The sequence below is a fragment of the Onychomys torridus genome, chromosome 6, assembly GCF_903995425.1.
Source record: "Onychomys torridus chromosome 6, mOncTor1.1, whole genome shotgun sequence".
In the NCBI taxonomy this organism is placed as follows: domain Eukaryota; kingdom Metazoa; phylum Chordata; class Mammalia; order Rodentia; family Cricetidae; genus Onychomys; species Onychomys torridus.
The window spans coordinates 112,980,412-113,124,590 of record NC_050448.1 but is presented as its reverse complement, the minus strand read 5'-3'; the positions used below and the strand labels follow the sequence as shown (position 1 = coordinate 113,124,590).

Genomic DNA, 144,179 nt, shown 5'->3' with positions numbered 1-144,179 from the left:
AGCAAAGGAAAAAGCCAAGTGACTTATAAAGGCAAACCCATCAGAATAACACCCGATTTCTCAATGGAGACTTTGAAAGCCAGAAGGACCTGGACAGATATAATGCAGACACTAAGAGACCATGGATGCCAGCCTAGACTAATATACCCAGCAAAACTTTCAATCATCATAGATGGAGTGAACAAGACCTTCCAAGACAAAACCAGATTTAAACAATACTTATCCACAAACCCAGCCCTACAGAAAGCACTAGAAGGAAAAAATTCCAACCTAAGGAAGGCAGATACACCCATGAAAACACAGGCAATAGATAACACCACAGCAGTAAACCCCAAAGAAGAGAAGTACACACATACTACCACCAAAAAATAAGAATAACAACAGGAACGAACAATCACTGGTCATTAATATCCCTTAATATCAATGGACTTAATTCACCTATAAAAAGACACAGAGTAACAGAATGGATATGAAAACAGGACCCATCTTTCTGCTGCATACAAGAAACACACCTCAAATTCAAAGACAGACACCTCCTAAGAATAAAAGTCTGGGAAAAGACTTTCCAATCAAATGGTCTTAAGAAGCAAGCTGGTGTAGCCATCCTAATATCCAGCAAAATAGACTTCAAACTAAAATCAATCAAAAGAGATGATGAAGGACATTACATACTCATCACAGGAAAGATCCACCAAGATGAAGTTTCAATTCTGAACATTTATGCCCCAAACACAAGGGCACCCACATATGTAAAAGAAACATTACTAAAGCTTAAATCACATATAAAACCCCACACATTAATAGTGGGAGACTTCAACACCCCAATTTCACCTCTGGACAGATCGGCCAAATTGAAACTTAACAGAGACATAATGGACTTAACTGATGTTATGGCACAAATGGACTTAATTGATATCTACAGAACATTCCACCCAAACAAAAAAGAATATACCTTCCTCTCAGCACCCCATGGAACCTTCTCTAAAATCAACCACATACTTGGCCACAAAGCAAATCTCAACAGATACAAAACAATTGGAATAACCCACTATGTTCTATAAGACCACCATGGTTTAAAGTTAGACTTCAACAACAAAAAAACCCTACAGAAATCCTATAATTTCATGGAAACTGAACAATGCTCAACTGAATCACCAATGGTTTAAGGAAGAAATAAAGAAGGAAATTAAAGACTTCCTAGAGATCAATGAAAATGAATACACCACATACCCAAACTTATGGGATACTATGAAAGCAGTGCTAAGAGGGAAATTCATAGCAATGAATGCCCACATAAAGAAGCTGGAGAAATCTCACGCTAGTGACTTGACAGCACACCTGAAAGCCCTTGCACAGAAAGAAGCAAAGTCTCCCAGGAGGAACAGATGCCAGGAAAGTATCAAATTGAGAGCTGAAATCAATAAAATAGAAATAAAGAGAACAATACAAAGGATTAATGAAACAAAGAGTTGGTTCTTTGAGAAGATCAACAAGATAGACAAGCCCTTATCCAAACTAACCAAAAGACAGAGGGAGAGCATCCAAATTAACAAAATCAGAAATGAAAAGGGGGACATAACAGACAATGAGGAAATCCAGAGAATCATCAGGTCATACTTTAAAAACCTCTACTCCACAAAACTGGAACATCTAAAAGAAATGGATAATTTTCTGGATAGGTACCACATACCTAAGTTAAATCAAGACGAGACAAACCATTTAAATAGTCCAATAACCCCTAAGGAAATAGAATCAGTCATTAAAAGTCTCCCAACCAATAAAGCCCTGGACCTGATGGTTTCACTGCAGAATTCTACCAGATCTTCAAAGAAGACTTAATACCAATACTCTTTAAATTGTTCCACACAATAGAAGAAGAAGGCATATTACCAAACTCCTTCTATGAGGCTACCATTACCCTGATTCCCAAACCAAACAAAGATGCAACAAAGAAAGAGAACTACAGACTGATCTCCCTCATGAACATTGATGCAAAAATACTCAATAAAATTCTGGCAAACAGACTCCAAGAACACATCAAAACAATTATCCACCATGATCAAGTAGGCTTCATCCCAGGGATGCAAGGGTGGTTCAACATACGAAAGTCCGTCAATGTAATACACCATATAAACAAACTCAAGGAAAAAAACCACATGATCATCTCACTAGATGCAGAAAAGGCATTTGACAAAATCCAACACCCCTTCATGTTAAAGGTCTTGGAGCGATCAGGAATACAGGGAACATACCTAAACATAATAAAGGCAATCTACAGCAAGCCAACAGCCAACATCAAATTAAATGGAGAGAAACTCAAAGCAATACCACTAAAATCAGGAACAAGGCAAGGCTGTCCCCTCTCCCCCCTACTTATTCAATATAGTACTTGAAGTTCTAGCCAGATCTATAAGACAACATAAAGAGATTAAGGGGATACAAATTGGAAAGGAAGAAGTCAAGCTCTCCCTATTTGCAGATGACATGATAGTACACATGAGTGACCCCAAAAAATCAACCAAGGAACTGATACAGCTAATAAAAACCTTCAGCAACATTGCAGGATACAAGATCAACTCAAAACAATCAGAAGCCCTTCTATATACAGTAGACAAACAGGCTGAGAAGGAAATCAGAGATACATCACCCTTTACAATAGCCACAAATGTTATAAAATAGCTTGGGGTTACTCTAACTAAGCATGTGAAGGACCTATATGACAAGAACTTTAAGTCCCTGAAAAAAGAAATTGAAGAAGATGTCAGAAAATGGAAAGAACTCCCATGCTCATGGATAGGCAGGATTAACATAGTAAAAATGGCGATCTTACCAAAAGCAATCTACAGATTCAACACAATGCCCATCAAATTACCAACACAATTCTTCACAGATCTCAAAAGAATAATACTCAACTTCATATGGAAAAACAAAAAACCCAGGATAGCCAAAAGAATCCTGTACAATAAAACAACCTCTGGAGCATCACAATCCCCGACCTCAAGCTCTACTATAGAGCTACTGTAATAAAAACAGCTTGGTACTGGCATAAAAACCAACATGTGGACCAATGGAATTGAATTGAAGACCCTGACATTAACCTGCACACCTATGAACATATCATTTTTGACAAAGAAGCCAAAAATGTACAATGGAAAAAAGAAAGCATATTCAACAAATGGTGCTGGCATAAGTGGATGTCAATGCATAGAAGGCTGCAAATAGATCCATATCTGTCACCATGCACAAAACTTAAATCCAAGTGGATCAAAGACCTCAACATAAATCCAATTACTCTGAACCTGATAGTAGAGAAAGTAGGAAGTACTCTTGAACGCATTGGTACCAGAGATCACTTTCTAAATATAACACCAGTAGCACAGACACTGAGAGAAACAATCAATCAATGGGACCTGTTGAAACTGAGAAGCTTTTGTAGAGCAAAGGACACGGTCAACAAGACAAAGCAACAGCCTACAGAATGGGAAAAGTTCTTCACCAACCCCACATCTGACAGAGGGTTGATATCCAGAATAAATAAAGAACTTAAGAAATTAGACATCAAAATGCCCAACAGTCCAATTAAGAAATGGGCTATAGAACTAAACAGAGAATTCTCCACAGAGGAAATTCAAATGGCTGAAAGACATTTAAGGAATTGTTCAACATCCCTAATTATCCGGGAAATGCAAATCAAAACGACTCTGAGATACCACCTTACACCTGTCAGAATGGCTAAGATCAAAAGCACAGAAGACAGCTTATGCTGGAGAGGATGTGGAGCAAGGGGAACTCTCCTCCACTGCTGGTGGGAATGCAAGCTTGTACAGCCACTTTGGAAATCAATATGGCGCTTCCTTAGAAAATTGGGAATCCATCTCCCCCAAGACCCAGCTATAGCACTCTTGGGCATATACCCAAGGAATGCTCAATCATACCACACGGGCATTTGCTCAGCTATGTTCATATCAGCATTGTTTGTAATAGGCAGAACCTGGAAACAACCTAGATGCCCTTCAACTGAAGAATGGATAAAGAAAATGTGGTACATATACACAATGGAATACTATTCAGCAGAGAAAAACAATGACATCATGAGGTTTGCAGGCAAATGGATGGATCTAGAAAAAATCATCCTGAGTGAGGTAACCCAGACTCAGAAGGACAAACACAGTATGTACTCACTCATAGGAGGATACTAGATGTAAAACAAAGATGACTAGACTGCAACACAACTCCAGGGGGACTACTTAGAAAACGGGACCCTAGGAGAGACCCAAGGATCACCCAATGACAGAGAAATGGATGAGATCTACATGAACAACCTGGATGACAGTGGGAGTAATGAAGGGCAAGATTTGAGGGAAAGAAAGTTTAGGGGATCAGGAGATCCCAGCTGGATCAAGAACAGAAAGGGAGAATGAGGAATAACAGACCATGATAAATGAAGACCACATGAGACCAGGAATAGGCAGAGTGCTCAAGAGGTCCCCAGAAATCCACAATGATATATCCTCTGTAGTCTGCTGGTAATGGTCGAGAGAAAGCCTGATCTGACCTAGTCTGGTGATCAGATGGCCAAACACCCTAACAGTCGTCTTGGAACTCTCATCCAATAACTGATGGAAGTGGACTCAGAGATCCTCAGCCAGGCCCCAGGTGGAGCTCCAGGTGTCCAAATGTCGAGAAAGAGGAGGGTCTGCAAGAGCATGAATTGTTGAATCCAAGATTGCAAAAAGCACAGGGACAAATAGCCAAACGAATGGAAGCACATGAATTATGAACCAAAGGCTGTGGAGCCCCCAGCTGGATCAGGCCCTCTGGATAAGTGAGACCATTGAATAGCTTGATCTGTTTGGGAGGCATCCAGTCTGTGGGACCAGGATCTGTCCTTAGTGCATGAGCTGGCTGTTTGAAACCTTGAGCTTACACATAGACACTTTGCTCAGTCTGGAAGGAGGTGACAGGACCTGCCTGTTCTGAATCTACCAGGTTTAAATGAATCCCCAGGGGTGCCTTGATCCTGGAGGACATGGGAATGGAGGGGAGGGGCTCGGGGGAGGTGGGAGTGGGGGCAGGAGGGGGGAGTACAGGGGAACCCATGGCTGATGTATAAAATTTAAAACACATAATAATAAAGAAAATATATATATATATATAAAAGAGAAAAGCTGGCTAGAAATAAGCCAAGCAGCCAGGCGATGGTGGTGCATGCCTTTGATCTGAGCACTCGGGAGGCAGAGGCAGGAGGATCTTTGTGAGTTCAAGGCCAGCCTGGTCTACTGAGCGAGATCCAGGAAAGGCGCAAAGCTACACAGTGAAACCTGTCTCAAAAAACCAAAGAAAGAAGCCAAGCTAAGGCCAGACATTTATAAGTGAGAATAAGCCTTCATGTGTGCTTTATTTAGGAGATGAGTGGTGGGCCTCCCAAAGAGAAAAAGAACAAAAACAGACAACAACAAGCATGGACTCTACTCTAGGTATTCTTAACTAGATTGTCAGGTGTGACCCTAAAAACATTAGGAGACATATGAATTAGCTTCCACATTCACTGAAGAGTAACTGAGACTTGGGTTAGACTGACCATGAACAGGGCTTGCAGGACATGAGGTATTATTTGAACTCATGTCTGTCTGAACCCAGTTTGGCTCCCGTATCACCTGCCACAAGGTGATAGCCCAAAGAGTTTTTTCTTTCCTGATCCTGTATTGTTAAGTCTACTAAAAACCTCTTTTTATTATTTGATGATTCTCCAGAATTTAGACACACACACACACACACACACACACACACACACACACACACACACACAAAATGTTTCCTGTCCTATTACTCTCCAGGCAATCGTCTCGATCCACCAAGCTTGGCTCATTTCTTCTGTTCACCTTCCCCATCTGTTTGCTTGTCCTGGCCACTCTAATGCTATCTTCATCTCCATGACATCTCTTTAGATCCCTGCACAAAGGAACCACTCGCTGCTGCAAGGCCTCACTGCTTCCAGCCTGCTAGGTTGAAAGAATCTCTGAAGTGGCCTGCAATGATGCCTTCCTGCTAATTATTATTTAACCCTTGTGGAAACCCATCCTCTTGAGCATGGAGTACCACAGCAACCCACTTGAAATGATTGAAATAGACGATGTGTAATGGGATGTCACTTCTAGGAGAAGGTAAGACAAGACTCAAAGCCAGATGCGAGATGAGGAACTGCACTGTGGGAGGCTCCATGGCAAGGAGCCAAGGAAGGCCTCTGGCAAATGGCCACTGACAATCTGAGGTTCCCAATCTGGTTGTCCTTGAAAAGCTGAGTCCCACCAGTAGCCATACCCAAATCCTGCCCTTCGGAAACAAATGCTTGTTGAAGCTGCTAAATCTTGAGATAGTGTATTTTTCAGCAATGGATAACTTCTGGGAATGTAGTTGTTTGTGTCATTTTCCATTTCCAGAAGCCTTTAATGACTGTCATTTGCCTTCAGAAAAGAGCTAAGCCTCTCAGTCTGACAGTGGGAAGACTTTATCTTCAAGTCCCAGCATGTCAGTTAATAATTAATTGAGGATTATTGATAGTTGAAGGCAGTAGTGTGTAATTCAGATATCAACTGATGCCACATTGTCCTTCAGGGCTAAAGAAAATTGGTACTAACATCTAATACAAACTGTGTGGGAAATCCAGCACCCTTCCAAGATATCTGTTTCCTGGTACATTTAAATACTCATACCCACATCTGGCCTTGTTTTGCTTCTGCTCAGTTAGCATGTAGATTCTCTATTTATCCCACAAATACTATCATTTTATAAATTGCCAACTCAATCCCTTTTATACACACACACACACACACACACACACACACACACACACATTATACAATACTGCTATATGAAGCATATTTCACAAAATTTTAAGGATTTATTTTATAGCTCAAATAATGGAAGTTGAATATTAGATGTTTCTATTAGAATATTTGGTAATATGAGAAAAGTATCTTGCATATTTATTTTAGTTTACATTTGCATAAAGAAACACTTTAAGACACTATAGAAATTTTCTAAGGGGAAAAATGGAGCCTATAGCCACTCCCTCAGTCCCCTGGCAGACCCCCCCTGCCCAAACACAGGCCATGCCTGTCAGGAGACCAGGCAGGCCCACTACCCAAAGACACCCCTCCCAACTCTTGCTGCTCCCTTGGGTAGAAACCCCTTGCCCAACCACAGACCATACCTTCCAGAAGACCAGATACACTACCACCCTATCTCCAGTAGCCCCTCCACTCCTCATTATATCCCAGCCCCATCTGAGATGGACACTCCCTGCAGAACCAGCTACCATGCTGGCCACCATAAAAGCCTTCAAATCTAGTGGAGACCCTCTGCTAAACCACAGGCCACACAAGACAGAAGACCAGAGAGGAAACAGAAACCAAGGAACAAAATACCCATCCAATAAAGAGAAACCAGAAACTGGCACCTGGACCTATAATCCCCACAAACCCAGATGCCAGAGTAAGAGTACAATCAATGGCAGCCAGAGCCCAGCCATGCTACTGCAGCAAGCCCTGAGAATTCCAACACAAGTGAAGAGCAAGAAAAACCCGGCAGCAAGCCCGGAGTATTCCAACACAAGTGAAGAACAAGAAAAACCCTGCAGCAAGCCCTGAGTATTCCAACACAAGTGAAGAACAAGAAAAACCCGAAAACCAACTTCATGAAAACGATAGAGGCCCTTAAGAAATTGAGAAAAAGACAAACAAACAAAAAAAATTAGTAAATCACTTAGAGAAAGCCAAGGGGACTAATAGTTTAAGGAAACAAATAAACATGTTCAAGGCCTGAAAATGGAAATAGAAGCAATGAAGAAAACTGCCAGTGGCCATGTCAGAGGGGCAGCAGGTGGCACTTGACTTCAGGAGATCAGTCCACCAGAATGCAAGGCACTGATGGGTGAATCTTGGATAGCAAGACCCTGAGGGCCTCAGCTCCAGAATGTCTGCTGCTACTGCTGTGTTTTTACATGTTTGCTGCTGCCATTTTTCTCTGGTATCCAGAATGGTGTGAATGGGCACAGGGAGGACCCCCACTGCCTTTAATGTAGTGTGATTATCTCATGGAAATATCCTATTCTACTGGGCATTTTTACACATGGATTATTATGTAGATGGCTTCTCTTAAAGTTGTACTGTTTAACTGAAGCAGTAATTTTACACAATAATAGTGTTAGTTTAAATAGAATTTTGATGGCTTAGGGTTTTTTTTTTTTAAAGATTTATTTATTTATCCTGCATACAGTATTCTGTCTGTACATATCCCTGCAGACCAGAAGAGGGCACCAGATCTCATTACAGATGGTTGTGAGCCACCATGTGGTTGCTGGGAATTGAACTCAGGACCTCTGAAAGACTAGCCAGTGCTCTTAATTGCTGAGCCATCTCTCTAGCCCTGCTTAGGGTTTTTAATAAATACAGTAAGGGGTTGTGATAGAGGTTAGTGAGAAAATTAATATAGGTAAAGGCAGGATATGGTATTGCCCCACCCCTGATAAAGCAGGGGCTGCAGAGGATAGAGAATAAGAATAAGGAACTGTCACATATCTAGGACTTATGAGCTTCTCTTGAGGAGCTGTATAGACTGTGGCTTAGGTTATGTTTAAGAAAAACAATTGGGTCCCAGAAGCTAAGATAGCTCAAAATTTCAAAATCTTAAACATTGGTGGATGTATTCATGACTTTCAGTATGTATCATAGCTAAAACAAAGCTCTAAATAATGACTTGAGGTTAGATTAAGATGTTTCTGTTAATGGCTTTGAGGTATAAAATCTTGGGGAACAATTTAAAGTTTATAAAGGCATACTTTCAATAGTTAAACAAGGGACTCATTGAAATCAGGGAATAGGAACAATGAGGTCTGGGTATTGCTGGCTGATGTACCTGTCTTGCTAGGATGAGTTGGTGATCAAGGATGATGATTAATTCCTTGTACCCATTTCTGCCCTTAGCTTCCTGATACAAAAAACTATTGATGAGTGGGTATGCACCATGAGGATTTAAAGTAGAGCTGACTGCTCATTTTTCATGTAAAAAAAAAAATTTAGATTTGTAATTATTTTATGGTTTCTTTCAAGATTATCTTTTGAGATAAATAATAAAGTGATTGGTTTCTTTGTAACTGCAAAATGCAGCCTGCCAACAAAAGAAATGGCTGAGAAAATTATCTTGCTTGCTTTCACTGTTATCTGTAACAATTTGCTTGGGTATAAAGTATGTGGGTTCTTGGGACAACTGTTGTAGCACAAATTTGAATTGGTCTTAAAAATAAAAACCCAGAGTCAGATATCAGGGTGAAAGCTGAAAGATCAGAGAAGCAGAGCAGCCAGTTCTTATCTCTACAAAATCCTCAGTCAAAAGGAAGCTGGGCTTCTGTCTCCTCCCACCTTATATTCCTCTCTCCACCAGCCATTATCAATCCCTGTCTCCACCTCCCTAGTGCTGGGATTAAAAGTGTGTGCCACCACTGCCTCTGTGGCTCACTAGTGGCTTAGCTCCACTAGTGATCTTCAGGCAAGCTTTATTTGTTAGATCACAAACAAAATATAACCACAACTTGTTATTCACCTATAATATGTAAACTGTTTAATCATGCTGTTTTTTACTTCTTTTCATTGTAATAATTCACTTAAAAATAGAATATTTACAACGCTGTAATTTTTATACTGCTTGAGATATTTTGCTGCAGTACATAAGCTATAAGGGAAAAAAAAGAATAGACAGAAGGAAACATCAGGGTAGAAGAACAGAACCAAAAGGAATAGGGTAAAACAAGCAACAGTAAGAATAATAAAATGAAGAACTAAGCTTTGGCCCTCAGAAAAGTCCCCATGTGTTTGTTTGTCTGTCCAGTAGTTCACCTGCTCTGCATCTCCTCTTCAGTTTCTCTGACCTGCTGCTGGCTTGCCATTAATCAGCATCCTAGGTGAGATCCTGACATGTTAGATGTAAGAGATGTGTGTGTGTGTGTGTGTGTGTGTGTGTGTGTGTGTGTGTGTGTGTGTGTGTATTTCCCTTTTTTGCTGGCCCCAGAGAACTAAGTTTTACTCCCTCAGATAGAAAAGTCAAGTTGAGTGATTAGTTCACCGACTCTGTGAATCCCCCTCAATCCCTGCGCTGCTGAAGGCTGGTCCTCTTGGCAGCAATAGAAAACACATACTGAAGGAACTGTGGAAATGGAAATTTAAGTAAGCAAATAGGGACTACAGACAAAAGCATCAGCAACATAACAGAAGGGATGGCAGAGAGAATCTCAAGCATTGAAGATACAATAGAAAAAATAGATACAGTGGTCAAAGAAAATGTTAAATCTAAACAATTCCTCCAAAATGACCCATCAATTCTTAAATCTATGCCCAAAACACAATGGCACTCATGTTTGTAAAAGAAACATTACAAAGTTTAAACCATACATTGACCCTCACACAATAGTGCTAGACTTCAATACCCAGCTCTCACCAATGGACAGGTAATCCAGACAAAAACTAAACAGAGAATACCAGAGCTAACAGATGTTATAAACAAGTGGACCTAATAGATATCTACAGAACATTCCACCCTAATGCAAAGAATCTGCCTTCTCAGCACCTCACAGAACTTTCTCCAAAACTGACTACATACTCTGTCACTAAGCAAGTATCAACAGATAAAAGAAGATTGAAATAACCCCCTAAATCCTATCAGACCACCACAGATTAAAGCTAGATTTCAACACTAGTAGGAACAACAGAAAGACTACATACTCATGGAAACTTAACAACTCTCTACTAAATGACTACTGAGTCAAGACAGAAATAAAGAAATTAAAGGCTTCCTAGAATTCTCTCTGTCTCTGTCTCTGTCTCTGTCTCTGTCTCTGTCTCTGTCTGTCTCTCTCTCTCTCTCTCTCTCTCTCTCTCTCTCTCACTGTCTCTGTCTTCTCCCCAGCACTTGGGAGGCAGAGGCAGGTGGATCTCTGAGTTCGATGCCAGTCTGGTCTACAGAACAAGTTCTAGAATAGCCAGGGCTACAGAGAGAAATCCTGTCTCAAAAAGAAAAGAAAAAAAGTCTAGAATTCAATGAAAATGATTGCACAGAATACCCAAATTTATGGGACATAGTGAAAGCAGTGCTAAGAGAAAAGTTCGTAGCACTGAGTGCCTACATAAAATTAATTAATTAATTTTAAAAAGGTAATTTTATACTAGCAACTTAACAGCACACCTGAAATCTCTGGAACAGAAAGAAGCAAGCACACCAACAGGTGTAAATGGCAGGAAATAATCAAACTCAGGGATGCAATAAATAAAAATGGAAACAAAGAGAAAAATACAAAGAACCAATAAAGCAAAATGTTAATTCTTTGAGAAAATAAATAATATAGACAAACCCTTATCTAAACTAATTAAAAGACAGAGAATATCCAAATTAATGAAATCATAAAGGAAAAGGTGGACATAAGAACAGACACCTAGGAGATCCAAATGTAGTGGATAGCCATCCCAGCATTGGCCTGGAAGTTCCAACCCCCACTGAGGCTTCGGTAATGGTCACGCCCACAAGGCGGGGCGGAGGAGGAAGCGGAAGACCCAAGGGAGAGAGGAGGGGCACGTGCTCTCTTGGTTCGGGACGCTGGACACAGGAGGTAGACTGAGCAGAGTTCTCCAGAGAACACTGCCAGACTGCAAAGAGTGGACTTAATAATTTCACCAATATCCAAAGAATTGTTGGGTCATACTTTAAAAACCTGTAGTCCACAAAATTGGAAAATCTAAAAGAAATGGATAATTTTCTCAACAGATAACACTTACCAATGTTAAATCAAGACTAGGTAAAAACTTAAATAGATATATAACCTCTAAGGCAATACAAGCAGTCATTAAAAAATCTCCCAACCCCCCACAAAAAAATCTGAGAACCAAACAGTTTCAGTACAGAATTCTACCAGACTTTCAAAGAAGAGTTAACACCAATACTTCTCAAATTATTCCACAAAATAGAAACAGAAGAAACATTGTCAAATTCATTTTATGAGGTCATAGTCACCTTGATACCCAAACACACAAAGACTCAACAAAGAAAGAGACCTATAGACCAATTTCCCTTATGAATATAGATGCAAAAATATTCAACAAAATACTTTTAAACCAAATACAAGAGCATATCAAAAAGATTATCCACCAAAATCTAGTAGGCTTTATCCCAGAAATGCAGGAATGATTCAACATATAAAAATCTGTCAATGTAATCCACAATATAAACAAACTGAAAGAAAGGAAGGAAGGAAGGAAGGAAGGAAGGAAGGAAGGAAGGAAGGAAACAACAACACATGATCATCTCACTAGATGTCAAAAAAAACTTTGACAAAATCCAACACCCCATCATGATAAAAGTATCAGAAAGATTAGGTATACAAAGGACATACCTAAATATAATAAAGGCAATTTACAGCAAGCCTATAGCCAACATCAAATTAAATGGAAAGAAACTCAAAGCAATTTCACTAAAATTAGGAACAAGACACGGCTGCCCACTCCCTCCATATCTAGTCAATATAGTACTCGAAGTTTTAGCCAGAGCAATAAGACAACTATAGGAGATCAAGGGGATACAAATGGGAAAGGAAGAAATCAAAGTATCATTATTTATAAGCATATATAAGTATATATAAGCAACCAAAAAAATTCTACCAGGGAACTCCTACAGCTGATAAACACCTTCAGCAAGGTGGCTGGATGCAAAATTAACTCAAAAAATCAGCAGCCCTCCTATATACAAATGACAAACAGACTAAGAAAGAAATCAGAGAAACAACATCCTTCACAATAACCACAAACAATATAAACTATCTTGAGGTAACTCTAACCAAGCAAGTGAAAGACTTGTTTGACAAAATCTTCTAGTCTTTAAATAAAGAAATGGGAGAAGGTATCAGAAGATGGAAAGATCTCCCCTGTTCATGGATTGGTATAATTAACATAGTAAAAATGTCCATCCTACCAAAAGTCATCTACAGATTCAACACAATCCCCATCAAAATTCCAGCATAATTCTTTACAGACCCTTTTTTTTTTTTTTCCCCCAGACAGAGTTTCTCTGTGTAGTTTTGCACCTTTCCTGGAACTCACTTTAGAGATCAGGCTGGCCTCGATCTCACAGAGATCCACCTGGCTCTGCCTCCTGAGTGCTGGGATTAAAGGCATGCGCCACCACTGCCCAGCATCTTTACAGACCTTTAAAGAACAGTACTCAACTTCATATGGAAAAACAAAAAGCCCAGGATAGCTAAAACAATCTGAACAATAGAAGCACTTCTGGAGGTATCACCATGACTGATTTCAAACTGTATTGTAGAGTTATAATAATTAAAACTGTATGGTATTGGCATAAAAACAGACACATTGATCAAAGGTATCAAATTGAAGACCCAGACGTAAATCCACACACCTATGGATACCTGAGTTTTTAATAAAGAAACCGGAAAGACATAATGGGGCAAAGAAAGCATCTTCAACAAATGGTGCTGGTCTAGTTGGATGTCTGCATGTAGAAGAATGCAAATAGATCCATAAGCATCACCCTGCAAAAACTCAAGTTCAAATAGATCAAAGACCTTAACATAATACCAGACATACTGAAAAGAAGAAAAAGCAGGGAATAGCCTTGAATGCATTGGCACAGAATACAGCTTCCTAAACAGAATGTTGGTATTGCAAGCACTAAGATGGGCAATTAATAAATGGGACTTAGTGAACATAAAAAGCTTTAGTAGGGCACAGAACACCGTCAATAGGACAAAATGGCAGCCTATAGCATTAGGAAAAATTTTCACTAACCCTACATTTGATAAAGGACTAATATCCAAAATATATGCAGAACTCCAGAAACTAGACATCAACAAACCAAACAATACAATTTAAAAATGGGGTACAGTTATGTCACCCTAGTGAGGACTCCTATTAATGGAGGATATGAAGCATTAACCATCCATCTTCTGTAACCAGACTAAGATCCTAGTGGTGGGACTAGTACACCAACCCAGCCACAAAACCTTTGACCCACAACCTGTCCAGCCTACAAGATGTGTGGGGCAATGGTAGCTCAAAGCTTGTGAGAGTGGACATCAATGAGTGGTCGAATTTGAGGCCCAAGCCACAAGAGAGAGTCCATGTCTGACACTGCCTGGGTGGCCAGGATCTGGAAGCTGGATGGCTCAGAGGCCTAGGGTAAAATCAAACATGACTGACAAAAAAAAGTCAATAAAATGATTCTTAATAATATTCTGCTATGCTCATAGATTGGTACCTAGCCCAGTCATCATCAGAGGGGCTTCTTGCAGCAACTGGTGGGAGTAGACACAGAGACTCACAGCCAACAGCTCTCAGTATTCCACAGAAGAGGGGGAGGAAGGATTGTAGGAGCCAGAAAAGTCAAGGACTCTACAAGAACACAGTCCACAGAATCAACTAAGCAGGGCTCATAGGGGCTTGCAGAGTCTGAAGTGGCAACCATGGAGTCAACATGCATGGGTCTGTGCTGGGCCCTCTGCATACATGCTGTGATTGTTTAGCTTGGCATTTTTATTGGACTCCTAACAGTGGCAGTGGGGGCGTCTGACTCTTGCCTGCTTGCGGGACTCTTCCTCCTGCTGGGTTGCCTTATTCAGCCTTGATATGAGAGTTTATGCCTAGTCTTATTGCATCTTGTTATGCCATGTTCAGTTGATATCACTGGGAGGCCTGCTCTTTTCAGAAGGGAAAGGGAGGAGCAATGGATCTGAGGGGGAGGGGAGGAAGGTTAAGGTCTCTTTCTCTCTCTCTCTCTCTCTCTCTCTCTCTCTCTCTCTCTCTCTCTCAACTTAGCTTTATTTTTTTATTTGTGTTTATGTGTGAGTCTGTATGTATATATGCCTTGTGCATGCTGGTGCCTGTGGAGGTCAGAACAGGGCATTGGATCCACCTAATATGGGTTCTAGGAACATCTTTGGATTTAGCTATGTCATTACAAAGAAAATGCCTTCATGTCCCCAAACCTGGAAGATTGTCCAAATGTCCATTAGCAGTACAATAGATAAGTTGTAGACTTCAGGCAATGGACTCATATAGAAATAACAGTGAATATATTAAATAGAAGAAGCCATTCAAAAAGGAGACCATGTCTTATAATTCCATTTCCACAATGCAGAAAACTAACAAGCATCTAAGATTTGAGAAGAATAAATATTGGTTGTTTCTGGGGAATGGGTTGATATTAGCTTACTCGTTTCTCTGACAAATACCATACAAAAGAAACTCAGGTATGGAAGGGTTTACTGTGGCTCATAGTTATAGCTCATGTGTTACATTTGTTCTGCTCCTTAACCAACTGTGTGATGTCACCAGGTCACTTCACCATGATTCTGGAGTCGCTTGTGCCTCTAATCAAATGCAGAAGCTGTGAGCAGTCTCAGACTCAGGCTCCTAACAAAGCTGACATTCTATATGCCCATGTTTGGGCTTGTGTGTCTTCTTAACTACTTCTGTCTTAGTTATGTTTTTACCGATGACATAAGACATCATGACTAAGGCAACTTGTAAAAGAAAGAGTTTAATTTTGGGCTCATGGTTCCAGAGAGTTAGACCATTATGGTGGAGTACATCAATAGGAAGCAGGTATGGCACTGGAGCCATAGCTGAGAGCTTACATGTTATCCACAAGTGTGAGTCAAAGAAAGAGCTACTTGGGGATGGCACGAGCTCTTGACATTTCACAGACCACCCCCAATGACACACCTTTTCTAAGAAAACTATACCTCTTAATACTTCCCAAACAGTTCCAACAGGGAACCAAGCATTCAAATACATGAGCCTATGATGACATGATGACATTCTCATTCATATTATCTCATTCCACTCCCTGGACTGTATAGACTCCTGGCCATATCATAATCAAAATGCGTTTTGTCCAGCTTCAGAAGTCCCCATAGTCTTTCACAGCTTCCTTCAATGGTCTCTCTGAGCCTCCATGTAGGTACAATGCTGCCACATGCACGTCCTCAGCAGCTTTCCTTATTCTTGGTTAAGATTCCACAGCCCTTTTACCCTGTGTTCTCATGACTCTAAAGCCAGAACCACATGGCCAACACTGCTAAGTTTCACTGGCTGCTTTAGATGGAACCTGGCCCTTCCTTGAATTACATTTGAATACACATTGCTTTTTAGGACCAGAAAATTTCTCAGAACTTTTCATTTCCCAAATTTCAGATTTAGTTGGGTGGGATCTTGCCCTAAAGGCAGTACTTCCCATATGCTGTTTTACATCAGCTCTTTCTTTATCTTGTTTTTTTTTAAATTTATTATATTTGTGTTTTAATTTTACACATCAGCCATGGGGTCCCCTGTCTTCCCTCCTCCTGTCCCTGTCCCCACCTTCCCCCCAACCCCACCCCTCCATTCCCATCTCCTCCAGGGCCAAGACTCCCCTGGGGATTCATTTAAACTTGGTGGATTCAGTACAGGCAGGGCCAGTCCCCTCCTTCCAGGCTGAGCAAAGTGTCCCTGTGTAAGCCCAAGGTTCCAAACAGCTAGCTCATGCACTAAGGGGTCCAATTGTCAAGAAAAAGGAGGGACTGTAAGAGCGTGAATTGTTGAGATCAAGATTGGAGAGGCACAGGGACAAATAGCCAATCGAATGGAAGCACATGAATTATGAACCAAAGGCTGTGGAGCCCCCAGCTGGATCAGGCCCTCTGGATAAGTCAGACAATTGAATAGCTTAAACTGTTTGGGAGCCACCCAGGCAGTGGGACTGGGACCTGTCTTTATCTCTTTTAACGAAAGACTTGTCTCCAACATTACATTTCCTGGTGCTCTTTTCTCCACAAACTCTACATTTTGTACCTTTGTTTCATGTTTGCTCATTCCCATTGTATAAGAGTGATTACTAATAACCACATGACAGAGTCAATATTAGGCTGTCTTAAAATCTCCTCTGCTAACAAAATAATCCAAAACTTTTGACTTGGGCCTCAGGCAGATTCTTTGGACAAGGGTAAAAAGCAACCACATCCTTTGCCAAAATATCACAGGAATAGTCTCTAGCCCAGTTGCTCATACTGTTTCTATGTGAAACCACTTGAGCGTGCCTGCATAGTCCACATTGCTCTCAGCACCACTGTTATTCAAGCTCCTGCTAGGAAAGCCCATCAAGACTTGCTCACAGAGTCCAGTTTCCTTTCCTAATCCAAACCTCCACAGTCCTCCACATTCCTAAAAACAACAACAACAACAATAACAACAACAAACCACCCAGCATGACCAGGTCTGCCTGTCACAACATAGACCACCCTCTGGGACCAACTTCTGCCTTAATTACCTTTTTGTTCTAGATAAGACAGCAAGAAAAAGGTAACTTATAGAAGGAAGAGTTTCGTTTGGGGCTCACAGTTCCTAAGGCTTAGAGCCCATGACCATCATGGCAGAAAGCCTGGAAGCAGGCAGGTAGGTATGGAGCAGGAGCAGCAAGTGAATGCTCACATCCCTTTTGTTTTTATTTTATTTTATTTAAATAACATTTTTTTTCATTTATTTTACATACTGATGGTAGTTTCCCCTCCCTCTACCCTCCCTCCCGGTCCTGCCCTCCTTGCTTCCCATCTACCACCTTCCTCTGTTTCCATTCAGAAAGGGGAATGTCCCCCATGGGCTTGAACAAAGCATGGCATATCAAGTTGAAGCAGAACCAAGCTCCTCCCCTTGAGTCAAGTCGGTGTAAGGTAATCCAGCATGGGGAACAGGTTCCAAAAGCCAGCTAAGTGCCAGGGACTGCCCCTGATCTCACTACTAGGAGCCTTACAAAGATACCAAGCTATACAACTGCCACACACATGCAGAGGGCCTAGGTCAGTCCCATGGAGGCTCCCTAACTGTTGGTACAGAGACCATGAACTCCCATGAGCTCAGCTCAACTATCTCTGTGGGTTCCCCCATCATGACCCCTCCCCCCACTTATACAATCCTTCCTCCCTATCTTCAGGAGACTCCACAAGGATAACCCCAGCTAAAACTCCTAGCAATAGTGGAAAGGGTGCTTGAACTGGCCATCTCCTGTAATCAGATTGGTGCCTACCCTACTTGTTATCAGAGATACTCTATTCAGTAACTGATGGAAGCAGATACAGAGATCCACAGCCAAGCACTGGGTTGAACGCTCACTTGATCCATAAGCCGGAGGCAAAGAAAGAACTATGGTATGGGCTTGTGAAATCTCAAAGCCTGCCCCCAGTGACAGACCTCCTCCAATAAGGCCACACCTCCTAATTCTTCCCAAATAATTCCACCAACCGAAGACCAAGTTTTCAAATATGTGAGCCTATGGAGGCCAGTCTCACGCTAACCATCACAGCACCCCACCACCATCATACTACCTTTCATAAGTGAACAGCTTCAAACACTCCCTCATTGCGTGCCTCACTTTTTTATTTAAATTCTTATTTTTCATTTTACATAACATCCCCAGTTTCCCCTTCCTCCCCTTGTACCGTCACCACCCACCTCTCCCCACTCCACCCACTCCTCAGAGTGTGTAAGACCTCCCTTGGGTAGTCAGCAAAGTCTGTGTACGCCTCACTTTTTGTCTCAGCAGCTACATACCTATTTGGAGCACCTCTCCCTCTAGCAAACTCTCCTGGGTATTGTCTCTCTAAAATCACTTAATCCACAGGCTACATGTGTCAGTTGCAGCTACCACTGTCTGCTTTACTCTAGTTCTGTGTGTTTTTTTTCTTTTATCCTAGATGTTAAGCTCTTATGAGAGACATGAACTTTTCTAACATAAATGAACTGAATCCATCAGAGATACTTTAACCAGATTTGTTAAGAATGTTAATAGTGGGCTGGGGAGATATGTCAATGGGAAAGTGCTTGCCCCTCAGGAGTGGGGACCTGGGTTTAAATACCCAGAACCTGTATAAAATTGGATGCAGTAGCAATGTGCATCTGTAATTCCTGTAGTCCAGAGGCAAGACAGGAGGTTACAACAGAGAATCCCCAGAAGCTCGGAACCTAGCTAGCTTGGCAAACACAGTAGTCAACAACAAAAGACCATCTCTCAAACAAGGGGCAGAAAGTAAAGAGCCACGCCCAAAGTTGCCCTCTGACCTCCCCACGCTCTTAGTTGGCAGCATATGTGCACCCCTATTCACACCTATGATTGTGCACATGTGCACACACACGTGTCACATATTCACACACAGATTTTTAAATGTCAATACTATTGTGCCACTTTATAAACCACAAAAAAATTAATATAGGAATTTACTTAAAACATCTAAACAAATGACCAATTTATTATCAGCTAATATGTTTACAGCTCAATATGTTCCTGCATCAGTTTGACACAGGACAGCTAAATTAACTGTGGGTGGTAATTGCCACAGCATGGATCTCTAATCTAGAGAGCCAGTAGCAGACGCCTATCAGAGAAAGTATACGTGTTGCTCTCTTTCTAAGTAGGGCAGCAGGGATGAAGCAAGAGGGCTGACTGTTTTCTTCCTTGGTCTTTATTCCCCTTTCTGGTCCCCTAGGTGTAACAAATGCAAAAGAAAGTCTCGCAGTTATAGATAGGCCAGGAGAATGGTCTCCGGGGAGGGCTCGGTTAACCTTCATTGGTCGCTAACTAGCGTTTGCAGGTTGTTTCTAAATTAAGTCCTGTGGCCCGGTGGCTGTCAGTCTTTCCATGCAGAGAGTGACTGTTGTGCTCCCATGAGTAATCCCTAAGGAAGTCACAGCAGTGATGATCCACTCGGGGGTGGGAACTAATCTCAAGACCGGAGGGATTTTCAGGGCAATGGATTTTTTTTAATGTCATTTTCAGCTAGGGATATAAAGTAATGATGTAAGGGTATCAGCCAATTAAAAGGATCTTCCAAATTAGAACCAAGTACAATGCTTTCCAAAGAAAGGATAGGGTTTGTGGGTATGGAAATCATGACAGTCAGCCATCAGTCATGAAGACAGAGGTAAACTGAGAACCTTCTTCCCCACTTCTCTCAGATTTCACTGTCTAGAAAAGCAAATGTCAGGCTTTTTGGTCCAGGCTTGGCTTCTCTAATTCACAGGACTGAACCTTGCTGGGAATCATTTCACTGCTGAGAGAGGTGAAGGATACACACACAGACATGTTTTCTAAATGTCAAAAGACACCTACCTCGGTGTCATGTTCTGTCTTCCTAGGGAACAATTTAAAACCATGAATTCAAGGTGTTAAAACGTGTTCTGTGATGGACAAATAGTGTATCTTGAAAGTTAAGAGAGAAAAATGAGCTGACTTGTTGCAAAGGTGCATCTATTTGGACGAGCAAGACAGCTTGGTGTGTGAAAGAACTCATCCCACAGTCAGAAAACCCAAGTTCAGTCTCTGGAACCCATGGCAGAAAGGGAGAACCAGTTTCTAAAAGTTGTTCTCTGATCTCCATGAATCTGCCATGGCACATGTGAAACACACACACACACACACACACACACACACACACACACACACACAGCCTTAAAAATACAACTATAAGAATATTTATTATAACTATTTGTAACAGTGAAAATTTAAGGGAAAAAAACTATAAATGCCTAACACTAGAAGATGGGCAAAGTCAGTTCTTCCATGAGTACTGCCCACCTCCACACATAATGGAAAATGCGCCCTTACTAAAGGGGACTCCAAGAGGAGGGCACAAGGCCAAGGGGGCGGGGCAAGATAGAGTAATGGGGTATATGTGACTTGAAACCAGAATGGGAGATGAATTTGGGGCAAGAAGAGGGCTAGAAGGGAAGCGTGTGGAGGAAAGAAGGCAGTGTAGGGGTGTGTGAGGAGAGAAGGCAGTGTAGGGGTGTGTGAGGAGAGAAGGCAGTGTAGGGGTGTGTGAGGAGAGAAGACAGTGTAGGGGTATGTGAGGAAGAAGGCAGTGTAGGGGTGTGTGAGGAGAGAAGGCAGAGGGGAGCTAACAAGTACAAACTATGATATTTGGGTGAGAATGGAAGGTGTCAATGAAACTCTTACTTCATGTAATAGTTAAAACAAGAGACAGGAGGCTGTGGCGCACGCCTTTCATCCAAGCACTCGGGAGGCAGTGGCAGACAGATCTCTGTGAGTTCGAGGCCAGCTTGTTCTGCAGAGTGAGTTCCAGGACAGCTAGGGCCACGCAGAGAAATCCTGTCTTGAAAAACCATAAACAAATACATTAAATTAAAAAAAAGAGAGAGAGAAGAGAACACATATCTGCTGAATATTTATTACACATGCTTACCTAAATGTAAGTCATGCTTCCTTCAAGTATAAACTTAGATAAAATACATGCAATGTGCCAGATAAACTGCTAAGCACTTATATGCATCTTATTTGATTCAAAACAGGTCAAGAAGTAGATATTAACGACGCCTTAATTTTACAAATGGTATATACTCAAGGTCCCATGAGTACTGTGTGTCAAAGCCACAGAAGAGAGAGGAGAGAGAGGGAGAGGAAACAGGGGAAGGAAAAAGGAAGAGAGAGGAGGAAGAAGAAAGGGAAGAGAAGAAGGAGGGAGGAAGGGGGTGAAGAGTCAAGGAGGGAATGAGTGAAAAAGAAGACAGAATCGGTATTTCGGGAAGACGTTAAGAGCTCTATCGGTGATAATGTGGACTCACAGGCACTGTCATCTCCAATCTCCACTGTGCGGATTGTGACTATGTGACTCCATGGCTGTGGTGGTATGGAAACCTTCTTCAGATCTCAAGGAGCTCAGTCCAGCCTCTGGTTCCAGCAGCTTCCTAGGGGTGCACTGAACTATCCCATTTGTTGATTACTAAAGGGATAGCAGACCGCTGGAGTGTGGGCTCCGTGTGGAGCCTTGAGACCTTCCTCCTGCACACTCCGGCGCATCTGCTTCTCCTGGTGGTCTTTCCTCCTGCCATCATCTGAATTCTCCCCTCTTCCTGTGACAGAACAGGTCAGGAATCACCTCTGGGGCTAGCTCTAAGGAATTTCTTGTTTTTGTTTTGCTTTGTTTTGTTTTGTGTTTTGTTTTGGTTTTGTTTGTTTGTTTTTTGGTTTTTTTTCGAGACAGGGTTTCTCTGTGTAGCTTTGCGCCTTTCCTGGAACTCGCTTTGGAGACCAGACTGGCCTCGAACTCACAGACATCCGCCTGCCTCTGCCTCCCGAGTGCTGGGATTAAAGGCATGTGCCACCACCGCCCGGCGCTCTAAGGGATTTCTCTAGATCAGGATAGTTAAGGCAGGACAACCCACCCTAAATGTAGGTGGCATGATTCACAGGCCTCACTGAAAGGAGAAAGGGAGCTAACTAAGCGTTTACCAGTCTCCCTCCCACTCCTGACTGGCTGCTATGTGACCAGCTGCCTCAAGCTCCTGCAGCTGTCGTGAACTGCACAATCAAACTGGGAGCTAAAATAATCTCCTCCTTCCTTGAGTTGTTTTTCTCAGTGATTTTGTTGATGTAAAAAGAAAAGTAGCTAATGTGTTCTCTTGTAGGGCAGCCCCCTTCTTTCTAGTGGGTCTGGACTTTCCTTAATTAAAGCTTTTGATTTAATTAATTGGCAAGCCCAAGCTCTTCCTGACATAGACATTTTAAAACATTATTTCCTCAAGATGCCTGTTCTCGAAACATCACGGTAAATTCACACTTTGGGTCCCAGAAAGGAGTCCTAAGTGTCCCTCTTGATAATCTAGTGAGATGAGCCCAAAGCTTCCGTACTGAGTCAGTCAGAGACTTGAAATAGGAGGTCAGTTCAAGGACATTTAAAAAAATGGTATTTTTGATCAGGGAATAGGACAAACTTCAGAATTATAGAATTAGCCTTTAGAATTATAGAAAAGATCTAAATCATGGAGAGTTTGGAGAAAGTTACCAGATATTTTGTTTTCCTCTAAAGGCCCAAAGGAAATATGCTGAAAATACTCTGGGAATACTAAGTGTTTTTAAACTCTGGGTGTCTTGGAACATTTAGGAGAACCATACAATAATATTTGTCTAGTACACAGGATACATTGAAATAAAAGTGAATGAATTCCACATAGTAGGAAGAATTCAAAGAAATAACGGTAGAGAACCTCATGAAATCACATACAGCATAAGCTGTCAAGGAAGAGGGGGCTTGAGTTTCAGAGTTAAACATAACACCGCTGGAAGATCGGCTTTGCTCATCTCAAAGATCAGCTCTGCTCATCTCAAATTGTACCAATGAAGTCATACTGTCTCACTATCAGCTTGTCTAAAAGATGAGGATTCATAGAACAGTGACTCACACAAGAAAAAAATCCAATGCCAGTAAATGAATAGCACAGGTTAATTCATCACTGTGGGAATGGCATAGAATAATGCTTCATAAATGATTACTAAACAACACACATCGTCATCACCCCTATTGGGGTAAGCAAAGAACAGATGGGAGGGAAAAAATCTAGAAAAAAAAGTTCATTCATGATCACAGCCTAGAGATAGCCATTAGGTATCAGCCCAACAGCAATGAATGAACACCAAAAAAGAAAGTGTGGCAAGTGCATGAAGAACTCCATGTGAACATAAAACGAAAACCAGGATGTTTGCATCCCATACAGATATGGAAAGAAGTATATAAAACATGCAACTGAATTTAGGGAGATCATTGTGATTCCTGTGATGAGACAAACAACTCCGAAACCACAAGAATGTAAATAAAGATAAGAGAGAAACATTGCATTCACTGTAGGCTGGCCATACCCCCTAACACAGCCCCAACAATCACCAGGACCACCACCACCACCACCCTACTCCCCACCCGACAGAGCAGTGATGCATGGAGTCCTCAGTGTTCTTGGGTAGCTGCCAGCACATAACCGGGGAGAAAGATGGTCTATAGTTGTGGTTAGCATTTCAAGGAAAGAGGAGAAAGCCACAGGAAGGGTTGGCTTGGAACAGCCCTCCACAGGCACAGCATCAAGGAAAGGTGCCCCACATTGACCACTCAGTTAAACTTGCCATCCTGTTGCTGCTATTGCTGTTCATAAACTATATGGAGCTGTCTCCTGGTCTGAAGCATGATGGGACTTGGCCCCCAAGATGACAGAGCTCTCTGTCTTCCTCTCTGGCTGTCTTTTCTGGGAGCCCCATGCAATCTGTGATCAGCCGGAGGCCATTGCTTGTCAGCAGGCTTGGCAACTCCCCACCAGCATGGCCGTTGCTGGGCACACTCTACCCTTGCAGGAGTAAGTTCCACCACCTCCCTCAGCAGCTGACTATCAATGTCTGTTCTTCTACCATAGAAAGTTTTAGAGCCGGGTTGCTCTAAATGTGATTGGGAATTTTTTTTTAGACAGGGGATCATATATTCCAAGCCAGACTTGAACTTTCTATGTAGCCGAGGATGGTCTTGAACTCTTGATCTTCCTGCCTCCACTTCATGAGATGTAGGCCACTGATCATGAGGAAGCCATGGCCTCCATGGACTACAGGTTTTTATTTGTTGAAGTGCAAACCCACGGCTTCATGCATGGTCAGTAGGCACTTTACCAAATGAGCCAGATCCTCATCCCCAAGAATTTTTTAAAAATCTAAACTAATACAGATTGCTTACAATTTTCTCATGTCTTTCTTTTGGTTGTTTTGGTAGGAGTAAGGGTGAAATCTCTATTCTTCACCTATGAAAATACTTATGTTGAAAAGATTCAGGAGAAAGCAATTTTGCATATTGTGAAAACTTGCAAATGAAAGTTTGTAATATTTATATTAATATTATAAAGGTTTTTTCTCCCATGATATAACTCCAGAGATTCTTTACATATATCCTTATTTACTGTGATAGAACTATTGTGACAAAAATTATTATCCTTTGGTTCAATCTTTCCTTTAATTCTGAAAGCTGTTTACTTACATAACTCTTCGTGTCTCAAATCATATTTATTAACAGATGAATAATATTGATCAGGTTCAAATCCCCCTAAAGGTCTGGGATTCAGCTGTGCCTATGAAAACCAAAAACAGTTTAATACTTAACAATATTTGCAAAACTTCATAGTTTCAATCCACTGACATTAGTTCAATAAATTAAGTGTTTTATGTCCTGCAGAGGCAAAGGAAAAGACACTTTCACATAGCAGTGTCACATAGCGATCACCTGATGCCCAAGTGTTCTGTGACGGCCCTTTGCAGTGGGTATGTGGGAATGTGGAGAGTAAGCAGTTACCAGTGAGCAACCTGGAGAACACTTGAAGGAACCATCATCAACTCTAAAGTAAGAAGATGAGCAGAAAATCATCAGGCCAGTGATGAGTTTAGGGATCTGAATTCCAGCCAAGAAGCTTTCGCCTACATATAAAGTATAATTTATCACATCTACCTTATGGTCAGATAACATTGTCAACTATGAAGTTCATGCTTGAAAACAATGCAATCAAGTTACCCAAAAATTCATGATTTTAAAAATAAGTGTATAAATGTATTGTTTTGTGTTGGACCACTGTCCTCAGCTAAGTACAGCCACAGATTGTATATGCCTGTGTTGTGTGATATTTTGATTGTGTTCTGACAAAATTTGCTTGGGGTTAGAGGGTAGGGCTAGCCACTAGCTGACCAAAATTAACTATTGGGGTTTGGAGGACTGTAGCCAGAGAGGAGACAGGAAGTAGTAGTAAGCAGGACTGAGAGAGACTCTCGACCCTTTGGGATGAAGGAACGGAGGAGGTAGGAGGCAACAGGTGGCTGCTTCCTGCTTCTCTAATCATTCAGGTTTGTACCCTGATATCTGACTCTGATTTTTTTTTTTTATTGATAAAGGTTAATTAGATTAACGCTTCATGCCTGCCAGAGGATGCCTACAGGTGAGGCCAGAGAAGCTTTCACTTAACTGTGAAATATTATTAGATCCAATCATCTTAGCCTGTAGACATAGTGAGTAACCTACCTAACTCCATTTTCAAGGCAGGAGCCATTATGCTGTATTGTTAAAAATAAGTTTGCATTTACTGTAAAAGCTGAGTTGCTGTTTTTAAGTCTGCTTCCTGGAGCCTGACCTACCCCAACCCATGACCCTAACTTGGTTTTGTGACTATTTTTACCTTCCTTGGCCCTCCCTAATCACTTGGCAACCACATGGTAGGTTTGGTTTTTGTCTGGTTTGGTTTGTTTTGGTTTGTTGGTTTTGAGATTTTTCTGCATTTCCCTATTGCCCCGTTGTCCCTCCTCTGTAAATCTGCTTTGCAACTACTCATGATTTTACTCCTTAAAAAGGGCCCAAGAAATGCGTTTGGGGCTGGTCTCTTTAACCCGGCTTAGGAGGCAGTCGCTGGCCAGGTCTTGGGTGCACCCTAATGAAATCAACCTTGCTTCAGAGTTGACTCGCATTGTGGTAGAGGTCTCAGTCCCACCCGTGAGATGAACAATAGCTGTATCCCAACTATGTAAACAGTGGGGTTGACTGTGGACAATGTGGCATTGATTCCAGTGTGAGGAACTTGTGCTTCATCTGGCACGGATGGAAAACCAATGAAAAACCATAATCGAGTGACTGAGGTGAGAAGTGTGAGTGTCCAGCTCTGATTTGCACTGGAGAGAGCTCTTTCTCCTAGGTTGAGAGGGCAATGTACCTCAGCCCCAGTTTCTGTCTTTGCTTTTCTTCTGTCTGGGAAGAGCCTAGATGCACAGCCCTAAGCCTGAGTTTAGGTTACAGGACTAAGCTGGAGAGAGGGTAGAACAGAACGTGCAGCCCCAAGATGCGATCTGTAGACCTGGTCACTGACTCTCAGTGGAGAGGTAACGAGGAGCAAGACCCTGTGTGGGGTTTGCTTAACCAGTGGGAGCTAGAGCCGTGAGCACAGATAGAAAAAGAAAGATGGAGCGTGCTTGGGAGACAATGTACTGAGCTATGCTCTAGACATGGTGATTGCCAGGAACATCTGAACAGAGAGAGCAATATAGAACAAGCCAAGTATGGGGATGTCTTAGTTAGGGTTTCTATTGCTGGGACAAAACCAAAATGAAAGTTGGGGAAGAAAGGGTTTACTTCGCTTATACTTCCACGTTGCTACTCATCACTGAAGGAAGCCAAGACAGGGACTCAAGCAAGGTAGGATCCTGGAGGCAGGAGCTGATGCAGAAGCCATGGAGGGGTATTGCCTATTGGCTTATCTCCCCTGGCTTGCCAGCCTGCTTTCTTATAGAACTCAGGGATGGCACCACCATCAGCAGCCCAGGGATGGCACCACCCACCATGGGTTGGGCCCTTCCCCATTGATCATTAATTGAGAAAATACCTTACAGCTGGATCTCATAGAGGCTTTTCCTCAACCGAGGCTCCTTCCTCTTTGATGACTCTAGCTTATGTCAAGTTGACACATGTACAAAACTAGCCAGTACAGGGGATCTAATCCAGGGAGGATCCTGGAAGAGGAGGAGACATGGGCATTGTGTTATCAGGGTATGATGATGGGCAGAGGAGGCAGTGGGAGGTCCAAAGCGTGAAGGTGATTGATGCCGCTTAGAAGCATGCGGTTCTCAAGAAGACATTGCAGAAAAGTAATTTCTTCATGAGTGATTCAGTCGAAACCTTTCAAGCAGTTTTATTCAGAAGTGCAGATATGAAAAGCTGCTTTGGCTGTACTAACAGAGAGCCCCCAAAATATCCAAGAAAAATTATCTAAACCAGGAAACTAGAAAACCACTTTCCCAGGCCAAATTCACTCACCACACAGTCATTAATAAAGGCTATAGGCACACAGACATGGGTATCTGTCTTCTACTTATCTCTACTTCCCTGCTGTCATGGGAGCGCAGACTTGTGTCAGGGACTTGTGTGAGTCACAGAGTGTGAAATATGCATTCTTTGGTCCTTTACACAAAAAATATCACCAAGCCTTGAGCCAGAGTCACCCATCATTTCACAGTGTAGTCTCTCCTTCCTGGTTGTGAATCAAAATATGAGCTCTCAGTTGCTACTCTAGCCACATGTCACTGGCTACCTCTACTTTGCCATCATAAACTCTTATCCCTCTGAAACTATAATCTGGAAGAAACTCTTCCTCCGAGAAGGTGCCTTGGTCATGATGTTTTGTCACAGCAACAGAAAAGTGACCAACTCAGAAGTTGGTACCAGGAAGTAAGCTGTTGCTTTGAGGAAACTTATTACCATGTGGGGTTTTTGGAGGGTGGTGGAGGACTTTGGAATTTAGACTAGAAAAGTGTTTGAATGCTATAAACAGATATTAATGGACCATCCTAGTAGGAGCTGGGAAGATGGGTTTTAGAAGGTGACATTGTTAGCAACTACTCTGGAGTCTGTTCTTGTGATAATTTTGGCAAAGAACTTGGCTGCTTTCTGCCCTTGTCCTAAGAACTTGCCTGAGGCTAATTGTAAAGTAATGAACTAATTTCTTTGGCAGATGTTTCAAGGCAGACTAATATTGACTCCATCAAGTGGCTATTAGCAATCAATCTTATGCTGACAATAATGAAAATGTAGTCTACAATGAAAAAAAGCAAATGGGGCAGAAGGAAATACAAATGTGCAGTTTAAGAGAAAAGGGAATCAGGAAATTTAAATCTGCATCTGTGGCTTGTTCTGAAAGCATAAAGAGATTAAGAGTCTGATCTGTGATAGGATAAAGGGATTGGTACTCCAGGCAAGACCCTACCCAGCTAAGCTTTCAGCTTGTGAAAGGAGAAGCCTGAAGAATTTTTCTGCTCCTAAAAACAACAATAAATGAAAGCTTCTACAAATAGGGTTCAAGAGAGCCAGAGTTTATCCCAAGAAGGCACCATACTTTGCAGTGTCATACACATGGATCTACATACATGAGTAAAGGGTTGCGGAATCTTCTTCCACAGTCAAGGAGAGCTGCTCAGGCCAGGTAATGTGTGGAAGGGCAGTCCTTGCATGAAGGCCCTAAGAGGCCAAGACCCCCCAATGTGAGAAGAGGCAAAAGTGAAGCCTGGGTTGAATTGGAGATCTGTAGATATAACGGTCTTATTAAATCAGAAACACAGAGCCAAATGCAGAGTTAAAAGCCCAAGAGGTCAGAGCAGTAGCTAAGAGCTGAGACTTAAAACTGCCTTCTTACCTATGGCTGCCACGCAGTCCTTCCCCTGAGAAAGAGACCTACTTCTTGTGTATCTGTCTTTTTATTGACTTTCTGTTCTGCCTTCTCATTGGCTTTAAACCCAACCATATGACCTCCTCGTCACTGCCTGTCTATGCAGACCTCCAGGTCTTCTATGGTTGGTATTGAGATTAAAGGAATGTGTCTCCATGCTGGTGGTGTCCTTGAATACACAGAGATCTGCCTGTCATGTGATCAGGATTAAGGGCGTGTGCTACCACTGCCAGACAGGTAACTTTATTTATTAACATTCAAATAAAATCACATTTCAGCACAAATAAAATATCACCATAGAGATCCTCTGATATTAGAGGTGCCAGAGCCTTGGGATACCTGTCAAGGACACCTGCATATAAAGAATAGAATCTGCCCTGAAGAAAAATGTATCTTGCAGTCAGAAAACCTGGAGGGATGGAGCCATCTCAGTCAGCTCTTTGATATCAGAAGTGGAGCTACAAGGTTTGGTGTTTGCCCTCCTGGTTTTCAGTCTTGTTTTGGTTCAGTATTTCCTCACTATGCTCCCTTTGCCCCCTTTTTAATGGTAATATATAATCTATGTGATTGTACATTGGAAGTATATAATTTGCCTTTTTATGTTATAGAAGGTTATAATTAAGAGATTGCCTTGAGTCTCAGAAGACTTGGACTTTTAAACTGTGCTGAGACTATCAAAGACGATGGGGACCTTTGAAGTTGGACTAAGTCTAATTTGCATTGTTCTATCACGAAGCTATGGGAGCCAAGGAATGCAATGTGGTAGTTTGAATGAAGATGGCCTCCATAGGTTCCTATGTTTTAATATTTGATCTTCAGTCGCTGTCTGTTTGGGGAGGATTAGAAGATGTGGCCTTGCTGAAAATATGTCACTGGAAAAGGGTTTTGAAGCTTCAAAAGACTCATACCAGTTTGAGTTAGCTGCTTGCAGATCAAGGTGTGAGCTCTCCGCTGCTTCTGCCGCCCTGCCTTTGTTCCATCATCATGGACTCTAACCCTCTGAAACCATAAGCCTACTTAAATGAGGTTTTTCTGGTAGGTTGCCTTGATCATGGTGTTTTATCACAGCAATAGAGAAGTGACTAATAAACCATTTAACCTACCCATCATCACTTTGTGGGAATAACTTGTTCCATTTTATAGTTATGCGTGTTGATTTTAAGCATGGCAAAGAAAACTGTATGGAAGGCTTAATCCAAACTTGTGGGTTGATTTTTAGCATCCTGCATTTTTTATTAAACAGTTGTTGTGTCCTTGGGGCTCTTCAATAGCTCCATAAAGATAAACTGTTCCTTGAATAATTGGAAGATAGATCTGAAAAAGAACTGCACAGTAAGTTATAAAAGTTGATTGGTAGAATTAAGAGTCAAGAAAAAAAATGTCAACAAGGAGAACCTTGTTGTCTTGAGTCCTTCTACAGAGCAACCCCACTCTCGAGTTCCACCATTTTCTGTGTACAGTGTTTTGTGGAGGAAAAGAGCCTCTGAAAGCTTGCTTCCTCCAGCTTTTCTGCTCTCCAAATGACATCTGCACTTGACATCAGCTTTCCTTACTGCTGGGATCATAGGAGGAAAAGCACTTACATTCACATAATACTTGTAAGATTTTTTTTTGTCCAACATTTCAGATTGCTGTTAAAACAAGCACTTAGATATGCAAAGTGCAACACCAAAGTGCATTAATATGTAGTATTTGTACACTGACCAGTTGCCATGGCATTTCATACCATGACAACCATTTCCTGTAACTGGAATATCCTCAAGGTTTTATTGCTCTCCTTTCACCTACTAGAGTCTTCTCTTTGCAAGTGGGTCATATCCTCACAGTGTTTCCTCCAGATCCTCTTTGTGCTGCTGCCCACTGCCTTCGACTAACTGAAGCCATAAGTGCCTGCACACAGCTGTCACTTGCCTTCTTTCTTCTACTTGTCTTCTTCCAAGCATCTTTGGTCAGAGCATCTAGAGATCAGAGTTGTTGCTCCCTTTCATCCAGCCTCTCTCCATTGGTCAGAAGCCTGCTACAGTCCAGAGTGCTTCCGCACCCATAGACAGCAGTAGGTCGTGGGCACGCTGTGGACTTACACTGCTTAAGAATGTTTGTCTCCTGAGCTAGTTCTTTGAATTGTATGAAGCATAGGGGTGGATTTCCTTTAATGTATTCATCCAGTAAGTACTATGTTTGCTGAGCTTCTCATGTATGTGTGTTACTTGTGCTTATCATAACCAATGATGAAGAAAACCAACACCAACCATGGGACAATAGGAAACAAACTATTGTTTTGATTGTGCTAAATGTCATTATAGAAAGAAACAAGGATTTCTGAGACAGAATACAAAAGTGGACTTAAAGAGACAGAGGAGAGAGGAAGGACGGAAGAGAGAGAGGAGAGAGAGAGACAGAGAGAGAGAGAGAGAGAGAGAGAGAGAGAGAGAGAGAAAAGAAGAAGAAGAAGAAGAAGAAGAAGAAGAAGAAGAAGAAGAAGAAGAAGAAGAAGAAGAAGAAGAAGAAGAAGAAGAAGAAGAAGAAGAAGAAGAAGGACTTTGCTGGATTCTTGGACACAAGCAGGTCCAAGCCACACACATTTCTCTAACATCACCACCTCTCAAGGTCCACAGGAAGTCTCTAGCTCTTGTCAACTAAACATGAGTGTGATGTAAACCTTAGGCTTCAATCACCTCATGGTAGTGTGTTGAACTACTAGAGAGGAATTCAGAGGATGCCCCTGGAGTTTAGGCATCTTTTATTACAGGCAGCCAGGAAACAAATATCCACACCATACCCACAAGCTATAGCAATATTCATACAATACATTCAAAACAAAAAGAAACAGAGCTAGTGCTCAAGACTGTATTAAGTAACCTCTACTAGCTACATTCTGCTTGTCTGGCAGGCCTTAACTTCCTTCTCTATTTTATCATGTTCAAAGGAGGAAAATGGCTAATGAACCCCCTCCCTCATCAACACTCACTCTTATAATCTGCAGGACACCTGCAAGGACCAGGCAGACTCTTGTGGCTGCCTCAGAGCCTGACTCTGGAATGCTTCTCACAGAAGTAAGTCTTAAAGAAAAGAAGACCAGGAGACTCCTGGCACAGAGTCCCATCCTGTTTTCTCTGTCCCATTCTGTTGGTTCAAAGTAAGACTCAGGTTCTGCCTTGTAGTGTTGGGCAGAGATAACACAGAATGGGGTAGCAGAGACTGAGGAGGCCATTGACATCTCAGAACTCTGTTGTCCTCAGGACCTCTCATGGTGCTACTATAAATAGATGCATTACATGAAACCATGTGTGGAAAGCACTTAGCCTGCACCCAGCAGGTGGCAAACATTTGACAATTAGCCATTATCCTACACCTTCCTTGCTGTGTTCTCTCAGTCTGCTCCTAGAGGGATGCCAGCCACTCACAGTAATCATCCACAACATCTTCCAGTCTCCATTTCTCCACCATATGATCGCTTCTTAAAAGTCATTCCTGAAGTCCTCCTGTCTCTCAACTGGTCATTTGTCTGGCTCCACTGCCAGCTTGGCACTAGGATGTAAATTACATTCTCAGCATTGGGTCAGGCATGGTGAAACACCATAAGGAGAAAAGCATCTTAGTTAAACTCAAGAAAAGGCGTGGAGGTTGTGGGCATCAAAATGGAGTCACTTGGAGCCAGGTGGTGGAGGCGCACACTTTTAATCCCAGCACTCCAGGAGGCAGAGCCAGGCGGATCTCTGAGTTTCAGGCCAGCCTGGTCTGCAGATCTAGGAGACAGGCACCAAAACTACGCAGAGAAACCCTGTCTTGAAAAACAAACAAACAAACTAATAAAAAATAAAATAAAATAAAATGGAGTTATTTGCGTCAATCTTACTTTTAAAAAGAAAATGAAACTGAAGACTGGGAAGGAAGTGTTCTTACATGCATTTGCCTGATAATATCAGGAAAGGGTCTGCCAGAACTTGGATGGAAGCCACCTCAACCTTGTACCAAAAGTATTTCTACAGGATTATCTGCCCAGCAACAGCCTGGTCATCCTCCAATGGACACTTTTGTTACTGATTATGTACCCAAAAAAAAATCATTATTTCAAAGTGATCTCATGAGGCTGGGGAGGTGGCTCAATTGGGAGAAGCAGAGCATTGAGACTAGCCATGTCAGTGAGCTGTGTTTGCCTGAGAGCGCTTGCCTTAGTACATAAGGTACAAGAGTGATCAAGACAGACAATCAAAATCGAGCTCAGGCCTCCGCACATACACCCACACACGTGCAGCCACACTAATTCAAACACACACACACACACACACACACACACACACACACACACACACACACACACAGTGACCAATGTAATCCTCATTTTTGGCTTTAAAAACTTTGCTTATATTGCATGGCTGCTATCCTGGGCTCAGGATGCTAAGAAAAGAGGATCTCAAGTTCAAAGCCAGTTCAAGAGTTTGTTCCAGTTCATTCACAGAGGAAATCACTTTGAAATTTATGAGACACATTTGTTTTCAATTCTTGTAAATCTATTGTGTAGACTCAATTGCATCTAGAGGGGTGCACAGGTTTTCTCAACCCAAGGTGATGTCCCAGAAATAGGAGCTCTAGAACTGGGTTGGGGATTTAGCTCAGTGGTAGAGCGCTTACCCAGCAAGCCCAAGACCTCATCAGCACCATTCCTGGTGATGCAAAGCAGAAGGCGAATAGCAGCTGAGAATACCACACAAAGTACTTTAATACAATATCACAGGAATGTATCTTGAAAAAATGTCTATATGCCTCTGTTACCTTTTGTTTAGTTTGTTTTATATATATGTATGTGTGTGTGTGTGTGTGTATATATATATATATATATATATATATATATATATATATATATATATATAATGTACGTATATATGTCCATATACATGTACATGGTGATATATACATATATGGTACTGTTCACTACTGTAAAAAAGGAATTCAACTTTCAAATGTCTGGATATTTGAAAGACTGTGTGCACACACACAGATCTATATGAAGGCTGTCTATAGCCTCCATTTTCAAAGTCAGCAATGCAGGAGAGCAGGATGGGAAATGCAACACTGAGGTGAGCTTATGAAAGAAGTGATTTTAGTCAGGGCTGTTACGGCCTCACACATTTTGTCTTACTCAACATTACTTCCTGTGGCTCAAAATGCACCACAATAGAACAACCCCACACCATGCTCAAACTGCCTCTCTTCTGGTTCAGAATGTTCCTACCCGTTGTCTCTGATTCTACTGAAAACCTCAAAGGCTTCTCTGTGTCTACTCGGGCCAGTGCCTCAGGTTCTATAATTACTGATCTTCTGCATTCAAAGCCAGACAGACCTGCTTCCTGCTGTTGATCCCCACTAAGGCCCTGCCTGACAGAAGCCCTGAAATATTATGTGTACACATAAGACAGTAATACATTTTCATCGCCAAAATGAAACCATGGGGTTTGCACAGTGACAGAGTCCTCATGGTCTCCACTCTTCAGTTAAAACTAGTTAGAACTCTTCCTTCCTCCTAAATGAAAAGACTTGGTCCTATTAACTTTATCCTTCCTTTTCACAGGTTTAGAGCACTCTGTAGTGTAAACTTCATTTGTTAATATTACTGGTGCTGTTCACTAATCAAACCATGTTGAACTGTGGTACAATATGTAAAACCCCTAGTCAGAACTAGGGGTCTACTTAATGGGTAAAGTGCTCACCAAATGTCCACAAAGCACTAGTTCAATCTCTAGCATCCCATAAACAAGGCATTGCGGTGCAGGCCTGTGTTTTAGTAAAGAGGAGGTGGAGCCTGGAAATCGGAGGTTCAAGGTCATCCTCAGCTTCTAGCAAGTTGGAAGCCAGCCTGGAATACACAAGACCATAGAAAGAAAGGAAGGAAGAAAGAAAGAAAGGAAGGAAGGAAGGAAGGAAGGAAGGAAGGAAGGAAGGAAGGAAAGAAGGATGGAAGGAAGGAAGGAAGGAAGAGAGAGAGAGAGAGAGAAAGAGAGATGGAGAGAGGGAGGAAGAGAGGGAGGGAGGGAGAGAGGGAGAAAGAATACAAAATTAAACCCTTAATCAGTTTTGGAAAAGAATAACTCTTTTTTTTCTTCATATTTGTCAATGGTTCTTAATTATCCCTCTTTTTAATATAACAAATTTGATAAAAATTGAGTGAATCCTGTTTTTTTTGTTGATCCGATGTTCCCTTCACACAATCACATTTTCTCCCATCAATAAAATCATCACATTCCACAACTCAACTGTCATTTGATATGATTCACATTGTGACGACCATCTTCCTTGGCTTTGTCACAAATGAGCTGATAACGGAAGTTCCCTGTGGCTCACAAGACTGATTTCTTACAGATGTGTTCTGGCTACTGCAAAAGAAATCTCCAAGAATACTAAAACCATACAGGTTATTTGGATGCTAAAAAAAAAAAAAAAAAAAAAAAAACAACCCAGGCAATAATAGATCCTTAACATCTGAAGTCAACCATACCTTAAATTTGATATAAAACACACACACACAGACACACACACACACACACACACACACACACATACACACACACACAGAATAAAAGATACACACACATAATTCTCAAATGATTTTAAGTAAGCAAAGGGGCTAGCCACAGCTTCTAGCTTCTTCTGTCACAGCGTGTCCCCCATTGGCCAGTGGGCTAATCCTACCCCTTTTGAAGAGTTTCCTGGGTACTGCCTTCCTCTCCCTGTGACTAACAGGATTAAAACAACATATACCCCCAACTCCCTTTGCCTGAGAGTCTATGCATGATACTCATGCTGTTGGAAACTGCCTACAAATTGCTGAAGCTATTCCTGAGTGTAAGGTCACTGTTGGAATACTTTCAGTCATCAAGGAGACAACTTTCTAAGCAGCAGTTTGGTCTGGTGTTTAGTAGCTGAAGCTGTTTTAAGAATCTAGGGCATCCAGACACTGTCTAGTCATTAAGGCTTCATTACATTGTATTCTCCAACTTGTTTTCTGTGTCTTCCAATCAGCTAGGATGTACTTATCAAGTGGGGTCATGCTGGGAGGCAAAAACAGATGCATAATGCCTTTAAAAGTCTTGCCTTCTATCCAGGAAAGTGAAATTACTATCTTCAAAGGGTGAGAAGCCCATCTCTCACTCAAAAAAAAAAGCCCAAGTGGGTGTCACTGATGAGAAGCACAGAGGCAATTTAGAAAAAGAGAGATGGTATGATGTGCATAAACCAAGGCATAGTGAAATGGGAGCAGTGTCTTTTTTTTTTTTTTTTTTTTTTTTTTTTTTGGTTTTTCAAGACAGGGTTTCTCTGTGTAGCTTTAAGCCTTTTTCCTGGAACTCATTTGGTAGCCAAGGCTGGCCTCGAACTCACAGAGATCCGCCTGGCTCTGCCTCCCGAGTGCTGGGATTAAAGGCATGCACCACCACCGCCCGGCTGGGAGCAGTATCTCAACGTAGCAAAAGTGAGTAAGATTGTGTGGAGAGGGAAGAAGCAGGACGTGACAGGTAAGAGGAAGCATGGACATTTCTCCCAAGGGCTTATTCATGGGGGATGAAATTTTCAACCTTCAATCTTCCCTTCCTCCCGAATGCATGTTTGCCTGGCCACTGTAGGGTTCTGAAAGCTCCCAAGTCCTAAATGTGTCTTTGCTAAAAGACTGTGTGAGCCACTGTGGGTTCTGGAAGTCCCGAAGCCCTAAATGTGTCTTTGCTAAGAGTCTATGTAGAGACCAAGTCCTGGACTAGTGATGAGCAGCCTCTCGGTTTCTCCGGCACATTTTGAAGAAAAGCAATAAGCAAATGTCAGATTCAAATAGATGGCTCAAGAAAGATAATTTTAGCTGACTGTTTGGAACTGGATGTCTGTCTGGGCACGTACAAGCACACAGATATCAGTTGCCTTCGGTTGCTGGAGAGGAGCAGGTGTCTAAACAAAGCTACTGCTAGTCAGACTGAATGAAAATGACACTATACTCCTCCACAACCCTGGAGATTAGTGTGCATGCAGCAGGCCCAAGATCACCTTCTTTCCAGATGGCTTTTGAGGACATCTGTACCTAATTAGCTGTCATAGTCAATTGCTGTGTCTAAGGCTGACATTTTGTACCCAAAGGATCAGAGAGCAGTGAGAATATAACACATCAAAAACAGACAATATTCTTTTTTGCCGCAACGATAAATGTTCCAAGATAAAAGATATATATAAGTAAAGACATAAGAATATAAGATGTACAACCTATTTGGAGGAGAACCATATGCTTTAAGAAACTATAATGCAAAGTGAGGGTTTTTGTTTGTTAGTTTGTTTTTTGTTTTGTTTTGAGAAAGGGTTTCTCTGAATAGTTTTGGTACCTGTCATTGATCTTGCTCTGTAGACCAGGCTGGCCTGGAACTCACAGAGATCTGCCTGGCTCTGCCTCCCAAGTGCTGGGATTAAAGGCGTGTGCCACCGCCACCTGGCCAACGTGAGTTTTGTTTTTTGTTTTTGTTTTTTTTTTTTAATTAGGCTGAGCTAAAGACACAAGACACATTGGCAGGGCATACAGAAGTCAAGCTGGAACTGACTGGGAAATTTTTCCTCTAGCAGCTAGCTTTCACAGTGCAGAAGATGCTATGCAGGCTTTGGCAGGGAGGAAAGACATTAGTTGTCTTAACTATCACTGTACCCTGAGTGATACTGTCAGAACATGGTCAAAAGAATGATGCATGGAGCACAATGCCTTGGGGAACTGTGACAGAGGCTCCAGGAAAAAAGGCAGAGGCCTTTACCTCAGGTGCACTTTGTTCCCTGGATGGTTCTTTGATGTGACTTCATGACTCCTATGTTAACATTTACATTCAATTTATAAGACAAGTTTATTCTTGTTGGATGTTAGAACATAGCTGTAGAACTCAATCAGGTGAGAGGATATGTGGTGTGCTGTCCTTAGTGTGCCCTGAATCTGGACATGGCCTTCTGTCTTGCTTTTCTGCCTCTCAGATATGATCTATAGTACATGCCAGGCAATTGTGCTTAAATTGAGAAAGTTCTGGGAAATGGCTGCTCTGTTAATATTTAGTATGTGCTTACTGGTGTTAATTTACATGTTTTTCTGATCATGTTTTTCTAAACTCAAATGGCCAACTTAGATCATTGATTTCTTTGTTACATTCATTTATAAAAGTCCACAGAAACTGAAGGAAAGCTGTCTACAGCATTACACTGTAGTCTGCCCCATTCTTTAAGGTCCTCAAATCCCAGATCTCAAGGAAAGATGTGCGTAAATTGGCAAAAGTTGACAGATACAACACTGACCTGCCAGACAAAGTTTACCTATGGCTGCAATTGTGGCATGACTGTAGTGGCAGTAACCAACTACCTCTGTTCTATCTGAGGCCCGCTGTACAAGAGAGAATTCATGCCTGCTGCTGTAAACCTGGCCAAAAGCCCATAGATATCCAGGTCATAGGCCCTAGATGGGAACCTACTGTTGTTGTTTGCTAAATGGACATCTTGTCAAACTGCCTTCTAAAGAATTATGTTTATACTCAGATTTGTGCTGCTCTCACTGTGGTCAAAAAGCTCCTTCTTGCAGTAGATAGTAGTTAATACACAGAGATTCATAACTGGTCAAAATACTAAGAGTAAGTGAGTGTTGAGTGTTCACTCCAAAATGAGATGTCTATAATAATCTACCCAAGGATCAGGGAACATCACAGAAGAAAGATCGTAGGAACTGGAGAATGAGGAAAAGTACTATTAAATGCTGTTTTCCAGACATGGCATGTCCATTACACTATGAACGCACAGCAGCTCTGATTAACTACATAAAATCAAGTCAGTCATCATTCCAGCGTGGAAGGGGCAGGGCTTACGAGGCTCCACCCCAGCTTAGAAGCTGACGGATGTTGGGAGGGATCATTTTTCTTCTGCGGTGTTCTCCTTGTTAAAATGCCTATTGTCATGCAGGCAGCACTAAATGGACTCGGGGATTATGAAGAAGAAGGAGAACATGGAGGAGAAGGAAGAAGAGGAGGAAGGGGTGGCAGCAGGAAGGTAGGAAGGGACATGTTGAAGGTCTCTGGGACAGTGGAAGGGTGAAGTTAGGATGAATATAACAAACTTGCACTGTGTGTGTATGAAATTGTCAAAGAATAAATTTAAAAAAAAAATAGGGGGCTGGAGAGATGGCTCAGAGGTTAAGAGCACTGGCTATTCTTTCAGAGGACCCTGGTTCAATTCCCAGCACCCACATAGCAGCTCACTGTAACTGTAACTCCAGTTTCAGGAGATCTGATACCCTCATACAGATATACATGCAAGCAAAACACCAATGCACATTTATATTAAAAATATAGGCTGGGCGGAGGTGGTGCACGCCTTTAATCCCAGCACTCGGGAGGCAGAGGCAGGTGGATCTCTGTGAGTTCGAGGCCAGCCTGGTCTCCAAAGCGAGTTTCAGGAAAGGTGCAACACTACACAGAGAAACCCTGTATCAAAAAAACAAAAAAAATGAAACATATTTTAAAAAGCTGAAGGCTCAGACTATAGCTCAGTAGTAAAGTGTTTGTCTAGTATGTGTAAGGTCCTAAATTCAATCCCTAGCACTAGAGGGTGAGGGTGGGGGGAGTAGGCTGAAGCCAGAGGATGAGGGCCAAACTAAGCTTAGACTTTGTCTCCTATATATAAATAGTAAGGAGCTAATCAAGGTTCTGAGTTACTTTGAGGTATGCTGCTAGAGATATGAATGATAAACTTAATGTTTTTTTAAAACTGGTTAAGATCAAAAGTCTCCATGTTCTTGGCATGATATGATAGGAATTGTGCCTGCTTCAGAAGCATTGAGAATGTTTAGGGAGATCAATTAAGTGTGTGAGCCACAGTAAATAAAGCAGAAGAATGTCCCATGTTGCCAGTTAGGTGTGGGTGTGTGCTATCCTTCACAGTGTTTATGCACACCCCACACTGTGGAACAGCAACTGCACCTCACCCACCAATCTGGAAAGGGGCACTTTCAAATCTTCTAGATCTTCCCAGAGCAGAACCAGCTTTTAGTAGACTCAGACTGGACTCTGACCTCAAGTCTAGCCACTGGGAAGGGGCTAAGGACACTTCCTGATTAAGTTGCAAAAACAACAAGGAGAAATGGGTCATGAAGCCTAGATGACCATGGAGGACACAGTTGGTGCTGAACTCTGTAAAGGTCACCAATGAGAGGTCACCTGGCACCCATTAGAGATGCCCAACTGATGGCCTCCCAGCATTTGACAAGTGATACTTATCATTTGTTAATTTGGAAAGTTTTATTTTAGGTAAATTTAACATTGTTTCCCATTTTGAAGAATCTTTCAAACTAGGGTTAAGAAGATGAAAATTGGGGACAAGAAGATGAAAAATATCCTCCAAGGTCAAATCCTTCTAGAAAATCTCAGCACAGTGATGTGTTGCTGTGGGACACAGAAATAGGAATTTGGCTGGCTATGACACAGCTAAACCTGGAAGAAGCCAAGATCCTCCAGAGGATAAAGCCAAAGCTTAAGGAGTCTTGGTGATATTAGCTTTTGAATATTAGCCATTTCCTGCTATGAATTTCTTGTGTGCTATTGTAGCTTTTCCATTCCTAAGAACAGTAAGTTCGATCATTCATTGGGCACAATTTCCCCTATACAATTAAAGTATAACTTTCTCCAACTATGCTACCAACAGACACAGTCAAGATCCCCAATTTCAGGCCTTTATGTAATTATCGTCATTAGCAACATCCAGCCTTGACTTTCTCTGAATGAAAAGTATCTTATCTGAGATGCCTTCCAGACTTTCTAAGAACAGACTTAAGCATCCAGAATATCTGTTTGAGAAGGCCTGGTGGATGTTATTATTTAGACATAAGATAAAATCTTATCTCTAGTTTTAGATCTACCTTTAACAATTAACTCAGAACTAAAGGGCTTCTGCTTATAGGACCATCAAGCTATTACTCAGGTTGCCCAGCCACTACTACCTACCTACCAGAAAATGGCAGCAGCCAAGACAGCTTGGACAGATAAGGAGCCAAAGGAAAATAAGGCAGTGTTATTTTCACTATCACTGATAGACTCCCAACACTTTACCTAACACTTCTAAGAAATAGTTTGAGCACAGAAATTCCCTTTCTCAGATCTATTAACCAAAGTTAGCCCTCAGTTGATTCTATTCCCCATTAGCTACTTCCCTTTGGGGTTGCAGATGATGGCTGGCAATTACTGCTCTTTTGTGTGGATCTTATTGCCCCTCCTTTTGACCCTGAGGGAATTCAAGCCTGGTGACCTTGCTTTAACCCAAGCATTGCTATTGCATGGATATATAACTGTAAACCTTAGAGACTTGAGGAGAACTAGATTGGAGGCCTAGAAGAGAGAACTAGAAGAACAAGATGGAAGATGAGGAAGAGCCAGGTGGGGAAGTACAAGATGAGGAAGAACTAGATGAGAGAGAAGGAGATGGGAAGAATTAAGGAGATGGGAAAGAACTCAATGGAGAAGAATGAGAGAGGGAACTTAGAAGAATGAAGAGATGAGCTAAGATGCCAGAGAAGCTAAGATGGAAAAGAACTAGGTGGATGAGAACCTAGGGGGTGGGGGTCAACTAGATGAAGGAATTAAGATAGCACATAGAAGGAACCGCATAAAAACAGAGAAATCGGGCAAGAAAGGAGATGGTAGGGCAGAACAGACGCTGTGTAAAGAGAGAATTGACTCAGAAGAGTAAAGTGTATAAAGAGTTTCGTGTATGTGGATTTGTTCGAGTATCCCTCGGAATAATTGATCTGCCACTGGTAGCATCTCTTCAGGAACTCTAAGAGAAGGCTATTGGGGGGCTGGACCCCAATAGTCTTTGATAATGTGTTATATGTTTTACAGACACACACACACACACACACACACACACACACACACACACACACACACTATGTAAATATAATGCAATATATGTATTAATTAATATATGTATATATTATATTATATTTATATAATGTGTGTGCTTGTGTTATACAACTGAACCCTGAAGGCCACAATCTTGCCTTTTAAAGGTGAGATGAGTCATTTCACCTGATGGCTGAGGTGGGATTGCATTTATTTTGATTTCAGTTACAATGGCCCTTATTTACAATAACACCTGTATTTGGTGTGTTTTAATAGATTATTAATTACTTTTTATTTACTACGACCAAAATACCTTACAACACCAGCTTAGGAGAAGGTGAGTTCGTCTTGGCTCATGGTTTTCAAGGGTTTAGCCCATAGTTGATTGGGCAGAAGAACATCATGGTAGTGAGGGCACTTGGGAAGGCATTTTTTACTTCTTCGTGGACAGGACGCAGAGAAAAGTGCCACACAAGAAGTAGCCAGGACAAGATATGGCCCTGGAGACATATCCTAATTGCTATGCTTCTTCTAACCTGGGTTCTAATAATGATATCATATGAATCACCAAAAATTCACTTTTTAACTAGGTCAGAACTCATATGATCTAATTGGCTCTGGAAAAACACCACAGACACACCCAGGAGTTGAGCTCCATTAACTCACAAATTGCCCATCACAAACAGGTTGGTCTTGATTGGTTCCAACCCTAAGATTCATGAAGAGTCTACAAAGTGTGGGAAGTGAGGCTGTCACTGTGACCTGGGGAAGCAACACATCACTGAACCAAGTACCCACATGTTTTCCTGGGGGGCAGAAGAGCAAGGCAGCCCTCAGTACAACAGCTGGCTGAAGGTGACCAGAAGTAAATGGTCATGTGACAAATCTGATGAAGAGTTCCAGATTCCTCTGAAGTTATCATCTTCATTTACTTCCAGAATAATTGCTCGTATGCCATGAAGTATTTTCTGGTTAAAACTGCTCAAAGATTAAAATAATTAGAATTACTATTGTGATTTTGCCTGGCGTATAGTGATCTTGAATACATTAGGTAGTAGACTTGGCTTTTGCTGAATGTTAAACAGTTTGATAAAACATTCTTGAGTGACAAAAACAAAAATATAAAGTAGATTTGATACCCAGCTGTGGAATTTTTACATTTTTTTTTAAAACAAAACAAACATATTCGACAATGTATTGAACCATTGATACTTTGGAGTGAATGTTTGCCTTTGCTTGGATTCCTGAGCTGGTGCATTCAAACATCTGACATTCGCCTCTACTCATAAGCTGCCATCCAAGAGACTGTTTACCTCCAAACAGTTCTGGATTCTTGTATATTTCCTTACCTTTCAGTTTAAGGAAGAAGAAAAACTCATTGGAAAGGAAAAATACACTTGAGTAAATTTACAATTTCTTTTATTTGATTTTTAGGTAGTTTCCATGAAGCCAAGATGGGAGGTTTTTTGTGAGTGTTTCTCTTACAAAATAAATTAACAAATATGTAACAAGATATTTCCACAAGCCTAACTTTTGTCAGTGTATTTGGTCTTAAAACCGAACATTCAGAACATGGGAACTGTGATAGAAGAAACTAGCCACATTCTTTAGGAAAGCCATATCCTTGTTTTCTTCTTATTATTTTTTCCCAGAGCTGAGGACCAAACCCAGGGCCTTGCACTTGCTAGACAAGCGCTCTACCACTGAACTAAATCCCCAACCCCCATATCCTTGTTTTCTTACTGTCTGTGGCAAGACAAAAGGGGCCAAACTTGGAACTGCACCAGCAGCCTAAGGACCTGCCTGTCCATGAGCTCTTAGGGGCCTCCACTCAGGTAAGGCCTGATCCTTAACTCCTTAACATCACTACAGAAAAGAACTCCAGAGGAGCCAGACTGAGTCTGAGTGGATGTTTATTCAAAATAAAAAGACACTCAAAACATCCCTGTGGGCTTTGCAAAGCAGTTTCATTTAAGTGTCTTAACAATAGCTAATATACCAGTTTTGGAGGTATTCAAATTACAACTCAAGGATTATTAAGAAACCGTGAGAGCCAAAGTTATGTTTTAAGTTTTAATTGCTGTGCCTAAGAAATTCATAAAACAAAAATGCCTCTAATCTGTAAGCCCCTTGCCCAAGAACAGATACTTTCTGACATGCTGGAGGCTATTGCTCACGCAAGAGAACAAGCTGCATGTTTCCACTCCCCTAAACAAGTTTGGTTGACCCAGCTGCACCGGATGTGCTAATCACACACAGGTGAGTGGTATGTAGGAAGGATGTGTCAGGATGTATGTTTCCCCTGATTGGATGTAGGTGGGAGGTACATAGGCAGGAAGTATGTCAGGGTATATGCTTGCCTCTGATTAGACCCCATGGGAAATACGGTGGCCTTATGGCTGTGCCTTTATAAACCTCAGCAAAATATGACTCATCACCATTTTCTGGGAACTGAGGAATGGACCTGGCCAGAGTCCATCGTCCTGGACAGTATTTAATTAAAGCTTGCTTCAAATTGGCCTCAAAATTGTGGTAGTGGTCTGTTCTCACCCAGTGGAATTAACAAAACCTCCTCTGTCCTATTTCTGATAAGAGATTGCAGGGTGGCTCTGGGGCACCTTGGTGGATTACAATCTGATCACATACAACCTTGCACCACGAGGGTTGCACAAGCAGTTAGGACACACCTTTTACTGTAACTGGGGTTTCTGATGAGATGCTTAGGAAATTGCGGCTTATGCCTGAGAAAGGAGAAAGGCCATATGCACTTAGCCTTAAACTTCACTCACTGCGGTTTTCACAGTCTTCTTTAAAACTATTGCTACACAAAAAAAGTCTCTTTGTCTGAAACCTTCACAGCCGTTGTCAATAATTGTGGTATAATTCTTGATTCCAGCTGGTGAGGGGCTTCAAAAGACTGTGGAGGGGCTCCCTTCCTTTCCTATCTCCCCCTAACTTCCCCTGCCTTTCCATCCTGCCTCATTTCCATAAATGGGAATGATTTCAGGTAATTATGCCTTCCTGAGACACACAAATCCTTGACTCCAAGTCTGTGTGGCATTAAAAAAGAGTGTAAAGACCACATCCATACCATAACATTGGTCAGTATCTCAAGTTATTCTTCCTTCCCCAAGCCAGCTCTTTCAGGACAGATGGTCTCTCTTGCTAATCTTTGAAACAGACCACACCGCAGGCTGTGCATCACTAAAGAAATGTCCCTTGTCCATGCTGCCTCCCATCACCCTGAGGCTGGAAGACTCTGGCTACACAGTTTTGTGGATTTCCACACTCATCTCCAGGAAGCCAGCTTCTTCCTGGCAGGTGTCCATGAAATAATCCATTATATAGATGGTCTGGAGGAGAACCCCCAGGATCAAATGACTCTGCTCTCTGAAATTCCCTTACAGAGCAATGCCAGAGCCAGTTTCACAAGATAGGCCCCCAAGGAAAAGGGTCAGCTCATATGCAAGCTCGGGAAATGACAACGTGGCCTTGGGCTCAACTGCTGGAGAGAACCTTGAGTTGGGCTAAATATAACTACCAAGCTGAATGACAGCCAGTGCTGGGGCCCAGGCTCTGTGACTAACACAGAGAACTCCAGGAGGCTTAATTGCCACAGGTGGGCCGCATGGCTCTTTTAACTCTTTTCCAAAAATAAATGATTTATGAGTCTAACTCCTAGTGTTGATTGTATAGTCATTTTAAATTCAGGCTGAAAAAAGGTAGTGTGAGGAGGGGTGGCAGAGAGGAAGTTCTTTGTGGGAAGTTGAGGTGCGGTCTATGCGTCGCTTACGAGTGATTATGCAAATTGGTTTTCTTTCTTAGAAAATTGCTTCCCAGGGCCTGTTTAATTTTTTTCTTTACAATAGTCACTGTATTTCATAAAGCCCAAGAAATGCATTTGCCTTGCTGTGGTTCTCCTTGCCCACAGGTGTGGGATGGGCTGAGTTCTCTGTATTCTAGTGGTGCTTGAAGAGAATCCAGCCTGTAGGCAAGAGGGGTCTTGTCTCCAGCCACAGGGAGCTCCACCTGAGATAGCCAGCATGGAACCTTTCCCATGCAGATGCAGGGATGACCAGATGAGGGCATGGTTCAAAGGGCTGACGAAGGGCATGGCAGCTGACCACCACTGAGTGGACCTCTAAGGAATTTTAAGATCTAAATAATCATCTTGAATGATTCAGGTAATAACAATCACCCTCAGTGCATATGAAATGCTTTGGCCAAACAATTCGAAATAGAGTATCAGACATAGGTTACTAGTTTTATAAAAATCCGTAGCTGGGCCAGGTGGCTCAGGCCTATAAATCCTAGCTACTTGGAAAGCTGAGGCAGAAGTATTGCAAATTGAAGAACTACTTTGGTGAAGGGTTAGACTTGACTTTACAGGCTCCAGCTTAGGGAAGGGCCACCATCTTAGACTATCTGCTGTACTCAGTTCCAGGAAGGATCTCAGGAACGTGCCATGACAACTCAAACAGATACAGGGCCATAAAATTTAACAAGATCTAGATGCTTCTGCAGACATTCTGTCTGCAATTTATGGCCTTGAAGATATCCAGATAATCCTGCCAGCAGGTTGTGGTTCCCCCTCCAAAAGTCTAACCCAATAGTTTTAAATGTAGTTTTGTGCGGAAGGTCTAGACCAATAGTTTCAAAAAATTACCTTGCCCCAGATCCCTTCTACCCAATCCCAAAAACCCGCCAAGGCATGGAAATCTTTAAAACACTCCAACCCCTGAGCCTAGGCCTCTGTATTTCCCTCCATCCATTGCTTTGGAACATAGGTTGTTGGCCCAGGTTCAAACCTGACACTAAAGAGACCCTTGTGTGCTTGCATCAGAAACCAGCTCCTTGGTGGTCTCTGGTGGTTTCTCCATATGGATATAACACTTTGCGATACAAGATGTTTTCAAGACCAGCCTGGGCAACTCAGTGAAGCCCCGTCTCATTTAAAAAATAAATAAGCTGGGCAGTGGTGGCGCATGCCTTTAATCCCAGCACTCAGGAGGCAGTCAGGTGGATCTCTGTGAGTTCGAGGCCAGCCTGGTCTCCAAAGTAAGTTCCAGGAAAGGCGCAAAACTACACAGAGAAACCCTGTCTCAAAAAACAAAACAAAAATAAATAAATAAATTAAAGGACTGGAGGTGTGGTTCAGTGGTACTTGCCATGCATTCAGGGGACACTGGGTTCAATCTTAAGTACCACTTAGGGGAGAGGGAAAAGCAGGCATCCTGTGAGACAAGTCACAGAGAATAACTTACTTTATTGACTACCAGAAATGTAGAGGGATGATCCTACTCTTAATTGACATTCTAAATAGCCTCTAAATTTCCATTTGTTTAACTCTTGATTTAAAGTCAAATGCATCTTTTTCACTGCAGGTGAGTGAATTCAAGTGACTTGGTTGCTATCACTGGAGTCCAGCTCTGACACACTGCCACAATTGTGTTTGTCTGTGGTCTTCCATATTTTCCTCAAAGGCGGCGGCCATCTGTTCCCCTTTCACTACCTGTGTAGCGGAGGTAAGTTTCCAACATCCTCCATTAGGATAGAAAAATCATAACAGGAGAAAAAGGAAATGCACTATTCACATCTTTTACACACACACACAGGACCCTTCACAACAAAGATGTAGCCAAAAGAAGCAGCTAGGGCCAAAGATGTTTGCAGTAAGTTTGACGTGAGTGGTAAATTACCTAGTGTGTCCAGACAAAGGGGCTTAGGCGAAGGCAGCCAGCTTCGGGTTCCTTTTAACAATAGATGGAATACAGATTTATCTTGGCCTTAACTCCCCCATTGTTATCAAGGAATCTAGCATTCCCTTTTGTGAGTTCTTAGCCACATTTATAAAAGAGTTTAAAAGCTGACTCAGGAGGAAGCACAGGGATCATTTTATTCGAGTTTGAGAGAAAAACCGAAGGGCAGGCAAACTATAAATTTAGGCAGCTGCCATGAGGAAGGAGAAGACAGAAAGCCTTTTAAGTTGAGTACAGAGCTCAGCAAGCAGGTGTAGAAAGGGCAGGTCTTCAGAGAAACAGTGAGGAAGCCCAGAGTTTCAGGGAAAGCATGCTTAGGCTTTGGATTAGTGTTCAAAAAGGAAAGTAAAGAAAAAAGAAAGAAAGAGATGCTTGGTTCTGAGTACCAAGGGTGGCCCATTCCAGACGCTTGTGTCCCTGGACAAAAGATTGTGCCAGGGTCACATGCTTAGAAATAGAAACTGTGCTAAGGGAAAACCTCCCACAACTAGGAGAAGGCTAGCAAGCTGAGGGGGAAACCCCTAAAGCCCTGTGTCACGGGATGGTGACCTTTTACAGAGCGTTTATATAACATCTGTGTATCACGGTTTTGCTAATGTCCTGTTAGTAAAATGTAGCTCAGTGGGGAGGCTTCCAGCCTTTCTCTGCCTCTGTCCTAGGTTAATCTTGACACTGCATCTGCAGACAGGCCTTATACTCCTGCAATACTGGCTCAGGTTTTCAGAGCATGTCTCTTTGTGGTACAAGGAGGGACCTTATATATGCTTTTAGTAAGACAAAGTAGCGCTAGGCAGGCCCTCTTCAATGTGCTGGTTGTCAGGAGCCTTTAACTCAAAATAATCAATACCCCAGAGTGGCATGTGGGGGTGGTACATCCTGCATGTCTAACCTACTTCACCCAATTCAGTAGGTGTGCGGTATTCAGGGAGCTGTGGAACACAGACTCTCAAATTGCTAAGAGATTTTTCACAAAGCCTTCAGATTGAGTTTTCCAGCCACCAGTTGAAGAACATAAAATAAAATTAAAAAAAAAAAAAAAAAAATAGCAGATCTGAGTCAAGAAAGCTCTCCTGCTCTGGGCCCAGTTCACTCTGCCATTAAATTCCTACAAAGGTAGGAGCATGATCCACAAACACCTTTCAGTCCATTCTTTCTTTCATTCCATTTTGGTTTCAATTCAAGTCTGTTCCTCCATATTTTCCTCCTAAAACTCTTTTAAAATGTTGAACCTCTGGAATTTTGGGGGTCTTCTGAGGCTGGGTGAGCAATCTTGTGTGACCTGCATTTTGTTTTATTTGCTTTGGAGCTCCTAATCATGATCGCCGCTCTCCAGAGGGAAGTGAAGAGCTGTGTTCGAGGCAAGGATCAGACAGCCCAAGGCTGTGGGTCTAGGCTCAGCTGCAGCCACTGATGAATGCCACAAGAAGACAGGCTTGGCTTTGGATGCTATGAACCAAAGTTCCTAGCTCTTTCTGTTGAACCTTCAGACTGAACCTTCAGTGAGGCTGAGTGATTTGAATTTCAATAATTGTGGGGAGTTTGGAATGTTGCAAGTCTAGAGCCAGATTATCTTGCGCCATCTTTAGCCCTCTTAACAACCACACATTGCTCTCTGTACCTAAACCAAGAGGCTTTGTGACCAGTAGGCAAATCATTTGGGATGTACAAACAGAGCCTTGGTTTTCCATTGGAGTGCATTAACAGACACCAACCCACATGCTGAGAGTGTCATCCCATCTAGGGCCCACCGCAGACCTTTCTCCATTTGCTGTGACCCAACTCTCTGATGTTTCCACCAATGATTCGAAAAGAGTCTGGATTTATGGCTTTCTGTGTTCTGTTATTGTAAGTGCTTGATGAAGTGACTTCCATATGGGAACATGGAATTTGGGGTGACCTAGTTCTGCATTCCTGGGTCTTGGTCACTCATATTTGACTCCAGTATAAACTTCCTCTTGTCCCCTTGAGAGCAGTTTTTTCTTTCATAATGCTTGGTGTTGGTTAAATCGGTGCTGCTCGTGGCTGGCGGCCATGCCGATGGAGGAGAGTCATGAGCCATGGTCACCTTTCTAGAGCTTTATTGAGAGAGAGAGAGAGAGAGAGAGAGAGAGAGAGAGAGAGAGAGAGAGAACCAGAGAAACAGACCGAACGGAGGGAAGAGAGCAGAAAGAGAAAAGGGAGACACACAGAGGGCCCGCCCACTTTTTAGGCTGGGCCACGTCCTAGGCTGATGATGTAATTAAGGACGGAACCCTTACACTTGGAAGACGACAAAGGAAAATGGAGGTGTGGCTGAAAACTCATCTAGCTGCCCCTCTAAACTGGTTAGAGCCACTAAAGGGCCTCCCCCGTGAGTTCCCCCTGTCCCAATCTCTGAAAATGGTCTGACCCTTTCATTCTCTGATGATTAAAAGGTTAAGTCTCCCCTTATGCCACTATGAGCTTGGGGGGGGAGGGGAGCAGGAGAGGGGTTCACAGCCTGGTCAGGGAGCTACACTAAGGAGCCAGCTACTTAGAAAGAAGAGCCTCACAGCAGAGGCTCCATTCACACGTGCTGTTGCTGAGCTGGTCCAATAAGGGTGAAATAAATTCCTGCCATCACCTGGGCATGCCTAGGGTTGCACTCTCTCCCACCACCGCTTCCTCAGTGCAGAGTCCGCAGTCTACCTTGACTTAGCCGCCTTACAGCCTCGGGAGTGAAGACCTGTCTTTTCCCAGGTATCTGTGCTTTGCCTTTGTTTGCAAATCAGAATTTATTCAAACAACATCCCTGGTGACGTGTGTGAGCATTAATCTTTCAAGTATAAGATGCTGTGACCACAACTTGGAGTAGTTATTCATCTTTGGTTTGCATGCTGGGAAGATGACATATCATTTCTGCACACTAAGAGAGCATGAGAGAATTTGGGACCCCCTTCTCCACTTTAGTAACTTTACCTGACTAGCCCCCGGGACACATTAGTTTGGTAGTCCCAGGAAAGTCATTGTACAGTTTTTTGCTCCTGAGGTTGCTGGATCCAAGCCATCCATCTGCCAGGTAGGCATCCCCATGTCTTTATGTGTCCAGAAGTTTCCAGAGGAGTTTCTTGACATCCTTCGGGCCTCTGCCTGCTGCTCCACTAGCTGGGGCTCTAGCTGTTGTTCTGTTCTTGAGGGAGAAAGCCCTCTCAGGTGGTAGGAGTGTTAATGCTGCTGCAGACACAGCCTCCAACTACCCACAGCCCAAGAGATCCTTCCCACCTTGTACTTCTGGCTAGAGTGCTACCCCTTGGAACTCTTTGCATGTGCTTTCATGGTTGTAAATGGTGACCTCCCTTTCAGGCAAGACCCTGTCCCTTCAAATGGCCCTGCAAAGCTGGAGAGCAGACTGTGAGAGAAAGCAGGAAAGGATTCTGAGCAGGTGGAGGAAGTAGTGAGCACAGGGCTCACCTGGCAATGAGCTGCAGGGGTGTTGGAGAAATTCAGCCCAGAACCTACCACTCAATGATAAAGCTTTTCCTAAGCTCTCTAAGATATGCTCACACTACCATATGAATTGGCTGCCATGTCCTAAAGCAAACTGTTGGTAAAATTCTGTTCCCTCAATTGTAAATGGACATTGTCTGTCATGACTGCCTGGTTACAAATAACTGACTCAGAGGCTGAATATGAATTATAAATGTTTGGCCAATAGCTCAGGCTTTTTACTAGCTAAAATCTTATACTTAAATTAACCTATATTTCTATTTGTTTTGCCACATGACTCATGGCTTGTTACCTCATTTTTTATATGTCCTTCTTGTTCAACAGCTGGCTGGTGTCTCCTGACTTCACTATTCTCCTTCCCATCATCCTTAGTTTGGTGGCCCTGCCTATACTTCCTGCCTGGCTACTGGCCAATCCTCATTTTATTAACCAATGAGAGTAATGCATACACATAGTGTGGAAAAGGATTGTTCCACAGCACTCAATGCTTTCATGAGAAGACTGAGCTTAGAGGGACCCTGCAGAGTCTAAGGTAGATGGTGTGGAGAAGAGAATCACCCCATGGGCTAGCTCCAACACCTACATCTCAGTGCCAGTAAGAAGTTGGGAAAACACTAACCGTGGGAGCACAAGCCTCCAGAATTCATAGGAATCTCCCTGGCATGCCATGTTACTAGATTAGCCAGACCATGTGGATTAGGAGAACCTGGGATTATTATTGTGAATTATTAAAGAAAAGATGACTTCCAAAGGCTGAAGACATCAGGATCACTTAGAAATAGCACTGATAAGCATAATAGTGCTGTCTCCTTCCAAGGCATAAAACCTCCCTGGAGAGTAGGGTAGGCTAAGTCACTAAGGCCAAGAATCTGCTTACTCCTGGCCCTGAAGCCTTATGTGGCCACCTGTGAGATTAACTGCCCCCCAGGGGCCTCTTGGTCATTCCCTGGAATCAGCTTCTACCCCTTTCTCTTTTGCTTGTGTCTGTCACAAGGGTTTGTAGAGGTGTAAATGGTAAATCTGCAAAGTTGAGGATCCCACTCATGGGATCCCACCCCTGAACCCAAGGTCATCAGTGTGAACAAGCCTCCTCCATAGCCATAGAAGGCCTTGCCTCCCTTTCCCAGGAAACCACCAGATCCCACTGCTATCATTCCCCTTGCATGAGCTGCAGCCAGGATGCACAGAGGCAAGGGACTTCAAGATTCTTCTGTTGCCACCATCAGTGCAGGAAAAGCTGCTCTCCATCTTTCTGAAAGTTTCCCTTTCTTTCTGAATTGAAAAAAAAAAAAAGAAATAAAAGGAAAGCAAGACTGCCCCTAGGTATTGGGGGAGGGAATTTACTGTAGATAAAAGGGGGAGCACAGACAGAGGCAGGGACATTCAGAGTAGACATAACCCTGAGCTATGTAAGGAGAGGGGGAAGGGGAGGAAGGGGGAGGGGAACCAGGTACAGCAGCCAGGAAGGCAAAGGTACAAAAAGGGTAACCAAAATGGCTGGATTATACAGGGAAGAGCCTTTGGGGGAAGGGAGCCCACAGGTAGAGGGTGGGGTGTACCAGCCATACCCTATAATAGATAGGGACTGAGGGATGCTGGAAGAACCTGGTAGCCAGAACTGCTTTGATATGTTAAAATGGCAACTCAACCATTTGTCCTAGTGTTTGAGACTTAACACTTTCCCTATGTAGTCCTCTGACTACACACACACACACACACACACACACACACACACACACACACGGTCCAAGGGTTGGACAGCAAAGACCTTTTTTTGTTTAGGAATGTTGATGGATAGCAGCCCCAAAGCTGATTAGGTCCTGAGGCATTTTGACTTGACATAAGCTCACAGTATAAATCATTTCTCCAGGAGCCACGAAGCCATCACCACACCATCTTCATCTGCAGACTCTGGCACTGGCGTACCTTTGCAGAATATGAGACTCACTTGGGGTAGCTGTTAAAAATTAAGATTCCAGGGCTTCTGGTGGGGATTTTCAGGCTAGTGACTACCCAAGCGACACCAGCTCTAGTCCTTGGCTTTTATTTCCAGTGTGCCAACTCCAAATTGCCCACTCCCAGGGTCTTCTAAGCATATACGCCCTGTCCCTCTGAAGCCTTCAGATTCTTGGGTTCCCTTCAGGGCCAAGTTCGATACTTCTGCTTTCATTCCACTCGGTCTCAGTCATCGGTTCCACCATCTTAGTCTGCACCCTCCTCGGCTCCCCTCCTCTCTAATTTTTCTGGAAACATCTTCTAGCTCCTCATAATTCTGCTTGTTGTCCTACCTTCCACCTCTCTGTAGCCAAATCATTTTCCCTGCAGGAAACTATTGCAAACTGTTTCCGTTGTAATTCTGAGAACCCTAGAGTTGTTTTTACCATTAAATGATAGGCTACTGCTCCAGTAGTTTTATAGATACAGTCAGGTCATTATTTTAAATGAAAAAAGGAAATATTAAGAAAATCTGTATTTTAACTAAATAGGCTAAGGGAAAAAAAACCAACAAACTTAAACCCTAAAAGTATAGTTCATTTGTGGGGAAAATATGTTTTAGGAATAAAATGGAAGCTTTCCATTCCAATCACTTTTTGCCCATTTAAACCTTTTGGTAGCGATCTCAAGGTTTTTAGAAGTTGGGGATGTAGCTTAGTTAAAGTGTTTGCCTAGCACAAAGCCCTGAGTTTTTGTAAACTGGGTGTGGTAGCAGAAGCCTGTAATCCCCAGCCAGTTGAGGGGCAGAAGTTCTCTGCTATCTATGGAGTTCGAAGATTGGCTGAGAAATCTGAGTCTTTCTTGACAATTATAAAACAAACAAGCTGGGTAGTGGAGGCTCATTCTTTTTATCCCAGAGCTCAAGAGGCAGAGGCAGGCAGATCTCTGAGTTCCAGGCCAGCCTGGTCTACAGAGTGAGTTCCAGGACAGCCTGAGCTACACAGAGAAACCCTGTTACGGAAAACAAACAACAAACAAACAAAAAACTACAAAGCATTCAGTGGAAAGTAGAATTAAGACTTAAACCATGTAAAACTTGACAAGATAGGTTACACAGTCTATGTGAATCGTTTTTTAAAAGTGTAGTTTAGCATCTTCCATGAATGTGATAATACCATAGGATAAAATCATTCGATTCCAATACTTTAATGATAATGTAAAAGGATGTGTGTGTGTGTGTGTGTGTGTGTGTGTGTGTGTCTGTGTGTGTCTGTGTGTGTCTGTGTGTGTCTCTGTGTGTGTCTATGTAGTAACAGGAGAGCTAAACTCACAAAACAGACCCAGTACAGTACGACTGCCACCTAGTGGCGAGATATCCTCAGCACAGGGGTCCTGCCTGAGTCCTTGTGGGAGTCTGCATACCTTGTGCCTGCAAGGCTCATCCATAAACGAAGGCCACCGCTGGGTGGCGAGAGTAGTTCTGTTTTCTGCATGCCAACTCTCATAGCTTCCAGGGTTATTTTAAGAAATACATATTTTTTGGTCCAATTTCAAAGAAAGTTATATGAAGACCTTTAGTGAGTCAAAGAAGTACAAAATCATATTGCTAAGGTCTGTCCTTCCCATTGACTTAATGTTAGCTCAGTAAATACTTTGTAATTTTAAGAACAACACTATTGTTTGCTGGGTTTTGAGTCCCTGGAGTCAGTAAGGAAAGAGCAGTGGTCTAAGGCAACAGACAACATGCCAAGCCCATCCTCAGCCTGGCAGGCAGAGCCACAAATATCTTCATATTCCCAAGCTTCTGTGTCTTCCATGATGCTCTCTGGAAGTTCTAAGACCCCTCCCATTCATTTTTTATTATAATTTTTTTGAGATTTTAATATAATTACATCATTTTCTCCCTTTTCTTCCCAGCCCCTCCCATTTGCCTACTTCTTGCTTCCTCTCAAATTCTTGGCCTCTTTAATTGCTGGTGTGTGTGTGTGTGTGTGTGTGTGTGTGTGTGTGTGTGTGTGTGTTCCTAAAGATACAAATACACCTGCTAAGTCCATGTCATGTTACTTGTGTGTGTTTTCAGGGCTGACTTCTTGGTTTTGAATAACCCATTGGATGCTCTTCCCTGGGGATGACTATTTCTCCTGCTCTCGGCATCTCTGTGTTAGGTTGGAGCCTCAGGAGCCTTCTCCCATCCACGTTAGCATGTCTGGTGGTGTTGTCCTTGTTCCGGTCACGTCCAGGCAGCCGTCGGTGAGTCCTCCTGGGGGAGCTTCTCTGACATTTCTAGGAGACGCTCTCTCAGCAAAGTTCCCGCTTCTCTGGCTCTTCCAATCATTCTGGCCTGCTCTGCCATGACCCCTGACCTTAGGTCCAGGAGTCGTGTTGACGATGTATCCGGTGGGACTGAGCACCACCACTCCACATTTTGGTCAGTTGTGGTTTTCTGTAATAGTCTGTCTGTTGCAAAGAGAAGTTTCTTTGATGAAGTGTGAGGACTGTATGTATCTATCGGTACAAGGGAGCAAATGTTCAGAATGTGGTCAGGGCTTGTGCTGGCTTGGCAAAGTGGCAGTTGTAGGTTCCCTTCCAGGATCCATGACTTCATTAGTGCCAGGTAGTTGGTTGGCTAGGTTTCCAGCACCAGGCATGGTTTCCCTGTTGTTGAATGGGTTCCCAGTCGCTTCTGAACTCCACCCCCTGAGTGTTCAGACATCTTGGCCGAGCTGTCTCCTCACCCTTGCCGCCATTGGCAATTTGAAAGTTGACCCACATCCATGTTTAAGTTTATGCTGGTGCTTCTAGGAAACCAAAAGTCTCACAAATGCCACAGCTGGCCAGTTGCTGCACTCACTTTTGCTCATTGTCACTGGCATCTATTAATTAATAGATGAGGGTCAGTGAAGAAGACAGAGCAATGGAAGGCTGAGGCCCACAGTGTCCATCAGAGCTCAGCGACTCAGGCTCATTGTGTTGAGTCAGCGGCTGCTTTTGCTGCCTAAATACATAAACTGGAAAGTTGGAGGTTTCATTTCAGCCCATGCTTTCACTGTTCAGAAATCAGTGCCCAGATGCACGAAAGCACAACCTTTCCACGCAGATGGCGTCTCGCTTCATCAGCACGAACAGCACCTGTCACACTCACCCCCAAATGCAGATATGAGCATATTTCAGGACACCGGGTCTTAAAGTGGTAAAGTAAGTGGTGCAGTGAAGGCTTGGCAGAAGGAGCCTAATGATCCATGCTGGAAAGCTACTCTGCAGTTCTAGGAAATCAGGGGCATGGAGAGTGCAGTACTCTTCTTACCCCTTGGCCGCATGGGCTTTCTGATGGCTGGGATGCCGCAGGAACATTGCTGTCTAGAGTCATGTGGACCGGCTGTCATAGGAGGTGTGTTAAATACAAATGGTCCTGAGCATCGACACAAAGCATATTGTAGAGGAAATTAATGAGGCAATTCCACATGGTTTATATGATAGTCAAAAAAAAGGTTTATTTTGGGTAAACTTACAGCAAGCAAAGGGATCAGTTAAGGGAGCCAGGAGAGATGAGGCGCAGTCCAACGCAGTTCTCTGGAGTACTCTGATTCGGTCTGTGGTCCAACATCCAACATCCAGGAACACGAGGTAGCCAAGAGAGAGCGAGCATGTACGCATCTCTGGTATTAAGGGGTCCCTGTCTCGGCCACACTCCAGGTGGGGGCAGGTACCTAGCAGTTACCTGCTGCCTGCTAGGGGCGGTGCTTCAGGGGTGAAGCACAGAAAACCACCCCCACAGTATATGTTATGCATGGATGCAAAGAAGCATGAATAACTCTGAATATTTGTTTTTAAAAAGTCACAAGAAGCCGGGTAATGGTGGCACATGCCTTTAATTCCAGCACTCGGGAGGCAGAGCCAGGCAGATCTCTGTGAGTTTGAGGCCAGCCTGGTCTACAGCTTGAGATCCAGGACAGGCACCAAAACTACATGGAGAAACCCTGTCTTGAAAAACTAAAAAAAAAATAAAATAAATAAAAAATTAAAAGTCACAAGAAACACTCTCCCCTAAACATTTTCTTTGTCTAACCAATAGATCAAGAAAAAAAAAAGTATGTTTCATCTCAACATAGTAGCAAAATGATGTTGTGACAGAGATATGTAAGGTATGTTCCACCAGAAGGGAAGTTTAGCCACCAGGAAATTCACATAATCTAGTCAGCAGAGGGTAGATCTAGAAAACCCATTCAAATCTACAGGAAAAGACAAAACTCATGCAGGCTCTTGACAAATGAGAAGGAGTTGGCCCCGTGGTGTGGGGCAAGGACTTTCTAAACATGAGGAGAGGCCGGTATGAGCAAATGAACACTCTTTTACTGGATTAAAATAAAGCCGATGTTAATTATAATCTGCCATGGAGAAGAAGAAAGGTGATAATAACCCTAGACATCCTCTCATAAATGACCTGTGTTAGGCTGGAGCAGAGCAAAGCTTGGAGGCATAACTCAAACATATACATATATATTCTAATATTATTATTTCAGAATTCCTTATGACTATATACTCTATGTTGAGCACATTTACACTTGCGTTAGTTCCCACCCTCCCTTCCCCATCACTCCCCACTCCAATTACTCCTCTCTGTTCCCTGATACAATTTTGGATTTGCTTTCATTTGAAATACATGTGCATAATGTATGTGACTATATGAAATCCAGAAACCACAGTCGAGAGAAACAACATAATATCTGTCTTTCGGCGCCTGGCTTAATTCACTTCATAGAATTGTCTCCAGCTGTCCTGTCTATCTCCATTCTCCCACCAATGCTATGACTGCATTCTTCTTATGTGTTGTATTGTATATGTGTATGTAAAATATGTTTTCCTCTGTTATTGGACACCTATTTTGGCTTCATAACTTCACTATTGTGAATACTGTAGCAATATGGAATCATAGCCCTTTCTTTAAAAAACGGTTAGTTCCCTGAAGTTTTTATATACTATGTTTTCATAATATTCACCTGCTCTCCTAACTCCTCCCAGGTTCTCCCAGCTCTGTAGCCTCCCTTTTCTTTCCCCCATGAAGTCCAATATGTACTGTCCATATATTCTTGAGTGTGCGGTCTTCCATTGGAACATCATCAACTTACCAGGGGACACACTCTCAAAGAAAATTGATGCTTCCTTCCTAGCAGCTACCAACTGCCATTAGCTCCTTGTCTAGGAGTGGGTCTTTGTGCCCACCTTCCCTCTCCGGGTTGTGATTTGGGTCTGTTTGAGCTTGCACAGGTTTTGTGCAGGCTGTCACAACCACAGTGAATGTATATGTGCAGCTGCCTTGAGAAGCTTCTATTAGCAGTAGATGGTGATTAACAGAGAGAGCCACAGCTGGTCTAAATGCAGAGAATAAGTGATTGCAGAATGTCCAGCCCTAAATGGGACATCTGTATCCCAAGGCTCAGAGGGGTACAGCAGCAGAGGAATCAGAAGCGGTGGGTAACTACAGGGAAACAGTCTCCCAGACACAGTGGGACAACTGGAGACACCATTCTTCAACCTCCTCCAACTTCCTGCTCTTTGCCTATTTTAGACCCACTCTTTATTTTGTATGAGATTTTAGAGGCTCTGTCTGAAGTTGCGATTTAGACATACACAGGTATGACTGATGGACTGAGACAGTCAGCAAAGGTATCTCTGCTTAAAATTACACTTGATCTCTCTGAGTCCTGTTGCACCAAGATGTGGGGCAGCAAGGAGTCCCAGAAGCGTGCTCCTGCAGCTGTGCACCACCTGCTGCTGTGCCTTCGCCATCATTATTCACTGTATCCTCTCAAACTGTGAGCCAAGACATGTGCTTCTCCCCTCAAGATGCTTCTTGGCTGGCATTTGGTCATAGCAATGAGCATTGTACCAAACAAGGAAAGCTGATGTTGAAAATGGGGGTAACTGTGATGGCTAAAGCTGACCATGTGGTTCTTAGACTTTTGGAAAGGTTTTTTCGCTGAGAGAATGCAGAAATGTCTGGAGATGAGGGAGGAAGAGGACCTAGAATGTTGTAAGCAGAGCTTGCAATGGGTTTGTCTGGGGGAGTTCAGAACACAAGAATGCAGACTGAAATACAGGCAGGAAGGATTAAGCTCATGAGGTTTTGGAGTGGAACCGGGAATCTATCAGGAACCAGGCTGTCCTGGGAAAAGACCTGGCTGACTTCTACCAGACCTGAAAACTTGTGTAAGACCAAATTCAAAATTAAGCTAATTTGTTTGGTGGAAATTCAAGAAAGCATAATATCCACATCATGGCAGTGTTACTACTCACTACTCTTAGTCAAATTTCTGGTTGAGAGAGAGCAGAAAGATATGAACATTGAGTAGATGGTGTGAAAAGGAGTATGTGTTTAAAGTTATAGACAAATTGACTCCAGACAAAGTATTTGTCATCGCTGAAGAGGTTGGGACCATCAGAGAAGATCTGTGGACTTTGCACTGTGCCAATAGGAAAGATACTTCAAGGGCAAGATTCCACACACAGAGAACCCCAGGGTACAACATACAATTTGTGTGAAAGAAAGCACTTTAAAAGATACACACTTCAGGGTTCACTGATGGAAGGTGATTGCCTAGGGAAGCGTTTTACCAAGTTCAAGCAGACAGGCACACTGAGCTACTGCATCTGTCATCCAAAGGGACTAGGTTACATCTCAAGCTGGAAGCAGGATGCAGTATCCTTTCTGTGGTGCTTGTTTTGAAATCACGCAAAATTCAACAATTAAGGGATCATGTAGGCTTGTGATTCCAGAAAGCCACGAGGCCAGATGATGTGTGGCCGTGCTGGATTTCCTATAAAGAGACTCTGAGAGAGCTTTGAAGCTGTGAAGGTGAGGTGTAAAATTCAGTGGAGGCTCCAGGGTGTTGGAGATGACAGAAACATGAAAGGTTCACCAAGGAAAGCTGCCGGCAGAGTGGAGCTGGCCCAAGACAGGGGCCACATTTGTTTCAGGAAACAGTCATTGGAGCACACATGATGTCATCATGAGTCCCAGAGACATGGAGCTTCAGAGTTTCCTTTTTGTCTCTGCTCGGTTTCGGTCTGATTTTTTTGTTTGTTTGTTTGTATGCTGCTTTTATCTATATTCCTTGTACTGGAAGTATGCGACCTTTCCCCTTCATTTTACAAGGGCTCACAGTTAAGAGATTGCTGTTGGTCTCAGAAACCACATTGGACTTTGGACTTTTGAAAGTGTTTGAATAAAAACACCCATATAGACAGAACATTGACTGTATAAACTTGACACACACTCACTAAATGATGAGGAATCTTAGAAACCATTGACGGTAGACTTCCACTCTCAATAGTACCAAACATGCACCACAGCACATTTAGAGATCAAGGATAACTCGGCGTGGCACAGGCCGTATGGATTAGCAGAAGAAAAACTGACCTAAAGCAAAGTCACCCCCATGAGAAATGAAAGGATGATCAGCCAGCAGTAGGGTGGCCTGGCAAGCAGAGGCATGTGACCAGTGGTAACCCCTAAAGACTCAGGAGCTCACCTAGCTGGAAGTCCACTTGTCTGTTTTTCCTTCCTTGCTGACTAAAAATAACCTTCACGGAATACTTATTGAGAGCCCGGGAGTCCACACTGTGGGTCTTCCAGGATTGTTTTCAGTATTCTAAGTTCCCCCATGAACCATGTGTCCTTATGAGTTTGGGCTGCTCTAACGAAGTCCTGTCCACCAAGTATCTCATAAATAACACATTTCTTTACCATAGTCCAGAGGCTGAAGCTCCAACTCAAGCATGTGCCAGCATGCTTAGATTCTGGTGAGGCCCCTTTTCAAAGTTGTGGTTTGATGACGTCTCACTATAGCTTCATGTGGTAGTGAGGACAAGGCTGCTTTCTGGGGTCCTTTTAATAAGATCTCTGATTGTGTTCATAAAGATGGGACGCATTCATAAAGATTAAAATGGGATCTTAATCACCCCCAAATGCCCTGCCATCTAGAGCTCCCACCCTGGTGGTTAGTAATGTGAATCTGGGCACCCCCAGATGTATTCAATTCATTACACGTCTTCTAAAGGACATACTGGAGAAATTAAATCTGGAGTTTATATATATCCATCTCATTTTTTAGGAAACTCCTTCTGTTACCAGTTTCCTGATTTCTTGGGAGAGGAAGTGTTTGGGATAAATTTCATACCTTGAGTTGGGCAAGTCATAACCATATCTAGGTGGTCTTTGTTATGAATTATTGTGTGGGGGGCCCCCAAGAGTGTCCCACACGTGCAGGGAAACATGCTAGGCAGATGCATGCCATGTGGGCATGGCTGTGGTGGCGGCCAGTAATTCACATCCCAGACGCTGCGTCCACAGGTAGAGTTTATTATAATAGAAAGATGAAGAGAAACATAGGAAACACACACACACACACACACAGAGAGAGAGAGAGAGAGAGAGAGAGAGAGAGATCGAGGTTGAGGAGTTTTTCTGTCAGGACACTGGGCGGTGCCAAGGTGTGGGATTTCAAGGGGTGGGTCAGAATACTAACGTTCCCCTGTTTTGATTATTATAAAAAGAGCTGAGTTATGGGAACCAGTAGTGGAACAAGGATGCTGTATTCTCGAGGCTACTTCAAGCTGGCAAGGGGTGAAGTGGGGAGGGGGAAGCCGGGAGTCACGCACAGTGGAAGATCTCAGGAGTGTTCTTTGAGGGAGCTGAGGAGGCAGGTTACAGCCACGTTATTCCAGGAGCTCTGGGGGAAACTGATGTGACAAATCAGTAGTATAGAAGCCATGGCATCTGCTGTTTCTTTGGAGACCAGGAGGGAACAATAAATCTGCAAAATGTGCTCGAAAAAATAGGTGGGGTCAGAAATGAGCTCTGGAGATTGTTAGTTAGACCAGATTTCGTGATGTAGTAGCAAAACTTTCCCCAGGAGCCTGTAGGTATCTGTAAGACAGCTGGAGTGTATTTACATCATGGCAAAAGGGTTAAAAAATCCATTTAAGGACTCTTAGGAACTCTTTGTACTGAATGTTCTATCAGATTATCAAAGCTGCATTTATTAGTTGTAAAACTTTGAACCTCTGGAGTTATATCTGAAACTGGTCTATCCTGTACCATGAAGTCTGTGAATGAGGCATGCCTGTCTATAATTGGAGAGCATGTATGTATATTCTTGGAATTGGGACTGTTAAACTGATATCCTAGTTATCAAACATCATCAGATCTGAGAAGGATAAATTTAAGAAGCTTTCCTGTAGATGTAACCATCTTGTTAAATAAGAAACATAGAGCCAATTGCAGAGTTAGTAGCCAAGAGGTCAGAGCAATAGCTGAGAGCTGAAAACCTTACCCTTTACTGCTGCTCTGTCTTTCCTCTCCACCAGAGGCCTAATTGCTGTGTCCTGTCTTTTATATAGACTTTCTGTTCTGCCTTCTCATTGGTTGTAAACCCAACCACATGACCTCCTCGTCACTGCCTGTCTGTACAGACCTCCAGGTCTTCTATGGTTGGTATTGAGATTAAAGGCGTGTGTCTCCATGCTGGCTGTGTCCTTGAACACACAGAGATCCTGCCTAGCTCTGCCTCCCAAGTGCTGGGATTAAAGGTGTGCACCACCACTGCCCAGCTTCTGCTATAGCTTGCTCTGACCCCGAGGCAACTTTATTAACATACAAATAAAATCACATTTCAGTACAAATAAAATATCACCATATTTCCCCTTTTCTATTTTAATAAAAAGAAAAAAGTTATAACTAATATAAGAAAAACTATATACAAAGGTACAATAACTATATACCATCTATACAAGCAATAAATACCTAAAAAATGTCTTGTCCATTCATATTTGACAAATTCAGAGAAAACAATTCCATTATCTATCCTATTTTGGTAAGTCCAAAATGTACCTGATTCATTTTCTATCCTAACTTATATTACTAACAGAACTGTCTTAGAGCGTCTTTCAAATTTATATACTTACACCTCTTAGTGAATTTCTTTTCTGAAATTCTTAACAAGGAAAACTATAATTATAACTAACTGATCTTCAACTCCCTCAGGGACCCAAGAAGGAAATAATACTATGTAATAAAAAATAAAAACAGGACGTGCATGCAAGCAGCTTCCAAAAAAAAAAAAAATGTGAGTTGACAGAAACAGCCAGCTGCCTGGACAGTCACCTGAGGTTTCTCTGCAGTGTTGGGGTATCATCTTCAGCCTATAGGCTTAGCGTATCTGACAGACTCATTTGTGAACTAGGATGTACACAATGTCAACAGTTCAACCTCACATTTGATGAAAGCAGTCCATGTACCAGAAACACCTGAATTCCACTAGTGTCATGTCATGATTCAGGATTTTAAATTCTGGAAATTGTTGATGTTTTTTTAATTCAGCTGTCCGTTCTTCTTGGCTCTGTGTGTGTGTGTGTGTGTGTCTTCATCTTGGCATCCCATTCTTCTCCACATCCCTCTATTAAATGCCAGTCTACTATTGAGAGGTGTGAGCTTAGTTACTCTTCAGGAATAACTATTTCAGCTGCTGTTCCACTGCACATCAGAAAGCCATCAGTCCACTGCCTGTTCAGCTGCCTTCGAAGAAAAAGAGCACTGTACCTTTTCCAGATTACAAAGGCCACTTCAGGGATGGTGCCATATTGTCCTGGCCTCAGAAGATGCCTTTTGTTAAAGCCACAACCACACTTGTTTTTGGCAAGAATCGGTAGTCCTTTGTTTCATATCCTGTCTGTCCTGTTTGTTAGCAGTTGATTCGAGAATACTTTGTTGTTCAGTGGCTAACTTTTGCCACAATAAAGGTTAACTCCATATGCAGTTTCTTCAATGCCCATATTTTCTCTGAAGTAGATTGGTACTTCCAGGAGCTGACATGTCTCATAGTCATAACAAAAAAGAAAAAATTTCTAAGTTATTAAAACATTTTAAATGCCATGTTCTGTAGATCTCTGAAGGGTTTGAAGATGACCTGTCTATTTAAAATATATCTGTTTAATGTAGTTGGAGTTTTCCTGCGTGGCCCACAGTCAGAACAAATCTCTCTCACCCACCAGGCCCATAGACGCTCAGAACCAACCAAGTAAACACACAGAAACTTACATTGGTTACAAACTGTATGGCCGTGGCAGGCTTCTTTTTATCTACTTCTTCTATCTTAAATTAACCCATTTCTATTTATCTATACTTTGCCACATGGCTTGTGGCTTACCAGTACCTTACATCTTGTCATGGCAGCGGCTGGTGGTGTCTTTCTCCACCCAGCCTTCCACCTCCCAGAATTCTCTTCTTTCTTGTCCCACCTATACATCCTGCCTGGCCACTGGCCAATCAGAACTTTATTTACACAGAGCAATATCCACAGCAGTTCAATCTTGAAAACAACCTAATATGACTATACTTTCGATTGTAATGTCTAACTATTAACTTTCATTTCTTTATATCCTAATTGTTGGTAATAATAACATTCAAGGATCAGCAAACTGCATTACATTGTTAAATGAACTGTATAAGTACAATATCTTGAGCAAGATTAGAAATATATGTATGGCATTTTCTAACAATATCAATCTCGATATTGTGCTATGGGATATTCTGTATGTCAAATGTGTTGCTCTGATTGGTTAATAAATAAAACACTGATTGACCAGTAGCCAGGCAGGAAGTATATATAGGTAGGACAAGCAGAGAAGAGAATTCTGGGAAGTGGGAGGCTAAGGCCAAGAGACTCTGCCAGCCACCACCATGACAAGCGAGATGTAAGGTACCGGTAAGCCATGAGAAACATGGCAACTTATAGATTTAAGATATAAGAACTAGATAACAAGAAGCCTGAGCCATTAGGCCAAACATTTTAAATAATATAAGCATCTGAGTGATTATTTTTATAAGTGGGCTGTCAGACTACAGGGCTTGGCGGGGGCTGGAGAGAAGCTTTCCAGCTACACTCTCCAGCTACCCTAGGCAGCAATCCAAGTCTCTCTGTGGTCACTGGGGGACAGAGGCCTGATAATCAGCTGATAATCCCAGAAGATCTGACAGAATTTTTGTGAAATAGAAATTTGGTGGGGGAGGCCCTCCTGCCTGTCTTGGCAGAGAAGACAACTCATCCCTTCGTTCCTCTTATTCACAGTCTAGACAGGATCTCAGCTTTTCGCAGCTTTTCAGCCTTGCCATAAGCTTCCGGGTGGAAGTTCTTCTGTGGCCATCCATCTTCTTGGAGGAGATACAGGACGCCCCTTGGCTCCACCCTGCATCCTGATGTAAAGGCCTCATTCTAAGGAAACACCCCTCCCCTTCCTCTCTCTTCTGATTTTCCTCCCATGAGATGTGCACCCTTAACCTCTCTCTCTCTCCTCTCCCTTTCCCTCTGTGTCTCTCTTTCCTGTCTTTCTCTTCATCTCTCTATTATAATGAACTCTCCATATGGATGCAGCATCTGGGTTGTGAATTACCTACCACCACTGTGGCCGTCATGCCCACATGGCATGCAACTGCCCAGCCTGCCCCTACATCTGCCCAGCATGTTTCCCTGCACATGCGGGATACCCTTGGGGTCCCCACCATGCAATAATTCATAACAGTGTTATCTAATATAGAATCAGGGCTGCTTATGTGGATAAGAGAATAAAATGAAATAGAGCACAGATTACTTAGAGCATAAATTGACTCAGCCTTTGAGATCATTTACTGCTGTAGTGGAGCTCACAGAACTGATCTGAAGTAAAATTCATCAGCTCATATTTAAAAGAAACATGGCGGCAGCCCAGAGCTTGCCCTCAGAATTAGGAGGCGCTATGGTGGACCTCCCTCTGGGAAACCAGCCTGAGGTGAAAAATGAATGGCAGTATGAAATGAAGACTATCCTGTTCATGAGTGGGGAAGACAGGCAGGTGGAAACAGGACGGGCTCATGATGGTTAGTCTTGACTGTCAACTTGATTGGAATTAGAGACACTGAAATTAGTAAAACACACCCATGTGTGGTCTGTGCGGTGATGCCAGAGTTGGTTTAGTCCATTGATGGATTCAAATTGGATTAAGGAAAGTGGTGCCTCACTGATAGCTGAGGTCACTGGAGGGGTGTCTTTGAAGGGTATGCCTTGGTCCTTCTTCCTCCTTCTCTTACAGTCCAGCAGCTGTAAAATTCCTCTACACGTGCCCACTGCCACAGTGTCCGCCTCACCCCAGGTCCTAGTAATGGAGCCAGCTCACCTCGGACTAAATCTTTTCTTCCATGTGTTTCTTCAAATGGTTTGTCATAGCACCAAAAGGCTGACTAACATGAGGCATCTCAACCCTTAGCTGTGGTAACTTTGGTCCAGGGTAATCCTGAGTAAATCCTTTATTTCCCATCTTCACTGAGATCTGGAGACAAGGAGGCCATGTTTAACAACAAACAGCACCAGAGGAGTTCAGAGGACCATTCTCTTTGCTGATGGCTTGTCAGGTGACTGGATGAAAGGCAGATGTGGTGATCTCTGAGCTTCCTGAAAAGATAAATAAGAAAATGCAAAGGCAGTCTACAATTCCAAGAAGTGATTTCTTCTTCCTGTCTCTCATTAGAGGAGTGTCAAGTGTTAGATGTCTTTCTTCTAGTTTTGTTGTTGTTGTTTGTGTGTTTGTTTGTTTGGTTTGGTTTTGGTTTTGGTTTTTTGAGACAGGGTTTTTCTGTGTAGTTTTGTCACCTGCCCTGGAACTCACTTTGTAAACTAGGCTGGCCTCGAACTCACAGAGATCCACCTGCCTCTGCCTCCTGAGTGCTGGGATTAAAGGTGTGCACCACCACCGCCTGGCCTAGATGTCTTTCTTCTAATGAAGCACATTTTTATATTTGGGATTTTGTTTGTTTGCTTGAGATAATGTCTCATTCTGTAGCCCACATTGACCCGGAACTCCATATGTAGTACAGGTTAGCTTCAAACTCTGGAATTACAGATGCATGTCACCACACCCAACTTCTTTTTGTTTGTTTGTTTGGTATTTTGTTTTGTTTTGTTTTGTTGAAACAGGGTTTCTCTGTGTAGTCCCAGATGTCCTGGACCTCACTCTGTAGACCAGGCTGGCCTGAACTCATAGAGATCTGCCAGCTTCTGCCTCCCAAGTGCTGGGATTAATGGCGTGTGCCACCACCGCCCTGCCACACCTAACTTCTAATGAAATTAAAATTTGGACAAATTAGTTCTCTATTGTTTGTAACAGCAGTCATGATTAATGTGATAATTTAAAGAAAGGCTTACCAGATTTTGATCAATAAAATGTTTCTGAAAAGATGGTCAGAATGATGAGCAGATGGCACAAAGGGTAAAGCCCTACTATGTGAGCGTGAGGACTAGAGTTCAGATTCCAGAACTCAGCTGATATCCAGACAGACGTGGAAGCTGCCTACAATCCCAGCACTCAGAAGGCAGAGACAATGATCGTAAAGGCAAACTGGCTGGTTAGACTAACCTAGTTCAGAGGGAGACCTTGCCTAACTAATAAAATGGTGAGCAATCAAGAAAGACACTTGATGTCAGCTTTAGGATTCCACATACCTGCACATACGTAAGCACATACACCACCCCCCACCACACACACACACACACACACACACACACACACACACACACACACACACACACGAACACGATGATTCCAGATGTAATTCATTGGTAGAATGCTTACCTAGAATGCATGAGTTTAGTCCCCAGCATAGCCAAAGGGAAAGAAATCAACAAAAATTGTTCAAACTGCTTTATTTATACATACCTTGAGAGGGTATTTGAAAGCAAAAATGAGGTTCCTTAATAAACAAAAAAGTAAGGATTGGAGAGAGATGGCCTAGTAGCATTTACTGCTTTCACAGGTGGCCATGACTTATTCTCAGCCTCCATGTTGCAGCTCACAGCTGCCTGTAACTACAGTTCCTCCAGTTGCAGGGAATTGGATGTCCTCTTTCAATTTCTATGGGCACGGGGAATACACACACGGTGCACATACAGGTATAAGAGCAGATAAAGACATATATGAATAAAACAAATAAATTAAGATAAATAAGGCAGCCAGGCAGTGGTGGCGCAAGCCTTTAATCCCAGCACTCGGGAGGCAGAGGCAGGCAGATCTCTATGAGTTCAAGTCTAGCCTGGTCTACAGAGTGAGCTCCAGGACAGTCATGACTACACAGAGAAACCCTGTCTCAAAAAAACAAAACAAAACAAAATAAATCAATAAACAAACAAACAAACAAATAAAATTTTTAAAGAGGTAAAATAAAAGCAACATCCAAATGATCTAATACAAAGTATGTTGTTAAAGACGTCTGTGCACTCCCTGCATTTTGTAGGCACCAGCTCCTAACTGTGGCAGATAGTGCCCAACAAAGCTGGATGTGTAGATCAGAGAGCAGGGCAGGAAGGCAGGATGCCTGGGGAGAGGGAGTGAAGAGGGGGGCTGTTACCAAAGGAGAAGGCAATAGATGGGAAACAAGATAAGGAGGGAGGCCAGGAAGGTGAGAAGGAAGGAGTCCTCTTAGGTTGTTACTCCCTTCCCCCTGAAAAGATTAAAAAAAAAAAAAAATAGGAAAAATGGAAACCCTAGGATGCTAAAATGGGAATGAATGGAGAAGACAGTCAAACACTGAACAAAGGGCTACAGGAAGGTGTTGGAATTCCTGGCCACTCCTCCAACTACGTGACGTGCACTGTCCAGTAGCCAGGCAAGGTGTTTAGTCATTCCAGGGATTTCCGTCCTAGTAACCCATGTGCTGTGTGATCACGTAATCCCTGTGCATGTGTGGCATACCTACATAAGCCCATGTGTGCATGTGCAGGGGCGGGGGGGGGGGGGGATCCATAAAAAGCAGGTCACAGACTCCTCCCCTCTCTTCTTCCTCTCTCTCCATGCACAATCTTCCATAGGCCTAAGCACATTCCCCTCTGTTCCTTCTCTTAATCAACTCTTATAGTGGGGTTTGTTGTGCCTTCTGGCTTTTATCGTATGGTAGGTAAACAGTGCCGTTTAATGACTAACATTGCGCCAAATAATAACTAGCAGAAGGGAGAAGGCAATCTGTTGTCCTGGCTGCCCTGCTTCCTCTGCCCAGTGCACACTGCTCCTTCCCTGGCCTACAAAATCCTCTCTCCAAAACACTGTGGCTGCTCCTGGATGCTCAGTTATGTGTGTGCTATCAGAGCTGATCTCCCCAGGACTGTCCTTGGGCACTGAGGAATTTCTCAGTGGCAAGCAGAAGAAGCCAGGGCCTCAGGAACCCCTGGGAAGCAGAAATGAGAGGAAGATTCCTGAGGCAACATGAGCAGCTTCTGGCTACAGTCTACACCCCACTGTGGAGCATGCTCGGTCAGGTCTTCCTTCTAGCAAGTCCCTTATGGTACCAAATGCAAGAGCCCCCTATAGGATAATAGAGGAGGTACCTGCTGAGAAAGGTTCTTTATCCACCCACACTGCACTTCCAGGAAGATGGAATTCCCCCCTGTTTAAGAGTCTAGATACGGTGCTTGCTTTGGCAGCACATATACTAAAATTGGAAAGGTACAGAGAAGATTAGCATGGCCCCTGCGCAAGGATGACACGCAAATTCGTGGGGCATTCCATATTAAAAAAAAAAAAAAAAAGAGTCTAGATACCACTACATCTCCCGAGTACATCCCGCATACATCAGCTCAGTGAGCGCTAATGTGACCCCCCCCCCCCCCCCGGGGTAGACAAGTCAGCTTCTATTTTGTAACTTCTCTTTCTCACTCAATCCTTCCCCCTGTTTGTTTGTTTTTGTTTTTGTTTTAAAACAGGGACTCTCATAGCCCAGGCTGGCCTCAAATTCAACATATGGATGAGGGTAGCCTCCAACTTCTAATCTTCCTGCCTCTACCTCCTGAGTGCTAGATGACAGGATTTTAGTGGTGCTGGGGATGGAACCCAGGGCTTTGGGCATGCTTGTGGCATCCTCAGCCCCCAATCCTTCTTCCATAAGAGAAACAGTAACTGTCCCCCAACCTAAGCCTCAAGGGGATGTTGGAAAGAGATCCTGAGACAGTGCCAAAAACAAACCAGGATCAGTGAGATGGTTTGTTTGACTCTCATTTTTTTATTTTCAAGACAGGGTTTCTCTATGTAGCCCAGGCTGTCCTGGAACTCAGTCTGCAGAACAGGCTGGCCGAGAACTCAGAGATCTACCTGCCTCTGCCTCCTGAGTACTGGATTAAAGGGATGTACCACCACTGTCTGGCTTCCTTCCTTCTTTCCTTCTTTCCTTCCTTCCTTCCTTCCTTCCTTCCTTCCTTCCTTCCTTCCTTCCTCCCTCCCTCCCTCCCTCCCTCCCTCCCTCCCTCTCTCCCTCCCTCTCTCCCTCCCTTCCTCCCTGCTTTTAATAATTTAACTCTACTTTTCTTTAACCCACTCAAAAAATGTTTCTGATGTGGAGGTCTCCTTGGTGCTCCTTGTGCTGTTGTATGAGGTGGGTGTGCGCACACACCCTCCTCCACAAACTATGGGCAAACAGCACTAGGAAGAAGCTACAGTTGGACCTCCTACAAAGAGTTTGAACCAATAGTCCAATCCTGGGTGGGTGGTCTTTCTAGTTCCTTTGGCAAAAACTGACTTGGCGATGCACTGTGGGTGTCAGAGGTGCCGCACACTTCCTGACTGACAGAACAACCCTGCCTATGCCTCAGGCCCAGGGTGGCAGTGTCAGTGGGAGGAGCAACCGAGTTTCACTTCCTAGCGAGTCAGAGCCTCAGCCACAGCAGGCTCCTGTCTCACTGAGGAGCTGTGTGTCCCGCATTGGAGGCCATCTCTCTCTCCAGCACCTGGCAGGGGGTCAACAATCAGAAGCAAAGGGACGAATGGGCAGAGCAGAACTTCTGGGCAGGAACATGAGTACCGAGGATCCCTCAGAGCTGTGGGGTCAGTCGGATGGAGGAGCAGATCTGCTCCAGGACTTGGGGTAAGAGCTGTTTCTTAGTGAGTGTGACTTGCCATGTCCACGTTCACTTCGATCAGTGAGTGTTTCCAGTATGTCTCTCCCCTCTGCGCCCCCAGTCTTCTTCCTGGCTCTTCTGTTGATTTGTGGGAGCGTCCCTTTGGGGAGGAGGGTGCGGATGCATTCTAAGAGTGTAACTTTAAGTTATTTTCTAGACCTGAAAATGATGAGATTGAGAAAAATGAGACAGAAACCCACTGCTGGGCATCCTTTCGCAGTTGGGCCAGAAGGCGGGATGTGTGAGCAGAAATGCCTGGTTTCTTTGGTAGCGTTCTGGCTTACCATTAACGCGAGGTGAAGAGTTCGGAGTGCCGCCTCCTGGCAGTGAGGGTATCACTGGCTCCATAAACAGAAAGGCCACAGTGCTCTGAGTAAAAGGGATTTTTTTTTTTTTCTAGAGAAGGAAGTTTGTGCAGCAATCTGGTTTATATGGTTCTTTCTTTTGACATGGCTCTTGTGAGCTCTTGCATAGACGTGTAGAGACAAGGTAAAGGCAGCACAGCCTTTTAGTCAACCACAGTCCAAAACCAAGGGAGTGACAGTTCCAATATGGATAGGTCTGTAAGTTTAGGTTAGGTGAGACCATCAGAAGGGAGCCGGACCACACTGCTCATCAGGACATTTAGTCAAGAAGAAAGGGTTCCTTAGAGAGGATGGGGCACCCACACACTGTGCTTCCCAGGAGAGGGGAAGCTGGACTTGCTGTCTGTGTAAGCAGCTGGAATTCCTCATCGCTGATGACATAAGACCTGCTGTCATCTTGCGAAGGACAAGAGTGAGCACCAAAGGGTTTAAACCCTGTCCTTATCAGCCACATCAGTGACATAACAAAGCTGAGCTGCACCTGCCAGAGACTCCACCCTCCTCTGAAGATGGGTTGAAATCTCTGTCTACACTGCACAGATTGTATTTTTTTGTGTTACGCTACTGTAAAAGTTCTCACAGCACTTGGCTGGCTCAGCACGTAAATAAAGGTGCTTGAGGCTAAGCCTGATAACCTGAGTTCTTTCCCTGGAACCCATGTGGTGGAAAGAGAGAGCCGACTCCACAGAGTTGTCCTCTGTCCTCCACCTGAGTGGCCTGGCAGGCAGGTACCCACATACTCATTCACACACACACACACACACACACACACACACACACACACACACACACACACACACCATGTACACCTACAATAACGAAATTTTAAAAATTTAAAAATAGCTCTCAAAAACTCTTTAGAGTCAAAGCTAAGGCCTGAGCTGAGACCTGCACCCTCATTTGGCAAACCAGATTTGACAGCTAAGATTTTCAATAAAGGAAGTTCCTTATGTGGCCACCAGAGTCCCAGAATCTCTTTGTGACTCTCCAAATCTGAAAGAGAAGAGGTAAGGGCTCCTGTGAGAGTATCCAAACCGAGATTAGAGGCAAGCAGCCTTACTGACCAGCTCATAAGGCACTGTAACTGTTTTCTGCCCCCTCGGCCCACTGAAGGAAGAGGCCTCAAAGGAGAAGTCAGGCCCAGAAAACAGTTAACGCTGTCTCTTTAATTAAACAAATCCTAAAAGCAGGTTCTATGCTTCAGCACTCTGAGCACACACAGAGGACACAATTGAAACCTGACTGTGTATCTGTGCCCGGCACTGATGCAGATCTTGGGACAGAATGATGCCACTGCAGGTGAACCACAGGCTTCCCTCCCTGGGCAAAGAGCACACACCTGAAATTAAGTTCGGAGGGCCCAAAGGAAGTGCTGCATTTGGGTCCAGACTTCCCAATTACAGAAGACCTGGACATTTTCTTGAATGCCAAGAGTTTGGTTTCAGGAACAACGTAAACTTCAGTAGAAGAAAGTGTTCTAGAGCATGGGTCTCAACCTTCTCTGTGCACAAGACAGACAGGGACATTTTTATTTGTTTTTTTTTTTTAATTATTATTCTTGCTTTTATGCCTGACACAAGGTCTCAAGTAGCAGCTTCCCATTTGAGGTAACTGAGGATGACTTGAATTTCTTGGTCTTCCTGACTCTGCTTCCCAAGGGCTGGGATTACGGGTGTATAGCACCGCACTTCAGTTTATGCAGGGCTTCCTTCTAGTATTCGAGCCATGAACTCTACCAACTCAGTCACTTCTTTGGCCTTTGTTTGGTTTCAATTCTTGGTGCCCAGGCCATGCATGGCACAAAAAATGTCTGTCTCTTGGGTCAACGCTTCCTTCCTCTACAAGTCTCTAAAGCAGGACTGGAATTGAGAATCAAGGTACACAATGTACATTCTCTGAAGTGTTAAGTACAGTTTTATCATTTATTTTAATTCTGGTAGGCATGCCCCTAAATCTTAAAATCACTAATAAGTTCTGGCGTTCTGTTTGGGAGTATGGGACCTTGTGGCTAATAACTCCACTGAGGTGCATTTTACTCATAAATTCACCCATTTCAACTTTAAGGGTGTGATTGTCACTAGAGTCAATGTTAGCGTGTTTTCATCTCTCTGAAAACCAGTAAGGAACACAGTTCATGTAAACATAATCAATGGTCCACCTGGATGGGAAACAAAGAAAGCCTTGATTTCTAGAATTGCCTTATTTCCAGACACTGGCCAGTTGGAGCTATTTGCTCTACCAATAAACAGATAAAACTGCTGGTGATTTAAGCTCCATCCTGCAACACTGAATATTTAATCACTAGCAGAAGCCAACCCTTGCCCCTGGCACACCAGTGATCGGCTTCTCATAAGAGATAATGAAAGAATCTTGGCAAGGACCTGTTGCCTCTGGCTGGATTCTGGGTATAAATGAAACTCAGTCTTTGAACCTTTAATCCACTTTGGTGATGCATGATCTGTACCAAGCCTCCAGAATAATCCAGTTTTTTCAAAGCTCCATTTTTTAAAAAATGATTTTTTTAATGGATAGATAAAAGATGTCTAGGTTAATGACTTGAATTTTAAAATTATTTCAATGGGCTACTTCAGTTGTTAGATTTTTGTTGTTGTTATTTTGTTTTGTGCAATGCCAGGGATGAAACCAGGGTGGTGGGGAACCCCCAGGGTATCCCATGCTTGAGAGGGGGTGGCTGTGTGGAAAGTCAGTCACACCCAGGCGCTGCTTCCACGTGGAGAGTTTATTATAATAGAGAGATGAAAAGCAAGATAGGAAAGAGAGAGACAAGGAAGAAAGAGAAGGGAGAGAAAGCAGAAGTATGCACACCTCGTGGGGGGGAGAGAAAGAGAGAGAGAGAGAGAGAGAGAGAGAGAGAGAGAGAGAGAGAGAGTGTTTCCTTAAAATGAGTCTTTTTACTTCACTATGCAGGGCAGCCCCAAGGGGTGAGATATCAAGGGGCGGGTCAGAATATTAACATAGAGGCCTTGTGTATTATATAGATGTAAAGAGATAATTTAGTGGAGGTATACACACATAGAAAGGGGTGGGGGATTAACCTTGTTTCTTTGGTTCCTATTTTTGTTCAGGCTCTGGAATATGTAAATACTGTGAGTTGAACCCAGAACTGCAGCAAATCCACCCCTGGCCCTGCCAGAACACACAGGACTTTAGCAGAACACTGGCTGCACAGTCTCTAAGAGAGACTTGGACCCCATCAAGCCACTCAGCTCCATTTTATTGCCAGTCAAAAGCACTTACTTTCCTCTTCAATGCATCAGTGAGCTGAAAACAAAGCTCTGTTTGTTGTAGAGGTGCTGGAACAGAGCAGGCCCAGGGAGTGAGCAAGGCAGGGGCTGGCTCTGTGAGACCAGCTAGGTCCACTCCTCCGCTTCCCAAACCGAGAGGTGGGGGTGGGTCAGGCACTAAGAAGCTCGGCACTCAGGCCACCCAGCTACAGCTCGGGCCTGCGTCCAACACCCCAACAAGGCCCAGGGCCCAGGACCACGGCATTGTTGGCACTCGCAGGGCAAGGAGTGGTGTTGGGCGAGCCTGTGTCCAGTTTTCCAGGTCTTATTTGATAAGGGATTATAACCCAACCACAGACAGGCCTATGGAGAGCATGGACAGAGGAGCAGTCAGGACACACTTCAGGTCCACCAGGACACACAGGCACAGGGGAAAGGGTGGAGGAGTACTGTGGGTCTTTTATGTAAGGTTCAAAGACAGATCTAAGGAAAATCTCCAGATAAGTCTCAGAGCTTTTAATTGACAATAAGGCAGACAGATCCGGCTATCAAAGGAAGGTGACCCCGGAAGGACAGCTGTTGGCATAGCAACTTGTGCTGACAAAGATGAAAACCTCTGCAGAGGTTAAGATGAAGGTAGGCTAAGCTTCTCTATGAAACCTTGTCTGGAAATTCAAAAATAGGAATGCCCTCTTCGTCGATCCTACTGGTAAGAAAGAGGAGAGGCCTACTGTTGTGTTCTTTCTAAGAGTCCCTGGAATTCCCACTTCCAGCAGCCAGGAATGTCCCATCCCCTCTCCTCAGGGAGTTCATGGCCACTACTCCCTAGCCTCAGGCAAATTACACAAGCATTAAGACTCAGACCTGGGAGTTGGCTGATTTCAGTCTGAAGCCAATACAGTGGTCCTTCCCAGAGTAACTTAAAGCAAAAGCAAAGATCTGATTCTTTGTTGGGTGGTCATGGCGCAGGCCTTTAATCCTAGCACTGGGGAGGCAGAGGCAGGTGGCTCTCTGTGAGTTCGAGGCCAGCCTGGGCTACCAAGTAAGTCCCAGGAAAGGCACAAAGCTACACAGGGAAACCATGTCTCGAAAAACAAAACAAAAAAGATCTGATTCTTTAAAAATAAGTGTTTGCACACACAGATACATTCTCTCCAAGGACTGTCATTTTAATGAGGATGAATCAGTTTGGGAGACCTAACCAGTGCAAAGCTGACACCATAGGTTATGATGTAACTCTTAGCTTCTGGAACTAGATGGCCCACTGTACAGAGAAAAGGGGATTTTTTTTTTTTTTAATGACAGTTCCCCTGTCCTTAAAAATATTTGATTTGCAAAGTGGGGAGTGCGTGTGAATACTCTCAGCACCTGGGATGCTGAGGCAGGAGGATCTGGGAGTTTGAAGCCAGCCTGAGCTTCTGAGGCTGTGTCTTAAAAAAGGAAGGGAGGAGGAAAACAGAACCTTTGTTGTCTCTCACATGTAAGAGAAAGTCAGAGGCTGGCAAAAACCACAACAACAACCAGAAGGTCAGCTTTTTAGTAAAGGGACAGGTGACACCTAATTTTGGCTTCACTACTTCACTACAACTACTCATATGTGCTACTGTTGCACTAAACAAACTTAAGAAACACACACACACACACACACACACACACACACACACACACACAAACACACAGCTTGATAGTACTCAAACCAAACATTGGCTATGGACAGCGGCACATGGACTTTATATTCAATTCTCTCTCTCACACACACACACACACACACACACACACACACACACACACTTTTCCCTAACCATTTCAAACTGTTCAGCCATCCTTGGCTCTCAGTCCACACAAAATGAATGGTTGGCAGAGCTGACCCTTGGCTGGCAGTTTGCTGGCCCAGGAAATACAAGATGATAAATACAATGAATCCCCATTACCAGGCTTTACAGGCCCTCACTCTGGCCTCCCTGAACACACTTATTCCAGCTTCACATGTAAGGAGTCTCAGGACCTGAGCAATCCAGCTGGCTAAAATTCCAGAAATGTCTAGGTCCAAGCACATGCTTATTTTACAAACCAGGTAGCTTCCCTTTTGTGACAGGCATTAGCCGTGCAGACCTACTATGCACCAACACTATGCCATTCTCACACATTGCTGCATTGAGCCTTCACAACCTCACAGTGCAGTATTAGGCAAGTGTTAGGCATTCTTTTTATAGATAGAAGTGGGGACTTTCAAAGCCAAGTGTACTGACAGGGTTGCAGATGTAAGCAGTAGGGCTGAGGAGGTGAGGAGGGGATTAGCCACAGCTAATGGACTCCCACTGTGCATTGCTGCCTTGTTGAGCCTACCAACTAAACAATGATGGCAACCATTCATTCTTGCAGGCTTCCCACTCACAATAGTCTTATGGCCTTTGCCTGTAGGAACTCAGTTAATTCACATATTACTGGTGTTACCCACGTGAGAAAGTGCCCAGGTTTACAAAACCCACATGCTTGACCACAAAGACAACTTCCTAATTTTTCTCAAACTTCTGCCTTTTCACTAGAAGGGTACACTTTTTGGTGCACATATGGACTAAAGGAAAAAGAAAGTTCTAGAACTGTTACAAATCGGCACAACTTACTATAAAAGGTTGGGTCAGCTCTTTGTCTGCTTCACAATAGATAGGCCATATGGACAGGCCAATATCCCAAGGAGCCAGAACCTTACTGAATTCTGTGTGTGTTCAATTTCCTGGGCTAGGAAACAGAAACAAAACCAGAACAGGCTAAGAACATTGTCAAGTGAGAAGTGTCAACAGAGATGTGACACCCGAAGAGTGACAGGGCTCGTCCTTCTGTGGACTCTTCTGAAATCTTGAATTCTAAAAGTGGAAGGTGGTTCTTCCATGGCTGTTTGTGGCTGTGTAAGTAGTGAACTGTCTGGGACGTTTGGGCTCAGGCTAGGTTCCTCTTGAGCCATGTTCTTCTTTTCCTCCCATGGGTGGTTTCCTTCCACGTACACATTTGGAACGCTGCCCCACAGGTTCCTCACACTGGGAGGGGCTGCTTTGCTGCATTCTCTGAGTCCATCTGTTGAACGAGGACATTGTGCAGGGCTGGGAGGATGTGCAAGGGAAACGTGGCCTGTGCAGAAGCAAAGTGCACCCTGTGCAAGAGCACGCAGCCATGTGGGCTGAGGGCTTTACACTGCCTGTCCCTGTGAGGACACAATGTGGCCCTGGATGTTTATCAGCTGAGTAAGAAAATAGAGCACTTTATAGGGGTGGGAGAGGATGGGGGTATCATGAGTAAAGAGGTAAAGCAGATAAGACTGGAGCGCTAAGGCATCCCAGGCTCCCCTGGAGATCAGCATTCAGTCTGGCTTGCTCTAGCAAAGCAACCACCTGGCTGCTGTGGAATTTCACGTTCAGAACCAGTCCCGTGAGTTTGCTTTTTAAACCCTGACTTAATTCCTGGCTCAGACAGTAACCTTTTCATCGGCCAGCTCATGCTCCCTGCTACACACTTGCCTGGAGCCCAGCTTGGTCTTAGCACCACCCCTTGCTCTCCTCCAGTTGCTCTGCCACAGATACCCCCTCGCCCCGACTCAACCCAAGCCCTACCGCCTAGTGTCTGACTAAGTTATCTGTACTCTAAACGATTTGCACTTTTAAAATGCATGCATGTAGCCATTTATTTTATATTGGCATGAGAATTACATGAAAGAATGCTGTGTTTTGGAGACACACCTGGAATTACATAGGCCTGACAAATCATGATTGAAGGAGACCTCCAAACAATGGGGGCTTCCTCCCAGACCCTGGGTTAGGCACAAACTGCACACTAATACCTGTTTTCACAGAGAGATCCTTTATTAAGAGGGAAAGAAGAGTTAAGATGGCTGCTTTCTGACTCACACATAACCTCTTCTTTCTTCTCTGTTTGCTTGAGTGCTGTATATTTTTCTAAAGTGGCCTGGGCTTGGATTACTGTTCCTATTGTTCTGATTTACACTTGTGCCTTTCACATTTTGGGTTGATAGTTGACACTTTGCAGGTGTCGGCACTATTGTGTTCAGGGGTTAGGTCACCTACTTCTGTAGCTGGAGTTTTCCTGGTCCTGCCTGGCCCACGGTCAGGACAAATCTCTCTCACCTGCCAGATCCACAGCCGCTCAGACCCAATCAAGTAAACACAGAGTTTCTTACAAACTGTATGGCCGTGCAGGCTTCTTGCTAACTGTCCTTATATCTTGATCAAGCCATTTCTATTCATCTGTGAGTTGCCACGTGGCTCATGGCTTACCGGTGTCTTAACATCTGCTTCTCATCATGGCAGCTGGCAGTGTCTCTCTGACTCAGCCTTCCCCTTCCCAGAATTCTCTTCCCTCCTTGTCCTGCCTATACTTCCTGCCTGGCTACTGGCCAATTTGTGTTTTATTTATTAACCAACCAGAGCAACACATTTAACATACAGACCATCCCACAGCATACTTCACCCCTCCTTTTGGAAGAGTGCCCTCTGGGAGCAGGACTGTAGGCCATTCATTTACCTTTTTTTTAAAAAATATGTATTTATTTTGTGTATATGAATATTTTATTTTCATTTATACCAGAAGAGGGCATCAGATCCCATTACAGATGGTTGTGAGCCACCACATGGTTGCCGGGAATTAAACTCAGGACCTCTAGAAGAACAACCAGTTCTCTTAACTGCTGAGCCATCTCCCCAGCCCTCATTTACCTTTTCCATATGCGCTTTCAAAGAATGGGTGAATTGGTGTTTGTCTACTCAAAGCCAAGACTAGAACTCAATGACTTCAGTCTAGTGCTGTCATACCCTACTTCCATCCAAGGTGTTTTCTTGGTGAACTAAACCGATACAGTTGGAACCATGCAGGAGAAGAGACAGAATAAGGACCTACCTGCCCATAACATTCCTTGAGGTTGAGGGTTCTTTCCCATACCCACAAGAGTAGGTTGCCACTGGTAAGCATAGTCCTAAAACAGCTAACCCTGAACCAGTGCTTTCTGAGGGACATACCAGTGAGCAGAGCAAGTACACAATCAATTTAATTTCCCTCTGAGACAGAGCCTTCTGAGGGAACCTTGGGTTTGGGATCCCTGACGAGTCAGTCTAAGCATCTTCAAGTTCCTAACCACAGAATGTTTTCCCCAATGCACACTAAGCATTTTCTGTGTCACACCTTTTGGAGAATGATGCTCTAATATTGCCGGATGCCTTGGGGACCAAACACAAGGAACTTGCAGTGATGGAATGCAATGTCCACCCCTCTCTCCAGTTAGTGTCTGTGTCCTTCAGCTGCTCCCAATACCTGTGAATCTGTCGCAGGGTCTGCGCTGTGTTTTCTGTCTCTGTCATCTAGATGACTGGGTCCATGTGTCTCCAAGTCACTACTTACTGTTCTTGACTGTGCATAACACACATACTTCTGCCCTGTTGTGTGAGCTGTGGGAACGAGTGGTCTCTATCTCCTTCTCTACTCCTCCCTTTCTCTTTCTCCCTTTCTTCAATCTCTTCCCTGCTTTGATTCCATTTGGAGGTCGGTCCTGACGAGAGAAGCCGCCTCCCCCCTTTTCCATTCATTTTTTCCTTCATCTTTTGAGATTTGCGTTCACTATGTAACCTAGCCTGGCGTTGAAATCCTAATCCTCCTGTCTCACTCCTATGCCTGCTGGGATTACTGGCCTACACACCATGCCCTGCTGGATCTCTGTCTCTTTGACTCCTGTGTCTCTCAGTCTTTGCACCTCTTCCTCTATCTGTCTCTGTGTTTCCATCTCCCGGAACTTCCGGTCTCATTCCTCATCCTCCAATAACAGGTTGATCCTGTGGCTTTCGTTGCTAGGTATTTGCATGCTGTACCTCTGCTGTCACCCATGTCTGTTTCCTAAAGCCTGGGACAACCAGCCTCATCATCTAGTAGGATGTATAAGTGGGACATTTAGAGCAGTGACATGGAAAGTCCCAGCCATGCTGATTCCATCACCAAAAACTCCCTGCTGGAAAGACCGTGGGGAGACTCAGCCTCCCCCGGACAGTGTGCTGCACCTACCTGAGCTGTTTTTGAACTTCCTCAACCCTGTGTATTGCTTCTGCTTGCCTCTCTCTACTTGAGAAGTTAAATTCAACCCTGAGGGTGTGTGCATTCACATGCTTCTATAGGCAAGACCATCTTGTCTTGGGCATAGCCTGACTGTAATACCAAGTGCGGCACTGAGAGCGCTTGAGCTAAATAAGAGACGTCTTTATCCTACGCTGACACTTTCTGATGACAGAGAGCGCCCAAGAGCTTTGCCTTTCACATGGTTGAAGCATCCAGCACTGACTCTATGTACAAATGAACACAAATGAAATCAATGCCCAAGCGATTCAATGGAACAACTCAGGAGCGAAGGTCAGATCAACCCAAGTGAAGACAGCTTGGATTGGGAAAGGCCACTGGAGACCTCTCATGTTTTGTCACCACTGTGTTCACAGGGAATGTGAAGCCGAACTGTGGGTTCCACCACAAATCTGTGCCTTGGCTTTAGAGAAGGAGAGTGATATAACATTACACATTTGTTGTTTGGGGTCTTAGGACCTCAGTGGGTGCCAGTGTCATTCAAGAGTGAAAACAATTCTGAAACAGAAGAAAGAAAATTGTTGAGTACTTATGTTCAACCCCAGAGCCTTTTATCGACTTTCCTATAACCAGGGGTTTCTATACCTGCTTTTGGTTCCAATGTATGTCCCTTTATAACTCTAGACAGAATCCAAGTTCCAGGTCACTGGTGTTTGCCAGGAAGGGGGGATGTGACTAAATATATTAATAATCCATAGGCATGGGTTGATAAGAAATTTTCTCACCAAGAAATCAGTACTCTAGGGCTGAGGGTGTTGTTTAGATGTAGAGCACTTACCTAACATGTGCGAGGCCCTGGGTTCAACCCCCAGTATTGCCAGGAAGGAAGGTGGGAGGGAGGAAAAAGGGGAAAATATACCTTAAATGAGTATGCAAACCAGCAGTTTTTATAATACTATTTTGCATTACTCCCTAACATGGACCCTGTGCTTCAGCTAGGCATTCTGCTGTCCATATGTGCCAGACATAAATTGACCCCAATGTCTTTGCTTGTGTGCTTCCTCTTGAGATATCCTTTCTCTCACTACCAAATAAAGCAAATATCCATTCTTAAGCCCAGACCACATTCATCTTCCTTCATGAAGCTTCCCTGAATCTTTCCTACCTTCCATGAGATCCAGAACCAGATGACATTAAGATGTCAGCCATGTGGGATTTCAGACTGTGCTAACCTGTAGATCCTTCTTGACTTTCCATACTGAAACCCATGTAGTACTTTGCCTTGCTCTTTTCTCCTAACACCAAACAGGAAACTCAAGCCATTAGGATTAGGGCTCCAAAAGTGAATGAAACTTCTTAGGATCAAGGGTCTTTCACATTCATGTTTCTTGAGTAGTAAGGCTTTGTATTGATCTCCAAACAACTCATTAGTGGTCTGGTAGTGAATTTAGTGGTTTATATAAATATTTGTTCAAAATAAATATAAAAATATTGAAGTAAATAGCATATAGAAGGTTATTTTTTTTTCTTGTAAAATTTCCTTTTGGGGTATGCTTTATTTTATAGGTTTTTTTTTTTTAAAGGGTTTCATTGTGTAGCCTTGGCTGTCCTAGAACTCACTCTGTAGACCAGGCTGTCCTTGAACTCACAGAGAACTGCCTGCCTCACACCACCTGGCTTGAGTATGCTTTTAACATATATACATAGGTGTGTGTGTGTGTGTGTATGTGTGTGTGTGTGTACATGCAATGACACATACCATGTGTTATTTCAAAAGTTTTAAAGTCTGCTCTTCAAAGACATAGCATAAATGAGACATAAACTTAGACCAGCAAATTGAAATAATACAGTCCAAGGGACAAAGAACCTTGGTGTTTTCAGCATGCTGGAGCAGTCTCCTGGAAGGTTCCAGGATGAAAAGGCACTGGGATGAAGGCAGGAGGGGCTGCATTGAAGACAAACTTTCTGGATCCAGCTTGCCTGTGTTCTCTGTGGTTGCATTTATTTCCTGCACCTCACTGAGAGGCAGCTATGAAAACTATTTAGTGGGTGGGTGTTTCCTAATTTGCTACTGTCTCATGGAAGAGATAACACCGCTGTTTCCTTCAAGGTCAATTGCCAGCTCTGTTATTCTTATAACCCCAGTGTGAATGTGCTGTTCAAGTCTGATTCGTCTATGCTCTGCTAATGCTGTTGACCTTGAGACACAACTATGAAAATGTATAAGCTGTAGGGATTAAAGGCGGCTGTAACACATTGCTTCTGAAACACTATGACCAGTAGTAGTTTCTTGACCTTATTTCTTTAGAGAAAGTAAGACCAAGACTTGAAGTAAGAAAATAAACCTTCTAAACTGCATAGTCTTTTACTACCAGCGGTTAGGAGACTGTGAGGCCTGTTAGTGATATATAATTTAGTAAAGCTTGTGGCTTGTTCACTTTTGCAAAAGTTAAGGAATTGGGGGAAATGTATACCAGAAGATAACATCTCAATATATGAAAATAAGGTTTTTCTCTCTGGATATTGTGACTCACCATCTTGACGTGTGGCAACCTGAAGTTTCTACTGGCAGGTGACCACACAGTTCCTAAACTAAACCAGCTGGAGCAGCTGGAGCCACTGAGGAAGGAATTGCAGTGAAAGCATGGTGTCTTCTCACAGCATGCTCTCTCTGCTCCCCACATGCTCGGGTCCAAGATGGATGCTCATTAGTTTATGTTTTCTTCTAACCTTGCCCACTAGTCAACTGATTTCTTACTGCACTTCATTCAAGTACCAGTCTTGCAGAGAAAAATGACAAAGGGGAGCTATTTCCCACAGCAGGCTCTGTGTGAGCTCCCTCATGCAGTTCTGAAGAGATAGGAGCAAGCTTGGGCCACCTTGTGTGTGCCCCACAGCAAGACCAGACAAACACGATGCTGCTCCATCGGGTGCATCAGAACTTAGCTTTTAGATAGAATTCAAAATGCAAAACCTAAAAGGTACTCGGAGGAGATGAGGGCTCTGGGTGACAAAGGAAACAAGAGCCTGTGATAAAAAGAGAAGTAAAAGGTGATGGACAGACAGAGAAGGGAATACATTCCAGGCACTTTCAGTGACTGGGAGATGTATATAGCAACTTCCTTCCACAATCTCACGTACGCTCTTTACTGCTCAGGCTGACACTTGATGCCACAGCCACATCACAACAGATGCCTGTGCTGTTGACAAAAAGGTGTTCCTTCAGATGCCTCCTTAACACCATTTACCTCATCATGCTGGCATTATCTGAATGACTGGCCATCTGTGCCTCACCAGCACCAGCACCCTGGGACTGGAGATCCCTGCAGTTGGCAACTGCTTCTAGTACCTTGCTTTCTGTTATCTGAAGTAAATGGAAATGCTACAAATTAGAATCAGGAAAGTATACGGCAGCGAGCACGTGCTAGGTACAGCTGAGTGAATCTCACTGCTTTGTGACAGTGACTAACCTCCTGAGTACTGCTGTGGTTCATGGGTAATAACATGAGGAGTTCTCACTGCTGACCTGTGGTGTACAGCTTTTGTTACTCTGACTTTGGATAAAACAGAGCTGAGGTTCACACTGGGGAAACAAATTGCCCAAAGTCTTGCTTCGAGTGAATGGCATCACCTGGATTGGGAGCCAGGCAACGTGACTCCACCAGTTACCACACTGCACTGCCACATGATGTGCTTAAAGACCAAGTGAAGGACCTGTCACTAGGAGAAAGGTCCAAGGTGCAGAGCCATGGCCCAGAGTGTTCTTATCCCTGTAGATTAGGGAGTGGTGATTGAGGGCCAGAATCGAATGCTAGCTAACATCATGGGCTATTGCTGAGGAGACACAGTTATGTGGTAAACTGTCTCATGGAGAAAGAAACAGGGAAACTGAGGCTCAAGGATAAGAAAAGGGCTTTGTTTTTCTTACTGTCTTCTTCCAGCCACATATATGTATTACCTTCTCTAAACCACAAAGATCAATTAAAAACACAAGCACATGAAAAGATCAATCTGAATCCTCTTGGGACTTTCCCAGCTCCTCAGATATTCGTCAACTTGAAACAGTGTTTGACTTGACAGGCTAATGCTCACTGTGAAACACCAGGGTTCTTTGTGTCCAACTTCATTTTTCTCATGACGATGGACTGTAGGGCAGTTTGGTTTCTCCCGGTGAAACTGTCCTGCACTTGGGAAAGAGTGACAGAGGACAGAAGAAAGGGAAACTGGCCAATGCTCTTGTGGCTGTTCTATTATTGTTACTTCTTTTTCCACTGTCACATTTGTGTGTATATACACATGCCTGCATGGGTGTGGACACAGGTTTACGTTGGGGAGGAGTACATGGGAATGTGGAGGCCTAGTTGATGTTGGGAGTCATTCTCCATAGCTCTTCCACCTTACCCGTTGAGGCAGGCGTCTCTCAATCAAACCCAGAGCTTGTGGGTATGGCTAGTCTTGTGAGCAAACTTGCTCTGGAGATCCCCTCTCTGTCTTCCCAGGCCATAATTACAGACAAACTCTGGTCCTCGTGCCATCTCTTAGGCCTCTGTTATGGCTATTTTAACTTGGGCTTTTTAAACAACACTATTAATTTGCTAGGCTGCCTTACAATGGGTGGTTTGGTGAAGAGTAATCCTCTGTTTCACAGCTTTGAGGGCTAGAAGTTCCAAACCGAGGCTGGCTCCTTCTTGGTCACACAGCATTCTCCTTCCTGTATAGAAATATCTCCTCTAGCTCTCCTTTTTACAGGAGGATCCCAACCACACTGGACTGTAGCAGGAATCTTAACAGGTCTTATTAATAAAATCAAACCTGAGGCCAGGTATTGGGGTGAATGCTGGAAGATCAGAGAAGCCAAACAGGCCACAGCTACCTCACCTCGCCAATTCCTCAGTTGGTCTTGTTTCCTCAGACTGGAAGCTTCTGTGTCCTCATCTAGATGGGTCTCAGCTGAACTGTGCTGCTTAAAAGCCTGAATGCTTAGCCAACCAAATACTTAGCCAACCAAATGCTTCTAGTTTCTGGTCTTCATGCCTTATATATCTTTCTACTTTCTGCCGTCACTCCCTGCGATTAAAGGCTCACTTCTTGGGATTAAAGTCGAGTATCACCATGCCTAGCTGTTTCCAATGTGGCCTTGAACTCAGAGATCCAGAGGTATTTCTGTCTCTGGAATGCTAGGATTAAAGGCATGTGCTACCACTGCCTATCCTCATGTTTAATATTGTGGCCGTCCTGTTCTCTGACCCCAGGTAAGTTTATTAGCGTGTGCAATATTTTGGGGAACACAATACCACCACACTGGATTGAGTCCATCTGACTTGCCTCATTTTCACTTCTCTCCTAATAGGGTCACATTCTTAAGAACTGAAGGTTAGGATGGTGTGGGAGCTGTCAGAACATAACCAGCCTCTATCACACTGCTAAGGACCACTTCCATCCCTCACACTCATCCAGGGGCTTCGTTGTCCTCGTGCTGGGACTGAGAGCTGGGTCTCTGGCATCCTTAAGATGGAAAAGATTGCTAGTTAATCTCTGAGAGGAAACTCCAGAGAAGGGTTACTCATGGCTCATCCCGAAGGAAAGTACTCTTCTGTTCTTCCTAGGTGGTATCATGGCAACCTCACACGCCATGCAGCTGAGGCTCTTCTCCTCTCCAATGGACGTGATGGGAGCTACCTGCTAAGAGACAGCAATGAGCAGGCCGGACTCTATTCGCTCTCTGTGAGGTAGGTGCTTAAGGACTTGGTAGAGTTCAGTCCCATCTGTCACTTGTTTACTTTACAGTACTCACACTGCCAGACAACAAACACTCCCTGATTCCTGTTGAGTCACCAGATTAAAGGATTTAAAACTCTGAATAATAAGACCGGAAAGATCTTCCCAGGGCTGGAGAGATGGCTCCAGGGTTGAGAGCACTGAACTCTTGAAAAGGACTCAAGTTTCGTTCCTAGCATCCATGCCAGGTAGTTCACAATGGCCCATAACTCAAGCTTCAAGGAGATCTCATAGATCTACATGGGCACTTGCACGTACAGGAACACACACACACACACACACACACACACACACACACACACACACACCTTCCTTGTTCCATTCACTAGCAGGAAAACTTGGGAATTATTTCATCTCAACCTGTCACTGGACACATGAAGACCCTGAAACTCGAAGTGGTGGGTGGTCTTGCTTGACTCAATGAACAATGATAACAGCGCTGCCGTCCAAGTTCCTGGACTGGGCTCCTTTTTGCTATTCCTTCCTTGCCTGGAAAAGCCAGAATGATTTGTAACCATGAGTTTTCATAGTCACAGACTCGAGTAGACAATGTGAAACTTAACAGTTTTTCTATGGACTCCATTTCCCTAAGTGGTGAGTTAATCTAGTTCCTCTGAGTTAGTGCACCTGGCTTGCAGTCTTCAGCCCTGCCCTGGTGCTCTGGCTCCTTTTCTTGGGTTCTTGTAGCTTTTCTTGGGCATGCACACGAAGGCTCTACACATTTTCCTGGGCCACTAATAATGGCCATTGTATGACTCCACAAATCCCAGAACCCTTGGAGGAAGTCAGGAGTTCCCTTCACAGTGAAGTCCCTCAAGCCCGGGTGGTCCTCCACTTCTCCCCTCCCTGTGGGACCCTGGCTTCCTTGAACTCTCTGGATGGCGGTAGCTGTACCCCTGCTGCTGTCTGGATCTCCTTTCCATCCACTGAAGCCATTCTTGTGTATTTGCTTTGGGGTTTTGTTTTTGAATCCCTTCCACTCTCTTCCTCCCCTCTCTCTGACTGGAAATGAAACTGGATGAGAAAACAAGAAAGTATTTCCCAGGTTGCAGAGACAGTTCGGTTGATAAAGTACATTCCTTGAAAGCATGAGAACCTGAGCATGGACCCCAAAACCGAAAAAGAGAGGATGGAAAAAATGGAGGGAGGGAGGAGTCAGAAAGTCCCATTGCTATGGAAACAGACACTGCTTACTGGTGAGCCAGCCTACTCTACTTTGTGAGTTCTCAGTCAGAGGTGGATGATGTATGGATGTAAAGGTACAATAACCAAGGCTGGCCTCCAGCCTTCACATACACATACGCAGACATGCACAGGAACGTGCACGTATAGTGTACATTCATGCGTGCACACATACAACTTAACACAAAAAAACAGTATTTCCCTAAACAGCTGTGGACAGGCTTCTGTGAGCTCAAGCACAAAGAATTAGCATTACTTTTCCTCTCTTTAGACTAGGAACCTTTGGTGTTCATCTTCTATACGACATAACAACTTACCAGAAAATATAGCAGCTTAAAACAACACAAATGGATTATGCCACTGTTCTTGCATATATTAAAGTCCAGGCCTAGCATGGGTGGGTTCCCTATTCAAATTCTGCCAGCCTGAAATAAAGATGTCAGCTGCAGCTGGGGCTCCCTCTGGAACTCAGCGTCTCCTCATCACTTCCTCCTTGCCTGTTATGCTTTCCTTTTGTCTCCTTGCTGTGGTAGTGCTGGGGTCCCTGTGCTCCTAGCGGCCACTCAAGGACCATTGTTAACTGACAGGTGCCACTTTAGATCATGCGATGTGGCCCGCATGGACAGTACACAGCATGAATGTTAGCTGCCTTTCTGGCAGCCAGAGCTTATCTCTCTGATGTCCTCTTCTGTGGACACAGAGAATTCTGCTTCACAGAGCTCATGTGAAGAGGTCAGGCCCACACAGAGACTCTTCCTATTTTTAAGATGAACCAATTTAAAGATGTAACGATGCACAAAATCTCTTCACAACTCTATCTAGATGAGTTTTTACCTGGATAATTGGGATATGCACTCCATGGGCTTAGATTTGGGGCATCTAAGAATGCTGCCTGCCACACCTTCTGTTCCCTGGCAGTGAATCTACATGCCTATTTGAAGGGGAAAGGCAGAGATAGGTAGAGGATGAGGGACAATTTGGGCAGCTGGGGGCAGGGGTATATTTACTAATACTTTGATGTTACCCTGGCAAGTTTTCATAATAAATGTTCTAAATAACAGTACTAGAGGCTAGAGTAATAGCTCAGTCAGTAATAGCTAAGTCTATGCAAGAAAGAGTAACTGAGTTTGACTCCCAGCACCCATGCAAAAAACTGAGCATGTTAGTATGTGCTTATGATCCCAGAACTAGGGAGGAAGACACAGAAGTATCCCTGGGGCTCACTGGCCACAGCCAGCCTTGCTGAATCCATTAACCCCAGGTTCAGTGAGAGACCTTGCCTCAAAAAATCCAGGCAGAAAACTCATGAGAAATGACACCTGAGGTTAACCCCTGGCTTACACAAACACTTACATGTGTTTAGGCACACATGAGAATACGTGTACCTTTACACAAAGAAAAAGAATAAAGAATAGGGACACCAAAACTACTACTCCAAGATGGAGTGCTGTTTTAGTGGGGAGAAGATTCTGGCTTTCTCTTATCGACAGCAAAGGTGAAAGGGAGCCAGGTAGACTGCACGTGAGGGTGCTGTACTGCAGGGTCCTCCCAAATATCGCAAATAAGTATGTAGGATTATTGGATCACAGATGTAATCAATGTTTTATCTGTGTGTGACTCATCTGATAATTCATGAATAGACTGCATGCATTTCATCTTCCTGAAAAATTAAAATATAAACTATTGGTTTTCATTACAAATACTTAGTAACACTTGGGGGAGGGGACTACCAGCAGAGGTGACAGAATCCATAGGCCAGTTGTTTAAAGGTACAATTATTTTTTATTCATTTATTTGTTCATTCTCTTAATAACAGATATTTGGAATCATGCATTCTGTACCAGCCATCTTAGTTCAAAGACCTTGTTGGCAAGAAGTACAGACTCATAGCACCCATAAGCTCCAAATCTTGCTACAAAGTAGAGGGTAGTAATAACATAAAAGAAGGCAGGCTAAGTGTTTGAGTGATTGAGAAGTAAAATTGCACTCAATATGAGTCAGAATTATCATGTGATACTGGGTGAGAAAGTGTAATTTACAGGAAAACTCAATGGATAGCAAGAAACTCAATGGCAGCGAGAGTTTCTCCCATTGGAGACCAAGAGGAAGGTGAGAGGGATAATTGGAGGTAAGGAGCAAAGGGGGAAATAACTCCTAGAAGAGCAGCAGGTCTGGATGGACAGGGGTCCTGAAGCTGGCTCCCCTGACAGCAGCATCCACTGACAACAACTTAGGACCTACATTCTGAGGGAGGGCCTACCTTCCCTCATGTTCAGTCTTTGTCTGGGGGTTTTAACAAACCTTACAGTTGACTCAGATGCATTCTGAAGTTGGGGTGTAGATGACATAGTGGGAGGTGAGGCTAGGGAGATAGAATGGGACAAATAAAGTGAGGGGGAGAGAGAGATCTTATGTAATACTTTTCATTTAAAAAATGACTTCGAAAATGACAGCCTTAGAAATGTGACATTTTATTCAGTGGACAATCACACAGGTAAGGGGAGAGAAGACTAGGGAGACATAACTCACTGATGGAAGGGACTTCTGACTGACTCCCAGACAAGGGGGTGCCAAGGACAAACATCATTTCTGTCACTTGTATCTTCCTGAATCCACGCCCTTTATAGGTGTTAATGTTCAAGAAACCTTGTGGTCAGTCCAAGAGAAGATGGAGGAACCTTCTCATCCCTTCTGGGAGAGTGACAACAAGCTGAGAGTATTGTCTGCCAAAAGAAAGGAGTGATAGCCTTAAACGCTCAGTGATTTTGATGGCTGTGTGTTCCACACTCTCAACACTTGATGATGATGCCAGCACATTGCTCTATCCACCTTCAAAAAGAACCATCATTTGTTAAATAACGTTAAGTACTCTTTTTTCTTTCAGAGCCAAAGACTCTGTCAAACACTTTCACGTCGAATACACTGGGTATTCATTTAAATTTGGCTTCAATGAATATTCAACTCTAAAGGATTTTGTCAAGCACTTTGCAAATCAGCCTTTGATTGGAAGCGAGACAGGTAAGTCATCTTCATCTGGTTTTCACTATAAACAAGTACCTGGGATGTGTGAATGATTTAAGAAGGGTATTATAAGCCAGGTGGCAATGGTGCATGCCTTTAATCCCAGCACTTGGGAGACAGAGCTAGGCGGATCTCTGTGAGTTCGAAGCCAGCCTGGTCTACAGAGTGAGATCCAGGACAGGCATCAAAACTACACGGAGAAACCCTGCCCCCCACCCCAAAAAAGAAGTGTATTATAGTTCATATCTCTGCATGAGAATTTGCTTGGAACCTAGTGACTTCTACTGGACCTAAGAACATTGCATAGTGAGAGATAAGGGATAAATACATCAAAGACCAAGCCCTCACCACAGCCCAAGCTTGCCTAGAACTTGTGTTCCTTCTACCTCATCATCACAAGTGCTGGAATTATAGACATGTACTGCCACACCAATCTAAAGACAACATCTGTGGTAACAACCCCATTCTTGGTACAGCCCATTAGCCCATTAATCCATTAACAATATATTAGATTGATAGTCCATGATGGGGATTAAGCCGAAAGCACCTCTAAAAGTTTGATCTGGTCCTCCTGTTTAAATGTCATAATGGAAATTAAATCTAACAGTAGTTTTGAAGAAGACAACTTATATTCAAACCATAGTATAAACTATGGACTTGACCTTTGAGTACTGTTCCAGGAAGAAGAATAAACGGAAGTTGATTTCAATCTATTTCATACTTGTTACTCTTTAACCTTATGCCTGTGATAGGAAATTGCTATGTTTAGAAACAACTTTTGTATTGTTGTGCCATATGGTACATTAAAAAATATGTATATGAAGAAGGCTGGAGAGATGGCTCAGCAGTTAAGAGCATTTGCTGATCTTGTGGAAGGACCTTGCTTGGTTCCAAGAACCCACATCAGACAGCTCACAACGGCCAGTAGCTTCAGTTCCAGGGAATCCAACGAGCCTCGGGGACATGTGCATGCATGTGGTGCTCATACAAACAAGTGTGCACACATATATGTAAATAAAAATAAATAAATATTTTAAAAATGTAAATGTTAGGATTTCAGCACAGTCTTCATGAAAGCAAGGTACATTCTACAAAGTACGTATCTTCTTAAACTGTATTAACAAATTGTTCATAGTATATTAAAAGCTCACACAGGCAGGAAGAGTTTGAAGCCAGTCTGGTCTACATAGTTAGTTCCAGGCCAGTCAGAACCATATAGTGAGACCTTATCTAGACAAAATTTCTTTAGAATGTTCTATTTTATAATATATACAATAAAGAAAACACAAGTCAGGAAAGACTTTTTTTGCTCCTTATCATTTTAGGCATGGACACTGATAGGAAACTGTGACTGTGACATGAAAATTATATGTTTAGAAACATTTTTTTTTGCAGTGGGTGAGACCCAGAGAACTTAATTTGAAGCATTTTGAAAGGTAAATTTCACATGAAATGCTCACAGCTACAAAATGCTCAATGTTGAAAATGTTGGTTAGAAAGCAGTTTTTATGAGCAATAAATGCCCATATCTGTCACTTGGGTTTCTTACAAAGTTTTAGGACTGCACTTTCATATGACTTGAAAGGATTAAAAATTCCCCATTTCAGTGGTTAGACAAACCACTGAAAATGGAAAATTAATTATATATAATTATAAAATAACTATATATAACTATAAAATAACTATATATATATATATAGTCAGCCAGCATTCCATTGTTGTAACAAATACTAATACCTGAGCTAAATGGATGTGTAAGTAGGGAGGTTTATTTTGTCTGGTGGCTGCAGAGGTTTTAGTCCACGGTGCCTTAACCCATTGTCATCGTGATGGGAACACACAGCAGGGAGAGCCCCTCAGCTCATGACCAGGAAGCAAGTGGCTGAGTCCCATTGACCTAAAACCATCAGTGACCTAACTTTTTCACACTGGTTCCACCTTCTAGGCTAAGCAGGGAGCCATGCCTCAGTACACGGGCCTTTGAAGGACATTCTCTATCCATACTCAAGCACACATTATGCTGGCACTTTAATTACATAACTTCTCTGTCTATAATCTATAAAGTAAGTAAGTCAAAGGTTGCCTCCAAATTTATGGTTTAGAATTCCAGCTTTATTTAACTCTAAATGATGAAAAATCTCAGTTTATCAACAGTGGGAAAACTGCAAGAGCCTATAGCGTGAGATGCTTAGACACATAGCCAATCGCCACGGATCTGTACATGTCAGTTTTCTCGGTAAACTCCTGAGTAGTCTTTCTGGAGGGAAGAGCTGCCACCATTGGTTTCTGCTTTGGCCACTTATGTCACTGGGACAGAGCCCAGTATGAATCAGTGTCTAGCATGGATGAAAGACACACAGAAACCACAAAGCAGTTGCTTCTCTTTATACTGAAAATACCAGGTTTATGGCAGAATATTCTGGACTGAACCTTCAGCTTTAAATCTGTCTTTTTCCTGGTGGAAATCCTCCAGGTCAGCCCTGACAATTCCTTCCATCTTAAACAGCACTTGTCCTCATAAATAAATGTATGTGACGATATTCATTTCCATGGCTACCTTGACCTGAGCAAGCATTTCCGTTTCTCTGGTCCCTGCCCTGCAGCTTTAGTCCCTGTTTATGTTTAACCCACACTGGATTTTATTCAATTCTTGGTCTCTAGAAATGGAGAAGAGTGTCTTAAAGCCTGGTCTTCATTTCCACTACCTCTCTTTTGTCCCTCTCTATATTTGTTAACTTAGAATTTGTGCTTTTTAATCTGAGGTGTAGGTGTGTGAGGAAATAAATATCTGATGTAATGGATATTTATGAGGAATCCTGTAGTCGTCAAAACCATAATCATTGTCTGCCCACATTCTCCCCAAGCAAAGTCAGTTTTGTCATGTAAACTTCTAGACACTGTTTAAATCTCTTTTTGGTTCTCTGTGCTCATTACTAGACTTCCTCAAAATTAGGGAAAGGTGCACCTCATCCTGCCTTTGGGCAGATCAAGGCAGGCAAAGAGCAAGGTGAATGTAGGGTATTTTGACTGACTCTTTCCCAGCACAGTAGGTCCACCTTCACACTGCGTTTGGAGCAATATACAGCCTCCCTATAAATACATTATCCTGACTAGAGGAATCTCATGGCCAAGTGTAGTGGTACTTGTAATTCTAGCACTTGAGAGGCTAAGGCAAGAGGGTCACAAGTTCAAGGTGAGCCTGGGCTACACAGCAAGGTAGAGGGTAGCCTGGATTGCATAACAAGACCCTGGCTCTAGAGTGAGCTGTGTGTATATGATTAATGTGTTGGGATTTAAAATTAGAGTTTATAGCGTGGTTTCTCCAAAGTTAGAATTTTCTGGGCATTATTACTATGGCTCATGTTTTAGGAAACTAAGATTGTTATCCTGTTTACTGGCTGTCCTCTCTTCTATGCACTGTCTGATAAACAATTGCTGCCCTTAGAGCTTGATTCAGCTGATGGATGAGAACACTGAGTTAGAATACATTCATTCTCCTTGCTTATCTGTCCCCACCAGATGAAGGCAAAGCCACTAAGGCTTGTCCAAGGGACAAAACCCATGACACTGGAGTGATCTAATCTGCCCTCAGTGGGAGGAACAGGCTTCCGGGGAACAAGATCGTGTGCTGAAGTCACAATGACTGTTAAGCCTGGAAAGGCTGCGAAAGTCACAGAGTCACCACTGTGGCCATGACGGGTGGTGAATGGAAAGCAGGATGCCACCTTCTAAAAATAGCCCTTTTCTTCTTGTTCACTTATGTATTGGCTCCTGGTGGGCACGGATGGTGGTTCACGCCTATAATCCCAAGTTCTAAATCTGCACGGTTGCATGGCAAGGCCCACTCTCAAAAAATAAAGCAAATATATATATATATATTAGCACCTGATATTAGCTCTGAGTGATCAGGAGACCCTGAGCTAAACTTCTCAAGATTTGAAGAGGAGCACAGAAAAACTACTTGATTGCCCATTGAACAAGGCCTTTCCAGATTCTTTTCTCTCAGTCTTCCAAAATCAGAACTAAAATTCAGTATTTTAGGTCACTGCTGTTATTTAGTCCCAGGCCCAGCTTTGCCCTGCAGTGCCTAAGAGCTTGCATTTATAGTTTGAAGTCTATTTTATTAGATATTAGGATAGCTACACCAGCTTGCTTCTTAGGTCTATTTGATTGGAGAGCCTTTTCCCAGCCCTTTACTCAGAAGTAGTGTCTGTCTTTGAAGTTGAGGTGTGTTTCTTGTATGCAGCAGAACAATGGATCCTGTTTTCTTACCCATTCTGTTAGTCTGTGTCTTTTTGTAGGTGAGTTGAGACCATTGATATTGATGGATATTAATGACCAGTGATTGTTAGTTCCTGTCATTTTTTTGTGGTCATGTTGCGTTTTCCTTCTTTGGTATTTGTTGGTGTGGGATTATCTATTGCCTGACTTTTCTTGGGTGTGCTTAGATTCTTTAGGTTGGATTTTTTCCTTCTAGGGCTTTCTATAGGGCTGGATTTATGGATAGGTATTGTTTAAATCTGGTTTTATCATGGAATATTTTGTTTACTCTATCTATGGTGATTGAGAGTTTTACTGGGTATAATAGTCTTGGTTGGCATCTGTGGTCTCTTAGAGTCTACATAACATTTGTCCAAGATCTTCTAGCTTTCATAGTCTCTATTGACAAGTCTGGTGTTATCCTAATGGGTGTGCCTTTATATGTTACTTGGTCTTTTTCCTTTGCAGCTCTTAATATTCTTTCTTTGTTCTGTATGTTTAGTGTTTTGATTATTATGTGGCAAGGGGATTTTTTTTTTTTAATCCAGCCTATTTGGTGTTCTGTAAGCTTCTTGTATCTTCATAGGAATTTCTTTCTTTAGGTTAGGAGAGTTTTCTTCTATGATTTTGTTGAATATATTTGCTGTGCCTTCTCCTTCCTCTATCCCTATTATTCTTAGGTTTGGTCTTTCCATGGTGTCCCAAATTTCTTGGACATTTTGTGTTACAGCTTTTTTGTCTTTAGTGTTTTCTTTGACTGACGAATCTGTTTTCTCTATTGTTTCTTCAGTGTTAAAGATTCTGTGTTCCATCTCTTGCATTTGGTTGTCTATGCTTGTTTCTGTAGTTCCTGTTCATTTAATCAGAATTTCTATTTCCAGCATTCCCCCAGTTTGTGTTTTCTTTATTGTCTTAATTTCAATTTTCAAATCTTGAATTGTTTTCTTCATCTGTTTAATTACTTTTTCTTGGCTTTCTTTGGTTTCTTCCAATTTTTTATTTGTTTTTTTCTTCCATTTCTTTAAGGGAATTTTTTATTTCCTTTTTAAGGGCCTCTATCATCTTCTTAAAGTCATTTTTAGGATTGATTTCTTCTGCTTCTTCTGCCTTGGTATGTTCAGGTCTTGCAGGTGTAGAATCGCTAGGTTCTGATGTTGTCATATAGGTCTTTATGTTGTTGCCTGTATTTTTGCACTGGCGTCTACTCATCTCTTCCTCTGCTCGGTGTAGGTGGTGTCTGTGTCTGAAGGTGCCTCTCTTGTTCTAATTGATAGTCTTAGTCCACTAGGAGTTCTTGGTTAAATTGGTGCCATTGGGCTCTGTTTCTTTGGGAGCAGCTTAGTCCAATCAGTGTTAGTGGGTTCTGTCTTAGGGAGCAGTTGTTCCCAGTTGGTGCAGGGTGTGCTTATGGTTTCAGTGGTTGTTAGGTTCATAGGGGTTAGTTTTTTTGTTTGTTTTTTGTTTTTTGAGGTGTTTTTTTTTTTTTTTTTTTTTTTTTTTTGGTGGGGGAGCAGGAAAGGTAGCTGTCTGGTCCCTGGGACTCTGATGGGTAGGGCCTACGGGCTAGAGACCTGATCTGCCAGTCCAGAGATGGGGGCTTACCTGTTCCCAGTTGGTGTAGTGTAGACTTATGATTCTGATGGTCTGGTTCGGTGGCTGGGTGGTGCCTTCTTTTGTGTTCTCAGGTCATGTTTTGTTCATTCATCAACTCCTCAGCTGATCTTGTTTCCTCAGACTGCAAACTATAGGATTCTGAATCCTCTCCCTGATGGATCTCAGCTGAGCAGGTTGTTCAGTAGGGTAATCTCACCAACACCCCCAAGTTGTTGGGTTTCGCAGGATCAACAGCTGGGCCCTGGGTTGGCCTCAGACAGGGTGAGATCTGTTCTGATGGCGTCCCACCACTAGCCACAATCTTACCTCTACAACATCCTCAGCCTCAAGAGCGAGCATGCATTTATAAAGAGACTTTTTCCTTGGCTTAGTGGAACAGGCCTTTAATTTTTTTTAACAAATCAGAAGACTGAGGCAGGAGAATCTCAAGTTCAAGGCCAGACTGAGAAACTTAGCAAGATACGATCTCAAATTTAAAAAATAATACTAAAGTTAAAAAAGGTGGGGAGTCTGGATCTATAGTTCAGAGGTTCAGTGCTTGCGAACATGCACAGTGCCCTAGAGGGAGGTGACACAGGTGGGAATACTACTACCTCTGAGGACAATGGGATGAGCCAAATAAAACAACACAAACTTCACATTTGTTCTCTACAGTGGTAAACAGCTTCAGTAGGTGATACCTGAATACTCAGTTGGAGGTCACAAGAAAACCTATCTTAAAGATATGTGAAGATGTTGGTCCAAAGGGACACATTTTAAGTGCCTATTTTCTTCTTTTTCCCTGTTCTCTATTCCTTAAGCACTTAGAACTTGTGCTTTTTAATCTAAAGAACATGGCTCCCTAAATCACACCTAACGTCCCACCAACTGTGTGGACTCTAGAATTCTAACTTCCAGGCATCTCCATTAGCATTTATATTCATTCAAGTTCTTTGTGTCAACATCCACGAACACTCTAAAGATGTTTCTAATCCTCAAAACCTTATCATTCCTAAGTCCACAATAGAGCTATGCAATGGACTCACTTGCTTCTCCTCCACCATATTTGATAGTTGTACATTTTTATTACTCACATGTTTTAAATGATCTTATTCTTCATATTAGCATAAGCTCATGAAGATAGAGTTGTTGTAAGTTCTGTTTCCTAATATATCCTAGAACTTGAAAGAATAATGCGTCATTTTCTCAGCATGCCATGAGTGTGCATGGGGTGGGGTGGGTAGAGAGGTGGGGGGGGTGAGGGAGTGAGGGATACCTCACAGTACTCAAGCACTCCTGACAATTCTAACCAGCAAAATTTATCCAAAGCATAATACAGACTTATGCTCTTGTGTTCTGTATCTACCTGGTGGTGATTATATCCAGAGTCTGCCTTTCATTTGTCATGGATGATATCTAAGAAGTCTATTCCTTCTAAACAGCACTCACTAGACTCAGGTGTTTAAAAAACAGCTTTAGTATAGTTAATATAGTATATAATATAACTAATTTTTACTGAGTCTTCCTCTAATTAGCTAAGTTTCATGCATAGTCACAAAAATGTAGATAAAATATAGATAAAACTGATATTTATACTGAAGTATTCAAGTATTAGTAAAACAAAAAATGGCCTTTTCTCATATTTAAGTAGCTTCCAGTGAACACTATCATTGTACATTTGTTTGTTTGTTTTTAATAATTCAGGGTAACTTTAGTCATCGAACCCACATAGGAAAACATGCAGCATGCTCCACGTCAGGTCCCTGTTTGTGACTTCCCCAATCGGTGCAATGTAGGAGACCCTGTATGGTTCTTTCCCAAATGTCACATTTCCACTTCTGTCTTTTGCTTTGATGTGGGCATGCCCAGGCTTTTGGTAGACGTTGCAGTTCTTATTATTCATCTGTGGTACCAGCTGTCTCCCCGAGGCAGTGCTTGAAGCGTAATGAACATGAATTTAAAAATTGTGTGTGCTATCTCTGGAAGGAACTTAATGGACAACTTGGAATTTTGCCAAATCACAGCCAGACATCACTTCCTCCACTCATGCTGGCCGGACATTACTGTTTTATAGTTAGTCAATGAGGTGTGTTTGCAAATAACCCACATTGTGGACTGTTTATAGGTTCCAGATATTCGGCTCAGGGGTTTTCACACATATCAAATTATTTAATCTTCCCAGCTTCCCACAGAACACATGTAGTGACCTCATTTTCAGATGAGGAAATAAAAAACAGAGGTTTTAAGTTACTTACGTGCATCTGACCCTAACCCTCAGAGCTGACATTGGAGTTCAAGCTAAGTATGGTAAGGAACAGGTACTTTCCAGGCTTGCTACGTGATGGAGACCTATTGTTCTAAAAAAGGTGGATCGGTTTCAACTTCTGCCTTCTGTGTTGTGGCTGTTTGCTCTGTATTTAAGTGAAATGCCATTTGAGAGATGTTTAAGTATTTTTTTAATCACATTTACTTTATTATTTATTTATTTATTTTCAGTGCACATGTGGAAGTCAGGGGAGAACTTTCTGGAGTCAGTTCTCTCTTTCCACCATGTGGGACCCAGTATGAAACTCAGGTCATCAGGTTTGGCAGCAAGCACCTTTACCCACTGGGCCATCTCACTGGCCATCGCATTCATACTTACACTAGAGAATAAAATATTAAAGCATAAAAAAAAAAACCTGCCCAGAAAGCATCCAAAAATAATAGGCCTGACTGTTCATCTTTGAGAAAGGACATCAAGCTTCCTGAGTAACTAAATGAGGCAAACACAAATGGAAAGATGAGTGAAGGTACTCTGGAGAGGGAAGTGGGAAGCAAAGTGAAAGGAGACTGGGAACAAAGTCCGTCAAGGGAATGTCATAGTTATGCGGGGCAGGAGATGCATTGGTCACAAAGCTTCTCATCATCTTCCTCCCACTTTGGGACCCGTGTGTTCTAATTGCTTTCCAGGCAGTTAGAAATGGAAGGTATCTTGGGACCATTTAATTTCTCCTTTACAAATGAACAAACAGACCCGATGAGAAAAAGAAAGCAAATATCCACATCCCCATTCCTCAAGCTGCCTCCAGAGGAATCCATTTCTTCCAACCTTGATTTATCCATGCCAACTCCTGACCACAATTGAGAGCAGTTGGTACACAGCAGAGATTCCCATGGCAATGACACCTGAGGCAGGAAGTAACTGTGGCGTGATGGGCAGACCCATACACAGACTGTCCATTCCTCCATAGCTTCTGCCATTTGACAACCCCGTGTCCTCAGGCACATAATACCACGTCTTCGAGCTTTGACCTTGGTTTCATCATCAACTAAAATTGCCAGTTCATACTTTGCTGCCTCCTTGTGAAGACAGAATGACTTCAGATGTAAAAGACTCTCAGAATGATTCTTGACGCAAGCATTCACCATTATGACTCATTCACTAAACCCCTTAGTGGCCATTAATTCTGTCAGATTCACGGCAAGAGCCGTGAGTTCTTTGGTCTGGCATAAAACAATTGATGACAGATGTGTCCATCAAAAGTTTGTAATGTCTCCTCAGGTTTTAAGCCCCAGTGCACTCGTATGTGTGGTAGACTCAAGGGACCGCTCCAAACCAAGGGATCAGAATAGAAACTTCTGCCCTAGCTAACTAGTCTACTGGCATTTTCTTAGTGTGTTTCTTTCTGGGAGGCTAAAGCTGCTATAGTTGTAAATGAATACTGGCTCAAGTGTGTCAGGCAAGCACCAAGGCAGATAGGAAGAAGAACTGGACTGTTTTTTTTTTAAAGATGTATTTATTTATTATGTATACAGTGTTCTGCCTGCATATAACCCTGCAAGCCAAAAGAGGGCGCCAGATCTCATTACAGATGGTTGTGAGTCACCATATGGGTGCTGGGAATTGAATTCAGGACCTCTGGAAGAACAGTCAGTGTTCTTAACCCCTGAGCCATCTCTCCAGACCCTGGACTGTTCATCTAAGACCCTCACCCCTAAGAAGCCACATCCCACTGGCAGGGACAGAAGAACACATGTTGACAATTGCAAAGTTATTTTCTGAACCCCAGAGTGGTAGAAACAAAACGTGGGTGCCTATTATCTCATATATTTAATAAGTATGGATTAAGTGCCAGTCACCAGACAGACACTGCTAACCACTGATAAGATAGGGAGGTGAATTAGATATTATCCTTTAAAAATTATTATTTTCTGTGTGTGTTTGGCCTGAATGTATGCCTACACCACAAGTGTGCCTAATGCCCATAGAGATCAGAAGAGGTCATTAGATCCCCTGGAACTAGAGCTACAGATGGTCGTGAGCTGCCATGTATGTATGTTCTGGGAACTAACCCAGGTCCTCTGCAAGAGCAATAAGTGCTCTTAACCACTAAGTCACTGCTCTAGGCCCCTCCAAAACCATTCTTTGTCTCAAACACTTTATGGTCCAGCTGGGAGACCTAACAAGCTAACTTGAGTACATAAAATAAATGTGAAAATTAAAGTTTCCAAAACAATACCTGAGGCCTGAGGCCATTCCTGTCTTTTTTTTCTGAATTTCATCTAGAGTTCATTTAGAGTTCTATCTAGAGGAGTCCCTTAACACAATCATGGTAATGGGTATGGAGTTATAGATGTAACATAAACTCCGTTATCCATCAGGCCATCAAATTAGAATGCCTATGTTGGTCCAGCTCTGATCATCTGAAAAATGTACCTCTGCTGAGCACATCTGAAGCCAGGCTTCATATCTGTGGCAGGAAGCAACCTTCATGAAGTTCAGAAACTGAAGTGAAACTTGGAACCAAGTGGCCAGGACAGTTTCTGATCTGCTTCCGTCTGGGTCCTCTGCCATGCCCCCCACCCCTCCACATGCACCTGCCTCCCCATTGCTTTTCTTCTGACTCTTCAGACCAAGTCCTGTGGTCCTTTGTCTAAGTTCACCAACCCAGAGTGTCTTTCCTGTAGAGTGAAGACACTGTCTCAGGGTGGAAGTTATGAGTCGTGCATCTCTAGCTGGCTAAATTAAAAAGCACTGGAGTACAGGGGAAGAGGAAATACTTTAGTACATTTGCCCAGAATGCAAGGACAAGCTGAGCAAGAGAGCAACGGGAACCAGCTCAGCAGTCACAGCCAGTCCTAGGCTGTCAGTGATGGACATGTCTGCAGAGGCCTAGCCCCACGCTTCTCAAAAATGGGCCTCCAGCAATGTTTGTGAAGCCAGGAAATAGCACTCAGCCTCTACTGAAGTTGCTGAGCCTTCTTTCCAGAAGAAGAACTAAATGAAGTGAATCCAATTAGTTCACGCACACACACACACACACACACACACAAACACACACACACACACACACACACACACACGGGGGGGGGGGGTGAGGGTGGCGGGGAGAGAAAGAGAGAGAGGGAGTGAGTAATGGAAAGAGGACTTAGAATGTGAGGCCAGGGAGATGGCCCGGCAGTTAAAAGTGCTTGCTCCCCTTGCTGAGGGCCAGAGTTTGGTTCCAAGCACCCATTTCAGGCAGTTGAGCTGCCTGTAACTCCAACTCCAGGGGATCTGACACACTCTGACCTCTGCAGATATGAGCATGCACACGCACACATATACAGATGACAGACAGACAGAAGGACAGACAGACAGACAGACATCAGCATGCACAATCACACAAATGCAGATGAACAGACAGATAAGCACACACAGATGGACAGACACACACACCCACAAATAAATCTTTTAAAAAAGTCCAAGTTATCAAAAATTTAGTCATTAGAGTTTCATTTAAGGACTTTTAAAGGTTCTTTATCAAAGAACAATATCTGTTTTGTAATCTTTCTGCAAACACCCTTTATCTGGTGCACAGCTCAGCCTGGTGGAGGAAGTGTAGCTGTTTGCACTAGTCAGGGGAAGAACAAAAGCACAGAGGACCTGCACTAGGGCAGCAGGTACAGAGGGGTGGGGGCGGGGGCGGGGCAGCCCAGCCTGGTCTTTGCTGCTGAGGCCAGGGATCTTTCCACAGTGCCAGACTGGCTGCCTGGCATACCGGTGGAGGTGTTTCTTGGTGATAGGACACTAGCACTGAGCTCATCCAGCATCTGCAGAGGTGAGCCGTGTTTGCACAGCCCCCGAGCCTGCTCAAAAGCTGCTCTTGGTTTAGATGCCTCTGCTTTCATTCTGACTCGTGCCCCACATGTGACTGATGGATTCTCAGAAAGGGTCCCAATGATTAAAAAAAAGAAGAGAAGAAGACGCACAGACAAAGTGCGAGAGCAGGACTGTGCCCTCTGATAACCGCCCAGCCATTGGCCATTGTGAGCCCGGGGCTACTGATGTGAATGGGATACACAGAGGGGCCCGGATGCTCAACTTCTCAAAAGCAGCATCAGAGACCCTTCCTTTGTCTTTTCTACCCTGCCCCCCATGGTGTGGCGGCCAGGGTATCTGATTTGACAGTCACTCATGTCAATATAAGCACTGGGCAGTGTTTTGGAGGGTATAGTTATCATTAACATTCTGGGCCTTTGCACCACCCAGGAGGAATTCTGCTGTCACTATTTGCTCCTCTTTTGCCCCAATTTGATGTCTATCCTTTCTACAGTTTTTTCAACTCGTTTCAAAGATGACCACCTGTAGAGACTGTCACACACACACCCCTTCCCACCTTCTGTCTCCTGCCCTTCTTTATTCATTTGTTCATAATGCATCTTGTACCAGAAATGTATTGACCTTGTGCTTCTGGTCCCTGAATCTTGACTGCCATAGTAAGGGCAGGTACCCTGGGTCTGCTGTGGTGGCCACATGGCCAACACAAGTATTTGGCACAGAGCAAAGCAAATCACCTAGTGATTGACTTACTTATTTCCTTCAGGTCTTGTCTAGTCCTGAACAGAGCTGCTATAGAAAAGACCTCGTTAAAATAAAAAGCAAGCTGGGCGGTGGTGGTGCATGTCTTTAATCCCAGCACTCGGGAGACAGAGCCAGGTGGATCTCTGTGAGTTCAAGGCCAGCCTGGGCTACCAAGTGAGATCCAGGAAAGGTGCAAAGCTACACAGAAAAACCCTGTCTCAAAAAACCAAAATAAATAAATAAAATAATAATAATAATAATAATAATAATAATAATAAATAAAATAGAAAGTAAGAAGGAGGTCGGAGGTAGAGCTCTTGCCTAGCACATCCAAGACCTTCAATGTGATGTTTAACAATCTCACCCCCACCCCAGAAAATTAGCAAGAAGCCAGTGCAGTAGAGAAAATGAACAAGACTCTGGCTTCCTTTGTAGTCAGTTTCTAGTTTCTGACTTACTGATCAGTTAGGGAAGTGTACAGAATGGGAAATGTCAAAATGCTGAGTCAGAAGTTTTCAGAGCCTCTGAATGATGTTCCCAGGGCCTGCTTGTCTGGGCTGAGTCTCCTTTCTGCCTGGCCCCCTCTTCTAGATGGAAGTGGAAGCAAGCAAACAAGCTTCTGTCTGCTCATGCCGTACCCACCCAAGTCCCAGGCTTCCTTGGGGGTGCTGGGAGAACATGGGGAGAGGGCTGGGAAGCCCACTGACTGGTGACGTTTGTTTCAATGCTGCTGTGCGGTAAGGGCAATAGCACAGACCTTTCCCGGGGCCTTCTGCTTTGTCTGCACGGCTTTGTTCAAGTTCACTTCTGGTTATTGCTAAAGGCCCAGCTCAACCATCAAGCTTCTTGTGGAAGCCTTGCTGAATATCGCACGTGGTCCTCATTACTCTAGGATCTCATCACCCTGTTCTTTTAAATGACTGCATTGATTACTCATCTACATCATGTCATACCTCTCTGCATGCAAATTATGTGCCTTGTGTGAAGTCGTCACCCTCTAGTGCTGAGAAGATGAGTAAGCACGTGTGTGTAACGATAGAGGGGTGGGGAGAAGGGTCAACTGGGAGAGCACTTGCTTCACAAGCCTGGTGACGTGGTTTTACCCCTGGAGTCCCATAGTGGAAGAAGAGAACCGACCCCGAAAATGACCTCTGACCTCCACATATGACACACATACGCACAGACCAACCAACCAACCAACCAACCAACCAACCAACCAACCAATAAATAGACTTTACAATCCAGCCAGTTACCTAGCTGACATTTGGATCTTCCCTTGGGGCCATATTGGATTATATGTATATGTACGTATGTATATTTCTGTTTTCATTCAGGGACTCTGATCGTTTTGAAACATCCCTATCCAAGAATAGTGGAAGAGCCTTCCATTTATGAATCAGTCCGGGTCCACACAGCAATGCAGACAGGAAGAACAGAAAACGACCTCGTGCCCACTGCACCCTCTGTAAGTGCCCACCATGCCCTTCACTGAATGCCATCGAATGTAGCAGGAACTAGTTCATGGGCTCATAGAACAGTCTAGCTTGGAGCCAGCCTAGTGGCCCAGTCATAATCCCAGCTCGTGGGAGTTGGAAACTTGAGAGTTGCTATGAGTTCAACCCCAGGCTAAATAGAGAGTTCCTTGTCAGTCAGAGCTGTCTTGAAGGGCCCTGTCCTGTACTGAAAAGCAAACAAACAACAACAGTATATTCTAGAGGGGTATAAAACTTGTAAAGTAATACAATATTTGAAGGCTATAAGTCAGTTCCTCTGGCCCAAGGAAAATTAAGAAACAACAAAAACCAACCCCACGAATGCTTTGGCTGAGTGTTTGCTCCATGTTTCAGTGCTTGCCTGGTATCGTGAGGTCCTGGGTCCCATCACCAATAGAACACACACTCACACACATACACACACACATACACACACACACTCACACACATACACACACACATACACACACACACTCACATACAAACACATACACACATACACACACATACACACACATACACACACTCACGTACAAACACACACACATACACACATACATACACATATACACACACACTCACATACAAACACATACACACATACACACACATACACACACACTCAGATACAAACACACACACATACACACTCACATACACACACATACACACACTCACATACACACTCACATACACACACACACACACACACACACACACACACACGTAATGGTGAAATTATTAAGGCCAATCCACGTAGTTAAAAGGGAGGTTTATTTTGTGGCGTAACTTACAAATGAAGGGATAGGTTGCAGGGTCTGGGAAAGGTATGGCGCAGTCCTGCGGTGTTCTCTGGAGAACTCTGCTCGGTCTATCCTCCAGCATCCAGGGTCCCGGAACCAAGAGAGACCTCTCCTCTGGATCCTGGGTCTTCAGCCTCCTCCCTCCGCCCCGCCTTGTGGGCGTGACCATTACCAAAAGCCTCAATGGGGGTTGGAACTTCCAGGCCAAGGCTGGGATGGCTACCCACTACACACACACACACACACACACACACACACATACACACGGGGTGGGGGGATGCCGTAGCGATAGGATTTAGAAACTTAGAAAACATCGTTGAAATGTCTCTCTTTAAACAGCCAGACAGGTTTGTGGTGGAGGAGATGCTCAGAGGCGCTCCCGGCATCCACTAAGCAGTCACTCTTTGACCAGCTGCTTACAACTCAGAAAAACAATTTCTTTTGCAATTCAGCCATCTGTGAAAGAAAAGCCTTCTCCAACTTCACTGTAAAACTTGGGGTGCAGCTGGGCATTGTGGCACACACCTTTAATCCCAGCACTCAGGAGGCAGAGGCAGGAAGATCTCTGAGTTCAAGGCCAACCTGGTCTACAAGAGTGAGTTCCAGGAGGGCCAGGACAACATAGAGAAACCCTACATATTTTTTGAAGTACCAAAAAACAAAACTTGGGGTGCTATTTTTCTAGCCTTCATTCTTCCCTGACTGGCACCGACAGAAAGTATGCATACTTGTTTGCAGCATGAGCCTCCCCCCACTTTAGCATGAGTGTTACAGAATCACTCATTGCTCCTCCCAGAGTCCGTCCATGGATGTTCTGTGAGCCACAGTCTGTAGGTTCCTCCTAGACCCCTCCCTTCCCATCCTCACAGTTGTACTTGCTTTCTCTCCCTGGAATGCTGAATACTTCTAGTAGGAGAAATCTCAATTTTTGCAAATGATAAAAATGGCAATGTTTGAATAAAACACCAGGAACCAATCCTACACTTGGAAAACAGCCACCTGCATTTATTCAGCGACCAACCATATTAAAACAGATGCCGCCTTCCTATCCCCGAAGAGATTTTCCTCCCTATTCTGTTGCTAAAAACAGCTTCCTTGTATGTACCACATTGGGTGTGATGGTATGGTCTGGTAATTCCAACATCAGGGAGATTAAATTTGAGGCTAGCCAGGGTTATGTAGCAAGATGCTGTGCCAATAAAAGAGGAAGGAAGGCTGGATTTGACTCGGTGGATAAAGCACCAGCCACACAACCTGAGGACCTGAGTTAAGATCCCCATGGCCGTGCAAAAGCAAGACTCAGTAACACACACGTCCATGTTCCCTGTGAGAAGGTGAGAGGCGGAGGCAAGGGAGCCTCTGGAAGCCTCAAGTCCGGCTAGCCTGGTGTATGTCTCTAAGGAGAAAGGAGAAGATACTCAAGGTTGCACTTTGACCTCCATGTACATGCTATAGCATGTACATGCACATATGCATGCACACATGTGCAGCATATACACAGGAATAATTACTTGTGTGTTTTTGTAACCTGAATAGTTAATTATATGCCTTATTTTTTAACATTTTGCTACAATCCTCAAAAATTGGTTAAGAAAGATGGTGTGTGCATGTGCGCGGGAGGAGGGGGCTTTGTTAGAGAGCGAAAGGAAGCCTCAGATGTTAGAAGTGGAGAAATTCAGGAAAGCACAGTGAGTGACACATGTTCCAGACCAACACCTACTGTCTGCTCAGTTCTTGTTTTCTATTTTCTAGCCAGCCAGTTCCCTTCAGTTTCCTCTTTCCCCATTCTTAGCTCTGTACCCATCACAAAACCCCATCTCTATCAACTGGCTGCTTCATTCCACATTCTCCTCTGCTAGACTTCTCTCATTATGGAGAAAAAATGCATACAGTATATTCCGACCACACTTCCCCTCCCCCAACTAGTCCCAGATCCTCCCCATCTCCTACCCATCCAATCCATGCCCTTTCTCTCTTTAAGAAACAAACAAAAACCAAGAAATGAACCACAAAAACAAAACCCAAAATATACCAACAAAATAAAAATACCAACAAAACAAAAATGCCCCCCAAAAGCAAAATGAGACAAAAAGTCTACAAAAATCCCAGTGAGTTCACTTTGAGTTGGCCAACTACTCCTCAGGCATTAGGTCTACCTTGAAGTGTGATCAGTTAGATGCCATGGAAGAAAATGAATTTTTCCTTTGCCAGCAGGTATCAGCTACAGGTAGTTTCTTGGGTAAGGGTGGGAAACCATGTCCACCTTCTCCTCTTGGACCCTGCTAGACTTCTGAAGATCAATGGTCAGTGAAACGCTGATCTACAAGTATCTTTTATCAGAAATAAGAATCAGCCAATATGTAGTAATAAGAATCAGCCAATATGTAATTGGTAGCTTTGGTCTCAGACTAGGACTCTTTAGAGCTAATTATGGAAGTCACATTACTTTCTGTTTGCTTCCTCCATGTGTCATAGAGTTCACCTGCCCAAGCAGGTAGACATTGTAACACAGGAGGGAAGTTTTAAAGTGTTTAGTGCTTGGTCAACAAGGAACACACATTATATAATGAGAGGCCCGTGAAATTTATTATGTAATGATACCAACCAAAGCAATGAAGACTTTTCCATAGATCCTGAACCATATCTCATCACTCTTTGCTTACGGAATTCTGGATTGACTTGGTTGAGGGAAGAGTTCTGGTTGGATTGGAATTCTTGTCCCCTACTGACCACAATGGCTCTTTGTTTACTAATTGTCCCAAATGGCCATCTGATGTGGCACCTCAGTCTCCCAATGCAAGCTCTGAAGTGTCCACACTTCCGTATTCTCTTTTGAGAATTCAGTTCCTGTCCAAGCCCTGTCTGTGGAGGGAGAACATTACATCATACTCCTAGAAGAAGAACTTGCTTGAAGTAAAAATGAAAGTGGCCCCATTTCCCCCAAATGCAGGCACTTACATAAAATTACTCAACATCTTTGTCAACTGCATTTAGGAAAATTATTATTCATATATTGTAAACAGAAAAGCATTAGGTTCCTGAGGTTAGATTAAATTTAATTAATTCATTTGTTAAACAAACTGTTTTACATGCCCACCATAAACCCAACTTTAAGCGTTGTGATTTTTGCGGTAACTAGGCAAAGACCCACCCTATTGAGCTTCCATTTTAGTGCAGGTCACAGACTATAGATAGTCAGCACAATATTATAACACCTAATGGGTTAAGGGGAAGACAGGGCAACCTCTCTGAGAAAGTAGTAACATTTGAACAGAGATGTCATTTAAAGGAATGAGAAAACATGTTATGTGTGTATATGAAATTGTCAACAAATAAAAATCTCCTTTTTATTTTTTAAAGCAAGGAAGGAACAGTTCACATTTAAGAAGTAACAAGATAGAGTAGGCAGATAAAATAGAAAATAACACAAATTCTCTGAGGCAGGAATTCCGTTGAGGGGCTTTAAGGACCAACAAGGTCAGCCATGCTGGGAGGAGTGAGCCGTATGGAATCTGAGACACAAAGGTACAAGAGAACCAGATAGAGTTGCTTCCCAGAAGTAGGAAGGTTGAGGCAAGCTAAGTGTCTTACAGTGCATGAGGAACCATCATGGTCAAATGCCAATTACCTCCTTCACATGCTCTGAAAGCCTTCACTGTCCAAGGCAGAGTCTTTGATCGGGGTGTTGAGAAAGTCTGACAGCGTTAGACACACAACTTAAGTTTTCACATTTTGAAAAAGACCCCTAAATACTAAGTGTTCAATGGACTTGCTGCTAAGTTAGGGGCAAGGAGCCCTCTTAGAACACGAACTGGTCACCTTCGAGATAAGGTATAAAGACAACATGATGATAGGCCTAATGTAGTTATATTCCAGGAGTCAATGTATTTCAAGTTTCTGACTCAGATTGGCTTAGTGAAATTTGCTGATCAATAGAGTGTAAGCAATCTCCATCTGCTACTCCGGCTGCCCATCCTCCTACCCAGACTTCCTGCTCACTCACTGCTCAGTTCCAGGCTACTGCCACCCTCCTGTCACTGCAGACATCTACTTTACCGATTTCTCTTGAAACCACACTGGCTGCCACCTTCCCCTGTTTGGAAAGAAGCCCTCGTCCACCCAGCGTCACCACCCACACCAAGCTGCTGCTCCCACAGCCAGCATCACTGTCCATGTGAATTCTCCCTGTTCCCTGCTTAGGCTCCACCACTCTGTGCCAAGGTGCACGAATGTCCACACACTCATTCCATCTGAGAAGAGTGAGGGAGACAGCTTGGCTAATCCTTTACTGGTGAACATTTAGGTTGTTCCTAACCTGGAGCTGTTTCAAACATCTTCTCTGCTATGACTCATGTCAGGTTTAAGGATAAGTCTGCCATACAATTATTTCAGTTCTCATATCTGGAAACTCTGGTCAGATTATATTCTCAGCCTTTCCATCTTTAGCATTTCACTTACCAAGACCACAGAAGAAACTAGATATTAGCATATTAATTAGACAGAGGTAATATTGAGTGAGTAGCATTATTTCTTAGCTTGAATTCAGTGGCTAATTCTATCAGGATCCTTTAAAAACATTTTACCCTTAATTACTTTTTAAAAAATTGTAAGTGTATGCTGTTTGTGTTTTGCCTGCATGTATGTCTGTGCACTATCTGCATGCCTGGTGCCCTCAGAGGCCAAAAAGGGCATTGGGTCCCCTTGAACTAGGGTTGTGGGTGGCTGTGATTACTATGTGGGTATTGGGAATTGAACCCAGGTCCTCTGGAAAAACATCAAGTGCTTTTAACCACTGAGCCATCTCTCTAGTCCCTCAGTTTAATTTCTTCAACATCAAAATAAATCACAGTGATTATGTGATACCAGACTCAGCAATATTGATTAACATTACTGAAATGCACAGTTAGGAAGTTCATCTTGACTTCTCTGCCATCAGAATTCCAGAAGTGGTTCTGGGCTATTTCTCCTCTCTGGTTCTTTGAACTTTGGTGGTTCCTCTTTCTATTTGGTAGGAAGAATTCACCTCAGGAAAGAACACTCTGGAAACTCCCATAAAAAGAACCCTGACATCAACAAAGTCATTTCCCAGTTCTTATTTGTTTTCTTCTCTGTAATGAAAGATATATTACGAGAGCACATTAGAACAAAATAACCTCCCAGGAATTCAGTTTGTTCAGAAGGTTATGGGATTATGAAGGTTAGGGTCCCAGGCCTATGTAGATTTCCCCTCCATTCATAATTCATAGATGCTAAGTACTGCTGGTACTTTTGAACTCATGAAACATAGATTAAAACAAATTATTCATTTGTATTTCAAATCCCATTTTGAATAGATGAAGTATAAATACATTTAGACTTCTGAGTATCTTCTTCATGAGATGTGAGTCTCATGAGATGGCTTTGGAGTGGAGAAGAACACGGAGGAGGAGGAAGACTGTAATAAAACAAATGTTGATAATTCTGCTTCTTAGTTCTTAAAACTTTAAAAGACAAAGCCCTGGAATAAAGAAATTCTTTTACTTTTCTTAATATACTGTCCCAAATGTAATAATCTCTCAATAGCTGTCAGTATTTCCAAGAATCCACATAGGAGCCAGTGTCCTTAGACATCAAAGACCCTTCTATAATGTGGCACAGTATTTGCATAAACTGTATGCGTCCTCCTTGTACTTTAAATCAGATTTCTTATCACACCAGTGTAATATAAATATGATGTAAATGGTTAATAGACTATTGGTTTGGAGGATGATAAGTAAAAGAACCCGTACATGTTCAATACAGACTCAAAGCTCTTTTCAAATGTTTCAGTCCATGGTTTGTGAACCCCAGAGTGCAGAGCTGATAGATACAGAGGCTTAAGGCCAATTGTAGTATCGAGCGCCCATTATATATGAGTGCTTATATACTAGGGTTCCTACAGCTGTTGCTGTTCACAATGTGCACTGACAAACACCTGTGGCTAATTATTTTCAAATCATGAACTTGAGGTAATAGAGAGCCTTTTCAGCAATGCCTGTTGATATGGAATGCATCAGACCATCCAGTCTGCAAAATGTCTCCCACAGCACCTGGGAGAGTTTCAAGAGCTAGGTGAAGAATGAGAGAGGACCAGGTAAAGATCAGCAGTGAGCATGTTCTTCTTAGAGCAAGGCGGAGGGCCAAGCCTGCAGCTTGCCTGGAGTAAGGGCTCATCCCCTAGCACAGGAAGGTAAACTAGGGCAGGAACACGAGGCCAAACGTGACAACTCTGCGCTTCATTCTGGCCTTTTTCCTTTGTAGCTCGGCACCAAGGAAGGATACCTCACCAAGCAGGGCGGCCTGGTAAAGGTAAGAGAGTGTAGTTGGCTCATGCTACCACAGGAAAGACAACACACCGTAGACTCATCTCTTAAAAGTGAAACATTTTTTAAAGGATATTATAAATTTATTTTAAGCCACATGTATTTGACAGTTCTCTGGCCAAGCCCTGTGTAAGAGTAACCTACAGTCCATATTAAAAAGGAAGCACGCATGGTGGAGCCACGCCACCATCATTCAACATATCGGCTCCACTCATGCTGTGTCGGCTCTTGTCTATTTTAGGGCTCAGGGTCTTACCCCTTCTCCTGTGAACCACGCTGCTTGACTCTATCCTAATCATGCAGTTATCCATGTCCTCACTAGGCTGGATTCTCCCTGAGGGTGGGAGACATTCACATTTGTGGCCTGTTTATTGGTTTGTTTGTATTGTATTCAGATAGGGTCTCACTCACAGCCCAGGATGACCTCAGATGTACAATCTTACTGCTCAGCACCCTTAGGGTTAGGATTATAGGCATGCACAACCATGCCTGGCCTGAATGTTTGTTCCTGCATCTTCTATTGTCTCTTTTAAGTGGGTACATCACCAGCTGAGACAGATCTGGAATAGGAAGGAAGCAGCAAGTTTTTGTTGTGAGTCCATGGTTCTTCAGGAGAGATTCAGAGTGTCATGTGGTTAAAGGTTCCTAAAGCTCAACTGGTTTATTTGTTAAATAATAGCAATAATAATGATAATAATAATAATAGATGGCATTGCTTCATATGTGTTAGTTATATATTTAACTAAATATACATTATATGTAAAAATAAAATGTCAAAAGTACACATGAATATATATGTAAATTTCTGGTGTGGGGATATAGCTCACAGTAGGTTCTCAAAACTGATACCTATTTTTTTATTATAGTGAAAATAAAATAGAAACTTGAGTGGCTAGTTAGAAATCACCTTGAATGTTTACAACAGCTGCATTATTTATTTAAATAAGCTAGTGGTATTTCTATTGTGATCTTAGAACACAGAATCATCATTTTTTAATAGCTATTTTGAAACTTTTCTCAAAAGTGATACATAAAAACATTTTAGGCTTATTTTTATCTTGTCTTTTATATACTTTTAAAATGAAAATAAACTATCAAGTTTAAGTATTACATTCTGTACTCAAAACTTAAATTTTCCCCCTCAGACCTGGAAAACAAGATGGTTCACTTTGCAAAGGAATGAACTGAAATATTTCAAAGACCAGATGGTGAGAAAGACATCAGCACGCTGATCCCCCTTAGTCATCAGTTCTGTAAGGTCCCCAGCATCCTCAGAAACAGGGGTCCAGAGACCCGAGCCTTTTCAGTTTGTGTTTATAATGGGGGTGGGGCACACTTGCCACAGAGTGTGTTTGGAGTCAGAGGACGAGCCATGGGAGCTGTTTCTCTCCTTCCAAAATGTGGTTCCTAGGAATCAATCTCTGGTCATTGGGCTGGATTTGGCCACAAGCCTCTTCACCCACTGAGCCATCTCGCAAGCCAAGGTCTGGGTGCTTGATCCCCGATCAGCTCTGACTCTGTGGTTTGCCTCCAGAAGCCACTTTCAGGTCAGCACAGCTGTCCCTCTCTGGAGCACATGGCTCCTTTCTTTGGGGCAATGGAATTCTCCTTGCCATACTTTATTAACTGTCCCTATGAAGCAATTTCTCCTTTTATTAATAGCATACCCATTGCTTGGGTCCATTTTATCATGCCAACTTAAAATGATTTTCCTTCCTTTTTGTGTACAAATTTTCTGCAAAAGTAGAAGTTTATAAAAAGGATGGGAGAAAATATAACTCCTTTCCATGTGTTAAAAAAATCTATCTCTGTCTGATGTAAATTGACAAAAGCAACATCTTTTTTAAAAAGGTATATTTTAAGTTATGTGTGTGTGTGTCTTTTTTTTTTTTGGGTATGTGCACGAAAGTATCGGTACCAGCCCTAAGGCATGGAGACTTTTGGTACTGGAGTTAGAGGCAGTTTTGAGCTGCCTGATGTGGGTGCTGGGCTTTGAACACAGATCCTCTGCAAGAGCAGGTCACCCTCCTAACCACTGAGCCATCTGTGCAGCCCAGCAATTCTTCCCATTGCTTAGTCTGTGAAAGGCTAGTTCCCTTTGTCAGGCTTTCCCATCCTCCATCGTCTTCATGAAAGGAAATTGACAATTGCATGCAGCAGAAACCTTGTTAAGGAGTGAGTGATGGACACGCGTGTCTGTTTGTTCTTACGACATAGTTTGCCCTTTTTCCCCAGTCCCCAGAACCAATTCGGATCCTAGACCTAAGGGAGTGCTCAGCTGTTCAATTTGATTACTCCCAGGAAAGAGTAAACTGTTTCTGGTAAGTTACTTTCACAAAGGAAATGTTTCTAGAAGTCTTTAAGCCAAGGAGTAAAAAGCTACCTGTCTTAACGTGTACATGTCTGGACAGAGGGATGTGAACCTAACACAAGGTTAGCATGTCAGCGCCTCCAGTGCAGAGGACACATGCCTGGTCTACAGTGCCTTCCACAAAGAGGCAGGTTGGCCAGGTTCAGGCTGTGCATTGCACAGCTGGAACACATTCAGCCATTCGCGTCTCAGCACAACTTCCTCCCTGGAGATTTTCCTCTCAAGTTTAATTATCCTTTAGCTGGCTGTAATGGTGGTCGATCTGTATTGTTAGGGCAGTGTCTGGCTGACAGGTGGAAGTGTTTTGTTCTGATCAGCGTACTATGAAACACTTCTGATACAAACAGCATCCTGATAAAGGAAGGCATGTTTTCTTATCTACCAACTTTTGTCTGAAAGTTCTCAAACGTATTCAGACTGCAAGATGTCCACTTTTCTCTGTCTAACCTCAGCACATTAAGAACTTGCTGGATTTTCTTCATCACTTCTTTTCCTAAACCAGTTGAAAGAAAGTTGCCAAGATACAGCATCCTGATCACATACTCCCTGAAAATAAAGACAGTATATATAGAACTTAATTTATTATACCTGAGAAAGTGAACAATGTACAGTATCGACCAGCGTCAGGCATCTTTTTAATGCCTGCCCTATGATCTAGCAAAAGTTTGTTTTTCTTAAGTAACAAGAACTCGAGAGGCAGGTGTACTGTGGCAAGGTCTCACCCACGGTCTTTATCATCCTCTTAACTTCCCTCCAGCTGGCTCCTCCAGGTGGCCACTTTCAGCCCACATGTTTTCACAGACATGACGAAGATGCATCAGCCATGCCTGGCCCTTTGTATCAAGAAAGCCAATGTTTCCCTGGAAACCTTGCCCTGTGAAACTTCTGCATGACTCACTGGCTGCAACATAAATTACCATAACGTCATCATAATCATCACTGGCTTAAACTAATTAGAATTTATTGCCCAGGCTTCTGTTTGCAAGAAGAAAGGGAAATTTGTGTGAATTTATAGAGCAGCTCACAATGTCTCCCCCAGGAAGTATCAATGACAAGTCCAGAAACCAGTTTACACTTAGCATGGTATACAATGTGTACAATGTCAGCATCCCTCCCTCTCCAGCCCTATCTACTCACCCACCCACCCTCCCACAGGCCTGATAGCTACAAGATGTGCCTGAATTTCAGCTCAAGGCAGGAGGATCAGGAATTCAAGGTCATTCTCTGCTACATAGCAAGTTTGAGACCAGCCTAGCATACATGAAAAAAAAAATACAGATAGAAAATAATTAGTATTTGTGTCTTGATTGTGAGGATAGGAAGAAAAACCAATATATGTTAGGGTTAACTTTATCACTCAAGTCATTTTGACTAAATAATCAGAGGCAGCAAAATGAAGACTTATCATACATCTACCCAATCTTTTGTGCTGAAAGAAAGGTTCGTTTTCTTTATGACAGAAATTAAGTCATGGGAAGAAATGAGTGAAACAGCAAACTGAGGTATTTTTGGTCCCCTTTTCCTACCTAGTCTTTATATCTCCTGGAGGAAGTGTTGCCCTCCTTAAAGCAGCCAGTACAACTGAGTTCTTTCAGCAAACCCTCTTATCTGCCTGGCTTGTCCTTTAATCCACGGACAGGCTCTGGACTACTGTGGGGCTTGGCTGAAAAGACTTATATTCCTCAGAAGGCATGTACAACAAGAGGAGGTGGGTGTGACCTGGACATACACTTCTGTGAAGTCTCCTGGGAGAATACAAATCTCGCTTGTAATAACACAAACGGCATTTCTGCCGTTGCTGCAGGAACTGCTCTGTGTGCACCCGTTCTTCGAAGTCACCCTGATAATTATGGGATCCCTCATCAGTTCTTCTTCCCCTGGAGGCACTCATGCTATTCAATCAGGATATACACAACTAGCCATACTGACTATCACACATTCTCTCTTTTCTTTCATCAGCTTAGTGTTTCCATTCAGGACATTTTATCTCTGTGCAAAGACAGGAGTTGAAGCTGATGAATGGATCAAAATTCTGCGATGGAAGTTGGTGAGTTATAAAAGTCCCCAGGTGTCTAATCTTGATAACTAATATGTTGATGATGTCAGGTGTACTCCAGTTGTCAAAGCAGGCCCTAGAATCAAAGGGAAGTCTGTTTGCAACTCTATGGAATAATCTGTGCTTGCTTAAGGGGTATTAAAGGAAAGAGGAGGTCGTAAGAAGGAAGGGTATGTTGGGCGGGCTTCACCTTAGCCTCAGTCCTAGCTGCTGGCAGTCTTCCTATTGAGTGTGTTGGCCAGCCCCATTTTCTCTAGAAGAGAATATTGGAATTGGAAGGTCTCAGAGAGGGACACTGACATGTGCTTCAACTTGGAAAGCCTTTCAGTTGTCAAGGAGGGAGCTTGGGGAGGAGCTTGGTTCTCAGTGTAAGCTGCACCATTGTGTATCAAGCACCAAAGGTGTTTCATCTTCCTGCTATGTACTTCCCAAAGGGAAGACAGTTAAAATAATTCACCAGTCCTTACATTTTTCACCATGTACGTTATAGAGTTGATAGTTAAGTACAAGTTTTCTAAAATTTCCTGTAAGTGTAATATGTTGGCGGAGTTTTTCATCGGGATCACTGGTCAGTTCTGTCCTGCCAGCTGGCTCCCAAATAACCACACAGAGACTTATTGATTATAAATACTTGGCTGTTATAGCTCAGGCTTGTTGCTAACTAGTGCTTACATCTTAAATTAGCCCATATTTCTTATGGTGGTACCTTTTTTTGGTACTGCATGTTGTGTCTGGCTGGTGACTCTGCCTCCTGCTTCCCTGCCTGACTTCTACCTGCCTAGATATTGGTCATTTAGCCCTTTATTAAATCAATCAGAGTGACAAATCTTCCCAGTGTACAAAAGGTTTATTCCACAGTAGTAACATTATATATTAGTCTGGTTTTTATTTCTCTCATGAAATACAGGAGGCAAGCTACTTACGAAATAAAAGAGGTTCACAATGTTCAAGGTTCAAGGGCATAGCCCTTACATCAGCTCAGCTTCTGAGGGGATATGTGGAGGACAGGAACCTCACACTTCCAAATAGGAAGCCAGAGATCAAGTGGGGTTGAGGGGGTGTGGGTCAAGCTCAAACAGCTAGAATTCTCTCCAGGGCAGTACTCCCTTCTAATGACAGTGTACCAGTAACACAAGGACCTCCTAGTAAGTCCTTTCTTTTAAAAACTTGATCATATTAAGCCACCACCCTTGGGAACAAGCCTTTACATACTTTCTATCTTGAAACCTATGATATATTCAAAGGCAAAATACCTTTTTCCTAATCAGTGTGTGTGTGTGTGTGTGTGTGTGTAATTATTGTATCTATAGGTCTGAAAATGGATATCCTGAAGGTTAGGCTTATAGCTCAGTGATAGGAACAGTCCTCCCTGGTAAAAAAAAAAAAAAAAGTGGGGGGACACAGCTATGAACATTGCTGAGCATCCATGTGTTTTGGTTTTTGGTTTTTGTCTTTTTGGTTTGAAATCCAAGTTTCTGAGTGGAGAAATGCTTTGTCATGGCCAACCTGGCCTGAAAATGACTCCAATTCTAATTCCATGTATTTTGTTATTCTAAGAATGACAAAATTATTATAGAAAATTTAAATTTAAAAGTAGTTCAAATGTATATTTTCAGACTTCTCCCTGGCCAACTGGATCTTTAAGAACATTGCCCTTCCCTGGTGGTTTTCTCCGGTTCCTTCCTCTTAACAGTATATTACCAGCATCTTTCAATGTCCACAGCTGTAGACCCGAATCTTCCTTTTGATTGGACAGGGCTGTGTCATGCTTTCCTGGAAAAGAATCAGATGGATTCCCAAAGTGTAACATTGTAACAGCCACTCTACTACATCTGGAGGGAAAATTAAAAACAAACATTAGGCAGGCAGGCATGTCTATAATCCTAGCACTCGGGAGGCAGATCTCTGTGAGTTCAAGGCCAGCCTGGTCTACAGAGTGAGATCCAGGACAGGCATCAAAACTACACAGAGAAACCCTGTCTCGAAAAACCCAAACAAACAAATACACAAACATTAAAACTTGGTAGAGGTGTGGTAATTCATAGCAGCGTGTCTCCTTTACTGCTCAACGTGTCTCCCTTACTGTTTCGGAGTCAGTATCTCAAAATGACTCAGTAGTAGACGTGTCTATGTTTTATGAATAATAGATGTACCTACGTTTTATTGCAGTCAAAACTAAGAAGAGAACTGGACCAAGGAGAGGACACTGTGCGATCTCGGTCATTCATCTTCAAATAGAACTTCCTTGGCTCGGGCAAGGTGGAATGTTCCAGGTGCTCTGATCTGCAGCAGGCTTCAGAGGGAAGGTCATTAAAGGATGTTCTCTGAAAACAAACACAAAGTAGACCGTGGCGGGGAGCTGAATGTGGCTTGCTGATTCACGGAAAACAGCTGGCAGGACCAGCCATCTGTTCAAGACAGTGGCAGCAGCGCCCCGCTTATGGAAACTGCGGAACTCCCACTGCCAGGTGGAGCCGCTCTCAGAACACAGTGCAGGAGGAAGAGTTTGTTAGCTCTCAGGAGGCTGCTTGACTTCAGCTGCCTCTACTCACTGCCGGCACAAGTTAACTTCAGATGCGTTATTAAACAGCAGCATGTTGGGGGCTCAGGCTGCTCCTTTAGGAAGCAAATTAAGATAATAAACACTGAGGACTTTCAAAGGAGGGGCTGGTTTTGTTTTGTTTACATACAAAAACCTCAAATAGGGCCGAAGAGGTGGCCCAGCCATTAGAAGTGCATCTGCTTTTGCAGAGAACCTGAGTTCAGTTTCTAGGACCTCAGATCAAGTGGCTCACGAACACCTCTGACTCCAGCTTCAGAGGGAACAGATGCCTCTGATGACCTTGGTCACCTGCACACAGGTACACACACTCACACACATGCACATAATGAAAGAAATCATTTTAAAAAGTTTCCAAAACTAAAATGAGAAAAATGTTCATCATATTTGTTTTTCCTTTCAAAAGGCTTAGAAATGAGGCTGGTGAGGTGGCTTAGCAAGCCATCTTAGCACTTGCCACGCCACGCTCGACAACCCGAGTGGGATCCCCAAAACTCTCATGGAGGTGCAAGCAGAGAACCAACTCCACAAAGTTGTTCTCTGACCTCTACGTGTATGTCAGCACATGTGCCCCACATCACAAATACACACAATAAGTACTTTTTAAAAGCTTACAAATAGAGTGGATTCTTTACTTCTAATGATAAACTGTAAGAACTACATGTCTTGTGGGAAACTAGACAGGAAAAAGTAAATTAATGTCTAATAAAGGGTGAGGATGTTTTAAACAGCAAGAAAATGCACATTTTTGGAGAAGGATGATAAGCAGTGGGTGACCTTTAGTTTAATGGTTATCATTGCAAATATAATACACTTATAAGCACTGAGTTGTCTTCAGCTGCCATTTCTTCACATTGAGACTTCTCCATAAAGGATGCCCTCTGTCTCTCTCCAGATCAGCGTATGAGAGGAGCCCTGGGAAGGAAGCACCCCAAGATTAATAAAGGGCAGCTGCTGTCACATAGCTGTTACAAACGGCAATAAGAGAATTGAATTGGAATGACATGCTCGTGTTCAGAGGTCATGAATAGATTCAAACTTCTATTATCATTGCTGATGTGGCTTTTAAAGATGGGACACAAATAGGTGCCGAGCTGAGAACTGGTGCCGGACTGCTGGAACCAGTTCTGCAGAAGGGGACAGTGGTTAACACTTTTGTCAATGTGACCAAGATACCAGAGCAAACAGCTTACAGGAATGATTTACTTTACTTCATGGCTCTAGATGTTTCAGCTCATCGTGGTCAGGGTGTGGTGCAGCTGCTCACGTCATAGCAGGCAGGAAGCAGAGCAAGGCAGTAACAGGAAAGAGAGGAGGCAAGACGGAGACTCCGTTCGCCATTCTGAGTGGTGTACTTCCAACCAGGCCCCATTTTCCACATTCTGCCACGTCCTAGTAGTCTGTTCAAATTCTGACCCATTTGGATGAAATCAGTGATTTCTCTTCTTCCAGCTCTTCAAGGACACACCCACAAGGTGTTTTTGGCATTTCTCAAGTTGGCACCAAGATTCACTCATAGTACCTTGTTAAATATTTTTTTTTTTCCTGTTGTTTCTTTTTTTCTTTTCTTTTTGGTTTTTCCAGACAGGGTTTCTCTGTGTAGCTTTGTGCCTTTCCTGGAACTCACTCTGTAGCCCAGGCTGGCCTCGAACTCACAGAGATCTGCCTGCCTCTGCCTCCCAAGTGCAGGGATTAAAGGCGTGCGCCACCACTGCCTGGCTTTTCTGTTGTTTCAACAGCTGAGACTCAGAAATTGTTTTTTTCAAGAGGAGTTTTGGAGCCAGGTTGCAGATCAGTGGTAGAATCCCTACTGCAAGAAGGGGCATTTAATTTGTTATGTTTGTGTTCTATGGAATAAAGCAGTGTCCAGATCAAATGTATTGTCAAGTTTGCAAAGGAGAAACAATGGCCTCTCCTTGAGAGCTATGGTTTTGTTTCCTTAGAAACAAATCTTCCTTAATGTGTTAAATATTCTTTTTACCTTCTGTAAAATTTATTTATGTCCTTTGGTTCTGTTTATTGAATAAAAAGTTCATGATTTTGTTGTACTTGTCCAATTTTGTTCTTACAACATTTTTATTGCTTTCGAAGTAGAGTAAGGTAGAAAAGACCAGTCAGGTGTAGTTGGAGAGCTCTCCAGGTTCCACCAAGCCCCTGTAGTCCCACAACCCACGTATAAAATAATCATACAGACACTTATATTATTTAAACTGCTTGGCCATTAGCTCAGGCCTATCATTGTCTAGCTCTTACTCTTATATTTAGCCCATTTCTGTTAGTCTATACTTTGCCACATGGCTTGTGGCTTACTGGTGTCTTTATATGTTGTTTCTCATGGTAGTGGCTGGCAGTGTCTCCTCCCAGCCTTCCTGTTCCCAGCCTTCTCCTCTTCCTTGTCCCGCCTACCTTATACTTCCTGCCTGGCTACTAGCCAATCAGCACTTTATACAGAGTGATATCCACAGCAGTCAGGGGCTGGAGAGATGGCTCAGTGGTTAAAAGCAGGGACTGCTCTTCCAGAGGACCCAGGTTCACTTCCCAGCACCCACATGGCAGCTCACAGCTGTCTGTAGTTCCAGTTCCAAGGGACCTGACACCTGTGGCAAAACACCAATGCACATGAAATAAAACAAATTAATTAAAAAAAGAAAAGACCAGTCAGCAGCTACTGGTCCATTAGTGATCTACTCAAAGCACTGCTTGCACTGTCTCTTTGCTGTCTCTTTGCCAAGCTTGACTTCACCTGCCACCTGAACAGGATGACTGGAGAAACAGCTGAACCAATGGGTGGTTGCCATAACAACCTGCTGACTGCCACCGGAAGCGGTTATAAACTCTTGCTTGCTTGGCCACCCACCGGGTGGTTTAGAGTAGAAAATGGGAATACAAGCTGGGCCCAGGATGGAAGCCTTCCAGGAGCTGGCCTGGCCACGGTCCACCTGTGATGTTGCTTCTTCCTCTCTCAGTGTGGAGCACTTTCTCCAGAAGATTCCCACACACTTTTAAAACTTAGATACAACTGATTAACATCATAAATAGCAATGATACTTCAGTTAGAGCAGGAGGCACACAAGGCTGGAAGCTTAGGAAACCTCCGAGTTCCTCCAGGGGTTTAGTTGAATACGGAAAGGGTAACAAATCCATACATGACCACATATAGCATCAATACTGTGAGGGCTCTGCAAAGCAGTGTAGGAGAGTGGGCGGGGCATTAGACCATGTTAGAGGGGCTGACATGAAATGGGGGAACTACCACACACACCCCAACTTGCTTAGGACCAGGTTACAGGCTTTATCTGCTTTTGGTTCTTCGATGAGACCATCATCATGCTTTTACCTCCAGAGAAGAGCCTGGTGGGGGGCTCTTAGCTAGTTCCCCAAATCCAAAATACCAGAAGGGAGGGTTGTAGATGTAACCGTCTTGTTAAATAAGAAACACAGAGCCAATTGCAGAGTTAAAAGCCACGAGGTCAGAGCAACAGCTGAGAGCTGAAAACCTTACCCTTCACTGCTGCTCTGACCTTCCTCTCCACAAGAGAGCTACTTCTGCGTGTTTTTTCTTTTTTATAGACTTTCTGTTCTGCTTTCTCATTGGTTGTAAACCCAGCCACATGACCTCCTCATCACTGCCTGTCTGTACAGACCTCCAGGTCTTCTATGGTTGGTATTGAGATTAAAGGCGTGTGTTGCCATGCTGGCTGTATCCTTGAACACACAGAGATCTGCCTAGCTCTGCCTCCCAAGTGCTGGGATTAAAGGCGTGCACCACCACCACCCAGCTTCTGCTATGGCTTGCTCTGACCCCAAGGCAACTTTATTAACATACAAATAAAATCACATTTCAATACAAATAAAATATCACTATAGAGGGTGTTAGGTGTGGACAGCAGATCAGGGCAGGGGAATGTGGGAGAAAAGTGGATGAGGCATGTCTCTCCAAGTTCCCCTAGGAAAGACAAAGCTAAATGTTAGCAATTGTTGTCAAGACTCCTTCTGGGGAAATCTTACTCCACATATTCCTACTAAGACAGTAAATTCTCCCCTTGGCGAGGGAAGACCAGTGCAGCTGGAGAAGCTGTCCCCTGCTTCAGAGCCCCTGGGCATCAGAACACTGTGAGGTGCCCCCCCTTTCTGCTCACACCTACTCAGCTGTCATGCAGCAGCGCATTAGCCTCCCCCACTCTGAAGATGTGAGCCCGCTCAGGCACAGAGAACATGAGGGCTGTGGTAGAGGACATAAGACCCTACTTGGCCATCCTTCCATATTTCAGACCGTCACCAAGGAAATCCATACAGTGGAGGGCCAGAGTGGAGCCATGCTTCGAGGCTGTCTAGCCACGACTTCAAGTAGAGTTGCTTACCCGCCTCTGCTAGAGGCCAGTTTTACTTTTGAAATATCTGACCTATCATTGACAGGGATTCTAGAAATGTCATTAAAAATGACTTACGGGGGCTGGAGAGGACCAGAGAGAGGTTCCTAGCATCCACATCAGAGAGTTCACAACCATTGTAACCCCAGTGCCTCTTCTGGCCTCTACAGGCACCCATACACATACCTAGCCCCCCACCACACACATAACACATAATAAAATGAAGTGAAATTATAAATCCCGTTTTAAACATCAGATTCAGCAGACATCAGATTAGTGTAGCTTTTTTTTTTTTTTTTTTTTGGTGCTAGGGAGAGGCAAGTTTTTAAGTGACAATTTCTGTATTTTCTAGCAGTATAGAACAGCCTGGGCTGTGGGCCACGTCCTGAGTAGCATAGGTACAGCTGTTTGGCAGGCGAAAGCGGGAGAGCCCAGTTGGGAAGGAATCTATGTGAGGTTAGCAGGCTTTGGGATGCAAGTGTTTGGTTAACAGAGTCTGGGGAGGACTCATCTAATCGGCTGAACTATCTCTACAGCAAGGGGAAAAGCCCTGAGTGGAGATGGTCTCTGTCTCTGGGCATACTCCACAGCTGCACTTCCCAGTTTCTTGCACCAATTCCTTATAATGAATGCACACACATATAAACACCAAAGATCTGCTTGAGGACTTTCTCCCCAAGCATCTCATTTTATTTTGTTGCTTGAAGTATTTTAAATTTTACTCATTGTTATTGTGTATGAGTGTGGCCAATTTGAGTTCGATCCCCAGACTTACACAGGAGAGAACTGACTCCCGAGTTGTCCCAACTGCCACATATGTACGCATGTGTCTGCACACACAACATGAACAGGAGGAATTTTAAAAGTTATTCTAGTTTTGTGTTACCTTTACAAAAGAATATTTAGCAATTCCCACCTCATGATTTTACAAATGATCACCAATGTACCCACACATCCCTGAGAGAGAAACTCAGTTGCAGCACCCAGTTAATGATCCAGGGACAGCACTAGCACTTGCTTCAGGGGAGGAGTGGGGGCCGTCCCCAGAGCAGACATTCCAAGCCAACAGTGTGTCCACGGCTGTGTACTGAATCACCCCGCAACGGACTGACAAGGAGAGCCACTTGAAGGGTTGACCCACTCCTGAACCTCGCAGGCGTACCAAGCAGATAGAACCTCTTTGCTGGAGACTCAGTCAGGCTCATGGATGAGGCTTTTTTGACAGTTTATACTAGGTAAAACAATCTCCAATACAATCCTTACAAGAAGCATTCACGGCTTATTCACATGGCTGAAGGCCAGAATTAGTTAAGTCCATTACAGTTTTGAAAGTCTGAAAAAAGAAGCCTATACAAAGCTCATTCTGTATTTTTAAAAATACTATTTTATTTAGATTGTGTATGAAAAAGTGGCTATACTGTCATTTTTATATACATACTGATAGTGGAGAAGAACTCAGTCACATGGCATTTCCAATGTACAGAGAACACAATCATTAAAGCACTGTTACAGAAAGAGAAGGGAAATCATAAGCAGTGATTTTCATTCTCACTGAAGAGCAGCACCCTCGAAGAAGAATCAAATGCATTAGTAATACTCATCTACACTGAGATCATACACAGAGGAAAGTTAGTGATTGTACTTACTTTATTATTTTTACTAACCCATTCATCTTCCTCACACTCAGTGCAAAGAAATAAAATACAATCTTAGGAAAATATGTCCTCATTACTATTCTCAGTGAAAGGGTCTCTGTGGCGCGTGCAGTGGAGCACCGTGCAGCAGGAGTGCTTGCTGGCTCAAGAGCACCGGTCTTCCATCCTGACCCCGAAGCACTGCAGAGAAGACCCTTGTTAGCAGGATCCACACTAACTCCATGGGAGCTGCACTAGAATAAACCATTTTTGTGGCATTCCCAGATCTCACTAAGTAAGAAAAGACTTTATACACATAAATATAACAATTGATCTGTCTATAGATTATAGCTATAGGCTCTTCTTTAGTGTAGGGAGGAAAAGCGGCCCTTTGAATACAGAGATACAAGTATTACTGTGGTCTGACGATTGCTGGACTGGTGCAGTGTTTTTGCAATGAAGACAAGGTACACATCAAAACCACTGGTAGATTAAGACACTTCCACAACTTTTATCAGTTCTTCAAATAATGGAGCCAGTTCCTTTTCGAGGCTGACAATTAGTCCTAAAAGAGATTTAAACAATGCGATGTTAGAAGATGTTCCTTACGAGCCCTTAGCTGAAATAATCCCTTTCTCCTCGTGTTGCTTTCTTTTGTGGGGTATTTCACTAGAGCTGACAGAAGAGAAAGTATGAAACTATCTCTAAGTCTCAATCATACTCAACTTGTATACAAGTATTCACAATCATAAAATTGCAATTTAACTGATGGGTCTACAGAACTAAGCCATTGTTAGCATCCAACTGTTTCTGCTCTGTAACCCTTCATTTCCGTAGGCTGCTTTAATGTGAGCACACAAAATGCAACACTGAACTGACCAGCTTCTACTGCAAAAACCCAATCTCTTACGCCATCTCACCTGCCTCTGAAAACGACCCTGTAGGACGGAAAAGCCCCCGTTATGTGGACATGGGAACTAGGAATCAAGCCTAAGAGAAAGTGAGGGTGGGGCCGAACCACAAATGCAGGGTTTCTTACTACACGTCCGTCATTCCTAGCCCACCATGCTGCAAGTGCCACAGTGCCGGCTGCAAGCACAGTCCTATAAGGAAATAAAATCTGCCCCCGCAGGACTGCTAACATACCTGTGTTGGCATTACTGCTGGCTATGAAACTCACCACCAGAGGCAAACGATTGAACTGAACCACCTAAAAGGAAAAGGAGATCTAAACAGAGTGCTGCATGGTGAAAACACAGTTAAGATTTAGTTGAAACATCAATTTAAACAGCTGATCATGAACTTTCAAGGCAAGTCTTTACCTGTCACAACAGAGGAACTGTGTTGAGGAATCAGGGCTGTGTAAGCTAACGGCACCATCTACTGGAGTTAAAAGTAATCTAACACACACTTCATAGGATAACAAGCTCTTTATTTGAAAGTTTCAAGTATTTTTCCATAATAATCATTTCCTGATATGAAAACATCAAATAGACTGGGTTTTTGTTTTGTTTTGTTTTAAAGTTTTTTGAGACAAGGTTTCTCTGTGTAGCTTTGCGCCTTTCCTGGAACTCACCTGGTAGCCCAGGCTGGCCTCGAACTCACAGAGATCCACCTGGCTCTCCTCCCGAGTGCTGGGATTAAGGGCGTGCGCCACCACCGCCCGGCTAAAATAGACTAGTTTTAACATAAGTACTTTGAAGGCTAATTTTTAAAAAAATTCCATCTCCCTCATACTAAAATTTAGACTTGTACTAAAAACAGTTTATCAAAAGATATCAAAATGATAGGTGAAGCTAGTAAGCATTTGGAAGCTATATACTGAATATACCAACCTGGTAGGTATTATAGTAACAGATGATACTTTTATTTTTTGAAAGTCCGAGTTTGCTGCCTTGGTCTGTCGCGAGGGCAAAAGTGGATAAGAAGCCAGGCCTCAGGGCATGCTCTGGAGCACTGTCGTTAGCCACTAGGGGATAAATAATTAATAAAAATTATGCAGGGTATGGTGGGAAGAGTTTAACAGCAATTTTCAAAACAGCTTAAACCCATGAAAACCTAGAAACAAAGGTACATTTATAGTGTTGAAAACCCTACTACTGCTACCGGGACTCATGAACTCAGGCGGGAAAAATTAGTTAATCACAAGTTCAGTAATCATAATTCAGGGAAGATATGCTGACTTACATGCAATAAAGTGAATATTCTGAGAATATGCTAGACTAAAATGGAAAAAGCTCAAAATCGTTCGCTCCCATAAAACCAACAGAAACATGGTCTCTCACACAAGCTTACAGCCCGACAGCTGGCTGCCTGCTTCATGTTCCTCTCACTCATTAAAGGCCGGACTAGTGTTAGCCGCACAAATCAAGTGTGTAGCTTCAGATTTCACAGAGCTCTGTGAAAGAACATTAGGGCTGGAGCATCCCCTGAGCCCTCTTTATGGAGGTAAGAAAAAGCAGGTGACCTGCCCATAGCCACCCATGCTGTGTGGTAGGAGACAGATCGACAATGGACTCTTAGCATGTCCTGTCACCAACTGTCACCAGCTGAATGCACAGCTCTGGACAGGCAGTGTCCTCTCTGTACTTGATTGTGTTAATGTATAAAATGGAAGAACTAACCAGGTGACCTCTAAAGCATGTTTTAATCTTAACATGCAAAATTACCTGATATGTCTGTCCTTATGTGGAAAAGAAATCGTAAACCAAATGCATAAGATATTGTTTAATCTTTAATCTTTGGTATGTGGAACTAGCAACATCCACTTTGATCATGCCAGAAAATACAAAGAGCAAACAAGCTGAGTTCACACTAACTTTGTTATACCAAATGCATGTTAAAAAAAAAGCTGAGAATCAGCCAAAATCATGTTGGGTGGATATGATCAAAAAACACTTGTATGCATGCATCAACTTCTCAAAAATTAATAAAGTAATTATGACACTAAAGTTTTTAAAAAATGTATTTCTAGTAAAGAAGCAAAACTCCACTTAAGATTAAAAAGCCATCAGGCTGAACTAGTGGTGTGGTGCAGGGACTGACAGTCTGTCTGCTTGCACAACTCTCTTCCAACACTGAAGACATATTTAATGGTTTGCATTATACCATAAGCATCTTCAATAAAAAACTGGGCCTATGGTAAATGCATGCTGCAATTTTAGATGTTAACATGGTCCAGCTGACATGAAACTCACTACAGGTTCCATATCTAGTCTCCAACAGACAAAAGCATATACTTCCTCAAAAAACTAAAACAGTCTTTCATATTTGTTGAAATAAGCTTTATATATTTTTAATTATTTAAAAAGAACTTTTTTGTCAAAAGTAAACACACCATATGCACGAAGTACTCAGTTTTACCTTTGATAACAGGCACCCCATCTCTATCTGATACAACAATTGCATGGAGTCCTTCAACGCTACAAGAAAACAAAATTCAGTATTACAAAACCATTGCGATTTCTACAAATATGTACCTCAGACTCATAATATTTAGCAAGTGTGTGCGTGTATGTGTGTGTGAGAGAGAGACAGAGAGACACAGAGAAAGAGAGACAGAGACACAGAGAGAAAATGACACAGTGTGCACGTGGAGGTAAGATGACAGCCCCAGGTCTCTTGTCCACCACGGCATACGCCAGGCTAGCTGGCCATGACCTTCTGGGGATTCTCCCATTTCACTACAGGAGCAGTGACTTCAGGCAAGTTCTGAGGACCCAGACTTGGGTCTTTACACTTGCACATTAAGTCTTTACCCACTGAGCTGTATATTAATTTTTTTTTTAAATCTGTGTGCCTACCCGTAAGTATATCTACCACACGCATGAAGGTTCCTTCCAAAGGCAGAAGAGAACATCAAATTCCCTGGAACTGGAGCTACAGGCAGTTGTGAGACACCAGTGAGGGTGTTGGGAACTGAACAGGTCTCCATCTTTTGCAAGAGCAGCAAGTGTTCTTAATTACTGAACCATCTCTCCAGCCCCCAAAGTTACATTCTCAAGTGAAAAAGAAACTCGCTTTGCAAAATGTAACTGAAGCAACAAATCATGTAACACAATGTGTAAGCAAGCCTTGTGTGTGTTGTGTATTGCCTGCACACAAGTGTGTACACGTGTGCACTCATACCTGTGTCTGTCTGTAAGTACACAAACACCTGTGTCAGCAGATGCTTCTGGCAGCAGAACTACATGACTGCATGACAGGCAGAGGAAGCTTCTGAATCCTCAACTGTATGAACAGACTGTCTACTCAGAAAGCATCAAATTCAAAGACAGATGCTCAGGGCTGGAGAAACCTGGCAGCGGTTGAGAACACTGGTTACTGTTCCAGAGGACCCAGGTTCAATTCCCAGCACCACATGGCAGCTCACAACAACTGTGTGGACCTCCCTCACACAGACATACATGCAGACAAAACACCAATGTTCATAAAATAAAAATAAATAAATTATTTTTTAAAAGACAGGTGCTTACTATGTTATTTAAAATAATTCCCACAGTAATTAATTTACACAGTAGCTAATGCACGAAGAGAGGAGGGTAAAAAAGTAGCACATTCTTCTTATTGGATTACAAATCCAGACACAAGCCTGAGAACGTAGAACAGCTACATTCTTAAAGCACTCCTTTTTAGAAGTTCTTCTGTTTCTGCACACAACAGACCAAGAGTGATCTGAATAGATCTTACTAAGTAATTGTTGGGCCATCAACAGACACATTCATAAGAAGTAAATTTTATTAATGGACAAAAATCTACAGCTTACTAAAGCAACTGCCTCCCTTCTAAAGACTCCATTAGCAGTAAGGGCAGAACACCGGCTGATGGTGTAGCTGAGTGTTTGCAGAGCACACATAAAGCCCTGGACTCAGCCCTAACGGTCCCCACCCCCACCCCAGCAATCCTCCTACGAAAGGCACCAACCAAACTGTTTCTCATATAATTACGAAACATTGGCTGTTTTTTGTTTGTTTGTTTGTTTGTTGTTTTTTTCCGAGACAGGGTTTCTCTGTGTAGTTTTGGTGCCTGTCTTGGATCTCGCTCTGTAGACCAGGCTAGCCTCTAATTCACAGAGATCTGCCTGGCTGTCACTGGCTGTTATAAAACATGGAAAGCCTGGGGGAGGGGGGCACAACTAGATTTTAAAATACAAACCCAAGAACAAGATTTAACAGAGAATTAAAAACATATTTTATTGATACCTGGAACTGGTCTGACTTTGTTGAGGAGTATAGAGATAAAGTAGTTAAAACCATGAACCCATGAAGCTGGAGAGATGGCTCAGTGGTTGAGAGGATTGGGTTTTAAAAAACTCAGGTTCAATTCCCAGCATTCATGTCAGCTCACAACCATCTGTAACTCCAGTCCCAGGTGACCTGACCTCCAGACACCAGCCACACATACGGTGCGTAGGCATATATACACATAAAACATCCACACACATAAATAAACAAAAACAACAAAAATGCATGAACCCCACCAAACCCATGCTTCTAGCAACAAATCCAAGTGTTCACAACCCTACTGTTTCCTTGTTCTTTCTGTTCTTTAAGGTGTAATAACCCTGTTTTCAAGAAATGGTCTGCAAACATGAATCAAAGTGGACTCAGTCCTTCTGAAAAGGGTGACATGAACCCCTTCCCTGCCACTATGCTATGGCAAATACTCTCTGCCCCTTTGGAAGTGCTGCAGACTGAACCGGGGCCTTCTGAGTTTGAGACAAATATTCTATCACTGAGACACATTCCCAGCCCTTTACAATATTCTTAAATTGTATAAATCTCTTGTAAGAGCCTTACCATATAGTGATTTCTGTTTAGTTACAAGGCAAATTGTCAGAATTCAAAAAGAAAACAAACATTTACTTCCAACCATTAAAGCTGCTCAGCTGGGAAGCCAGGGGTTCTCAGTGGAGGCGAACTTGCTGACATGAACAAGGAAAGCAGCTGGATGAAAACATCACAACAAACACACCGACATCAAAGGAAAGCTCAGGGGTTTCACAGCAAGGGACACACAAAGCGTGACATACGGAGAGCTGCTCCGAGGGGAGGCACAGAACAGAAAAGATGCCTGTTCCTGGTCTGAAGGCAAATGAAAGCCAGAGACACCTTGAAATGACTCTTGATAAAGACACTCAAGGTTTCTTTTGCTTTTTAGCTGCGATTTCAATATTTTTATGTATTGTATGTGTGCAAGCATGTGGTCAGAAGTCAATGTGTGGGGGTTAGTTCTATACCTCAACTGTGCATGTCCCAACACCCACATCAGGCTTTACAGCAAGTGCCTTCACCTGCTGAGCCATCTAAGCATCCTTGTGGCTGAGACAGAATCTCAACTTCCGTCATCTTCCAAATGCTGGGATTACAGGCCTGTCCACCATGACCAGCTCACCTTCATACCGATTTTAATGGTTTAGTACACTAAGCAAATACTAGTTAGTGAATTTGTCTGTGTACTGGTTAGTTTTTTGTCAAGGTAGAGTCATCTGGGAAGAGGGAGCCTCAACTAAGAGCATGCCTCCTGCACTGGACTGGCCTGTAGGTTAAGTGCAGGGCATTTTCTTGATTGATGGCTGATGAGGGCGGTACCACCCCAGGGCAGGTGGTGCTGGGTTATAAAAAAAAGCAATCTGAGCAAGCCAGGAATAAGGAGTATTCTTCCATAGCTTCTGCTTCAGTTCCTGCCCTACTTTTCCTGATGAACTATAATCTGTAAGATGAGATAGCCCTGTCTCCCCATGTTCCTCTTACTCAGTGCTGCCTCACAACAATAAAAGCAAACGAGGACAGTCCGTTTCCCAAAAACATTTGTAAGCAACAATAAGAAAAGCTTTAAAGTTTTGAAAAGCAATAAGGTCACAAAGCAACTATCATTTCCCCGATTGCCCACTGATGCTCCCCTTCAGGGCTTTAGCCTGGACCACTGTTTCCGTGGTCATGCATTAGCGTGTGAAGCTATGACTGCCGTCATGCCCACTTGTGTGAAAAAGAACCTGCAGCTAGTCTCTATAATTTGACACTTCATCCAGAGGAAGAAAATCAAAATTAATTTAAAGATTTCCCATTATTTCATTTAACATACCAATAGTATTTCCTTCATGAATACATAAGAAAAATACAACATATAAATCAAAACCAGAACACCCTGCCATTAATTTGCACTGATCTGTAATCAGAGTAAAGCATAAGCTAATATGTGAACACATCAACAACTCAAGAGTCTGAAGGAATGTTCATTTTTCCAACCTACACAGATAACTGATATCCACACACAACCACTCATACTTTCGATTGGGAGATGAGAAAAAGGGTTTCATAGAGTATTCTGCTAGACTATCTCAAAGATCGTTCAGTCCAATCTGATTGTTTGGTTGTGGAATGTGAAAACGCAGGACTAGAGCCTCCCTCCTGTCTCATCCTGGACGATCACAAACTGTGAGCTACTTGTAAACAGCTGTAAATGCAGACAAAAGAGGTGCTCGTCAACTTTTTTTTAAAACACTAAACCAAGGTGACTTTTAATGAGTTCAAGTGAGAAAGGCCTCTGGATTAGTAAACTATGTAAAAAGAAGTGTGTCATCTTAACACCTAAGCCTTTGTACAACGGCCCAGTGTGGAGACAGAGGCAGGCTGAGGTTTTAAGTATGAACCCTTGTCTGAGCCTAGTATTTTTGGACTATGTTGACTCACCAATGAGGTCCTAATAATAACATTAAACATAATGGCAACTTCTTAATTTTTTTCCTAAATTTACTTAAGAACTTTAAACTATAATCCAATAAACAACTCTCATAGTGTGTTTTAAAAAACTTGAAAGTGGCAAGAAATCTAAGTTCTGGGCCCCAGCACCTATTTCCCATTGAACATAAGCAAGTCACATGACAGCTCTACCTTTATGTTATCTATCCATAAACTCAAGTCACTACTTATGATACTTGGGGTTAGTTATGACTTTCAGTGTGGGCAATAATTACCATGGCACATATAAAATACTAATCTAAAAAGGGAAACAGGATACTCTGTAAGATTAATGTTACACAGGATGTATTCAGTAACAAATTCGTATTTTCTTACCTTGGCAACTTTTTGTACAGGAATCGCTTTAGATCCTGAAAGAGAATAACTTTTTGAAAATCCTATTATGGTATGTATGCTTTCCTAGCCCTGTCCATATCCCCCTTTAAAGAACGTGAAGTCATCATTTTTAATTGATGTTTCATCTTTGACTTGTATAACTTGGAAGAAGTTAACTAACCTTTTTTCTAGGCCTCAGTTTCAGTATATGTTTCAGTACATGTATACAGGGATAATCATAGACCCTACATATAAAATTTTAGTAAAGTGTATGTTAGTGTACCTGGAGTAGGGAAACACAAATATTCATTTGCTGTAAAGTAAGATCATGTGTTTCATAATCATTTACATCCTGATAATACTGTATTCACTTGGGAACAGTCTATAAACTTCTTCCCGTGTCCATACAGATTTTTCACGACCGTTTTTAATGATCCGAAGTCAGTTAGTAAACTACTCTAGTATTCAGTTTCTTGACCAAAGATAATGACAATGAGAGGTATTTGACATGGAGCATGGTTCAGACTAAGAGAACAGAAGGCCATCTTGTCTCATTACAAACTCCTCTGGAAACATTCACTGACAATTCAAGTATCAATTATGAGCTCTACCCTAAATGTGTGCTGTTTTGAACCTTTATCTCCAAACCTGGACGAGTATCTTATTCATGTCACCACGAACTCACTTTTGCTCTCGTCTTGAATAGACACACAAAAACAGAACATAGGTTGCAAAAGGAGCACCCGTTAGAAATCCTTTTAGACTGCAACAATGAACTTAGAGACATCATGAGCACTTAGTGGGAAAGGAATCAGAGCACTGTCCTACAGAACAGGTACTGACGGGAAAGGCAGGAAATCATCCTTTAGAATTTCAAATGTTAACTACACGTTAACTACAGGTTGTATGCCTCAACAGGATTGGGAGGTGGGACGAATACAGTTCTCAATCTAAGGTACCTTAGTGGCCCACCACAACCATTCCTGATAGAAACTCAGGACCCTGCAAGTCCACTCTCCTACCAATCCCCCACAACAGATCCGGGAAGAGGGGCGGGGCTAAGGACGAAACCAATTTCTACCTCTGACCACGCAGTAGCCCCACGCAAACCTCCCACATCCCCTTTGGATGGGAAGGGGTGTCAACTCACATCCGCCATGATGAACTCCTTCCTTTCGCAGGATCAATCTCCACGCCTGGAAGAGAAACTGCGGTGACTCTTCCAGCACCCCCGGCTTAGGACCCTCCCCGGACCCAGCATCTTGAGATCCACCCTCGCCAGAGGCCGGGAGACGCCGTAGTTCTGGGGCTCCGTTAAGGAGTCAGGAGGTGCTTCACACCCCGCCGGGTGGCCAGCCCCGACGGCCCACCTCCGCCCACCCACCCTGTCCCCGCGCCGAGAGGGGGCGACCTCCGCAGACCCACGCGCGCTCCAGCCTGGGGCGACCTGCCCGGGTGTCCCCGCAGTTCAGTCGCCTCTCGGAAGCCGCCTGTCAAGCCTCTGTCACATGACTCGTGACCTCCGCGGCGCTCCAGGAAGAACTTGCTACTCCCTCCGCTACCGACGATTCGGAAGTTCCGGGGAGGCCTGGCGGAAACTGCGCCTGCGCGCTGCGCCGAGAGCCGCTGGGCTAGCACCTGAGGCCCCTGCCATCGTTTCCGCGGGGAGAGGTTCCTCTGCAGAGTATGCATACGCTTTTTCCAGACCAATTATCTTAAATCTTTCCTTATGAATGAAGACATTTGAGGAGCACGAACTGAATACCCTCCTTGTTAGAAGTCCCAGGTCCCTAGATGACTCCATTTTCATGTCTCGCCGTTTTCCTAACGTGCTCTTCACTTGAGTTTTCACCTAGAGCCAATGCAGGAGCCGTGGGCAGTGGGCTCATGTCTGTTTTAAACATGCAAGTACTGGGCTGTCTCTTTGGCTCTGGATCTGCATCGGTTGTGTCTTCTAAAAACTGTTTTGTTTGGTGTTTGTACGTTCAAGAAAGCCTACTGTACAGGGAAGACTAGAATGCTAGAAAAAGGAGGACTCTCCCATTGCTTTGGCCCAGTGTTTCTCACTATTGACGCTTTGGTAATTCTTTGTGGTAAAGGACTGCACGAAGGTCAGCTTAATGGACTTCTGTAGAAACCCAGAGACAAATGGAAATCACCTGGGATCCAAGTGTCCGACTGCCTGAGCTTCTCAGGAAATTTGAAGTTGATGGCTTTTGCTGCAGATTTTCGCTTACCTCGTGTATTCTTAACAGTAGTGTACCTTGAAAACAAGTAAGATGTATGGGAACACATACCTAACCTTTGTTTCCAATCCCTAAAAGTAGGGGCGTGAACACTCAAAGACATAGTGGAAATGTGGTAAATGTATTATCTACAGTTGTCTGAGAGGATGAAACTGTTAACTACTCCGCTCAGCAAATGACCCCCTCCTAGTCATGAGATTGTTACAAGTGACATGAGAAATTGAAAGGGACATTCTTAAAAGTCACTTCCCCTTTTCCTTTTGATTGAAATACTTCAATTAAAAATTATTATTATTTTGAAATAGGGTCTCACTGTATATCTGGCTGGCCTAGAATTTGCTATGTAGATCAAACTGGTCTCAACCTCACAGAAATCTACCTGCCTTTGTCCAGAGTGCTGGGTCTAAATAAAGGGCTGGTCAACACACCCAGCCCAATTTCTTACCTGTGGGATACTGCATAACATGATTTAGGTCTCCAGTCTCTCTGGCCTCCTAATTCTTCAAGTGATGGCATTTTTATTGATTGATTGATTGATTGATTGGTTTTTGGAGACAGGGTTTCTCTGTGTAGCTTTGCGCCTTTCCTGGAACTCACTTGGTAGCCCAGGCTGGCCTCGAATTCACAGAGATTCGCCTGGCTCTGCCTCCTGAGTGCTGGGATTAAAGGCGTGTGCCACCACTACCTGGCTGGCATTTTTATTATAGTAATATTATTATTATTTTGTAGTTTTACTCATTCCACAATGAGTTTGTTCTGAACCTACACTTCTCAGGTGTTCTGTCTTCATTTTCTCTTGCTTACTGGAAGTTAAAACTATTCTTTCCTGTCTCACTCTCTGCTCCGACTCAGACGCTCTCAAAACACCCATGAGCCTGCTTCTCCTTCCCATTGTATTGGAATCATGACTCTAGGTCAGCAGTCACATTTGTTGACCTCTTTGCTTGCACCCTATTTTCTCTAACAATGACTTCTGCATGTACATCTTTCAGTTCTTGACTGAAGCCCCTACTTCTGTTCACTGAGACTAAATCAATATCCACCTGCATTAATCAGTTTATTATCAGTCTAATAATCAACTTAGCTTTGACTCAGCATTAGAAGTTTCTTTTCATGACTGATTGGTCCCATTACTTGGTATTGGCACATCAAGATGTGGGCATGCTGGGGGACAAGTGATCAAGGTCTTAGCATATAAACCATTGGGAGATACTCAAGACCCAAGCTACACCACTACTCACTTAATAATAGCAAACAAAACTGCTAAAAGCATACACATTACCAGCTGTTCAACAGTTGTTAGGAATATATTGATGCAGCCTTCAAATAGAAACTCTAAAAACCCAAATCTGATACCTTGACTCCCTCCTTAAAATCTTAAGTTTTTTGACAATTGACTTGAGGTGCAATACCATGGCCATGAATTCTATATCGTCTTCTGAAGTTTAGGACCCTATTTTAAGTCTCTCACCTACTGGGGAATTCTTATACTAAATCATCACACACATTTATTTTTATTTCCATAATGTTTTAATGCTTTTATTCTTTGAGAATTTCATACAATGTATTTTGGTAATGTTCACCACCCCCCATTCCTCTCTCTAACGCCTCATAGGTTCACTCCCATGTCTGTACCCTCCAAACTTTGTGTCCTTCCCCCATCCCCCAATAATCCATCAAGTCCAGTTTGTGCTTCTCATATACTCCTGTGCCTGTGGGACTAGTCAATAGAGCATGGTCAACCTACCAGGGACTACTATTAAAGAAAACTGACACTCCCTCTCTCAGAAGCCATCAACTGTCCATAGTTCCTGAGTTATGGGTATGGCCCATGAGCCCCTCCCCACTCCATGCTAGAATGCTGACTGGCTTGATCATGTGCAAACAACCTCAGCTGCTGTGAATCCTAACATTTTGATGATAACATCAGCTGGCTCACACTGCATGAAGTTTTTCTCTAGTATTTCACCTCACTCTTTTTTCATCTTTTGGGGTTTAACCTAAGTTTACTCTCTCAGGGAAATCTTCCTGGACCTTTCCAGAATAGTTTAGGTACTCTAGATAAATGTTTTCATTGTACTTTGTGATCCTCTCACATGTATCAAAATGAAAACTAGATTTATTTCCTTGACAATAGTATTTTCTTGATTAAATTGACACTGAGCTTTTTCTTGATCAGTGACTAATTCTCAGCTCTCTTAGCTCACTATCTGTGACATGGCAGGGATTCACACATTTACTGAATGGTTGAATGAATGAAAGAATGAGCCATATAAAGAGAATAAAATATGCCAGGCATGGTGGCACACACCTTTGATCCCAGCACTTGGGAGGCAGAGGAATGGGGATCTCTGTGAGTGTGAGGCCAGCCTGGGCTACAGATTGAGATCCAGGACAGCCAGGGCTACAGAGTGAGGCCGTCTCAAAACCAAAGGATAAAATATAATGAAGACAAGCCTTTCATGGTGAGAACACCCTTCTTTTTATTAATATGTTGAGATAAATTACAGGGACTGCAGGACAAAAATTCATAAATCATTCATCACAACATTCATTAAAACTCAAAAGCAGCTTAAGAGTTCTCACAGGAAATCTTATATAAGTCTGATATAACATTAAATTTTTACAAATCAGACCTTTTACTTTAAACCTAATTATATGATCTTGAATGCAATATGAAGACCTCCTTTACCAATAGCACTTCATTTTACTAACACAAGGCTTCCACTAAAATCTCACCATACCCGAAAACCTGTATCACACCTTGGAAATTACCTGCAGCTTTAAAAACAAACTAAAACTTTAAATGGGAAGTCTCACATAGCAGTTTTAAGACCAAAAACAAAGCAGAAACGACGCACATTTTAATATAAATAAATTATAAATACCAGTTGTTTCTTCCTTACTTCACCCACCTCAGAAACAATTCATTCTGAAGGTAATGATGAACATGCTACAGTGTTCACTCAAAAGTCCTTCCGGTGTTCACGGTAACCACTGAAAGGCTAAGCAGAATCTTCGGATGAAACCAGCAAGACTTGCTGGCTCTCCCAACAGGTGTCTGTTGCCTTTATGCAGTTACTAGATATCTCAGCAACCAGTCACCCCAAGTTTTAATAACTTATTAAACCAGGACACTTCAAGAACCACTTCTGGATTACCAGACTCAGAAAGATACAATTTTCCTTGACACATGGGCCTTCTAATAGGAAATCTGCATTAAAACATGGAAATCAACTGAAAGATTTCACACCAATGCAATTCTATTGACTAATGGTCAAACTTTGAAATAAGAATACCTACTGCTAATGGAAGCCCTGCTCTGTGCAAAACAGTATGGTATTTATTAAATAATCACACATCTGAGGTATTAGCTGAAAAATATATACATTTATATATATACACTTATACATGGACACATCCACAGAATATTCACAAAACTATTGGCCCCTACACCAGCAGAAGATCAAATTAATTGAAAAAGAATCACATAATAGGAAAAAGTTACATGGGGGCATTTACAAAAATGTGGTTACATAATCCTTAATATAAGGAGCATGTTTTGAATAACTGCTTTGAGGAAGAAAATGTTTCCATTGATATGAAAGTATCTGTCTTAGAGAATTGAAACTAAAATGGGAACCTGGAATCAGGACTGTGAAGCCTACCAGATTATTAAAGGTTGTGCAAGAATTGCTTGAATAACCTGGTTCTATCTGCTCTTGTTTTCATTTTTATGGTAGTTGAGACAGTCTTATAAGCTACCCAGGCTAGCCTCAAATCTATAATCCCCCTGCCTCACTTGGTTTCTTCAGTGTTGGGACAACATGTGTGAGCTACCATGCCTGACTTCTATTTGTGATGGAAAAGTGAATTTTAGACAAAAACAAAACATGGAGGTTACTGTCAGGCTATTCTTTTATTTTCATTGGTTTACAGAGAATTTTAAGGACTCTACCTACTTTGATATGGCTACTAAACAAGGATTTTTAGCTATCTCATGATTAAAATTCATTTTCATACATTTTCCTATACAGATAATAAAAAATGTTATGGGTTTCTTTTCAGTTTGCCTCACTCAGTAAACAGATGGAGAGCAAGACACCCAGGACTAAGCTCAAGCATCCCATGGGGAAGCTAAGCAGAGACACTCATTCCTCTTTAAACCATTTGGTCCTTAGTTATAACACTTGCCAGATTGAAAAGATGGTCATATGGCCCTCTGGTCCACCAGTCAATAGTTCACTGCTTTAAAAAGTGAGAGTTTTTAAAACTAAGTATCTCAGAACACAGGAACAACTGTACCATGTGTTAAATAGCTCATTTCCAATATTACTAATAAAGATAAGGAAAGCAAAAACTCACTTTATTTTACATATCAGTGTAAAAGTTTGAACAGCAAGAAAAATTAAGCATAAAAGTGCATTTGAAGTTAAGGGCTAGCACTGCACATTCCTGTTCTTGGGAACACCTGAGCTGACACAAAACAGAGCACTTATGCATGCGCACATCACACACACACACACGCACACACACACACACACACACCCTTTGTACAGTAAGGACCTTGCTTTTCCTTACCGATTATTTGAAAATCATAAATAAGCATGTAGTGGTTATAAAATGATTATGCACTCAAATGCAATCAGGTCTGAAAATATTGTTTTCACTTAGACAGAAAACTTGAAACTTCTCTGTGTTCAATTAACCTATTTGATTTAAAAAAAAATCCTAAGACTTCAAGATGACTAAACTAATGTCAGTGTATTCAGGAAGAAGGGACTCGAAAGGAGGAAAAGTGCTGTTTTCTTTCCTCCCAGAGTGTGTGTGTGTGTGTGTGTGTGTGTGTGTGCTAAAGGGATAAAATGTCAATTACTAATAAATGTAACTACTGTTCCCAAACTTCCAAAAACGTGTTTAGTAACCTAGTTAATATACCAAGGTAAGGAGCTACTGGGTAAAGATGGAAATGATCAAATGAAATTAAGACACTTCAAGTAGCTATACGACAGGAAAATGCTGGGATTTGCATGGTAGAGTGGGCAGCAAACACAAAAATCTTTCAGGTCAGGTCATCCAAATACACATGAAATTAAATTCAAAGCCACTAACTACTTCTTTCCACAATACCACTATCATTAAAAATTCAGTCTTTACTTATATACTTTATACGTAGCTTAAGATACCAGGCACTCAGCCAACCATGCCCACAGCTATTCCCAAGTTTTGTTTAATCTAACCCATAAATGTCATAAATGTGATGGGATGCAGCAACAAACCTGAAACAACACTCTCCAAAGCCATGTGCAACACTATGCTGTGTTAGTTTCTCTCAACCTGATAACCTGACCTGTCTTCTCCATCCTGTAAAGGTGGGATTTACTTAGGTTTGGCTCATGTAAATATCGGTCACATTAAAATAAATTTCCTAATAAAACTGGAAAAATAGTTTAAAAACTTTCATTCCAGTTTCTACAAATTTCTTGATAGATATGAGCTTTCAAAGTTAATTAAAATGCTACATTTTAAGTGACTTATTCTATAGGCTCAAGAAAATACTTAAAATTCTATGACGTATGCTCATTATGCAGCAATGTACTAACAGCAGAACAATACAGAGATTGGCATGGCTCTGTGCAAGGATGACATGAAATTCATAAAGTTTCTATATTTTTTTAATCCTATGAGAGGCAAATAGCAACTAAAAATAGGCACAGTGAGCTATTTTGAAGAAAAAGTGGGAAATAAGACCAGTGAATGTCAAGACGAACAAATGTAAAACCACGAGGATCACAGACCATGGGAAAGTGGAGACAGAACTTTGCAGTTGCAGATTTCCATTCAAATAAAAATATGACAAACTGCTTGCTATGTTTTGTGCCCATAGGTGAGTGCTACAGCCAGCTTTTGTCAGAGAAACTTACTTTTGTAATGGGTGGAAGTCACTTCAGAGTTCATAATGGTCACAGCAATGGAAAGCCATGACTACTGAGTGTGGAGCGTTAAGTGGGACATCGACATCACCCACTCTGAGGCTCAGAGAACAGTACAGAACAGGGGTGGAAATAATGCAAGAATGGTGAAGTGTTGTGGAACACTGCTTTCTGGCCATGACACAGACATCATGCTGTGATTCTGCACATGGTCTCTATAAGGTTGGGCCCATCCAAATCCTGCTGTGTGTGTGGGGGGGGGGCTCACGAGGCTGCACCCCACCCTGAGCATCTCTAGGCAGTTAGTGGCTGATGGGGGGGAGACATTTTCTTCAGGGTTGCAGGACTGGTAATGTGCCTGTGTTCCTGTAAATAACTCCTCACCTATGCCCTTCATCCAACCATAAGGAAAACTCTTTGGGTCGTTGTCGTAATCATCATCAACACCACCACCACCAAAAAGCCTGAAGGGAAGAGGATCGGTGGAGTAGGAGGGAACAAGAGAGAGTCACAGGAGGTGAAGGTGATGGACTGTATTATACATGTGTGTATGAAAATGTCACAATGAAACCCATTGTCATATGTGATTAATATGTGCTAATAAAACACAGTTTTTGAAAAAAATAAAGGAGAAAATGAAAAAACTTAAACATAGTTAGCAGGGATAAAGAGCTATATCATGAAGAGGTGAAGGCTCTCTGAAGACACTGCCTATGAACTTAAGATAGAATATGAGGGCTGGGAGACGGCTCAGCGGTAAGATACTTCCACGGAACTGAACAAGGTATAAAAGGAAAACTAACTCCCACAAGTTGTTCTCTGACCCCTACATGTGCACCGTGGCACACGTGTGTACACACACACACACACACACACACACACACACTATAAACATAAGAATAAACAAAATTTATAATAAAACAATTTCAAACAGCTGCAAGAATCGGAGGAGTGACCACAGTCTGAGTCACTCACAGAGCCTGAAGTTGGATGTTCTAAGCTAAAGGCCGCGCTAACAGAGCGAGGGGGAGAGCTCAGCACACCAGGCTGATCGGGACAAATCTGCCTGGAGATGAAAGGGAACAACTAAGGAAAGTTACTGAATTGAAACGGTGTGACAACATGTCGTTCTTTAGACAAAATACAGAAAAAAGAAGACTTAAAACAGTGCACTGGATTTATGACACTCTTAGAAGAGCAGAGGACTTACATGAACAGGAAACTTAAGAGTGTAGTTGTCACAGCTTTAAAATTAGAAAATTTGAAATGGATATTTTAATGGCTATGTTAAACAGGAGATCCATGATCTTCATGGGAAATGAAAAAGTATGTATTCCTCTGAGTGAAAATATACGTTAGAGCCAGGTGGTGGTGGTGCACACCTTTAATCCCAGCACTCAGGAAGCAGACAGGCAGATCTCTGTGAGTTCCAGGCCAGCCTGGTCTACAGAGCAGGCAGGGCAACACAGAGAAACTCTGTCTCAAAAAAAAAAAACAAATCCCAAAACAAACAAAAAACCCAGTCCACTTTATTACCAGGTGTGGGAGCACATGCCATTAATCCCAGCATGGATGGGGTGGGGCACAGGCCAATCTCTGAATTCCAGGCCAGGCTGGTCTACACTGTGAGCTCCAGCCAGCCAGGGCTGCATAGTGAGACTCAAGACAACAAGAAAGTGACACAGAGAGCAAGCACTAAAGCAGCATGGCAGCCTCCTTGAGACCAGAGGACTCCGGGAAGAGAAGCACTAAGACTCATCATCCTGTACCAGAGAACAGGATCAGCAGGTGACGGAAATGCAGAGAAATTAAAGGAATCATAATGGTTCGATGTGATCCAGAAATCTTCAACTGCACACTGAAGTGACAGCTGAAGAAGATTCTAATGAGAGAGAAGTAGAATACATACAGCTATGTAGAGGCATGCAACCTTAGAAAACCGTTCACATGAACTAAACAGCACTAATGCAGGCCAGTCATCAGACAGGAAGGTTGCTAAAGGAAGTAGATCAGAACTCAAGGCGCTGGGAACAAGGCCCAGAGTGCCCTGGTACTGTGAGGGTGACACTGGGGTAAAACTCAGCCCCAGGTTTATTACAAGTAGAGAGTAGTAGTGACTCCTGTACCAAGCCCTCAGCCTTCGGGAGGGCAGGCAGGAGAATCTGAGCAAGAGCAACCAAAGCTGACGGACACAGACAGAGAGGTAGCAGCAGCCACTGCGGGGCGTGGTCCTTTGAAGTTATTCCTCAGAATCCAGAAAAGTCAAGCTTCTCTCTAGAGAGTAACAAAATATGTATAGATGGCGAGGAAAAGGTTTTTACTAAAGATGACTAGATATGCAGCATTTTAATGTTTCACATTAAATGTCTTATGTGAAAACTTTAAAGTGAACCTTTCCTTTCTTTGTAGCACTCCTATTTTTAAAGGTCGTGTTTCTAGACATGGTTGGGTTGTCAGGACTCCTACAACAATGTGTGTAATTTAACCCGCCATTATAATCAGGTATTTCTACTGAAGAATCTGACAACAGAATAAAGAGACCATTTTAAGGAAAATTCAACAGAGGACAAAAATCAGCAATATTTAGAAAAGAATCCTTAGGCAAAAGCACAAAGAAAGCCAGTCTACCCAAAAGTCTCATTCTTGAGCAAGGGATGGGGGATGACAACAAACTACTAAAAATGTGAATGTAATTTGTAATTCTCTAACTGTATGTAGCAAAACCAGTAAGCCATCACTACCATTGAACACCAAAGACCAGAAATCAGTTCAAACCCAGTAAGCACCAAAACTTCAAATCCCAGCCATATTTTCCCGCCATATGTCACAGATTTTGTTGCAAGGAGGTTA

At 42.9% G+C, this 144,179-nt stretch overlaps 2 protein-coding genes, 1 non-coding gene and 1 pseudogene across 7 annotated transcripts; 3 read left to right on the top strand and 1 right to left on the bottom strand.

Annotated features, from left to right (window-relative positions):
* The first annotated feature begins 69,628 nt into the window (after window positions 1–69,628).
* On the top strand, window positions 69,629–69,735 carry LOC118586516. Its single transcript, XR_004945384.1, has one exon. It is a non-coding gene; the product is annotated as a U6 spliceosomal RNA (small nuclear RNA).
* Window positions 69,736–70,830: 1,095 nt separating this feature from the next.
* Window positions 70,831–119,412, top strand: Dapp1 (dual adaptor of phosphotyrosine and 3-phosphoinositides 1). The gene is made up of 9 exons (XM_036191469.1): window positions 70,831–71,077; window positions 86,394–86,516; window positions 90,632–90,765; window positions 104,782–104,912; window positions 112,023–112,070; window positions 113,230–113,292; window positions 114,320–114,405; window positions 116,415–116,502; window positions 118,681–119,412. Exons 1-9 carry the CDS (start codon window positions 70,977–70,979, stop codon window positions 118,747–118,749), a joined length of 843 nt encoding a protein of 280 aa, XP_036047362.1. The 5' UTR covers window positions 70,831–70,976; the 3' UTR covers window positions 118,750–119,412.
* Window positions 119,413–124,802: 5,390 nt separating this feature from the next.
* Lamtor3 (late endosomal/lysosomal adaptor, MAPK and MTOR activator 3) lies at window positions 124,803–134,686 on the bottom strand. Of its 5 annotated transcripts, none has more exons than XM_036191062.1 (7): window positions 134,535–134,686; window positions 134,301–134,346; window positions 133,151–133,185; window positions 128,439–128,497; window positions 126,911–127,044; window positions 126,222–126,285; window positions 124,803–125,640 (listed from the first exon to the last, which is right to left on the bottom strand). In XM_036191062.1, exons 2-7 carry the CDS (start codon window positions 134,307–134,309, stop codon window positions 125,567–125,569), a joined length of 375 nt encoding a protein of 124 aa, XP_036046955.1. In that variant the 5' UTR covers window positions 134,310–134,346; window positions 134,535–134,686; the 3' UTR covers window positions 124,803–125,566. The 5 variants fall into 5 exon arrangements, with proteins under 5 accessions (XP_036046955.1, XP_036046956.1, XP_036046954.1 ...); XM_036191063.1 differs by having other exon boundaries at window positions 134,562–134,686; XM_036191061.1 differs by having other exon boundaries at window positions 134,572–134,686.
* Window positions 134,687–140,973: 6,287 nt separating this feature from the next.
* On the top strand, window positions 140,974–141,073 carry LOC118586436 (annotated as a pseudogene).
* Window positions 141,074–144,179: the final 3,106 nt, after the last annotated feature.

Excerpts from the sequence above, each read along its gene's own strand:
- Dapp1 (XM_036191469.1), top strand. The coding sequence starts at position 70,977 with ATGGGCAGAGCAGAACTTCTGGGCAGGAACATGAGTACCGAGGATCCC. Across the intron at positions 71,078-86,393 it reads GATCTGCTCCAGGACTTGGG|GTGGTATCATGGCAACCTCA; the intron begins GTAAGAGCTGTT and ends TGTTCTTCCTAG. Across the intron at positions 114,406-116,414 it reads GAAAGAGTAAACTGTTTCTG|CTTAGTGTTTCCATTCAGGA; the intron begins GTAAGTTACTTT and ends TTCTTTCATCAG.
- Lamtor3 (XM_036191062.1), bottom strand. Across the intron at positions 128,498-133,150 it reads CTGTACAAAAAGTTGCCAAG|CGTTGAAGGACTCCATGCAA; the intron begins GTAAGAAAATAC and ends GTTTTCTTGTAG. Across the intron at positions 127,045-128,438 it reads TGGGGTGCCTGTTATCAAAG|TGGCTAACGACAGTGCTCCA; the intron begins GTAAAACTGAGT and ends TTTATCCCCTAG.